This window comes from Streptopelia decaocto (genome assembly GCF_964273445.1).
Source record: "Streptopelia decaocto genome assembly, chromosome: 12".
In the NCBI taxonomy this organism is placed as follows: Eukaryota; Metazoa; Chordata; class Aves; order Columbiformes; family Columbidae; genus Streptopelia; species Streptopelia decaocto.
The window spans coordinates 17,907,522-18,027,180 of NC_138667.1; the positions used below are offsets into that span (position 1 = coordinate 17,907,522).

The 119,659-nt window shown below is 54.4% G+C and overlaps 4 protein-coding genes and 1 pseudogene across 11 annotated transcripts; all 5 read left to right on the forward strand.

The window, feature by feature from the left end:
- Positions 1 to 3,466: 3,466 nt before the first annotated feature.
- LOC309445322 (protocadherin gamma-B5-like) lies at positions 3,467 to 5,962 on the forward strand (the record flags this gene model as incomplete). The annotated part of the gene is made up of 1 exon (XM_082063961.1): positions 3,467 to 5,962. The coding sequence occupies one exon, from the start codon at positions 3,467 to 3,469 to the stop codon at positions 5,960 to 5,962; it is 2,496 nt and encodes an 831-aa protein (XP_081920087.1).
- Positions 5,963 to 7,632: 1,670 nt separating this feature from the next.
- Positions 7,633 to 10,141, forward strand: LOC309445323 (protocadherin gamma-A10-like; annotated as a pseudogene). Its single transcript has one exon. The product of its transcript is annotated as a protocadherin gamma-A10-like (transcript).
- A 4,995-nt stretch (positions 10,142 to 15,136) lies between these two features.
- LOC309445324 (protocadherin gamma-B5-like) lies at positions 15,137 to 17,819 on the forward strand (the record flags this gene model as incomplete). Its single annotated transcript, XM_082063962.1, has 1 exon — positions 15,137 to 17,819. The coding sequence occupies exon 1, from the start codon at positions 15,324 to 15,326 to the stop codon at positions 17,817 to 17,819; it is 2,496 nt and encodes an 831-aa protein (XP_081920088.1). The 5' UTR covers positions 15,137 to 15,323.
- A 1,817-nt stretch (positions 17,820 to 19,636) lies between these two features.
- Positions 19,637 to 22,144, forward strand: LOC309445325 (protocadherin gamma-A2-like; the record flags this gene model as incomplete). Its single annotated transcript, XM_082063963.1, has 1 exon — positions 19,637 to 22,144. The coding sequence occupies one exon, from the start codon at positions 19,637 to 19,639 to the stop codon at positions 22,142 to 22,144; it is 2,508 nt and encodes an 835-aa protein (XP_081920089.1).
- Positions 22,145 to 24,759: 2,615 nt separating this feature from the next.
- LOC309445054 (protocadherin gamma-B4-like) lies at positions 24,760 to 85,847 on the forward strand (the record flags this gene model as incomplete). 7 transcript variants are annotated; one of them, XM_082063501.1, is made up of 5 exons in its annotated part: positions 24,760 to 25,661; positions 39,645 to 42,819; positions 62,660 to 62,718; positions 77,743 to 77,831; positions 83,475 to 85,847. In XM_082063501.1, 4 exons carry the CDS (start codon positions 40,399 to 40,401, stop codon positions 83,699 to 83,701), a joined length of 2,796 nt encoding a protein of 931 aa, XP_081919627.1. In that variant the 3' UTR covers positions 83,702 to 85,847. The 7 variants fall into 7 exon arrangements, with proteins under 7 accessions (XP_081919627.1, XP_081919624.1, XP_081919629.1 ...); XM_082063498.1 differs by lacking the exons at positions 24,760 to 25,661; positions 39,645 to 42,819 and adding an exon at positions 25,768 to 28,528; XM_082063503.1 differs by lacking the exons at positions 24,760 to 25,661; positions 39,645 to 42,819 and adding an exon at positions 30,814 to 32,496.
- Positions 85,848 to 119,659: the final 33,812 nt, after the last annotated feature.

Below are 119,659 nucleotides of genomic sequence, written 5' to 3' on the forward strand. Positions count from 1 at the left end.
ATTTATCATTCAATTGCTTTGGAATCCTGTTTCTCCTCAGACTTCAGGGGAACCGGACAAAAGTACCTCCCTTCCTGATGTGATTGTAGTGCATTATCCTCTCATTATTATTATTTTTTTTTCTCCAGTTCTGAGAACGCCAGAAGCAACCATGCAAGTTGTGTAGGGTTGTAGAGAAGATGGGATATGGGGGGTAGGAGGTGGGGTGGTGGTGTTATAGAAGAACAGATGGTAGTTTCCTTGCTTGTCATGTTTAACACAAGCATGTGCCTAATGGAGTACCATGCAATTTGAGATGTTTCTGCACAATAGCTTTGGCCTAAGAAGTGTTATTCCATGTGATTCATTCAATTCTGTATGTTTCTTACTCTTGCCTTGCTTGTTGTCATGAGCTCGACTTCAGGGTGTCTGATCAAATGGGGAAGATCCCATGTGTTCTAGTTGTCTGAGTGCAGGTGCTTTTCCCATTCACACCTTCTCTCTGCTCATTCTCTGCTCTTGCCCCACCATACTCGGCATCCTGCGGAGGGAGGTTTAATTATAGGGAAGGCAAAGCTTCATTTTTCAGTGCGCTGTGTGCTGCGGCTTCATACTCTAGGGCGATGAATGTGGGATCGTTGCTCTGCATTACAGCTGGTGTGGGGGGCAGGAGAAATGGAGTTTTCATTAAACAGTTGTTATTTAGGATGAATGTAAGCCATTATTGGAAATGAAAGGTAGAGTCATCTGTGCCTGCTTTAGGGTGGGTCTTGTAGCTGTCTCATGTGTGAGAGTTCCTCACACAGCCTAATTCCTCAGCCAGCAGTGACAGCAGTATCAATTTTGTGTACCAGAATGCAGTGTATATTTTCCACGTTGGAGGTACTTCTTCCTCAACCAGGAGGCCAATTCCAGGTGTTTCTGCAAATTCCTTGTGGGAATTTCCTTGGTTGAGGTCAAGTAAGGCTCCAATTATCATATTGAGGAAGAGGGTGCAAGAGAAGTGAATGTCCTTTTGGTAGGAGCTAAATACTGAAATACCTGTGTGCACATAAGCACTGGTTGGTCACCTTAGTGGTGATCCACCACTGAGCTCTCCCAAAGACTGAGTGGAGTTGGAGAACTGGGTGTTTCCAGACCAGATCTTGTTCTTGTAGACTCTATAAACCTCTTCTTTGACCTTCACACTATGGGTGAAGTGTTCGAAAGAAGAGAGTACTGTAGTGGTTTCTGTTGGGGAGCATTACAAAGAGCATCACACTTCAACAAATGTAAAGATATTCTTGCTCTGAAGGGTTATTCATTTATGCTTTTTTTTTTTTTTAATGCCACCGTACAGTTTCTTTCATATTGCTATCTGTCATGTAGCAGCACTTGATCTTTTGATACTAAATGTTTAAAAGTGACGCAAAGAGTGTGTAAGGAAGAGAGTAGAAGCATTCTTAACAGTGTTACTGGTTAGAAAGGTGGTTTTCTCCTTCTGTGCTCCTTATCATCTGTTGATCATATTCAGAGTCTTACAGTATTTGGAATGATTTTGTGAGAATGAACTTGGTGACCACAAGAGGCCTATTCACACAGCAACCTTGTGGCCTCTTCAGTCCAAGGAGGGTTGATCTCCAATGGATCGTTGCTGTCCTGTGGGCACGTTTCATCTGCTTTACCATTCATCATCATGTCTTTTACAGAGAGGTGTAGTTAGAAGGAGTGCTGTAGCTGAGTGTAGCAAGTATGTCCTAATGCTGATATAATGTTCATATCTTGGTACCATTCCACACAGGATTGCACTATAAGATATACACCTGTGTACAGGTATTTTCATTGAGAATGGCTTATTAACTCCACTTTATTTCTAAAACCTTGTTGTTTGTGGTATATTTATTCCTACTGTCTTACAACACATTCTGAATTACTGTTATTTATTGGAAATGCATGTAAGCAGTACCTTAGTAATGCAATCACAAATGAGGAGGAAGGGCATGGTTCTATTTAAATACCTGCTCGGTATTGATAAGTGGCCTTCTTGTCTTTGTCTATCTATCTGACGAAAAATGCAACTACTTCTTTGTGAGAATGGCCTAGTTGCTGATGAAGAGCCTGTTTTCACAGAAATATGTCTGAATGGCCATTTGCTGATAACTGCCACTGGTGAAGAAGCTTGTGAAGGAGAAACTGAGCCCTGTAGGCCATGTCTCTGTATGTTTTGAGGGAGCAGGGAGAGTGGCATAATGAGGAACTGAGTTACCACCAGGAACCTCTGAATGAGCACAGTAGTCATCCATTGAATCATCTCTTGTTTGGATCAACCAGAGTTTAGGGAAGCCTACTGTACCTGTAGTTTCCAAATTCGTGGTCTCCCTAGAACTTGAAACAATGCAGCTGGTCTTAATGTGGCCTGTTCTCTCAATGCCCATGAACCAAGATTTGCTGGTTTTCAAGAGATTCTAGCATCCTGTGATTTCCTTTGGTTGTTGAGAAGAGGTGGTCTTATCGTACAAAGAGGTAATGAGGAGGATCAAGTACTTTTAATAGGTGTTGAAGGTTTTACCCTTTCCATTTTCTGACAACCCCACACCTGGAGTGTTCTTTGTATTATGGGTGCAAATCGTTGTGTTGGTATCATAAGCAAACTGCCTTCTCTAGTGCTGTCCTTCTGAGTGGTAATTGTAGTATGCTGGGCACGTGGGAACCTTTCTGCTGGAGGTCCATGTTACTAGATGTGCCTAATTACCTTGTTCCCCAAAAGAGGTAATTCTGAAGAAAAGCTTTAAGACGTAGGTCTGGATATTCCTTTCTACAAGAGCTCCTCCTTTGAAGTACGCTACAGCTACTGCTCCTCACAGCTCGTACAATTGAAACAAAAGAGTTGGGGAAAGATGAGTCGCAGCAAGAGAGTAAGCTGTTGATAGATGTCATATATTTGCCGCACAGCACACCTGCTTGTACTTACTGTGCTCTCCTGTACGAAGTCTGCTCACTCCTCCACCTCTCGGGAGCACGTTCCACCGCCAGACTCTTCACTTCCACGATGAACAGAGCTGCCTGGTTCGCCTTGCCAGGGATATGATCAAAGTCGCCAAACTGAAAGCCGAATCTGGCTTTTCCGTAGCCGATGGCACCGACTCGCGGCAGCTGCTGAGAGCGCGGCTCGGAGCGCAGGGAACGAAGCCCCGGCCGGCATCAGGCAGCTGCGGTGGCGTCGCGGCGCCTCCGGGTGCCGCTGTTGGCCGAGGCGGAGCGGCGCTGGAGCCGGAGCCGCAGCCGGAGCCACTGCAGCGTCCTGCCCCCGCAGGCTGCTGGCTCGCCCGGCGCCGGCCAGAGCGGCAGCGGCACGGGCAGCAGCGGAGAGAGGCGGCGCGGATTGGGGAGCAGCGGCGTCCGAGCCGGTGCCCACATTACTCCGGCGGCCTCTGCGCTGTTTGCAGAGAGGGTCTGGAAGGAGAGAGCGCAACAGCAGGAGGGAGGAGCGCGGCGAGCGCTGCCGAGAATGGCGGGCGGGCAGAGGCGGCGGCGAGCAGGCGGGCGAGTGCTGCTGCCCGCTTTGCTGCTGGGCTTGTGCTGGCGGGCGGCGGCCGAGCGGCTCCGTTATACCATCCCCGAGGAGCTGGGCAGAGGTTCGCTGGTGGGGCCGCTGGCGCGGGACCTGGGGCTGAGCCCGGCGGACCTGCCGGCACGGAAGCTGCGGCTGGCGTCTGCCTCGAATAGGCAGCTGCAATACTTCACGGTGAGCGGGGAGAACGGGAACCTGTACGTGAGCGAGAGGCTGGACCGGGAGGAGATGTGCGGTGAGGCGGCGTCCTGCTCCGTCAGTTTCGAGGCTCTGGTGCAGAACCCGCTCAACGTTTTCCACGTCGAGGTGGCCATCCAGGACGTCAACGACAACTCACCGCGCTTCTTGCAAGACAATTTCCAGTTGGAGATCAACGAGCTGACTTCTCCCGGGGCCCGCTTTGCTGTGGGCGTGGCCGAAGACGCAGACGTGGGCAGCAACTCGCTGCAGGGCTACGAGCTGGAGGCCAACGGGTACTTCGCGGTGGAGGTGAAGGAGAGTCCGGACGGCAGCAAGTTCGCGGAGCTGGTTCTGCGCCGCGCGCTGGACCGGGAGCGTGAGCCGAGCCTGCGTCTGGTGCTGATGGCGCTGGATGGCGGCGACCCGCCCCGGAGCGGCACCGCCCAGCTCTGCATCAACGTCACCGACGCCAACGATAACGCGCCCGTGTTCGCTCAGGACTGGTACCGGGCGAGCCTGCGGGAGGACGCGCCGCTGGGCTCGACGGTGCTGAATGTCTCCGCCTCTGATGCGGACGCCGGAACTTACGCCCGCATCACATACGGATTCGGGAAGATGCCGGCTAAGGTGCTTCAGAAATTCGCGGTCGATGCGGAGAGCGGGATGATCACGCTGCAGGAGGCGCTGGACTTCGAGGACACGCGAGGCTACACGCTGCTGATGGAGGTGAAGGATGGGGGCGGTCTGGTGGCACAGTGCAAAGTAGAGATAGAGGTGCTGGACGTGAACGACAACGCGCCCGAAATCGCGATACTGTCGGTATCTAGCCCGGTGCCCGAGGACGCGCCGACAGGCACGGTGGTGGCCCTGCTGAACCTGAAGGACTCGGACTCCCGGGAGAACGGAGAGGTGTCGTGCGAGCTGTCGGGCGAGGCGCCGCTGTCGCTCGTAGCGTCGTCGGGCGGCTCGTACAAGGTGGTGACGGCGAGCGCACTGGATCGGGAGCAGGCGGCCGAGCACCGGGTGACCGTGGTGGCCAGAGACCGTGGCCGGCCGGCGCTGTCGAGCAGCACGGCGCTGGTGCTGGAGGTGTCTGACGTGAACGACAACGCGCCGGTGTTCGAGGAGGCCGCCTACAGCGCCTACGTGGCGGAGAACAACGCGGCGGGCGCGCGGGTGCTGCGCGTGCTCGCGCGGGACGCGGACGCGGGCGCCAACGGTCGCGTGAGCTACTGGCTGGCGGGCGGCAGCGCGGACGCGGCGGCGTACGTGTCGGTGGAGGCGCGGAGCGGCGCGCTGTACGCGCAGCGCTCCTTCGACTACGAGCAGTGCCGCGAGTTCGCCGTGGTCGTGCGGGCGCAGGACGGCGGGGAGCCGGCGCGGAGCTCGACGGCGACGGTGCGCGTCTTCGTGCTGGACCGCAACGACAACGCGCCGCGGGTGCTCTGGCCGGCGGCGGAAGCGGGAGAGAGAGTGCCGGGGTCGGCGCCGGCATTGGAGCCGTTCGAGGTGGTGCCGCGTTCGGCCGAGGCCGGGTACCTGGTGGCCAAGGTGGTGGCGGTGGACGCGGACGCGGGGCGCAACGCGTGGCTGTCGTACGAGCTGGTGCAGGCGGCGGAGCCGGCGCTGTTCCGCGTGGGGCTGCACAGCGGCGAGGTGCGCACGGCGCGGGCCGTGTCGGAGAGGGACGCGGCCAAGCAGCGGCTGGTGGCCGTGGTGAAGGACCACGGGCAGCCGGCGCTGTCGGCCACGGCCACGCTGCACGTGGTGCTGGCCGAGAGCTTGCAGGAGGCGCTGCCGGAGCTGAGCGAGCGGGCGGCGGGCGCCGAGTCGGCGGCGGAGCTGCAGTTCTACCTGGTGCTGGCGCTGGCGCTGCTGTCCGCGCTGTTCCTGCTGAGCGTGGCGCTGGCCGTGCTGGCGCGGCTGCGCCGGGCCGGGCCGCCCGCCGTCCTGCGCTGCCTGGGCGCGCAGCGCTTGTCCGTGGCCGGCGCCGCCTTCCCGGCCGACTTCTGCGAGGGCACCTTGCCCTACTCCTACAACCTGTGCGTGGCGCCGGGCCGCGCCGTGGCCGAGGCCGCTTGGCTGCCGCCGCCGCCGCCGCTGCCCAGCCTGCCCGCGGAGGAGCTTCTGGGCGGGGAGCCCAGCGGGAAGAGGAATCCGAGCAGCAGCGCTGGCGCGGAGGAGCCGCCCGACGACCCCGACGCACCGCAGGTCTGTAAGCCCGCGCGGCTCTTGTATCTCAGCCTTCCCTAACATTGTGGTGGCACTAGAGGTGTGCTTGCTCTTGGTTTCTCTGTTTTGCTATTTATTGCCCATTAAATAATCCCTTACCGCCGCTTTTTTCGCAGCCAGGCCGCTAACCGACACGTTCTTTTTCGTCAGCTGTCCATCTTGTAAGATAGCTGGGGTTGGGAGGTTCTTGCCTGTGCCAGTTCTTTTTGGTTCGTGATAATTTTCCTCCTACTAGTTAGAATCTTTCGTTCTTATTTGCTCGCACAGTCTTCTGATTTGTATTTAGTATGATACATATGGTGTACTAGCGGCCGAAGGTTCAGGTTCAGCTGAAAGGTTTTGAGCACGAAGCTTGTGTTGTCTGTAAAGCAAATAACGGTGGAAATGGATACTGACTGTCTACAATGAGAGTGTCTAATTCTACAGTACAGCTCGGGAAAATGGGGCTGTTGCTTGGTGTTGGAGACTTTTGTCGCCGAAGCGATCTACTTGGAACTGTTTATGGCTAAACAAAACTCCTTTGGTTACTGCTGTTTCAGCGGTCGATTCCCAAAGGATAGTGCGTGTGACTCCATGAATGAGAAAGTTATAGACCGTTCCTGCGTCTCTGCCGTGTACCCACCCATCTTTGAGGGAAGGCCAGGGCAGTAATGGAAGTGCTAAGGACACAGGACTATTTTTTTTAAGGCATTATTTATCTGGATTATTTCTGCAGTTATTGCTCATTCTTCCTCCTTCCCCTCCTTTTTTAGTGTTCCTGATTTGTGTTTTTCTACAGTGGTTAAGTGTTGAGGTGAAGGAAAAAACGCCGAGTTTCGTACTTCATGGTCCATCTTATTGTGTCACATATGTGTTGTACTTGGTTTAACGTGAAGATATTTTGTCATGTGCATGTACATCACCACCCTTTCCTGAGTTACTTTAGAATGGAGTTCAAAGTCCTAAGTGTAAGTACGGGCTGTAGTGCAAGGTTCTGAAATGGTGTTGAATAGGAGGGATTAAATGAGGCTGATTCTGAGCAGCCGCCGATGTGCAGGTGAAAAGTAACGAAATTAAGAGCAAAGGCTGAGGAAGAGATAATGGAGACACAACTGCTGCAAAAGCTGTGCAAATTGGTGGTGAAGATTTTGCTTTTGGACTAATTAGATAAGACTCCTAATGCTCTGCAGGTCGTATTAAGAGAATGTTATATCTATATGGTAGCAATATGACAAAAATATATGTTCCTGTGCGGCGGGAATAACAAAACTACAGGACGCCTCTGGCGTCCCGCTTGTCGTGATCAACTCGAGCAAGAAAGAAGAGATCGGCTGGAGAAAAGCCGAAGCAGGAGATCACTCACCGCTGGAGAAAAGCGATGTCTCCGTGGCCACTGTCCGGTGGCACAGGCCGGGCGAGCAGCGCTCGGTGTCTGCAGTGCCGGGAGGAGGCTGCGGGCGTCGCTGTTGACCGAGGAGGAACGAGAGGAAGACCGGAGCGCTGCAGGCAGCCCCGCCCGCTGCGGCTCGTCTCGCTCGCTCGCTGGCTGGATCGGCGGCCGGGCGGTCTGCGAAAGTCCCAGCGGTGCGGAGCCGTGCTGCAGCGAGGCGGCGGGAGGCGGTGGCGACGGCCGGGAGCGGCGAGACAGGGCCGGAGCGGGCGGTGGCGAGGAGCTGACGTTGTAGGTGCGGTGCCGGCGGGACGCGGCGGAGATGTGGGCGGCGGGGAGGCGCTGGGATCGGCGGGAGCGAGCCCTGCTGTGGGGCGTGCTGGTGGCGGCGTGGGAGGCGGCGTGGGGGCAGCTCCACTACTCGATACCCGAGGAGATGCCGAAGGGCTCGTTCGTGGGTGATGTTGCCAAGGACCTGGGGCTGCAGCTGCCGGCGATCGGCGATAGTGGTATCCGCATCTTGGACAAAGGTAGCACGCAGTATTTCGCCCTGCATGGAAAGACGAGACATTTGGTGACAGCGAAGACGCTAGACAGAGAGCAGCTGTGCAAGACTGTTCAACAATGCGTGCAGCGTTGTGAGGTGTTCTTAGACGGAGAAATGCAGATTTACGAAATCGAAGTGGAGATCACGGACATTAACGACAACGCTCCCGCATTCCGAGAGGCAGAATCGGAACTGAGTATGAGCGAGACGACAGCCCCGGGCTCGCGGTTTCCCTTGGCCCAGGCTCATGACCCGGACTCGGGCCTGAATTCTGTGCAGAGCTACGATCTAAGCGGCGACGAGCACTTCTCGCTGGCCGTGCAGACGGGCCCCGGCGGGGATCAGCGTCCCGTGCTGGTGCTGGCGAAGGCCCTGGACAGGGAGGAGGCGGCGTTTCACGAGCTGGTGCTGAGGGCGAGCGACGGCGGGGAGCCTGCGCGGACGGGCACGGCGCGGATCCGCGTGACGGTGCTGGACGCCAACGACAACGCGCCCGTGTTCAGCCAGGCGGAGTACACGGTGCGTGTGCCGGAGGACGTGCCCGTGGGCTCCACCCTCGTAATGGTCACGGCCACCGACGACGACGAGGGGCTCAACGGATACGTGAAATACTCGTTGAACAAAATCACAGAGATAGTCTCGAACAATTTCCAGCTGGATGCTGACACGGGAGCGATCTCGCTGGTGCGGAGCCTGGACTTCGAGGAAGGTGACTCGTATGAACTACATTTGCAGGCACGTGACGGCGGGGGCCTTTTCGACACCACAAAAGTGCTGATCATCGTGACTGACATAAATGATAACCTACCAGAAATAACAGTGTCATCGGCGCTGAGCGAAATCTCGGAAGCCGCCCCGACGGGGACAGTGGTGGCTCTGCTGCACGTGCAAGACCGCGACTCGGGAAAGAACGGCGAGGTGCGATGCTCACTGGACGGGGACGTCCCGTTCCTGCTGCGCAGTTCGCGGGGCAGCTACTATAGCGTGGTGACGGCTCGGGAGCTGGACCGGGAGCAGGTGTCGGAGTACAACGTGACGGTGCGGGCGGCGGACGGCGGGTCACCGGCGCTGTGGAGCAGCGCGGTGCTGTGGCTGCGGGTGCTGGACGTGAACGACAACGCGCCGGTGTTCGCGGAGGCGCGCTACAGCGCCCGTGTGCCCGAGAACAACGCGGCGGGCGCGCTGGTGCTGAGGGTGCGGGCGTGGGACGCGGACTGGGGGCAGAACGCGCGCGTGCGGTACCGGCTGGGGGAGGGGCGTGTGCGGGGCGCGCCGCTGTCGTCGTACGTGTCGGTGGAGGCGGAGACGGGCGCGCTGTACGCGCTGCGCTCGTTCGACTACGAGGAGGTGCGCGAGGTGGGGCTGTGGGTGCGGGCGGAGGACGGCGGCGCGCCGGCGCTGAGCAGCAACGTGTCGGTGCGGCTGGTGATCGTGGACGAGAACGACAACGCGCCGCAGGTGCTGTACCCGCCGGCGGCGCCGCTTGCGGCGGGCGCGGGCTGGGCGGGCGTGGAGCTGGCGCCGCGCTCGGCGGAGCCCGGCGCGCTGGTGGCCAAGGTGGTGGCGGTGGACGCGGACGCGGGGCAGAACGCGTGGCTGTCGTACGAGCTGGCCAAGGCGACGGAGCCGGGGCTGTTCCGCGTGGGGCTGCACAGCGGCGAGGTGCGCACGGCGCGCTTCCCGCTGGCCCGCGACGCGGCGCGGCAGAGCCTGGTGGTGGTGGTGAAGGACCACGGGCGGCCGGCGCTGTCGGCCACGGCCACGCTGACGGTGGTGCTGGCCGAGAGCGTGGCCGAGCTGCTGGCCGAGCTGGGCAGCGCGGCATCGGCGGCGGCGCCGGGCGAGCCGGCCGGCAGCCTGACGCGCTGGCTGGTGCTGGCCGTGGCGGCCGTGTCCTGCCTCTTCCTCGCCTTCCTGCTGCTGCTGCTGGCGCTGCGCCTGCGGCGCTGGCGCCGCTCGCAGCTGCTGCCGGCGGGCAGCGGCGCCTTGCGCGGCGTGCCGGCCTCGCACTTCGTGGGCATCGACGGCGTCCGCGCCTTCCTGCACTCCTACTCGCACGAGGTGTCGCTCACGGCCGACTCGCGCAAGAGCCAGCTCCGCTTCTCGGGCGACAGCTGCTGCGACACCCTCCCGGCCCGCCCGCCGCCCGACGAGCCCGCGCCGCTGCTCGGGGAGGACCCCGCCGCTCCCCCGGTGAGTTCCAGTGACCGCCCTTTTTTCCGCGGCCCTTCCCTCTGCTGCTGTTCTGCCCTTTCACTGCTGCGTTCTGCTGCGTCCTGCCTAGGGATGTTTGGTTAAATGGAAAGACAAGCTGCGTTCTTCAATTCGTTGTGAGCAGGTGGCTTTTGGTTTGGGGAGCTGGACGTGGGATCGTTGCTCAGGGTTGCAGTTGGTGTTGGAGGCAGGAGAAGTGGTGCTGCTGCTGGTCTGGGTTTCGTTTAAGCAGGAGTTTGGTTTTTGATCACATGCTTGAGCGTTTTTAATTTTCCCCCTCAGATGTGTGATACTGTTTTCCCAGACATTGTTAGTTCTTCTGAATGGTTGTGTTGCATTAGTAACAAATCAAAGTTTGCGTTATTAGCACCATCAGGTGTCTTCCTGACATAAAGAGATGTATCCTATCAGCAATTACTAACCTGGGCAACTGATCTTTGATGACATGTGCTTGTAAATTCGGAGGGTCAAAGAACACCACGCAAATTGTGAAGGGCTGGATATTGTCTATGATTCAATTAAAGGCTTTGAGTGTACAGTAAGGAGGGTGTGAGGATGGATTCCAACCAGGAAAGTTGGTGGGTCAGTGTGGCTTTGTCTGAGCAATGGTTTGATTTCATGGCTGGTGCCAAGGCCCATGCTGTGTTTGCTGTGATTCTGGATTCCCTGTCCTGAAAGGCAATGATAGTTCTGTAATCCTAAACTGTTTGCATGTAGAATGGTGATCCATGTGTAGAATAGCTTATAATTCCTGTGTGAAATCTTTATCCATCTGTATCTCCCTGTAAGTTTGCAATGTAGACTTAGTTCATAGTTGTAATTAGACTTTCTTTCAGGGCTTCGTTTCCTGGAGGTTGTGGTTTGTTTTCCCCATTTCTGGATGGTGCTTTTGCATTTGAAAGTGTGAATGTTGTTTTGCAGCAAATACTTCCTTCAACCATCTCAGACAGTTTTAGTTGTGAGGAAAACGAAGTAGAAGCTAAAAGAGAATCTGTTCTTCTTTCTCAGAAGTCTTAGCTAAAGAGCAGTGATATGGTGTTTATACATATGGTGTCCTATGTGTGGGAGATGAGTAGGCCACATATTAGAAGAATTGCTGAGAGGTGATGACTCTTTCTTAAAATGAAACCCCCTATATTACAGTCCAGAGTGAGTCTTTAGGGTTACACTTCCAGCTTGAGGCCTCAGTGACTTTTAGGTGCTCTCAGGAATGGATTTCAATGCTTGTAGTGATGTCTTAAAAGTCCTCCCAGGAAGTTTCTCTGACAACACTTTCTCTTCTAATGCTTCCTTGCCTTGTTTGTCTGATGCATGGCTCTAGTTTTCTTTCCTGGGTCTCCTATGTATTTAGCTTTACTTGTAATTATCAACATAGCTTCATCTAGCAATGTGTCAAGTGTGCGTGCCTCTTGTTCATGCTGCAGTGAATGAAGGCAGATGTGAGAGTACCTTTCTTTTCTGTTATTGTGGGTGGGGAATAGATGTAAACATGACCTCAAGTAGGATTTGCATCGCTATGGAACCGTGTGTGTGATAGAAGAGGGGAGGAGATTCCCCCTAAGAGGGGGGTGTCGAACTCATGTTCACCAGGGGTGCATAAGCCTCATGACTGCCTTCAAAGGGCCAAATGTAATTGTAGGACTGCATAACTCTAATTTGAAGACTGTATAAATAGTTTGATATAATGATCTTGACACTCCCGCCCTAAGTCATTAGTTTGATGACTCGGTCTCTGTTGGATGACAGCTTCTTTTTTAATTTGGCCATTTATCATTCATTTGCTTTGGAATCCTGTTTCTCCTCAGACTGGGGGGGACCGGAAAAAAGTACCTCCCTTCCTGATGTGATTGTAGTGCATTATCCTCTCATTATTATTTTTTTTTTTCCCAGTTCTGAGAACGCCAGAAGCAACCATGCAAGTTGTGTAGGGTTGTAGAGAAGACGGGATATGGGGGGTAGGAGGTGGGGTGGGGTGGTGGTGTTATAGAAGAACAGATGGTGATTTCCTTTCTTGTCATGTTTAACACAAGCATGTGCCTGATGGAGTACCATGCAATTTGAGATGATTCTGCACAATAACTTTGGCCTAAGAAGTGTTGTTCCATATGATTCGTTCAATTCTGTATGTTTTTTACTCTTGCCTTGCTTGTTGTCATGAGCTACAGCTCGACTTCAGGGTGTCTGATCAAATGGGGAAGATCCCATGTGTTCTAGTTGTCTGAGTGCAGGTGCTTTTCCCATACACACCTTCTCTCTGCTTGTTCTCTGCCCTTGCCCCACCATACTCGGCATCCTGCGGAGGGAGGTTTAATTATAGGGAAGGCAAAGCTTCATTTTTCAGTGCGCTGTGTGCTGCGGCTTCATACTCTGGGGTGATGAATGTGGGATCGTTGCTCTGCATTACAGCTGGTGTGGGGGGCAGGAGAAATGGGGTTTTCATTAAACAGTTGTTATTTAGGATGAATGTAAGCCATTATTGGAAATGAAAGGTAGAGTCATCTGTGCCTGCTTTAGGGTGGGTCTTGTAGTTATCTCATGTGTGAGAGTTCCTCACACAGCCTAATTCCTCAGCCAGCAGTGACAGCAGTATCAGTTTTGTGTACCAGAATGCAGTGTATATTTTCCACATTGGAGGTACTTCTTCCTCAACCAGGAGGCCAATTCCAGGTGTTTCTGCAGATTCCTTGTGGGAATTTCCTTGGTTGAGGTCAAGTAAGGCTCCAATTATCATATTGAGGAAGAGCGTGCAAGAGAAGCGAATGTACTTTTGGTAGGAGCTAAATACTGAAATACCTGTGTGCACATAAGCACTGGTTGGTCACCTTAGTGGTGATCCACCACTGTGCTCTTCCAAAGACTGAGTGGAGTTGGAGAACTGGGTGTTTCCAGACCAGATCTTGTTCTTGCAGACTCTATAAACCTCTTCTTCGGCCTTCACACTATGGGTGAAGTGTTAGAAAGAAGAGAGTACTGTAGTTGTTTCTGTTGGGGAGCATTACAAAGAGCATCACACTTCAACAAATGTAAAGATATTCTTGCTCTGAAGGGTTATTCATTTATGCTTTTTTTTTATGCCATCTTAAAGTTTCTTTCATATTGCTATCTGTCGTGTAGCAGCACTTGATCTTTTGATACTAAATGTTTAAAAGTGACGCAAAGAGTGTGTAAGGAAGAGAGTAGAAGCATTCTTAACAGTGTTACTGGTTAGAAAGGTGGTTTTCTCCTTCTGTGCTCCTTATCATCTGTTGATCATATTCAGAGTCTTACAGTATTTGGAATGATTTTGTGAGAATGAACTTGGTGACCACAAGAGGTCTATTCACACAGCAACCTTGTGGCCTCTTCAGTCCAAGGAGGGTTGATCTCCAATGGATCGTTGCTGTCCTGTGGGCACGTTTCATCTGCTTTACCATTCATCATCATGTCTTTTACAGAGAGGTGTAGTTAGAAGGAGCGCTGTAGCTGCGTATAGCAAGTATGTCCTAATGCTGATATAATGTTCATATCTTGCTTGGTTCATTTCTTACTTGGTACCATTCCACACAGGATTGCACTATTAGATATATACCTGTGTACAGGTATTTTCATTGTGAATGGCCTATTAACCCCATTTTTTTCTAAAACTTTGTTGTTTGTGGTATATTTATTCCTACTGTCTTACAACACATTCTGATTTACTGTTAATTATTTGAAATGCATGTAAGAAGTACCTTAGTAATGCAATCACAAATGAGGAGGAAGGGCATGTTTCTATGTAAATACCTGCTCGGTATTGATAAGTGGCCTTCTTGTCTTTGTCTATCTATCTGACGAAAAATGCAACTACTTCTTTGTGAGAATGGCCTAGTTGCTGATGAAGAGCCTGTTTTCACAGAAATATGTCTGAATGGCCATTTGCTGATAACTGCCACAGGTGAAGAAGCTTGTGAAGGAGAAACTGAGCCCTGTAGGCCATGTCTCTGTATGTTTTGAGGGAGCAGGGAGAGTGGCATAATGAGGAACTGAGTTACCACCGGGTACCTCTGAATGAGCACAGTAGTCATCCATTGAATCATCTCTTGTTTGGATCAACCAGAGTTTAGGGAAGTCTACTGTACCTGTACTTTCCAAATTCGTGGTCTCTCTAGAACTTGAAACAATATAACTGGTCTTAATGTGGCCTGTTCTCTCAATGCCCAGAACTAAGATTTGCTGGTTTTCAAGAGATTCTTGCATCCTGTGATTTCCTTTGGTTGTTGAGAAGAGGTGGTCTTATCGTATAAAGAGCTACTGAGTTGGATCAAGTACTTTTAATAGGTGTTGAAGGTTTTACCCTTTCCATTTTCTGACAGCCCCACACCTGGAGTGTTCTTTGTATTATGGGTGCACATCATTGTCTTGGTGTCATAAGCAAACTGCCTTCTCTAGTGCTGTCCTTCTGAGTGGTAATTGTAGTATGCTGGGCACGTGTGAACCTTTCTGCTGGAGGTCCATGTTACTAGATGTGCATAATTACCTTGTTCCCTAAAAGAGGTAATTCTGAAGAAACGCTTTAAGACGTAGGTCTGGACATTCCTTTCTACAAGAGCTCCTCCTCTGAAGTACGCTACAGCTACTGCTCCTCACAGCTCGTACAGTTGAAACAAAAGAGTTGGGGAATGATGAGTCGCTGCAAGAGTGCAAGCTGTTGATAGATGTCATATATTTGCTGCACAGTGCACCTGCTTGTACTTACCTGTGCTCTGCCGTACGAAGTCTGCTCACTCCTCCACCTCTCGGGAGCACGTTCCACCGCCAGAGTCTTCACTTCCACGATGAACAGAGCTGCCTGGTTCGCCTTGCCAGGGATATGATCAAAGTCGCCAAACTGAAAGCCGAATCTGGCTTTTCCGTAGCCGATGGCACCGACTCGCGGCAGCTGCTGAGCGCGCGGCTCGGAGCGCAGGGACCGAATCCCCGGCCGGCATCAGGCGGCTGCGGTGGCGTCGCGGCGCCTCCGGGTGCCGCTGTTGGCCGAGGCGGAGCAGCGCTGGAGCCGGAGCTGCAGCCGGAGCCACTGCAGCGTCCTGCCCCCGCAGGCTGCTCGCTCGCCCGGCGCCGGCCAGAGCGGCAGCGGCTCAGGGAGCAGCGGCGAGAGGCGACGCGGATTGGCGAGCAGCGAAGTCCGAGCCGGCGCCCACATTGTTCCGGAGGCCCCTGCACTGTTTGCGAAGAGTGTCTGGAAGGAGAGAGGGCAGCGGCAGGAGGGAGGAGCGCGGCGAGCGCTTCCGAGAATGGCGGGCGAGCAGAGGCAGAGGCGGCGGCGAGCAGGCGGGCGAGTGCTGCTGCCCGTTTTGCTGCTGGGCTTGTGCTGGCGGGCGGCGGCGGAGCGGCTCCGTTATACCATCCCCGAGGAGCTGGGCAGAGGTTCGCTGGTGGGGCCGCTGGCGCGGGACCTGGGGCTGAGCCCGGCGGACCTACTGGCACGCAAGCTGCGGCTGGCATCTGCTGCGAAAAGGCAGCTGCAATACTTCATGGTGAGCGGGGAAAATGGGAACCTGTACATGAGCGAGAGGCTGGACCGGGAGGAGATGTGCGGCGAGGCGGCGTCCTGCTCCGTCAGCTTCGAAGCGCTGGTACAGAACCCACTCAACGTTTTCCATGTCGAGGTGGCCATTCAGGACGTCAACGACAACGCCCCACGCTTCCTGCAAGACAATTTCCAGCTGGAGATCAACGAATTGACGTCCCCTGGCGCACGCTTTTTTTTAGGCATGGCAGAAGACGCGGACGTGGGCAGCAACTCGCTGCAGGGCTACGAGCTGGAGACCAACGGGTACTTCGCGGTGGAGGTGAAGGAGAGTCCGGACGGCAGCAAGTTCGCGGAGCTGGTGCTGCGCCGCGCGCTGGACCGGGAGCGCGAGCCGAGCCTGCGTCTGGTGCTGACGGCGCTGGACGGCGGCGACCCGCCCCGGAGCGGCACCGCCCAGCTCTGCATCAACGTCACCGACGCCAACGACAACGCGCCTGTGTTCGCGCAGGACCGGTACCGCGCGAGCCTGCGGGAGGACGCGCCGCCGGGGTCGACGGTATTGAACGTCACCGCCTCAGATGCGGACGCCGGGAGCAACGCTCGCATCACGTACAGCTTCGGGAAAATGCCGGCCAAGGTGCTTAAGAAGTTCGTGGTGGACGCGGAGAGCGGGCTGATCATGCTTCAGGAGGCGCTGGACTTCGAGGATACGCGATCCTTCAGCCTGGCCGTGGAGGCGAGGGACAGAGGTGGTCTGGTGGCTCACTCCAAAGTGGAGATCGAGGTCCTGGATGTGAACGACAACGCGCCCGAGGTGACACTGACGTTAGTATCCAGCCCAGTGCCGGAGGACGCGCCGACCGGCACGGTGGTGGCTTTCCTGAACGTGAATGACCCGGACTCCGGGGAGAACGGGGAGGTGTCCTGTGAGTTGTTGGGCGAGGCGCCGCTGTCGCTTGTGGCGTCGTTGGGCGGCTCGTACAAGGTGGTGACGGCGAGCGCGCTGGACCGGGAGCAGGCGGCCGAGCACCGGGTGACGGTGGTGGCCAGGGACCGGGGCCGGCCGTCGCTGTCGAGCAGCACGGCGCTGGTGTTGGAGGTGTCTGACGTGAACGACAACGCGCCGGTGTTCGAGGAGGCCGCCTACAGCGCCTACGTGGCGGAGAACAACGCGGCGGGCGCGCCGGTGCTGCGCGTGCTCGCGCGGGACGCGGACGCGGGCGCCAACGGTCGCGTGAGCTACTGGCTGGCGGGCGGCAGCGCGGACGCGGCGGCGTACGTGTCGGTGGAGGCGCGGAGCGGCGCGCTGTACGCGCAGCGCTCCTTCGACTACGAGCAGTGCCGCGAGTTCGCCGTGGTCGTGCGGGCGCAGGACGGCGGGGAGCCGGCGCGGAGCTCGACGGCGACGGTGCGCGTCTTCGTGCTGGACCGCAACGACAACGCGCCGCGGGTGCTCTGGCCGGCGGCGGAAGCGGGAGAGAGAGTGCCGGGGTCGGCGCCGGCATTGGAGCCGTTCGAGGTGGTGCCGCGTTCGGCCGAGGCCGGGTACCTGGTGGCCAAGGTGGTGGCGGTGGACGCGGACGCGGGGCGCAACGCGTGGCTGTCGTACGAGCTGGTGCAGGCGGCGGAGCCGGCGCTGTTCCGCGTGGGGCTGCACAGCGGCGAGGTGCGCACGGCGCGGGCCGTGTCGGAGAAGGACGCGGCCAAGCAGCGGCTGGTGGCCGTGGTGAAGGACCACGGGCAGCCGGCGCTGTCGGCCACGGCCACGCTGCACGTGGTGCTGGCCGAGAGCTTGCAGGAGGCGCTGCCGGAGCTGAGCGAGCGGGCGGCGGGCGCCGAGTCGGCGGCGGAGCTGCAGTTCTACCTGGTGCTGGCGCTGGCGCTGCTGTCCGCGCTGTTCCTGCTGAGCGTGGCGCTGGCCGTGCTGGCGCGGCTGCGCCGGGCCGGGCCGCCCGCCGTTCTGCGCTGCCTGGGCGCGCAGCGCTTGTCCGTGGCCGGCGCCGCCTTCCCGGCCGACTTCTGCGAGGGCACCTTGCCCTACTCCTACAACCTGTGCGTGGCGCCGGGCCGCGCCGTGGCCGAGGCCGCTTGGCTGCCGCCGCCGCTGCCCAGCCTGCCCGCGGAGGAGCTTCTGGGCGGGGAGCCCAGCGGGAAGAGGAATCCGAGCAGCAGCGCCGGCGCGGAGGAGCCGCCCGCCGACCCCGACGCACCGCAGGTCTGTAAGCCCGCGCATTCCTTTTCCTTCAGCTTTCCCTAACCTCTTGCTGGCGGTAGTGGGTTGTTGGCTCTTCGTTTTTCTCTTTTGGCGGTTATTCCCGATCCATGGTTATATAAAGGAATGAACTAATGCTGTACCTCCGGTCTTTTGGTACCAGGCTGTGCGAGCTGGCACTTCCTGCCTCATCAGCTGGTCCTCTTCTAGGCTTCGTGACGACGTTCTTGCCTATGCTACTTCTGCTGTGATTCAGGGTTTTTTTTCCTAGTAATTAATATTTTTTTTTCTTAGTAGCTGTCGCAAAGTTTTGTTTTGCGTGTATTATGAGAAAAATGTGATCATACACTCATCTTTCCTGTTAGAGTTAATATTTTGTCTCTACTAGCTAGACTGTTTTTTGGAATTAGTTTGAAAAGAACGTCAGATTTTACCGATGTTTTGGTTGTTGCCAAGGAGACCAAAAAGCTTTCGGGACCTGGGCACTCTCCTTTCAGGGCCTGCCTGTTCGGCACAATCTAGGCAGGGAGAACGGGGAGATGAGCGAACGGCTATGTGGTGGTCCTAGTTGTAATTCGTTTAACATGAAGAGTTTGCTTTATCCTTTTATTTTTTTTTCTTTGTTATGTTCATTCGTATCGCTGCCTTCTGCCTAGTTAGTCTAGAATGGAGCACTAAGTCCTAACTGTAAGCATAGCTCATAAACAAAAATTCCGAAGTGTTCTTTAGTTGGAGGAGAAAATTAGGTTGATTCAGAGCAGCCTCCGATGTGCTGCTGAAAAGTGACAAGGTCAAGAGTGAAGGGTCGTCTCTGACGTGGGCGCCTTTTGAGGGAGAATCTTCGTTGCTGGCTTGTGATATTGTTGGTGCTTGGGAAATTCATGTGGCTGGTGGTGTTCCAGAATGTGTCGGTAGTTAAAGAAGAGTTCCTGCTGCTTGAGTTAATGAGCCTTTTTTCCCTGTTATGAATATCACGTTTTGAATTACACAGCCTCTTTTCTTTTGCTGTCCTTGTACCAGTCATTCAACAATACCGCTAAAAAAATTTCGGGTGGAGATTGTTGTTTTGTACAAATGCGAAAAGACTGCTAATATGCGGCACGTTAAAATAGGGACATATTTTATAATAAGTAGATGGCCATTAGCAAGTAATGTTTCTCGTGGGGTAAAAATAACTCTCATCGTTAAAGAAAAGTATCGCTTACCGAAAAGCCTGTTCTTCATTTCAGTGAGTATCTTCGTTGCTGTTTTTTTCTATAGGTCGGGATATGGGGCAATAATGGGGCAACTTTAACCTGCAGAGAGGTAGAGAGAAAAGTAATTGAAGCTCAATTGCTACAAAAGGGTGTGCAATATGTAATAGAGATTTTCCCTTTGAACGGATGGTGTAAGACTGTAATATTCTAAACTTCAGATTTTACTCTAGATATATCACCATTACAAAAACGTTTTTTCCCCGTCCGGTAGAAAGAAAGCAAACGACTCAGGAGATCACAGCTGGAGAGAAGTGAAATCTCCGTGGCCACTGTCCCATGACTGCGAGCTGTGGGTGGGATAGGCCGGGCGCTGGGCAGCGCTCGGTGCCTGCAGTGCCGGGAGGAGGCTGCGGGCGCCGCTGTTGACCGAGGAGGAGGCAGAGGAAGGCCGGAGCGCTGCCGGCAGCCCCGCCCGCTGCAGCCCGGCTCGCTCGCTCGCTGACTGACTACTCGGCGACTGAGCGGTCTGCGAGTGTCCCCGCGGTGCGGAGCCGTGCTGCAGCGAGGCGGAGGGGCCGGCGGCAGCGGCCGGGAGGGGCGAGCAGGGGCCGAAGGAGAAGGAGGGGCTGCCGTTGTAGGTGCGGTGCCGGCGGTGCCTCGGCGGAGATGTGGGCGGCGGGGAGGCGCCGGGATCGGCGGGGGCGAGCCCTGCTGTGGGGCGTGCTGGTGGCAGCGTGGGAGGCGGCGTGGGGGCAGCTGCGTTACTCGGTTCCTGAGGAGATGCCGAAGGGCTCGTTCGTGGGCGACGTGGCCAAGGACCTGGGGCTACAGCTACCGGCGCTGGGCGACCGCGGCGTCCGCGTTGTCTCCGAAGGTAGGACGCAGTATTTCGCCCTGCACGGGAAGACGGGACATTTAGTCACGACGGAGAGGATAGACAGAGAGCAGCTGTGCCGGCAGCTGGAGAAATGCGTGCTGCGTTGTGAGGTGGTATTACAGGGAGATATGCAAGTTTACGAAATCGAAGTGGAAATCACGGACATTAATGACAACGCTCCCACTTTCAAGGAAATGGACCTGGAAGAGAGAATGAGCGAGACGACAGCCCCAGGGTCGCGGTTTCCCCTGACCGAGGCCCACGACCCGGACTCGGGACCGAATTCTGTGCAGAGCTACGAGCTAAGCGGCGACGAGCACTTCTCGCTGGCCGTGCAGGCGGGTCCCGGCGGGGATCAGCGTCCCGAGCTGGTGCTGGCGAAGGCCCTGGACCGGGAGGAGGCGGCGTTTCACGAGCTGGTGCTGAGGGCGAGCGACGGCGGCGAGCCGGCGCGGACAGGCACGGCGCGGATCCGCGTGGCGGTGCTGGACGCCAACGACAACGCGCCCGTGTTCAGCCAGGCGGAGTACACGGTGCGTGTGCCGGAGGACGTGCCCGTGGGTTCCACCATCGTCATTGTTACGGCCACGGATGCCGACGAGGGGCTCAACGGGTACATAAAATATTCACTGAAGAAGGCGACGGACTTGGCATCGGAGATTTTCCATCTGGACGTCGAAAGAGGAGCAATCACGCTGGTGAGGAGCCTGGACTTCGAGGAAGTCGACTCGTACGAAATGGACGTTCAGGCACGGGACGGCGGGGGCCTTTCGGACACGGCAAAAGTCACGATCACCGTGACAGACGTCAACGACAACGCGCCGAAAATTTCTGTGCGGTCATCACTGAGCGAGATCTCTGAGGACACCCAGTCGGGGACCGTGGTGGCCCTATTGCACGTGCAAGACCGGGACTCAGGGCCGAATGGCGAGGTTCGGTGCTCTCTGGACGGGGACGTCCCGTTCTTGCTGCGCAGTTCGCGGGGCAGCTACTACAGCGTGGTGACGGCTCGCGAGCTGGACCGGGAGCAGGTGTCGGAGTACAACGTGACGGTGCGGGCGATGGACGGCGGGTCGCCGGCGCTGTGGAGCAGCGCGGTGCTGTGTCTGCGCGTGCTGGACGTGAACGACAACGCGCCGGTGTTCGCGGAGGCGCGCTACAGCGCCCGCGTGCCCGAGAACAACGCGGCGGGCGCGCTGGTGCTGAGGGTGCGGGCGTGGGACGCGGACTGGGGGCAGAACGCGCGCGTGCGGTACCGGCTGGGGGAGGGGCGTGTGCGGGGCGCGCCGCTGTCTTCGTACGTGTCGGTGGAGGCGGAGACGGGCGCGCTGTACGCGCTGCGCTCGTTCGACTACGAGGAGGTGCGCGAGGTGGGGCTGTGGGTGCGGGCGGAGGACGGCGGCGCGCCGGCGCTGAGCAGCAACGTGTCGGTACGGCTCGTGATCGTGGACGAGAACGACAACTCGCCTCAGGTGCTGTACCCGCCGGCGGCGCCGCTTGCGGCGGGCGCGGGCTGGGCGGGCGTGGAGCTGGCGCCGCGCTCGGCGGAGCCCGGCGCGCTGGTGGCCAAGGTGGTGGCGGTGGACGCGGACGCGGGGCAGAACGCGTGGCTGTCGTACGAGCTGGCCAAGGCGACGGAGCCGGGGTTGTTCCGCGTGGGGCTGCACAGCGGCGAGGTGCGCACGGCGCGCTTCCCGCTGGCCCGCGACGCGGCGCGGCAGAGCCTGGTGGTGGTGGTGAAGGACCACGGGCGGCCGGCGCTGTCGGCCACGGCCACGCTGACGGTGGTGCTGGCCGAGAGCGTGGCCGAGCTGCTGGCCGAGCTGGGCAGCGCGGCATCGGCGGCGGCGCCGGGCGAGCCGGCCGGCAGCCTGACGCGCTGGCTGGTGCTGGCCGTGGCGGCCGTGTCCTGCCTCTTCCTCGCCTTCCTGCTGCTGCTGCTGGCGCTGCGCCTGCGGCGCTGGCGCCGCTCGCAGCTGCTGGCGGCGGGCGGCGGCGCCTTGCGCGGCGTGCCGGCCTCGCACTTCGTGGGCATCGACGGCGTCCGCGCCTTCCTGCACTCCTACTCGCACGAGGTGTCGCTCACGGCCGACTCGCGCAAGAGCCAGCTCCGCTTCTCGGGCGCCAGCTGCTGCGACACCCTCCCGGCCCGCCTGCCGCCCGACGAGCCCGCGCCGCGGCTGGGGGAGGACCCCGCCGCTCCCCCGGTGAGTTCCAGTGACCGCCCTTTCTCCGCGGCCCTTCCCTCTGCTGCTGCTCTCCCCTTTCACTGCTGCGTTCTGCTGCGTCCTGCCTAGGAATGTTTGGTTAAATGGAAAGACAAGCTGCGTTCTTCAATTCGTTTTGAGCAGGTGGCTTTTGGTTTGGGGAGCTGGACGTGGGATCGTTGCTCAGGGTTACAGTTGGTGTTGGAGGCAGGAGAAGTGGTGCTGCTGCTGGCCTGGGTTTCGTTTAAGCAGGAGTTTGGTTTTTGATCACATGCTTGATCGTTTTTCATTTTCCCCGTGAGATGTGTGATACTGTTTTCCCAGACATTGTTGGTTCTTCTGAACAGTTGTGTTGCCTTAGTAACAAATTGAAATTTGCGTTATTAGCACTGTCAGGTGTCTTCCCGACATAAAGAGATGTATCCTATGAGCAATTACTAACCTAAGTACGTGCAAGCACTGGAGGACTCCCGGTTCAGTGCTCTCCTTTAACACAGATAATAACGATCTGAATGATTTCCTCTCCTTGGTGTTTGAACATCCTGGAACATGCATAATAAGTTGAGGGGTTTTAATATATAAATACGATCTTTGTTCATTACAAGCCCATTCTTATACTAAGAATCATGCCCACACCTGCGAAGACTTTGTGTTTATATTCGACTGCTTCATATCAGGTAAAGAACCCAGCTTTTGGGACAACAGTATGATAGTGGTGTATATCGAAGAGAAATGGTCTGGGCAACTGATCTTTGATGACATATGCTTGTAAATTCAGAGGGTCAAAGAACACCATGCAAATTGTGAAGGGCTGGATATTGTGTATGATTCAATTAAAGGCTGTGAGTGTAGAGTAAGGAGTGTGTGAGGATGGATTCCAGCCAGGAAAATTGGTGGGTCAGTGTGGTTTTGTCTGAGCAATGGTTTGGCTTCATGGCTGGTGCCAAGGCCTGTGCCATGTTTGCTGTGATTCTGGATTCCCTGTCCTGAAAGGCAATGGTCGTTCTGTAATCCTAAAGTGTTTGCACAATAACTGTGCATATAGAATGGTGATCCATGTGGAGAGAAGACAGGAGCCAGCAGGAAGGAGTGGGGGGTGAGGTGGTGATGCTATAGGAGAACAGATGGTCATTTCCTCACCTGTCATGTTTAAAACAAGCATGGTCTAATGGAGTACCATGCAATTTGAGTTGATTGTGTACAATAACTTTGGCCTAAGAAATGTTATTCCAACTGATCCATTCACTTCTGTATATTTCTAACTCTTCCCTTGCTTCTTGTCATAAGCTTCTTGTCGTGAGCTTGACCTCAGGGTGTCTGATCAAATTGGGAAGGTCACATCTGTTCTAGTTGTCTGAGTTCAGGTGCCTTCCCTGTACACACCTTTTCTCTGCTGCTTCTCTGCCCTTTCCCCACCATATTCTGCATCCTGCAGAGGGAGGTTTGGTTACAGGGAAGGCAAAGCTTTGTTTTGCAATGCACTGTGTGCTGCTGCATCATGCTCGGGGGCAATGAATGTGGGATTGTTGCTCAGCATTACAGTTGGTGAAGGAGGCAGGAGAAATGGGGCTTTCATTGAACAGTCGTTATTTAGGATGAATGTAAGCCAGTATTGGAAATGAAAGTAGAGACACCTGTGCTTGCTTTAGGGTGGGTCTTGTATTTGGCTCATGTGTTGCTCACACAGCCCGTTCCTCAGCCAGCAGTGACAGCAGTGTCATTTTGTGTACCAGAATGCAGTGTGTGTTTTCCACATCGGAGGTACTTCTTCCTCAACGGAGGCAGCATTCCCAGGTGTTGCTGCAAATTGCCTGTTGCTTGCGGGAATTTCCTTGGATGAGTCCAAATGAGCTCCAACTATCGTATTGTGGGAGAGGGTGGAAGAGAAGTGAATGTACTTTTGTTAAGAGTTGCATTCTAAAATATGTGTGTGCACATAAGCACTGGTTGGTCACCTTGGTTGTGATCCACCACTGTGCTCTTCCAAAGATGGAGCGGAGTTAAAGAACGGGATGTTTGCAGACTGAATGTGGTGCTTATACACTATAAGCCTCTTCTTTGACCTTCGAACTATGGGTAAAGTGTTAGAAAGAAGAGAATATTGTCACGGTTTCTGCTGGGATGCCTTAAAAAGAGCATGACACTTCACCAAATATATTCTTGCTCTGAAGGGTTATTCATTTATGCTTTTTATACCACCTTACAGCTTCATTCATATTTTTATCTGATGTATGGCAGCACTTGATATTTTGATACTAAGTGTTTAGAAGTGATGCAAACAGTGTATAAGGAAGAGAGTAGAAGCTTTCTTAACAGCGCTACTGGTTAGAAAGGTTGTTTTCTTCTGTGCTTCTTACCAGCTGGTGAGCACATTCTGAATCTTACAGTATTTGGAATGATTTTGTGAGAACGAACTTGCTGACCAGAAGAAGAATGTTCACACGGTAACCTTGTGGCCTCTTCAGTCAAAGGAGGGTTAACGTCCAATGGATCGTTGCTGTCCTGTGAGCACCTAACATCTGCTTTACCATTCATCATCATGTCTTTTACAGAGATGGTCGGGAAGCGCTGCAGCTGAGTGTAGCAAGTATGTCCGAATGCCGATATAATGTTCATATCTTGCTTGGTACCATTCCACAAAGGATTGCACTATTAGATATACACAGGTATTTTCATTGTGAATGGTTTATTAATTCCAGGTTTTCTAAAACCCTGTTGTTAATGGCTTTATTTGTCACTATTGTCTTACAACACATTGTGATTTACTAGTAATTATTTGAAATGTATGAAGCAGTACCTTAGAAATGCAATCACAAATGATGGCAAAGGGCAAAGTTGTGCATAAATACCTGTTCAGTACTTATAAGTGGCCTTCTTGTCTTTGTCTATCTATCTGAAGTAAAATGCGACTACTTCTTTGTGAGAATGGCCTAGTTGCTGAGGAAGAGTCTGTTTTCACAGAAATATGTCTGAATGGCCATTTGCTGGTAAATGCAACAGTTGAAGAAGCTTGTGAAGGAGAAACTGAGCCCTGTAGGCCATGTCTCTGTATGTTTTGAGGGAGCAGGGAGAGTGGCATAATGAGGAACTGAGTTACCACCAGGAACCTCTGAATGAGCACAGTAGTCATCCATGGAATCATCTCTTGTTTGCATCAACCAGAGTTTAGGGAAGTCTACTGTACCTGTAGTTTCCAAATCCGTGGTCAGTGTAGTGCTTCAAATGATGTAGCTGGTCGTAATGTGCCTTGCTCTCTCAATGGTCATGAAGCAAGATTTGTTGTTTGGCAGAGACTCTTGCATTCTGTAATTTTCTTTTATTATCGATGAGAGATCATATTACCGTACAATGAGGTACTGAGGAGGATCAAGTAATTTTCATAGGTGTTGAAAGGCTTTATCCTTGCCATCTTCTGACGGCCCCACACGTGGAGTGTTCCTTGTAATGTGGGTGCAAAAGACACATCATTGTCTTGGTGTCACAAGCAAACTGCCTTCTCTAGTGCTGCCCTACTGACTGGTAGTTGTAGTATTCTGGGCACGTGGGAACCTTTCTGCTGCACCTCCATGTTACTAGATGTGCATAATTACCATGTTCCCTAAAAGAGGTAATTTTGAAGAAATGCAGAATCTCGCATTTCCGTAGCCGATGGCACCGACTCGCGGCAGCTGCTGAGCGCGCGGCTCGGAGCGCAGGGACCGAAGCCCCGGCCGGCATCAGGCGGCTGCGGTGGCGTCGCGGCGCCTCCGGGTGCCGCTGTTGGCCGAGGCGGAGCGGCGCTGGAGCCGGTGCCGCAGCCCGAGCTGCCGCAGCGTCCTGCCCCCGCAGGCTGCTCGCTCGCCCGGCGCCGACCAGAGCGGCAGCGGCACGGACAGCAGCGGCGAGAGGCTGCGCGGATTGGGGAGCAGCGGAGTCCGAGCTGGCGCCCACATCACTCGCTGCCCTCCGGAGGCCTCTGCGCTGTTTGCGAAGAGTGTCTGGAAGGAGAGAGGGCAGCGGCAGGAGGGAGGAGCGCGGCGAGCGCTGCCGAGAATGGCGGGCGGGCGGAAGCGAGCAGGCGGGCGAGTGCTGCTGCCCGCTTTGCTGCTGGGCTTGTGCTGGCGGGCGGCGGCGGAGCGGCTCCGCTACACCATCCCCGAGGAGCTGGGCAGAGGTTCGCTGGTGGGGCCGCTGTCGCGGGACCTGGGGCTGAGCCCGGCGGACCTGCCGGCACGCAAGCTGCGGCTGGCGACTGCCGCTAAAAGGCAGCTGCAATACTTCACGGTGAGCGCGGAGAACGGGAACCTGTACGTGAGCGAGAGGCTGGACCGGGAGGAGATGTGCGGCGAGGCGGCGTCCTGCTCCGTCAGCTTCGAAGTGCTGGTGCAGAACCCGCTCAACGTTTTCCACGTCGAAGTAGCCATACAGGACGTCAATGACAATGCACCGCGTTTTCTTAAAGATAATATTAACTTCGAAATAATTGAATCTACAATTCCCGGTGCTCGTTTTTACCTTGGCATGGCAGAAGACACAGACGTGGGCAGCAATTCTCTGCAAGGCTACGAGCTGGAGGCCAACGGGTACTTCGCGGTGGAGGTGAAGGAGAGCCCGGACGGCAGCAAGTTCGCAGAGCTGGTTCTGCGCCGCGCGCTGGACCGGGAGCGCGAGCCGAACCTGCGTCTGGTGCTGACGGCGCTGGACGGCGGCGACCCGCCCCGGAGCGGCACCGCCCAGCTCTGCATCAACGTCACCGACGCCAACGACAACGCACCGGTGTTCGCTCAGGACCGGTACCGCGCGAGCCTGCGGGAGGACGCACCGCCGGGGTCGGCTGTACTAAACGTCTCCGCTTCCGACGCGGATGCCGGGACCAATGCCCTTATCACCTACGGCTTCGGGGAAACGCCTTCCAAGCTGCTTCAGAAGTTCATAATGGACGCGGAGAGCGGGACGATCATGCTTCAGGAGGCGCTGGACTTCGAAGACACACGGTCGTTCAGCCTGGCCGTGGAGGCGAGGGACGGGGGCGGTCTGGTGGCTCACTGCAAAGTAGAGATAGAGGTGCTGGACGTGAACGACAATGCGCCCGAGATATCGATGCTGTCGGTGTCGAGCCCGGTGGCAGAGGACGTGCCGCCAGGCACAGTAGTGGCCCTCCTTAACGTGAATGACCGGGACTCTGGGGAGAACGGGGAGGTGTCGTGCGAGCTGTCGGGCGAGGCGCCGCTGTCGCTCGTGAAGTCGTCAGGCAGCTCGTACAAGGTGGTGACGGCGAGCGCACTGGACCGGGAGCAGGCGGCCGAGCACCGGGTGACGGTGGTGGCCAGGGACCGGGGCCGGCCGTCGCTGTCGAGCAGCACGGCGCTGGTGCTGGAGGTGTCTGACGTGAACGACAACGCGCCGGTGTTCGAGGAGGCCGCCTACAGCGCCTACGTGGCGGAGAACAACGCGGCGGGCGCGCCGGTGCTGCGCGTGCTCGCGCGGGACGCGGACGCGGGCGCCAACGGTCGCGTGAGCTACTGGCTGGCGGGCGGCAGCGCGGACGCGGCGGCGTACGTGTCGGTGGAGGCGCGGAGCGGCGCGCTGTACGCGCAGCGCTCCTTCGACTACGAGCAGTGCCGCGAGTTCGCCGTGGTCGTGCGGGCGCAGGACGGCGGGGAGCCGGCGCGGAGCTCGACGGCGACGGTGCGCGTCTTCGTGCTGGACCGCAACGACAACGCGCCGCGGGTGCTCTGGCCGGCGGCGGAAGCGGGAGAGAGAGTGCCGGGGTCGGCGCCGGCGCTGGAGCCGTTCGAGGTGGTGCCGCGTTCGGCCGAGGCCGGGTACCTGGTGGCCAAGGTGGTGGCGGTGGACGCGGACGCGGGGCGCAACGCGTGGCTGTCGTACGAGCTGGTGCAGGCGGCGGAGCCGGCGCTGTTCCGCGTGGGGCTGCACAGCGGCGAGGTGCGCACGGCGCGGGCCGTGTCGGAGAGGGACGCGGCCAAGCAGCGGCTGGTGGCCGTGGTGAAGGACCACGGGCAGCCGGCGCTGTCGGCCACGGCCACGCTGCACGTGGTGCTGGCCGAGAGCTTGCAGGAGGCGCTGCCGGAGCTGAGCGAGCGGGCGGCGGGCGGCGAGTCGGCGGCGGAGCTGCAGTTCTACCTGGTGCTGGCGCTGGCGCTGCTGTCCGCGCTGTTCCTGCTGAGCGTGGCGCTGGCCGTGCTGGCGCGGCTGCGCCGGGCCGGGCCGCCCGCCGTCCTGCGCTGCCTGGGCGCGCAGCGCTTGTCCGTGGCCGGCGCCGCCTTCCCGGCCGACTTCTGCGAGGGCACCTTGCCCTACTCCTACAACCTGTGCGTGGCGCCGGGCCGCGCCGTGGCCGAGGCCGCTTGGCCGCCGCCGCCGCTGCCCAGCCTGCCCGCGGAGGAGCTTCTGGGCGGCGAGCCCAGCGGGAAGAGGAGCCCGATCAGCAGCGCCGGCGCGGGAGAGCCGCCCGTCGACCCCGACGCACCACAGGTCTGTGAGCCTGCACGGTCCTTGAGTCTGAGCCTTCCCTAACCTCGTGCTGGGATTAGTGGTCTGTTGAATCTTGGTTTGTCTGCTCTGGCGGTTCGTGCTCATTTCTGTTTCCGTGGAGGAATTAACTAATATTGTGCCGCTGCTCTTTTGGGAACAGGTTGTGCGCACCCGCACTTACTGCCTCATCAACTGTTCCTCTTTTAGGCTTCATGGGGAGGTTCTTGCCACTGTTTGTTCTATTGTGATCCATGTAGTTTTCTTCCTAGAAGTTATAATATTTTCTTCTTGCTAGTCTGCATGGTCTTCTGTTTTGGATTTAGCATGAGAATATATTTATCTCACAGTCATCCGCCCTCGGACAGAAGTAATATTTTCTTGCCACTAGCTAGACCGTGTTTTGGAGCTGGTATGTAAAGAATGTTAGAATTCACTGATGTTTTGGTTTTTGTCATGGAGACCATGGACTTTTTCAGCTGGGAGGGAACCAGGACAGGACAGCAACTAGGTTGACATCCAGGCTGGTCAAACCCCAACATTACCGTCGTGCTCGGCATATAGCTGAAGCCAGCCTTACTGGCTTGTTAGTTCACTACTGCATTTTTTCCTTCATTTACGGATTTTGTTGTTGCTGCTATTTGTTATTTTGTTCGTTTGTTTTTTGTTTGTTTTGTTGTGTTGTTGGTTTGGGGGTTTGGGTGGCTTTTTTGTTTGGTTGTTTTTTCCTTTTGCATTTTTGGCCTTTTGTCTTTTTGGTCTCTCTGCAACCGGCTTTTTGGGACCAGGGCCTTTTCCGGGCCTGCCTTTGCGGCACAATCTTGGCAGGGAGAACGGGGGGTGGTGGTTCTTGTTGTACTTCGTTTAACGTGAAGAGTTTGCCTTATGCTTACTTTTTTCATTTTTTGAGTTTTTGTTTTGTTTATGCCCATCGCTGTCTGCTACTTAGTTACTCTAAAATGGAGCAGTAAGTCCTAACTGCAAGCATAGCTCGTAATCAAAAATTCCAAAGTGTTCTTGAATGGGGGGAGAAAATCACGTTGATTCAGAGCAGCCCCCGATGTGCAGCTGAAAAGTGACAAGGTCAAGAGTGAAGGGTCATCCATGAGGTGGCCGCCTTTTGAGGGACAATGTTCGTTGCTGGCTGGTGCTATTGCTGGTGTTTGGGAAATTCGTCTGTGTGGTGGCATTCTAGTATGGGTCGGTATTTAAAGAAGAGTTCCTGCTGCTTGGGTTAATGAGCCTGATATATCTGGTCCCTCAGTGATATGAATATCACGTTTTGAATTTCAGAGCCTGTTTTCTTTTGCTATCCTTGTACCTTGTATCTTTCAAGCAGGTATAAAAATTAATGGTGGGAATTGTGGTTTTGGACAAATGCGTAAAGACTCGTAATATTCGGCACTTTAAATTAAGAAAAAATATCTAACACATACGTAGGCATTAGCAAGTAATTATTCCCGTGCAGTAGAAGTAGCACGCATCGTTAAAGGAAAGTATGCCTTAGAGAGAAGCCAGTGCAGGAAATCACGTGTATCCATTTGTGGGAGTATCTTCCTTGCTGCTTTGTTCTGTAGGTCGGGATATGGTGAATTGATGGGGCTGTATGACGCAATTATGATGTGCAGAAATGGTGAGAGAAAAGAAATTCGAGCACGACTGCTAGAAAAAGCTGTGAAAATAGGTAATGCAGGTTTTGCTTTTGGATAGGTGGCGTCAGAGGGTAATATTCTACACTTCGTCTTTTACTTTACATATATCGCCATTAGGGACACATGTTGCCGTGCGGTAGAAATAATACTACCACGGGAGACTTCTTTCTTCCCCCTGGTCTTAATCGCCTCGATGATAAGAGACGATCTCGGCTGGAGAAAACCCGAAGCAGGAGATCACTCACCGCTGGAGGGAAGCGATGTCTCCGTGGCTACTGTCGCGTGGCCGCGAGCTGTGGGTGGGACAGGCCGGGCGGGCAGCGCTGGGCAGCGCTCGGTGTCTGCAGTGCCGGGAGGAGGCTGCGGGCGCCGCTGTTGACCGAGAAGGAGCGAGAGGAAGGTCGGAGCGCTGCAGGCAGCCCCGCCCGCTGCGGCCCGGCTCGCTCGCTCGCTGGCTGGCTCGGACGCCGGGCGGCCTGCGAGCATCTCCGCGGTGTGGAGCCGTGCTGCAGCGAGACGGAGGGACCGGCGGCAGTGGCCGAGAGCGGCAAGCAAGGGCCGGAGAAGGGGGCGTCTCGACAGCCGTCTGCGGGGAGCTGCCGTTGTTGGTGCGGTGCCGGCGGTGCCGCGGCGGAGATGTTGGCGGCGGGGAAGCGCTGGGGCCGCCGGGAGCGAGCCCTGCTGTGGGGCGTGCTGGTGGTGGCGTGGGAGGCGGCGTGGGGGCAGCTGCGCTACTCGGTTCCCGAGGAGCTGCCGAAGGGCTCGTTCGTGGGCGACGTGGCCAAGGACCTGGGGCTGCAGCTGTCGGCACTCGCCGAGCGCGGCGTCCGCGTTGTTACCGAAGGTAGGACGCAGTATTTCGCCCTGTACGGGAAGACTGGACACTTGGTGACGGCGGAGAGAATAGACAGAGAGCAGCTGTGCCGGCTGGTGGAGAAATGCGTGCTGCGCTGTGGGGTGATAGTGGAGGGAGAAATGAACATTTACGGAATCGAAGTGGAAATCACGGACATTAATGACAACGCACCCAGCTTCCGAGAGGCGGAAAAAGAACTGAGAATGAGCGAGACGACAGCCCCGGGCTCGCGGTTTCCCCTGGCCGAGGCTCACGACCCGGACTCGGGGCTGAATTCTGTGCAGAGCTACGAGCTAAGCGGCGACGAGCACTTCTCGCTGGCCGTGCAGGCGGGTGCCGGCGGGGATCAGCGTCCCGAGCTGGTGCTGGCGAAGGCGCTGGACCGGGAGGAGGCGGCGTTTCACGAGCTGGTGCTGAGGGCGAGCGACGGCGGCGAGCCGGCGCGGACGGGCACGGCGCGGATCCGCGTGACGGTGCTGGACGCCAACGACAACGCGCCCGTGTTCAGCCAGGCGGAGTACACGGTGCGTGTGCCGGAGGACGTGCCCGTGGGTTCCACCCTCGTTACCGTCACGGCCACCGATGCCGACGAGGGGCTCAACGGGCACGTGGAGTACAGTTTCCATAAAATTTCAGACCGAGCATCCGAAATTTTCCAACTGAACTCGGAGACAGGAGAAATATCACTTAAGGAGTATTTGGACTTCGAAGAATTCTCTTACCTTGATCTAGAGATACAGGTACGAGACGGAGGAGACCTTTCTAACACGGCGAAAGTCACGATAACCGTAACAGACGTCAACGACAACGCGCCACAGATTTCGGTACAATCGGTATTGAGTACGATCTCTGAGGATGCTCCATCGGAGACCGTGGTGGCCCTGCTGCACGTGCAGGACAGGGATTCGGGAGCGAACGGCGAGGTGCGGTGCAGCATCGCCGAGAGCCTCCCGTTCCGGCTGGAGAAGTCGTTTGATAATTATTACCGCGTAGTGACGGCTCGGGAGCTGGACCGGGAGCAGGTGTCGGAGTACAACGTGACGGTGCGGGTGATGGACGGCGGGTCGCCGGCGCTGTGGAGCAGCGCGGTGCTGTGTCTGCGGGTGCTGGACGTGAACGACAACGCGCCGGTGTTTGCGGAGGCGCGCTACAGCGCCCGTGTGCCCGAAAACAACGCGGCGGGCGCGCTGGTGCTGAGGGTGCGGGCGTGGGACGCGGACTGGGGACAGAACGCGCGCGTGCGGTACCGGCTGGGGGAGGGGCGTGTGCGGGGCGCGCCGCTGTCGTCGTACGTGTCGGTGGAGGCGGAGACGGGCGCGCTGTACGCGCTGCGCTCGTTCGACTACGAGGAGGTGCGCGAGGTGGGGCTGTGGGTGCGGGCGGAGGACGGCGGCGCGCCGGCGCTGAGCAGCAACGTGTCGGTGCGGCTGGTGATCGTGGACGAGAACGACAACGCGCCGCAGGTGCTGTACCCGCCGGCGGCGCCGCTTGCGGCGGGCGCGGGCTGGGCGGGCGTGGAGCTGGCGCCGCGCTCGGCGGAGCCCGGCGCGCTGGTGGCCAAGGTGGTGGCGGTGGACGCTGACGCGGGGCAGAACGCGTGGCTGTCGTACGAGCTGGCCAAGGCGACGGAGCCGGGGCTGTTCCGCGTGGGGCTGCACAGCGGCGAGGTGCGCACGGCGCGCTTCCCGCTGGCCCGCGACGCGGCGCGGCAGAGCCTGGTGGTGGTGGTGAAGGACCACGGGCGGCCGGCGCTGTCGGCCACGGCCACGCTGACGGTGGTGCTGGCCGAGAGCGTGGCCGAGCTGCTGGCCGAGCTGGGCAGCGCGGCATCGGCGGCGGCGCCGGGCGAGCCGGCCGGCAGCCTGACGCGCTGGCTGGTGCTGGCCGTGGCGGCCGTGTCCTGCCTCTTCCTCGCCTTCCTGCTGCTGCTGCTGGCGCTGCGCCTGCGGCGCTGGCGCCGCTCGCAGCTGCTGGCGGCGGACAGCGGCGCCTTGCGCGGCGTGCCGGCCTCGCACTTCGTGGGCATCGACGGCGTCCGCGCCTTCCTGCACTCCTACTCGCACGAGGTGTCGCTCACGGCCGACTCGCGCAAGAGCCAGCTCCGCTTCTCGGGCGCCAGCTGCTGCGACACCCTCCCGGCCCGCCCGCCGCCCGACGAGCCCGCGCCGCTGCTCGGGGAGGACCCCGCCGCTCCCCCGGTGAGTTCCATGACCGCCCTTTCTCCGTGACGCTTCCCTCTGCTGCTTCTCTGCTCTTTCCCCGCCGCGTTCTGCTGCGTTCCGCCTAGGGATGTTTGGTTAAATTGAAGGGAAAGCTTCGTTCGTCAATGCGCTATGAGGTGGTGGCTCTTGTTCTGGGGAGATGAGCGTGGGATCGTCACTCAACATTACTGCTTGTGTGGAAGGCAGGAGAAGTGGGGCTGCTGTTAGCTTGAATTTCTTGAGCGCAGGACTCTGTGTTTTTATTAGGTCGTTACTTTATTATATGTTGCCGACTGACCCAATCTTCTCCTGGAGGACAGCTGGGGCAAGGCGTTGTTTCTTTTTCACGCTACTGGGATGTGAACGTTGGATCTTTGTTCAGCATTACAGCTACTGTTTGAGGTGGGAGAATTGGGACAGCTGTTATCTTGAATTTCGTTAAAGCGGGATTTTGTGCTAGTATTAGGCATCAGGTCATTTGTCATTTTGCCCCCTTAGATGTGTAATACTGTTTTTCCTGTTAGTATTAGCTTTTCCTAACTGTTGTATTGCGTTATTAGAAAGTGGAATTTTGCATTATTAGCAGGGTCAGATGTCGTCCCGACAGCACATGTGCTTGAGTAGGATCAGAGTGTCTTAATAGGTAACATTAAGGCTTCCGTATAGAACTGAGCTGCTCATCGTTTCTACTCTTCTCAGCCTTTTTGTTACTACTTGATAACGTGGATGAGAAACCAAATGTCTCTGTACTGGACCATACCGCCATGTTTTTCAGCGGGTGCAGGAGCAGGCTGGTGAAAAGTGGTTCCTCGTCGATGTCTGCCTGCCTGTTATGAAGAAGAGAATCTTACAAGTTGTGATTATTTGAGAAAGTCTCTGGGTGGCTGCGTGTGAAGGGGTATCGGAGGAAATGGGAGATGGTTTTGCATATTCCCCGTCTTTCAAAGTTGGCTTATTTCAAACGGAGCTGGATGTGCCTGCGCTTGAAAATACATTGTAGTCGTTACCAGTTAAAGAGATGTCTCCGGTCAGCAGTTACTAGCTTAAGAATATGCAACCCGTGGACCAGTACGGGGTCAATCTGATTCTTAAGCTAAGATGAGAGTGATCTGAGGGCGTTCATCCCCTTGTAGTTTGAACATTCTCAAACACGCATAATAAGTTGAGTTTCTTTAACATATCTTAGGCCTGTCAGATAGTGTGTCCTATAGATGAAATTTGCTCACTATAAGCTCATTCTAGTACTAAAGATCACACCCATAGGTGCAAAGACCCCTTCCCAAGAGGAGATCCTAACCCATGAACAGCGTAGTACAAGAAAATGCTTGTGTAACCATCTTTGAATTTCTAACCAATGCTGGAAAGAAAGTGGAAACGTGGGGAAGTACTAACCACAATCGGAAGTATAAATCGTGTAAGTACTGAGAAGAATGTGTGCTAGTTTGGTCGTTTTATCAGATTCCAGCTGGCCAAGTTGTGGGTTCATTTGCTGTGAATGGCAGTTATTGCACTGTATGTAAAAATCTGAGCATCGTGAACTTTCCAGTTACTCATGTGGTGAATAGGGATGATGGTGTATTTGAGCTGATACTTGGACTTTATTGGGTCTTTATTGGAGCTGCATGTCACTTATGCATGTGAGATCATTTAATGTTTATTTGAATTAGTGTGATGAGCAGAGTAATTACTTTGAGGAACTGTGGCTATGGTCTGTGCTGTGAGATCCTGTGTGAGACTCCTGTGGGCTTTCTACCAACAAGATGCCTTTCTACTACCCCTACTACAGTTGACATAATCTGGAATGTTAAGCTATGATTCCTTCACTTCTGCAAGTTTCCCATTCTTGCCTTGTTTGTTGTCCAGGTCTAGAGCTGGGCCTATTGTGGCTGGTCGCCCCCAAAAAATGACAAGATCTCTTTAACTGTTGAGCTGGGGGAGCAGTTTCTATCCATACCTTGAAGGAGTTCAGTTGCCAAGACAAAGACTTTTATATACTTATGTTTTCCTAAACCGTCACTGAATGACATGGGTTTTAGCCTGTGGCTGACACATGGACAAAATACTGGATATTGTCCATGGTGCAACTAAAGGCCATAAATGCAGATCAAGGAGGGTGGGTCAGTGTGACTTGACTGAGCAATGCTTTGATTTCATGGCTGGTGCCAAGGCCTGTGCCATGTTTGCTGTGATACTGGATTCCTTGTCCTGAAAGGTAATGGTAGTTCTCTAATAATAAAAAATTTGCACAATAACTGTACATGCAGAATGACAGTGCATGTGTAGAAATGTTTATCATTTCTGTGTGAGGTCTCCTTTATGCATTTCTGTCTCCCTGGAACATTGTGATGTAGAGTTAGTTCATAGTTGTAATTAGACTTCCTTTTAGGCATTTATTTCCTGGAAGTTGTCATTCATTTTCCCCATTTCTGGACAGTTTTTTTTTTTTTTAATTCGAATGTGTGAGTGTTATTTTGCAGCAAATTCTTCTTTCAACCACCTGAGACAGAGCTTTAGTTGTGAGGAAAATAAAGTAGAAGTTAAAGGAAAATTTCTTATACTTTCTCAGAAGACTTGGCTTGGGAACAACATCTGTAAGATGTTTACACATACGGTGTCCTATCTGTGGGAGATGAGCAGACCACATATTAGAAGAACTGATAAGAACTGATGACTATTTCTTAAAATGAAAGCCCCTACAATGTAGTCCAGAGCAAGACTTCAGTGCTACATTTGCAGCTCAAGGCCTCAATGATGTCCAAGTGCTCTCAGGAATCAATTGCAATGGCCATAGTGAAGTCTTAGGTGTCCTCCCAGTGAGTTTCTCTGACAACACTTTCTCTTCTAATGCTTCGTTGCCTTGCTTGTCTGATTTATGATTTTGTTTTTCTTTACATGGTCTGTGTATGGAGGTTTACATGTAATTACCAACATAGCTTCATCTAGCAATGTGTCATGTGTTTGTGCCTCTTGCTCATGCTGTGGTGAATGTGAAAGGCAGGAGACTTGAGGGTACATTTCTTTTCTGTTATTGTGTGTGGGCAATACAGGTAAACGTGACTTAGCAGAAGTCACATCTCTGTGGAACTGCACATGTATGACAAAAGAGGGGAGGAGGTTCCCCCTAAAGCATTAGTTCGATGACCTAGTCTCTGTTGGATGACCACTCCTCTTTTACTTTGGCCATTTATCATCCTTGTGCTTTAGAATCCTTCTGTTTTTCATTAGAATGGTGGTGAGCAGACAAATGCGCCTCCCTTCTTGGTGTGATTGTAGTGTGTTATCCTCTCATGATATGTTTTTGCCAGTTCTGAGAAGGTCAGAAGCAAACCTGCAAGTTGTGTGGGGTTGGAGAGAAGATGGGAGCTCAAGGTGGTGGCTATAGAAGAACAGATGGACATTTCCTTGCTTATCATGGATAACACAAGCATGTGCTTATTGGAGTACCATGCACTTTGAGTTACTACATCTGATCCATTCATTTATATATATTTCTCTTCCCTTGTTTCTTGTAATGAGCTACAGCTTGCTCTCAGGGTGTTTGATCAGATGGGGAAGGTGACATCTGTTCTAGTTGTCTGAGTGCAGGTGCAGTTCCCGTACACACCTCTCTGCTGCTTCTCTCCCCTTTATACACCATGTTCTGCATTGTCTGTAGGGAGTTTTGGTTACAGGGAATGCAAACCTTCATTCAGCAATGTGCTGTGTGCTGGTGGCTCTTCCTTCATGAAGGTGAACAGGGGCTCATTGCTCAATGTCAGTCAGTGTGGGAGGCAGGAGAAGAGAGGCTGCTGCTGGCTTGAGTTTCACAGCAGCAGGGCTTTATTTCTTTATCACACACCAGCTTGTTTCTCATTTTGTCCTCAGACGTGTAATACTGTTTCTCCTGTCAGTGTTAGCTCTTCTGAACATGTGTTGCACTACTAGCAAATGGAAGGCTGCACTTTTAGCAGGGTCAGATGTCTTCCTGACAGTATGAGTGCTTGAGTAGGGTGAGATTTTCCTGAAATTGAATAATTATATCCCCATGTGCAACTTGCAGTGATGGGTTTATATTTTGTACTTTTTATCAGGTCTTATTGCTTGTTTGATTTCATTACCTGCTCGCACGTCTAGTAGCACTTGATCTTATATTGTTTATTATCTATTATCTTTGAAAGTACTGTGTGAGAAACAGAGTACTAAGAATTCTTAATAGGGATACACTTTAGAAAGTTTTTATTGGGTTTTTTTGTGTTTCTTACCAGCCAGTGAGCAGTACTATTTATAGAATGAGACTTTTACAAGTACATTGTTGTTGTTGTTGTTGTTGTTGTTGAATGGCTTGTTGGTTGAAATGTTTTTCTCAAGTCTGTCTTTGGTTCACTTATTTATTGCTCTTCCCTTGTAAAACAGTTTTTTTTCATTAAACACTTATTATTTAGGGTGAATTTAAGCCAGTATTGGAAATGAAGGTAGAGTCACCTGTGCCTGCTTTGGGTCAGGTCTTGTACTTGTCTAATGTGTCAGAGTTGCTCACACAGCCTTTTCCTCAGCCAGCAGTGACAGCAGTGACAATGTTGTGTACCAGAATGCAGTGTGTGTTTTCCACATTGGAGGTACTTCTTTCTCAACTGGGAGGCCATTCCCAGATGTTGCTGCAAATTCCCTGTTGCTTGTGGGAATTTCCTTGGTTGAATCCAAGTGAGCTCCAGGCATTGTATTGAGGAAGAGGGTGGAAGAGGAGTGAAATTACTTGTTCATAATAGTTACATTCTGAAATACAGGTATGCCCATGAGCCCTGGTTGGTCACCTTGGCTGTGATCCACCACTGTGCTCTTCTAAATACGGTGGGGAGTTAAAGAACTGGATGTGCCCAGACTGAATCTTGTGCTTACAGATTCTATAAACCTCTGCTTTCACCATCAAACCATGGGTGAAGTGTTACAAAGAAGGGACTACTGTCACAGTTTCTGCTGGGGTGCCTTACAAGGAGCATGGCACTTCAAGAAATGTCAAGATATTCTTGCTGTGAAGGGTTATTCATTTGTGCTTTTTATGTCAGCTTACAGCTTGTTTTGTATTGTTATCTGTCATGTAGCAGCGCTTGGTATTTTTATGCTAAGTGTTTAAAATTGTTGTAAACGGCGAGTCAAGAAGGGAGTAGCAAGCATTCTTAACAGTGTTACTGGTTAGAAAGGTTGGGTTTTTTTTCCTTCTGTGCTCCTTACCAGCCGGTGAACACATTCAGAGTCTTACAGAACTTGGGATGATTTTGTGGAAAACACACAGCAACCTTGTGGCCTCTTCTGTGAAAGGAGGCTTAATGTCCAAGGGATTGTTATTGTCCTGTGGGCACTTTTCATCTGCTTTATCATTCGTCATCACGTCTTTGACAGAGAGGTGTACCTAGAGGGAGCGATGTAGCGGCGTGTGTAGCAACAGTATGTCCTAACTCCAATTTGATGTTCATTTCTTGCTTGGTAGTGTTTGGTAGTATTTTCATTGGGAATGGCTTATTAATTCAATGCTTTTCTAAAACTGTCATTTGTTGCTTTATTTATCACTATTGTCTTACAACACATGTTTTGTATTAATGTAAATTAATTGAAATGCATATAAGCAGTACCTTAGTAATGCAATCACAAATGAGGAGGAAGGGCAAGGTCCTGCATAAATACCTGCTCAGTATTGATAAGTGGCCTTCTTGTCTTTGTCTCTCCATCTGAAGTAAAGTGTGACTACTTCTTTGTGATAATGGCCTTGGTGAGACAGAGCCGGTGTTCACAGAAATGTGGCTGAGTAACCCTTTGATAATAACTGCTACAGTGGAAGAAGCTTGTGAAGGAGTCACAGAGTCCTGTAGCCCGTGCCTCTGTATCTTTTGAGGGAGCAGCAAGAGTGGCATAACCAGGAACTGAGTTATCACCAGTGAACTATGACTAAGCACAGAAGTCATCCATGGAGTCATCTCTTGTTTGGAACAACCAGAGTTTAGGGAAGCCTGCTGTACCTGTAGTTTCCAAATCCGTGGTCTGTGTAGCACTTGAAATGATGCAGCTGGTCATAATGTGCCCTGCTGTCTCCATGGCCATGAACCAAGATTTGCTCGTTTGCAGAAAGTCTTGCATTCTGTGGTTTCCTTTGATTGTTGCTGAGAGGTGATGTCGTACTAACAGGCACTGAGAAGGATCAAGTATTTTCATAGGTATTGCGCTCAGGGGTTTTACCCTTGACATTTTCAGTCGATCACATGCCGGGAATATTTGTATTGTGGGTGCAAAATACACATCATTGTCTTGGTGTCGTAGGCAAACTGCCTTCTCTAGTGCTGCCCTCCTGACTGGTAACTGAAGCGTGTTGAGCACGTGAGAACCTTTCAGCTCGATGTCCATGTTCTTACATGTGCATACTTATGCATTAACTAAAAGAGGCATTTTTGAAGAAATGCTTTAAGAGATGAGTCAGGTGCTTCCTTTCTACAAGAGCTTCTCCTCTGAAGTACGCCGCACCTGCTGCTCCACAGAGCTCATAAAATGAGATAAAAGAGCTGGGGAAAGACGACCCGAAGCAAGAATAGGCGTTGGAACATGTCAGACATTTGCTGTACAGTGCACGGGCTTGTACTTACCTGTACTCCCCTGTTCTCTGCTGTACGAAGTCTATTCGCTCCTCCACCGCTCGGGAGCACGTTCCCCAGCCACACGCTCCACTTCCACGATGAACAGAACTGCCTGGTTCGCCTTGCAGAGGATGTGATCAAAGCGGCCAAACTGAAAGCCGAATCTCGCTTTTCCGTAGCCGATGGCGCCGACTCCCGGCAGTTGCTGAGAGCGCGGCTCGGAGCGCAGGGACCGAAGCCCCGGCCGGCATCAGGCGGCTGCGGTGGCGTCGCGGCGCCTCCTGGTGCCGCTGTTGGCCGAGGCGCAGCGGTGCTGGAGCCGGAGCCGCAGCCCGAGCTGCCGCAGCGTCCTGCCCCCGCAGGCTGCTCGCTCGCCCGGCGCCGGCCAGAGCGGCAACGGCACGGGCAGTAGCGGCGAGAGGCGGCGCGGATTGGGGAGCAGCGGAGTAGAGCCGGTGCCCACATCGCTCGCTGACCTCCTGCAGCTCCTGCACTGTTTGCGGAGAGGGGCTGGAAGGAGGCAGAGCAGCAGCAGGAGGGAGGAGCGCGGCGAGCGCTTCCGAGAATGGCGGGCAAGCAGAGCCAGCGGCGAGCAGGCGGGCGAGTGCTGCTGCCCGCTTTGCTGCTGGGCTTGTGCTGGCGGGCGGCGGCGGAGCGGCTCCGCTACACCATCCCCGAGGAGCTGGGCAGAGGTTCGCTGGTGGGGCCGCTGGCGCGGGACCTGGGGCTGAGCCCGGCGGACCTGCCGGCACGCAAGCTGCGGCTCAGCGCAGAGAAGCAATACTTCACGGTGAGCGGGGAGAACGGGAACCTGTACGTGAGCGAGAGGCTGGACCGGGAGGAGATGTGCGGCGAGGCGGCGTCCTGCTCCGTCAGCTTCGAGGCGCTGGTGCAGAATCCGCTCAATGTTTTCCACGTCGAGGTGGCCATCCAGGACATCAACGACAACGCGCCGCGTTTTCTTAATAAGAACATGCAATTCGAAATAATTGAATCTACCATTCCCGGCGCTCGTTTTTACCTGGGCATGGCGGAAGACGCAGACGTGGGCAGCAATTCTCTGCAAGGCTACGAGCTGGAGGCCAACGAGTACTTCGCGGTGGAGGTGAAGGAGAGTCCGGACGGCAGCAAGTTCGCGGAGCTGGTTCTGCGCCGCGCGCTGGACCGGGAGCGCGAGCCGAGCCTGCGTCTGGTGCTGACGGCGCTGGACGGCGGCGACCCGCCCCGGGGCGGCACCGCCCAGCTCTGCATCAACGTCACCGACGCCAACGACAACGCGCCTGTGTTCGCGCAGGACCGGTACCGCGCGAGCCTGCGGGAGGACGCGCCCCCGGGGTCGACGGTATTGAACGTCTCCGCCTCTGATGCGGATGCCGGGACCAACGCCCGCATCACATACGGCTTCGGTGAAACGCCGGCCAAGGTGCTTAAGAAGTTCGCGGTGGACCCTGAGAGCGGGACGATCTCGCTGCAGGAGGCGCTGGATTTCGAAGACACACGGTCGTTCAGCCTGGCCGTGGAGGCGAGGGACGGAGGCGGTCTGGTTGCTCACTGCAAAGTGGAGGTGGAGGTACTGGACGTGAACGACAATGCGCCCGAGGTGACACTGACGTCGGTGTCGAGCCCGGTGCCCGAGGACGCGCCGACCGGCACGGTTGTGGCCCTGCTGAAAATGAGAGACCGAGACTCCGGGGAGAACGGGGAGGTGTCGTGCGAGCTGTTGGGCGAGGCGCCGCTGTCGCTCGTGGCGTCGTCGGGCGGCTTGTACAAGTTGGTGACGGCGAGCGCGCTGGACCGGGAGCAGGCGGCCGAGCACCGGGTGACGGTGGTGGCCAGGGACCGGGGCCGGCCGTCACTGTCGAGCAGCACGGCGCTGGTGCTGGAGGTGTCGGACGTGAACGACAACGCGCCGGTGTTCGAGGAGGCCGCCTACAGCGCCTACGTGGCGGAGAACAACGCGGCGGGCGCGCCGGTGCTGCGCGTGCTCGCGCGGGACGTCGACGCGGGCGCCAACGGGCGCGTGAGCTACTGGCTGGCGGGCGGCAGCGCGGACGCGGCGGCGTACGTGTCGGTGGAGGCGCGGAGCGGCGCGCTGTACGCGCAGCGCTCCTTCGACTACGAGCAGTGCCGCGAGTTCGCCGTGGTCGTGCGGGCACAGGACGGCGGGGAGCCGGCGCGGAGCTCGACGGCGACGGTGCGCGTCTTCGTGCTGGACCGCAACGACAACGCGCCGCGCGTGCTCTGGCCGGCGGCGGAAGCGGGAGAGAGAGTGCTGGGAGCAGCCCCGGCGTTGGAGCCGTTCGAGGTGGTGCCGCGTTCGGCCGAGGCCGGGTACCTGGTGGCCAAGGTGGTGGCGGTGGACGCGGACGCGGGGCGCAACGCGTGGCTGTCGTACGAGCTGGTGCAGGCGGCGGAGCCGGCGCTGTTCCGCGTGGGGCTGCACAGCGGCGAGGTGCGCACGGCGCGGGCCGTGTCGGAGAGGGACGCGGCCAAGCAGCGGCTGGTGGCCGTGGTGAAGGACCACGGGCAGCCGGCGCTGTCGGCCACGGCCACGCTGCACGTGGTGCTGGCCGAGAGCTTGCAGGAGGCGCTGCCGGAGCTGAGTGACAACTACACTGTGTCTGAGCTGACGTCTGATTTGAACCTCATTCTTGTAGTGGCCCTTGCTGTTGTGTCGTTGGTATTTGTTTTGACAGTCATTTTGATATTCTTTAAATGCCGACGGTCAAGGAGCCCTCCCATTTTTATAGCTTCTGATAAGGAATTGTATTCCAGCTTGGGCTCAAAAGTACCGTACAATTACTGCAGCAGCACGCTGCCCTTGCCCTATTCCTACGAGGTGTGTTTAGCCTCTGACTCGGGGCAGAAGGGCTTCACATTTTTGAGACCAGGGACGACAGCGCTGTCTGACTGTCTCCTGGACGGGGAACACAGCTCAGGTACTCACTCCAGGAAGGACCCTCCCATCCCAGAGAGCTTGGCACAGGTGAGCTTCTGTCTTGACGTCCCTCTCTGCGAACTTAAGTGAATCTTTTTCTTCTGTTCTGCTCTTTGGGACCGGTGAGCAACTGGCAGAGCCCAGTGTTGCTTCCCGGCCCACTGCTCAATAGCTCAGATGTGGAGCTGCGGGGAGGAGTGGGTGTGGGTGTGTGATCTTAATTCTTCCTTTTTACCTGCCCAGTCTTATCTGTGAATTCTTGGTTGTGCCCCAATGAGCGACGCTATGTGGTCAGTGCTGCTGTCTGTCCTACTCCGGGTGCGAGTTTCGCCGAGCCAAAGTGGTGGGGTGGAGCGGGGCCAAAAATGTTGTGGGTTCCCAAGCTGTGACAAACTTTCGTCTTGGTCTAGTGACTGCTTCATTTATTGTCTCTGCTAGATTTGACCGCTTTCCTATGGTAACGATGTGTGATCCATACCGGCCTGTTCTCTCAGTCAGGACAGCGGCTCTGTTATTCCTCTTTTTTTTTTTCCCTTCCAGCTCGGTTCTTTTCCTACTCTGAACCGCTCAGAAGGCAGGTGTTGTGTAAACCCGTGACTAAACCTTTTCCCTCCGTCTGGGGAGCCAGGGCTGGTGTTTCACTGTAGCTCTGAGCCCGGAGTCGAGTAGAAAATGCTTTGGGTCCGCTGCTGCCACCGGCTCCTCTGGAGCGCCTGCGGATCCCGGAATAACGCCGGAGTGAGCAGCTCTGGCTGGGCTTTGATTTTAACTTGTCCCCAACGGAGTTCCTGGTGCAGGGGAAAGGCATCTTTTGCTGTAGCTGTTTTCACTCCTTTTCCTCCAAATGGTGCGTTCAGGAGGTCCGAAGTGTCACCATCAATATGCGGGTTTCCCATCAAAGTGAGGGAGATGTAAGTCTCCAGATCAGTCGAAATACGTAAGGTATAAATATTCAGCCTTCCATGCCTCTCTTTGCTGTACTCACCTCTCCACTGTACTCACCTTTCTACTGCTGGGATTAAATGGACAAGGTACTGTGAATATGGGTCATGTTTGCATTTATATGAAGAGAAACTCCTTAAGAACTGCGATATGCACATTAGAGAAATTGCTCAGTAAAAAGAGCTTAGGAAAGACAGGAAATTGGCGGTGTTTAGAAAAAGGATTCAGAGCTTATTTCAGATTTTTAAAAGTGGCTGAAGACTGCTTCAAGATTTATCTCCAAGAGAGCTGTGGATTTTCTTCTTTTTGGATTATATGTAAGAAAGAAAGGTAATTGGGATTTGGTTGCATAAGGGCCTACGAGAAATCTGCTCGCAGCACTGGGAGCTTGCAGATACGGACAGAGAGGCATAACTGTACTTACCTGCATGATGCAGCTGCTGTGGGTAAAGCATATCGTTTTTCTTCAGTCTTTAATTTGCTCCAGAATTTAATTATGTGAAAATACAAACAGATGACTAGCGTTGGATTTTACCGGTGTGAAGCCTATACTTTTATCACATTCTGTGGACTGGTGATAAGAATGGTAAGTAGCAATGACACGGTTGATGTTTCGGCAACGATTATTCGGTAGGAAAGGAAATAACTGAGCGTGTAGAGAAGAAAGACAATGCCGACTGTTTGATATTGTTGGTTCTTCGTATAAGCACGGAAATACTGCATGTCTGGGTGCATCCCGTTTGCTCACGGCAGCTGGCAGGACTGTGCGGGACGAGGACACGGAGCCAAAGTCGAGGTCCCCGTGTTTGGTCTCCCATGTTGGTGCAGGTGATTTGCAGCCCTTCCCCAACGCGCTCAGCCACGACAAGCAGCGGAGTAACACATAACCAGCCGCGAACATTTCCGAGCCTGTTCTGCAGGGCATGGAGAGCCTTGTCGTTTCTCTCTGTAAGCGAAGAAAGGTCGGGGCGCTGATTTCCAGTCAGGTTTCTTTTCCAAACACTGCCGTCCCTTCCTTACCAGGCTCGGCTGTGGAATGACCCGGACGCTGTTTCTTGGCCACAGCCGGGTTTTGACAGAGCTCCTGGCGCTCCCTTATCAATCTTCCTTGGCCCCTTCCCATTTCACCTAGAGATATGAACAGGCGACAGACAACGAACGTCAAAGTTGCGGCAGTTTTATCCGTGTGGGCGCTCGAAACGTCAGAAATCCCGACGTATCACGAGTTGTTAACAGCAACAACCCCAAACACAGGCAGGCAGCTCGCAATTGGCTGGTTTGCACCCAGGTGCTCCGGTGCCATGGTCCTGTCGGGCTGTTGCTGCGGGGGAATAGGAACCACTCCCGCCTCCGGTGAACCAGCACGTCGCAGACTGCGATTTCCCTGCGTCTGACTGGCGGAAACAGGTATTAGGGAACAAGCTGGGAGGTGGCAGGAACAGGGGGAGGTTCAAAACGAGATTTGTCAGGGAAGATGCCTGCTGGGACAGGGGGCGATGCTCCTGGGAGCTCTACGACAGGAGCTGCCCTGCAGGGTGCCTGTGAAGCGGCCGGAGGAACTCCTCGTAACTCGGCAGCACGAAATCCTTGTTGTTTTGCCGACAAGGTTTTGGTGGCACAGCGAGGCGCGACTTTGCGGCGCCGTGGGATGTCAGGAAGGGACTGACCAAGCACTTGGGTGGGAGGAGCGGCATCCCGAAGGTCCTGATGGACACTCGGAGCTTGCCCGTCCTGCCGAGACTGCCCCCCCACCCACGGCAGTCTGCTTGCCCCTGACGACCCTCTCCACCCCTCATCCCGCCCGCTTCACCTCCCCTTCTTGCTCCCACTGTCTTTTTCTAACGAGGTTTTCCCGGGGAACAGACCCCGTGTTTCCATGTTCCCTTTTGGAGTCATCGTCTCCGCCAACTCTTACACCTTCCTGCCCGCACACGCAGTCTCCGTGCCCGATCTGCGCTGCCTCTGCCCGCGCTCTCCCAGCCCGGCTATCCTTATTAACTGGGTTTCGCGCAGGGTTTTGCTCTCCCTTCGGGGTCAGCCGTCTTGAGCCCGCTCGGGTCGGGACCACCGCGCTCCCTCCCGGCGGTGCTCGGCGGGCGGCTGCCCCGCCGCGGGACTCCGCCAGCCCTGCGCTCCGTGCAGTTATTGGCCGGGACTCTGTGTGCCGCTGTCGGCCAATGATGGAGCGGGGGGGATCTGGCGGCCCGGCCCCGCTCGGGAGCCGGGATGAGGCGCAGACGGTCTCAGAGAGTGCCTGGGATTGAGTCACGGCGGAGCCCGCAGAGCGATGCCCGTCTCCCCGCCGGACGCCGCTTCCCGGGGCGGCATGACGGGGCGAGCTGAGGATTTCTAGCCGGGGCGGGGAGGGGCGAAGCGGGGAGCGCGGCCGTCCTGTGCGATGAACGGCGTTGCTGTAAGGAGCCGCGGGGTGACGACGGGGCAGGTACTGAGCCTCTTGCTTTTGTTCGGCGTTTCCGACTGGGTTTCCGCCGCTATTCGCTATGCGATTCCCGAGGAGGCGCGGAGAGGCTCCGCGGTGGGGAACGTTGTAGCCGACCTGGCTCTGGACCTCGGGAGGCTGCCGGGACGCCGGTTGCGGGTGGTGTCCGGCGGCAACAAAAAGTACTTCGGGGTGGATCTGACGAGCGGCGCGCTGCTGGTGAGCGAGCGGATAGACCGGGAGGAGCTCTGCGGTGCGCTCTCTCCCTGCTCTCTAAGCTTTGAGATCGTGGTGGAAAACCCGCTAGAGCTGTTCAGCGGCGCCGTGGAGATCCAGGACATCAATGACAACGACCCGGTTTTTCCCAGCAGCCAGGCGAGGCTGGAAATCAGTGAGTCGGTGGCGGCCGGAGCGCGCTTCCCGCTAGAGAGCGCCCAAGATCCCGATGTGGGGATTAACTCTTTGCAGACCTACCAGCTGAGCGCCAACCCGCACTTTGCACTCGACGTGCAGACGAGGGTGGATGGCAGCAAGTATGCGGAGTTGGTGCTAGAGAAGGAGCTGGACAGGGAGGAGCAACGGGAGTTGCACTTGGTCTTGACCGCGCTGGATGGAGGCAGCCCACCACGGTCGGCCCACGTGCAGATCCACATTGAAGTTGTGGATGCCAATGATAATGCCCCGGTCTTCAACCAGTCCACCTACAAAGCGAGCGTGAGGGAGAACACACCCAGTGGTACCCTAGTTGCCAGGATCAGTGCATACGATCTGGATGATGGGCCCAATGGAGACATCGTCTATTCCTTCAGCAGCCACACTCCCGCCAAGGTACGAGAGCTCTTTGCTCTGGACTCAGCCACGGGGGAGTTGAGGGTCAAGGGGCAGCTGGACTATGAAGAAACAAAACTGTACGAGATTTACTTACAGGCTAAAGACAAGGGTGCTGTTCCTGGTGTGGCTCATTGCAAAGTGCTGGTGGAAGTTGTGGATGTGAATGACAACAGTCCAGAGGTGACAGTGACTTCTGTGTACAGCCCTGTGCCTGAAGATGCAGCCCCAGGGACAGTCGTAGCTCTGCTGAGTGTAACGGACTTGGACTCCCATGATAACGGTGTGGTGAACTGCTTCATTTCTCCTGGGATCCCATTCATGCTCAGCTCCTCCCTCAAAAATTACTACACATTGAAAACAAAAGCAGCCTTAGACCGGGAAAAGGCATCAGAGTATAACATCACTATCACAGCCAGGGACTCAGGCTCACCACCGTTGTCTGCGGTAAAACAGATCCTGGTGCAGGTGTCAGATGTCAATGACAATGCGCCCAAGACTTCCCAGGACTCCTATGATGTCTATGTGCTGGAGAACAACGTGCCTGGGATCCCCATTCTTAACATCAGTGCCACAGACCCGGACCTTGGGCGCAATGCCCATCTTTCCTATAGCCTCTTGCAGGCTGGCCACATCTTCTCCATTAACCGGGAGAATGGCACCCTCTACCTGCTCACCTCCCTGGACCATGAGGACCAGGTGGAGTTCAGCATGATGGTGCAGGTCCAGGATGGCGGCTCTCCGCCTTTGGCCACTAATGTCTCAGTCAGTGTGTTTGTCACTGACCTCAATGACAATGCCCCAGCTGTGCTGTACCCTCAACCCAACACCACTGCCACCTACACCGATGTGGTGGCACCAGGCACTCCTGCCGGGCACATGGTCACCAAGGTGGTGGCGGTGGATGCGGATGCAGGGTACAATGCCTGGATCTCCTATACCCTGTTGCAGGCCACTGACCCCAGCCTCTTCTCAGTTGGGCTGCACAGTGGGGAGATCTTCACAGCCCGCCAGCTCCAGGAGGATGATGTTCCCCAGCACATTCTAGTCATCCTGCTGAAAGACCATGGGGAGCCTGTGCTGTCCACCAGTGCCACTGTCTCCATCTCTGTGGCTGAGCTGGCCAAGGAGGTGCTCACTGACCTCACTGACATGGCACCCACCAACGATCCAAGGAAGCATGTGACCTTCTATCTCATCCTGGCTGTGATTTTGGTGTCTGCAGCTTTCTTCATCACCATGTTGTCAGTTGGCATCTTCAAGTGCTACAAGTGGAGGCAGTCGAAGGAGCTGTTCAACAGCTCCAGGAGCACCTTGTACAGGACACCAGGGCCCTTCCACCACATTGATGCCGTGCGGGGTGGCTTCACGCCACCCAACTTCTACCACCAGGTCTATCTCACTACGGATTCTCGCCAGAGTGATCTGTGTAAAAAGCCCTTCACTTCCAGCCCCTTGGGGAGCCGCCAGAGCACCATGAGGAATGGTGAGCCAGGGCTGTACCACCAGATCGTGGGCACCACCACCCGGCTTCCCACACCTGCCGAGGTAATGTAGCTCCTTCCTTGGCATGTCCCAGTGCCAGGCAGAGCCACGGTTCATTTGTGCCATAAGCAGATGGTAGCGGATTTGGGTTGGGGGGAATATCCAGTCCCGCCGTGCTTCTAAAGAGTGGTTAGCTAATAGCTGAACAGGTCTTTTTCGGAGTCAATTGTGCCGTCCTGAGTGTTGATGGTATTTCCACTGTGATGAGCAGGATCAAGTGAGCCAGTTTACTCAGGTTAACGAATATACGTCTTTTGGATGCAGTTTTGGGTATGCCTTGTGTGAGTAACCAGCAGAGGCTGAGGTCACCTTGCAGCCACTTGCAAATCCTTGGCAGAAAGTTTGCTACATATTGTATTTCCTTACCTTCGCAAAATGAGTGTTGAGAGGAGCGCACATGGGGTCAAGTGCTGTGAGGGGATCACAGTCCCTCTGCATCATGCCCCAGTGTGGGCTGAGGAGGTGGTGGTGCACACGGGGCTGGGAGCCACCAGCTGCCAATGAGGGACGGGGGTGTCGCTTCCCATGGTGTAATACGCAAAGCTGCAGGATGATGCTGGTTCCTCCGTTTGACACAGAGCAGTCCCTCCTGTCCATGTCTTATTTCATATTTGATTCCTGATGGTTCCTGGTTTGTTTCTGTGGAAGTTTTGCAATGATGTTCACTTCAGGGTGTGGGGGGGTAAGGTTGCAGGCTACCCCAGCTGCTTGCAGCATCCACCGAGCTGGTCTGTGGCTCTGAGCAGGATGGTAAGTCCTCCACCCAGGTGTTGTTTTAACAACCCTATTACAAGCCCTGCACGATCTGTAATATGCCATCTCTGGGTGATGTCTAATGTCCTGACTGAGCAAACTGCAGTGAGGAAAGCGTTTGCGCATGGCAGGCAGCTCCTCTGCGTCTTCCCCGGTGAGAATCGTGCAGCTTAATTTTAGAGCTTTCAATTATAGGAACGCGTCGATCCTCAGAGGTGACACTGGGTAGCAGATCCAGCAGAGGAGGTGGGGGGGAGGATCTGATCGGTTTCCAAGGCAGTTGGTGCTGGTAGTGTGTCCCTTCCCGGGCGGGCATGGATAGGAGTGACCGGTTTCTCCGAGCAGGAGGAAGTGAGGTGCAGCGGAAGCTGTGGATGGGTGTGGGGCTGCGTGTGCCGCCTGCTTGCTCTGACCAAATCACAAGCGGAGGCAGAAACCGCCCAGAATTATTTTATGCCTTTTTTTTTTTTTTCTCTTCTCCCTCTTGCGTCGTTGCTCAGACTCAGCACTTATGATCTGTGGCAGGTGGGAACGGCTGCAGCAGCTGCAGGAGCAAGTGTTCCTCTGCATTATGCTGGTTGTGCTACACTGGGGACAATGATGTCCCCCCCACCAAATGATCTTGGCAAGATGCCTCTGGGGGTGGGGGCTGTGAATGGTTTGAGTGTGAGGATGGAAGGAGATGCTAATGGGCAGGTGGTAAGCCCCAGCCCTAGCCATGGCTCTCTGCTGCTCCCCAGCACTATGCTGGAAAGGTATTGGCAATGAAAAAACAGGCACTGAGCCCTGGATTTTCAGTCTTTGTGATGAAAGAAGATCCAGCCCAGTGCCACAGACCATGTCAAACCTGCAAAGGATTGACACTTCTTTGCTCTGCAGGGCAACAGCCAGACCCCTAAACCAGTGCAGTGGGGGTGGTGCTGGCCCAATATGTGGCAGGTGGTGTGTCCTGCCATGAGAACAGGATCTCCAGTGATCCCTCAGCTCCCTGGGTTGTTTGAGTTGGAGCTTGTCCCCAGAGTGTGCTCTGGCCCTCTGGAACAGGGACATCTCCTCCATTCTAGACACCCCATACCCTTCCTGCCTTGCCACTGTCTCCATCCCAGGCTTTGGCAGATCCAGGCAACAGCAGGATCCCCCGTGTGAAGCCTGTCCCTTGCTCCAGCCCCTTGGTGACTGAGCTACCTTGGGATACTGAGCAGGTTCTCTGAGGTCAGGTGGGCTTCACAGGAGGCTTCTGCTGAGGCACTGCAGCAGCACCAAACCTGTTCCCAGGGGTGCAGCACCCCATGTTGCCAGTGGCAATGTCTGTCACCCAGCTGTGCTGTCCGGGGCCCTGCCTGGGATGAGGACAGGGCACATCCCAGAGTCAGGGTTACTGTGACAGCTTCCTGCTGGTGGCACCGTCGGATACCCTCAGGGAATGAGTATGTACAAACAGGTGTCTGTGTCTGGATGCTGGGGAATCCACTTGTTCATCATTTTTCTGGGTTGGCCCTTTAAGAATGTGTTCTCCCCTCCTCTGGAGCAGGGAGTAGGTGGGACCCAGGGGGTGTTCTGCACCAATCGTGAGGTTCCTTGCTCTGTCTCGCCCTGACTGGCAACACGATGGACCCGACCGATGGCTCTTGGAATGGGTGGGGGGGGCTGCAGAGGGGAGGGTGGCATCTTGATTGCAGCAACTGCACCGATTCTGTTCTCGCCCAGAAGGACTGTGTCCCTGTCGCTGTCCACCCTGCCAGCCATGGGTGTCCCCAGCCTTTCCCGCCTATTCCCTCAGATCCCCTTGGTGTCTGAGTGGTGGGGACAGGCAGGGTCCCCAATAGGAGCTGGCTCCCCTGCCTTCCACACCACATTAGCCCCACAGTGTCTGTGTGTACCCAAGGGAGGTCAAGGTGGCCTTGAGTGTGCTTAGGACAGGACTCCAGGACATGATTGTGTGAAGCTTGTGCAGGGATGTGAACTGAGCTAACACCTTACAGCTTGCCTGCACCCTCTGGGGCAGGGAGAGGGGTAAATTATGGTTCTGCTTTTCCCTGGGGAGACTGAGACCACTGCTTTTGTCCTCCAGGAGATCGCTCCGCTGCAAAGCTGTGTCTGATATAGAAATTCAGTATGTGTGTCTGCCAGGTGGAAGGCTTGGACCTCCTTCTTAGTCTGATGTCCTGACCTGATGTTGCATTCTGGTGGTGGTGTAGTGCGCTTGTTCTTTGGCTCCGTGCATCTGCAGTGATTTGTGTACCATGAAGGTTGTCCTGGGGTCGAAAAGGGGTGTGCGTGGACAGCAATTGCATTCCAGCTTTGAATGGCTCACCCATCTCTGCCTTCCCACCTTGTGGTTTAACAGCCGTGGGGGGCCGGCAGGGGTGGGCATCCCTGTCTTAGTGCGAGCTCTCTTGGCTGATGGCAGCACTGGTGGTAGTGATGCCTCGCTTAGAGAGGCACTTAGAGAGTGTATGTAGTGGCCAAAGCATTAGCTGGGGAGGAGAAAGGGGTGGGAGAAGAGCCCCTGGCACCTCAGGGCTCTAACAAGCACCTTTTCATCAGGCATGAAAAGTCCTTTGGCCTGCATTCATGACAGCTGCCCTTTGTCTATGGGCACGATGTGAAGCCACCATTGTGGAAGGGGGAGCGCACAGGGAGGGTTTGTACCTAACTTCCAGGCTGCCAGGACGTGCAGTTTCCCTGCGAACGGGAAGCGAGCTGTCAGAGCAAGTGATTCAGGCTGGCGGAGGGGAGGCCGGGGGTGGCAGCCCCGCGGATGCCGGCTCAGGCCCCGCTTCCCCCACCGCCTGGGAGCCACTGCTGGCCGAGAGGGGCTGGAGCTCTCGGCCAATTGCATGCTGATCTGAAGCACGGGGGGGGGAAATCTGCTTCTCCCCTCCACTTCCACCTCCGCGCTGGGGCTGTGATTCAGTTCCCCTCCCCCAGCCCACCCCCTCTGCTCAGAGGCTGACAGCCGGAGCCGCAGCCTGCCGGAGCCCCAGAGCTGTTTTCCAAGCCGTGCAAGAGAGACCCAGGGATTTTTTCGCGGCTTCCCAGCTCCTGCCGTGTCCCAGGCCAGACGCGCGTGGACATGGAGAGTGTCAGCCTCCAGCGACCTGCCTGGAAATGGCAAGTACTGAGTTTGTTTTCGCTCTGTGGCTGGGGCTGGGTCACCGGGCAGATCCGCTACTCAGTGGTTGAGGAGTCGGAGGTGGGAACTGTGGTGGGGAACGTGGCCCGGGACCTGGGCTTGAAGGTGGAGGAGCTGCCGGGTCGCAGGCTGCGCCTGGGCTCGGAGGAGAGCCTGCGCTACTTTGCTGTGCACCTGGACAGCGGCACACTGGTGGTGAGCCAGCAGCTGGACCGGGAGCGTCTGTGCGGAGCGGCTGCCAGCTGCGTGCTGTCGGTGCAGGTGGTGACAGAGAACCCCCTGCAGCTCTTTCGCCTGGAAGTTGAGATCCTGGACCTGAACGACAACCCCCCGAGCTTCCCCAGTGCTCACCGCACCCTGCGCATCGCTGAGTCTGCCACAGTGGCTGCGCGCTTCCCCCTGGAGAGTGCCCAGGACCCTGATGTGGGCACCAATGCTGTGGGCTCCTACCGACTAAGCCCCAACTCCCATTTCTCCCTGGATGTCAAGCAGCAGCAGGATGGCAAACTCTTCCCGGAGCTGGTGCTACAGCGTGCCCTGGACCGGGAAGAGCAGCCAGAAATGCAGCTGGTGCTGACAGCCATGGATGGGGGAAGCCCAGCCCGCTCGGGTACAGCACAGATAACAGTCCTGGTCCTGGATGTCAATGACAATGCGCCCACCTTTGGCCGTGCCACGTACAAGGTGCAGATCCCAGAAAACACACCTGTGGGGGCCCTGCTTCTCCGGCTTAACGCGTCTGACCCTGATGAGGGCCCCAATGGGGAGACGCAGTACTCCTTCGGGGTTCACACTTCTGACTCGGTCCGAAAGCTCTTTACCCTGGATCCCCACAATGGTGAGGTCCGGGTGAGTGGGGCCCTGGACTTTGAGGAGTCTCCTTTCTATGAGATCTATGTGCGAGCCCATGATGGTGGGGTCCCAGAGATGGAGGGCCACTGCGTGCTACAAGTGGAAGTACAGGATGCCAATGACAACCCCCCGGAGGTGCTTCTCACCTCCCTGCTGAACCCAGTGCCAGAAGACACCCCACCAGAGACTGTCGTGGGGCTCTTGAACGTACGGGACCGAGACTCAGGGGTCAATGGGGATGTGAGCTTGAAAATCTCCCCTGATGTGCCTTTCACTGTCAGGTCCCTTCAGAACCACTTCTCCCTGGTCACCCAGAAGAGCCTGGACCGAGAGACCACCTCACAGTATGTAGTGGAGCTGATTGCCCAGGATGGTGGGTCTCCCACCCTCACCACGACACTCACACTGCTCCTCAATGTATCTGATGTGAACGACAACCCCCCGTGCTTCTTGCAGCCCTCCTATGATGCCTTCCTCCCAGAGAACAGCCCACCTGGCACCCTGCTGTGCACTGTCTCTGCCTTAGACCCAGATGATGGGGATAATTCCCGACTTGTTTACTCCATAGAAAGTGTCCAAGTGCAGGGTGCCCCCACCTCTTCCTTTGTCCACATCAACCCTGAAAATGGCAACCTTTATGCTCAGCGCACCTTTGACTTTGAGCTGCTGCAGGTTCTACCAGTCTCTGTAGTTGTGCGGGACTCAGGGTCCCCCCCACTCCATGCCAATGTTACTGTCTACATCTTCGTGCTGGACCAGAATGACCACCCCCCCACTATCCTGCACCCTGCTAGTGACAGTGACATCCTGGCACCCCAGAGGGTCCCACTGTCTGCCCCACCAGGCTACCTGGTTACCAAGGTGACAGCAGTGGATGAGGATGCTGGGTACAACGCCTGGCTCTCGTACCGACTGCTGCCGCAGTCCACTGACCCCTCCTTGTTCCACATGTCACTGTACACTGGGGAGGTGCGGACGGCCCGTGCCCTCCAGGACACTGACATGGGAACGCAGCAGCTCCTTGTCCAGGTGACGGACAATGGCGACCCACCGCTCTCCACCACTGTCACCATCACTGTGGCCCTGGAAGAGGCAGCCCTGGAGGAGAGCTACAAGCCTCGGGATTTCTTGGCTGGTGCCAAGGAGAAGCCAGACCTGACCCTCTACCTGATCATCGCGCTGGCAGCTGTCAGCACCGTGGCACTTGCCACCGTCACCCTCCTAGCCGCCCGGTGCCTCCGGCGCAGAGGCCGTGCTGCCACCTCACCCTGCTGCTGTTGCTGGCTCAGTGAGTCGCCCTCCCGGGACTTCTTCAAGCACTCCAGCCCCAAGCTCCAGCTCAGCTCCGACGGCACCCTTAAGTACATGGAGGTCACTTTGCGACCCACCGACTCCCAGTCCCAGTGCTACAGCACTTGTTTCTCCCCCGGTTCCGACCCGAGCGACTTCACCTTCCTCCGGCCCTGCCCGCGCCCCGCCACCCTCCCGAGGGAAACTGGGGGTTTCCTCCCTGCTACCGGTACGCTGCGGGACCCCGGCCAGGTGAGCGCCTAAGGGCAGGGAAGGCGGTGCCGTTGCGGGGGCTCGCTGGGCGGCCGGACCGCGCCTTCCCCCCGAGGCCGCTCCTGCTCTCCCGCCGCGGCGCGGGGGGCGCGGGGGGCGCGGGGGGCGCGGAGCCGCCGCCGTCGCTCGGGGAAGCGCCGCAGGTTCGCGCCGCGCGGCAACCGCCGGCGGGTTGCGATTGGCGCCGGTGTTGCTGTCCTGGGAAACGAGCGCGGCGATTGGAGGAACGGCGCGGGGCTCGGAGCCAATAGCGAGGCGACTGCGCGGAGCCCCGGCGTCCCCCGCCCCCGTCGAACCGCGTCCGCCCCAAACAATGAATGGGAGCGGCGAGCGCTGAGCGCGGCCCCGGAGCGCGGAGGGCATCGCTCCCCGGCCGCCCACCCGGCAAGGATGCCGAGGGCAGGGACGGCGGGCCGGTCCCTGGGACTGCCGCGTGTCTTCTCTTTCTGTTTGTTCTTGCACAGCTCCTCTGCTCAGATCCGGTACAGCATCCCAGAGGAGCTCACCCGGGGCGCCTTCGTGGGCAATATCGCGAAGGACCTGGGCACTGATGTGACGAAACTGGCGGCAGCTAATCTACAGGTACTATCTGATTCGGATTCCCAGTACTTCTCAGTCAATGTGAACACCGGCATTATAATGGTCAGTGAGCGGATAGACAGGGAGCAGCTCTGCGGGCAGAACCCCCGCTGCTTCCTCCACCTGAAGCTTGCAATTGAGAACCCAGTAGAGTTTTACCGCATCGAGGTGGAGATCCTGGATATCAATGACAACCCTCCGGAGTTCCCCAGTGATGAGGTATCCTTGCGCATCTACGAGCTGGCATCACTGGGTGCCCGCTTCCCCATCCAGCCTGCCCAGGACCCTGACGTGGGCACCAACACCCTGCAGACCTATCACCTGAGCGCCAATGACAACTTCAACCTCAACGTGAAGGCACGTACAGATGGAGGGAAGTTCCCTGAACTGGTGCTGGAGAGGGCCCTGGACCGGGAACTCAGAGCTTTCCACCACCTGGTCCTGACTGCTGAAGATGGTGGCTCTCCTCCCCAGTCCAGCAAGACACATATCACTATTCAGGTCCTGGATGCCAATGACAACCACCCGGTCTTTGACAGACCATCGTATGGAGCCCGCTTGGTGGAGAACTCGCCGCTGGGCACCCTCGTGGTGAAGTTAAATGCCACCGATGTGGATGAAGGGCCCAACGGAGACATCCGCTACTCCCTCAGCAGCCACAACTCAGCTGCCTTACGCCAGATCTTTGCCATCGATGAGCAAAGTGGAGAGATCCGTGTCAAGGGCAACCTTGACTTCGAGGAGGCAACAGTGTACGAGATCGAAGTGGAGGCCAAGGACATGGGGTCACCCACAATGGAGGAACACTGCAGTGTGGTGGTGGAAATCACTGATGTGAACGACAATGCCCCTGAGGTCATTCTCACCTCCTTCTCCAGCTCCCTGAGTGAGGATGCACCCCCGGGCACAGTGGTGGCTGTGGTACACGTCAGAGACAGGGACTCCGGTGAGCAGGGCAAGGTCCAGTGTCACGTGTCTCCAGATCTTCCCTTCCAGCTGCGTAAGGACTATGAACACCAGTACTCACTGCTAACCAGCACCCATTTGGACCGGGAGCATGTTGCCTACTACAACGTCACCATCTCTGCTTCGGACCTGGGCAGTCCTCCGCTCTCCCGCCACACCATCTTGCCAATCACCGTGGCAGATGTCAATGACAACGCGCCCCAATTTGAGCAGGCGTCCTATGAAGTGCTGGTGGCAGAAAACAACCCGGTGGGCAGCGTGCTGGTTACAGTCTCTGCTGCTGACCCTGACTCGGAGCAGAACTCCCGCCTCTCTTATTCTATCCTGCGAGCTGGTGGGACAGATCCCGGCCTGGATCCAACGCGCTACCTCTCCATACATCCCACAAGTGGGCAGGTCTCTGCCAAACTCCCCTTTGACTATGAGCAAACCACCTATCTCCAGTTCCACGTGGAGGTCTCTGATGGTGGCTCCCCGGCCCTGAGGAACAGGACACTGGTTCATATTTTTATAGTGGACCAGAATGACAATGCCCCACGGGTGCATTTCCCCAGGGCCGGGGAGGACTCTGCTGCCCAGTTCCGAATCTCTCCCTCTACCACCCCTCTTGCTCTCATCACTAAGGTGGTGGCGATAGATGCGGACTCGGGGCGTAATGCTTGGCTTTCCTACCACCTTGTGGAAGCCACAGATCCGGGGCTTTTCAGCGTGGCCCTGCGCTCTGGGGAGATCCGGATCATGCGAGCCCTGCAGGAGTCGGATGCTTCTGCGCATGAACTGCTCGTGGTGGTCCGGGATGCTGGGGAGCCCCCGCTCTCCACAGCCATCACGCTGGTGGTGCTGGTGGAGGAGAAGGGCCCGGAGGCCTTACTGGGTTCTGAGACTCGGGCCACCGATGGTGGGGGCTTGCCCACAATTACGCTTTGTCTGATTGTGTCCCTAGTGCTCATCTCCACCGTCTCGCTGGTGGGACTGGCAGCACTGGGTGTGAGGTGCCTCCGGCGGGGCTCTGCGCCTGCCAACCAGGGCTGCTGCGTGGAAAGCGTGAACACGCTTCAGCCCCCTCCCAGTCACATTTTTGGGCACTTGCACTACGAACCTAAGCAAGGGGACATGGTGATGGGCGTCCAGGTGACAGCCACGGCACCCCCTGCCCCACGTTACCGCTCCTGCTTTTCGCCGGTCTCGGACATCAGCGAGTTCATGTTTGTGAAACCCTCGGTGGGTCCAGCTGGTGCCAACCCGCCGGATGCCACCCTGCGCAGCGAGGTGAGCTCGGGAGCGTGTCCCCTCGCCTGACCGCAGCCCCGGCACCCAACCGGCTCGGGCTGTGGCCCCCCAAGCCGGCTTTGTGGGGGGGGGGTGCTCGCCGGTCCCCGCTCCCAGCAGCCGGGCGGGGCGGGGGTTCCCGCTGCTGGGAGTCCCCGGCGCCCTCCCGGCGCTGAGGGGGCGGAGTGGCGGCGGCGGGGCGGGGGGGCTACGCCGTGCGTATTTTGGGGAAGGCGGCGGAGGAGGGAGAGGAGGAGGAGGGAGAGAGAGAAAAAGGAGGAGGAGGAGGAGGAGGGGGCTGTGGAGAGACGTAGAACTGTCACTCGGTCCATCCCCTCTGCTCGCCGACTTTGTGTGCCTTTGCGTGCCGAGGAGCGGCTCAGCCGGCCGGTTTGCGATCGCCCTCCCCCGCCCCCTCCATCCCTCTCTGTCCGGCTCCGGCGGCGGTTTCCTCTCTGCGCAACCCTCTCGGACCTGCCCCCCCACCCCCCGGGGCGCGGGGGTTCCGGCGCGGCGGCGGCTCCCGGGACCGGCAGCGGGGCAGGGGAGGCAGGGGAGGCGGGGGAGGCTGCGCGGAGCTGCCGCCGCTCCGCTCCGCGCTGCTCCGCTCGCACACCCGGCACGGGATGCTCGGGGGCCGGAGTTGGCCATGGCACCTCCCGCTGCTGCTCGCAGCCCTCTCCTGCCTGCCGGCTCTCAGCAGCGCCCAGCTCCGCTACTCCGTGCCCGAGGACCGAGAGCCGGGCTCCCCGGTGGGCGACCTGGCCAAGGACTTGGGGGTGGAGGTGCGGAGCTTGGTCACCCGTAACCTGCGCCTGGTGAGCGAGGGTGGGCAGCGGCACTTCCAGGTGAACCTAGCAGCAGGTGTGCTGCTCCTCGACAGCAGGCTGGACCGTGAGGCGCTGTGCGGGCAGAACCCCACGTGCGCCCTGCACCTCCAACTCGTCATGGAGAATCCCCTCCAGCTCCACCGCGTCGAGGTGGATGTCCTGGATGTCAACGACAACGCGCCTCAGTTTCCCAAGCCGGAGGTGGTCTTGGAGATCACTGAGGTAGCCAACCCTGGGACTCGGCTACCTCTGGAGGTAGCAGAAGACCCGGATATGGGCTCCAACTCCATCTCCACCTATGACCTCAGCCCCAGCGAGCATTTTGCCCTGAGTATCAACGTGAGAGGAGATGGTGTTAAAATGCCTGAGATCGTACTTGAAAAAGCACTGGATAGAGAGAAAGTGGCTGTTCATCACCTAACACTGACAGCCCTGGATGGGGGGAATCCGGTGAAATCTGGCACTGCCAAGGTTACCATCCATGTCCTGGATGCAAATGACAACCCTCCTGTCTGCGATCCACCCATATCCAAGGTACATCTGGAGGAGAACGTGCCAGTGGGCACTCTGGTCACCAAGTTGAATGTCACTGACCTGGATGAAGGTCCCAATGGGGATGTGGAATATTCTTTCAAAATTAGCAATAACTCACCTGGTAAATTCACCAAGCTGTTCTCCTTAGATCCCCGGACAGGGGAGATCAGAACCAAAGCTCCACTGGATTATGAGGAATCCAGTGCTTATGAGATTGCAGTTCGAGCCAGGGACAAGGGATCCCCAGCCATGGAAGGACACTGTCACCTGCGGGTGGAATTAATCGATATCAATGATAACAGCCCGGAGATCGTGCTGACCTCTCTCTCCAGCCCGGTGCAGGAGGACGCAACCCCAGGAACAGTGATTGCCCTCATTGGTGTGAAGGACAGCGATTCGGGTGACAATGGGCAGGTCCGTCTGCAGATAGCAAAAGAGCTCCCATTTAAGCTGGTGTCGTCTTTTAAAGAGCATTTCTCGCTGGTTACAAATGGTCCCCTTGATCGGGAGAAGGCCAGTGGATACAACATCACGGTGAGGGCTGTGGATTCGGGGTCCCCACAGAGGGCCACGCAAAAAACCTTTTACCTCCGAATTGCTGATGTGAATGACAATGCGCCAAATTTCTCCAGCCCTTTCGATACAGCTCACATTCAGGAAAATGCCCTTCCTGGAACTTCTGTCTTTTCAGTGTCAGCATCTGATCCTGATGAGGGTAGCAACGCCAAGCTGTCTTACTCCATCCTGGACAATGGGATGCAGGATGTACCCATCTCAACCTACTTCCGGATAGACCAGGACAATGGCACCATCTACACTGTGCGGGCTTTGGATTATGAGCAGGATAAGGTGTTCCAGGTGCCTGTGGAGGTGAAGGATGCTGGGTCTCCTGCACTGAGTAGCACTGCTGTGGTCCATGTGTTCATCCTGGATGAGAATGACAATGCCCCCACCATTGTCTACCCGTCTGTCCCCAAGGGCTCTGCCTTCCACCAAACCATCCCAGCCTTGGTAGAACCTGGCTATCTGGTCACCAAAATTGTAGCCGTTGATGCTGATAGTGGCCATAATGCCTGGCTGTCCTACCAGCTGCAGGAGACCGCTGAGGCTTTGCCTTTCCAAGTGGAACGCCGCTCTGGAGAGATAAGGGTTGCACAGGCTCTCAAGGAGTCAGAAGATCCCCACAGGCTGGTGGTCGAAGTGAGGGACAACGGCACACCGTCCCTCTCGGCCTCGGTTGTAATAGTCATTTCTCCAGAGGAAAACAGTGTGCAGGACTTTGCCAAGTCCTTGGACCTCCCCAAATCTTCTCCCAAGGATACTAACCTAACGCTTTACCTTATCATCTCCTTGGTGTCCATTTCCCTCGTGTCCTGTGTGATGTTTGCTCTGGCGGCTGCCCGGTGTCTCAAAGCTGGCACTGCCAGCTGGACCTTCACCGATTGCTGCCGAGGGACTGGCCGCAAGCCGGCCTCCCATTTCCGCGGGCAGATGAAGCCAGATGGCTTCATCAAGTACCTGGACGTGGGAGGAGCGGGCTTGACCTCCCAGGCACAGAATTACACCTCGTGTTTCTCGCCCATGTCCGACCAAAGCGATTTCCTCTTTGTAAAACCTTTCAGCCATTCGAGCACTGCGGAGACCATGGCTGCCTATGAGCAGGTGACCAGCACCTTAGCGAGTCCCTGTGATGGGGTAAGAGATGGGTCTTTCTTACTGTCCTGTCCCTTAAGCGCAATGGTCCGTAATATCCAGGCCGACTGGCTGTTCTTTGGCTGTCCTTCTGCCTAAGAAGGTGGCTTCAGGGAATGTGTGTCACTGTCACCTCCTGGGAGGTGGCAGGTGAAAGTTTTGGCTCGGCTTGATGGAGGTGGGGGAAGGCGGCAATATGAAATCGAAGTGTTCATAGAAGTGGAAAGTTTTCCCTTGGCCCCGTTCGTACTCTTTTATTTTTAAAGTAATTCTTAGCATGGTCAGGAACATGGGTCTTGGGTGTTTAACTTCTTGATTCTGTTTAACCCCTTTATTCTGCATGGCATACAAACCAGGAGGCAGTAGGAGGTTATCTGAAAGCCAAGTTTTCGGTGTTTCTTTTGCTCTGTTTTAGAGGTGTGTGGTAGAAATTCCTCATTTCTCAACTCTCTAAGTGTTAAAAGGGATAATTTTCCAGCTTAGTCCTTTCGAGCAAGGGACCGAACGCACCGTTCAGCACTGAACATTGTGACATTTTTCAGAAAGATCTGGTGACCTTACGTGCCCTTGGGCTTGCAGAGACGTAGGCAGCGGCGTGCTTTGAAAACTTTAGCCACTTGTATTCAGACATCTAAATATGGATGTAGGTGACTGTATTTAGCTGTAGCTTTTGTAACTGGGATATAAGAAGTCAAGTAATTTTGTGTCATAAATGCCTGCCCTAAATTTGAAAGTGGTAATTACAACAGGAATTCAAAAAATAGATTGGGAAGGGCTTATCTAGTGCCGGATTGTGTGTCAGCGTGTGCAAAAATGTGTATCTGAAATCTGGAGGGCAAGTATTTAAACAGCTTAATTTGTGTGCAGCATGGGTACCAGTGGGGCCTCTATTTTAGGGGATTAATTTATTCTAATATATTCTTTCATGAGAATCATCAAAGCTGTGGATAAATTAGTGAAATCACATCTACTAAATAAAAATCTAGGTCAGCTTTACCCGTCTTCACTTTTCCTTAGTAATTGCATGTACAAGCAGAATAATCCTATAAAATTGCTGTTCCACTGTATGGACTGTGAACTGCTCATTCCTAAGGCAGCAGAGAGAAATGTTGTCCTTTCCAGGTAGCATGTTATTATTCTGGAGTTAATTAAGAAGATTAAGATTTTCGGAAGTATGTGTCTTCCAGGCAGCAAACAGTTCTGCTATTTAGTGCTCTTCACAAAAGCGTGATTCAAACAGGAATATACAAGCCTGCTTCATGTCCTTCCTTATTTACAAAATGTCCATTGTCTGATGGTAAAATAACACGGGCAGAAAGCGATACGGGGGCTTACTAATGAAGTTACAAAGTGTGCTGCTGTGTCTGAAGTTTATTGTGTATCCTAAACAAATAATGGTTTTTTCTTTTGCTGTCGGAAGTTTGTTCTTTCCTCTGTGGACAGAAAAATATTGTAATGCTCTGAGGCCCCAGCATCTAGGAAAAGTCATTCAAATACGATGTGTGATCTCAGGCAGGGCTTTTTCAGGACAGAAGAAGGACAGATTAGGAAGATCTGTTATCGTTTTACCTTCTGGCATTAAAAGCATCTTTCTCAGTATCAATTAAATCTGCCACCCCCACCCTCTCCCTCCTCCAAACTCTTTCCTTTGCTACCAGTGCTCCTGCTGAATTGATGCCCTTATCAGTTTATTTCATGCTTCATTTCTTTCACAGCCTGGTTTCCTGAGCTGCTTTGGAAGATTATTCACTGAATGGTTTTTGTCATGCTTTTTAGTATTCATGCTGGTTCAGAAATACGCAGGAAAGGGGCGGGGGGGGAGCTTTTTTTTGTTCTAATTGATTTTCTTTACTTGGAAAGAACACGCTGATATTCCAGACTGAAATAATCCAGGATCAGTTCGCTTTCATTTTCAAAGGCAAGAATGGAGGTATTAAAACTCTTTTGTTTTCTCTGCAGCAAGCTCAGCCTAACACAGACTGGCGCTTCTCTCAGACCCAGAGACCTGGAACGAGTGGGTAAGTGCCTCTTTCTCCATATATGTGTGTGGTGAAGGTGTCTCTCCTTTGTGTGCCACTTTCAGAGCTGGAAAGTCCTTGTCTGGCAGCTCTGAGGATGGGTGTTCCCTGTCATTGGTAGAATTGTCCAGCCAAAGAGTCAGAAATAGGGCTGCTGCTGTGTCAGCTCTGTTTGATGCTGGTGTGACAGCTGTTGTTTGCAATAGTGTGTCTGCCTTTGGTGTCTACAGCTCCAGGGGGACAGCCAGAAATTGGGGGGAGCTCCAAGTGAAGTTGTGAGATTGTTAAAGGACTGTAAAATATGCTTCATAGAGAAAGGCTTCTTCTTTAAAGCATATTTTGAGCATTTAGACTAGATTCTGAGTCCAAGAACTTGATTCCTCCCCTTGTGTGGTGGCCACTGGGAATCACTGTGTGAGCCCCTTCACCAGTCGTGGAGCCTCGAGCTCTGCGCTGTTGAAGTGTTTTTCTTGCCCTGGCAGGAGCACCTAGTGCCAAACCACTACATAAGCCCCCATGGCAGCCAGAAGCTGGGTAGATGAGCCTCAGGTCCCCAAAGGCCTGTTTGAAGAAACATGTCCCAGCCACATCTAACTCAACAGGAGCAGGTCACCCATGGGACAAGGTCCCTTTAGGACACGAGGAAATGGCTTCAAGTTGCACCAGGGAAGGTTCAGATTGGATATTAGGAAAAATTTCTTCATGGAAAGAGTTGTGAAGCATTGGAACAGTGTGACCAGGGAAGTGGTTGAGTCACCATCCCTGGAGGTGTTTAAAAGACATGGAGATGGGGTTTTTAGGAACATGGTTTAGTGCTAGAGTTAGGTTATGGTTGGACTTGATGATCTTGAGGGTGTTTTCCAACCTAAATGATTCTATGATTCTATGAAATTGCACTCTATGTGCTCTCCCCTATGGGCTAATCTGGCTGAACCAGGGTTAGGAACCCTGGATCTAACTCCATTTGTTGGGGAGTTTGGAACCTTTCTTGCATTCCTTGGGAAGTGCCATCTCCAGCACAGGGTGATTCATTAGATCGTCCAGGTGAGGAGTGCTCCGCGTGCTTCCACTTGAGGCTACAGAAGAAGAAATTAAACCTAATGAGTGAGGAGACTCACAGGAAGGAGGTCTCCTAAGGTCTGCTCTTGCTCTCAAAACCATGGCTGAATTTTTTCCAGTTTTCATGTGATGCCAAAAAGATGAGAAGCCCTGGCAGCAGAGCAGAGACCTGCCGCCCAAGGGAGACTCTGCACTTTCTTGCCTCTGGCCCAATGAAGTTTGGTTTTCTTGGTACACAGTGAGGAAGCATTGACAAGAAAATGTTGAGCAGGCACCCTTCACCTGGTTCATACAGGCGCAAGGATCCTCTTCAGGGGGTGAACTCCCTTGAGTACCATCAGGTTAAGAAAGGACTTAAACTGGGAGTCCACCTTCCTCTTTAGATACTTCAACCAGAGATTATTGTATATGAGGAGACTGGCTCCAGGATAATTTATACGTGTATTTTTGGGGGTATATGCAAGGATTGTGTTCTTGAAGCAATTGGGAGTAAATTTGGATGCTGTGCTTCCTTGGCTGGTGGGGTCAGGTGCTACGTCTCCGTGTAAAAGAGAGGAGCTTACTCCTCTGTGCTTTGTCATTGCTGGTGGCCACTCAGGAGGCTTCGGTGGAGGTTTAAATGGTGCCACAGGGATCATCGGGTCCTGGATTTTGGTGTTGGAGGTTGCAGTTAAATGTCTGCACCGTCTGGTTGTGTCTCAGTCTTTCCTTAGGACTGACTCAATAGCTTAACAGAAAATTAAGCGGCTCCTATAGTTAATTTGTTGCAGCAATTTAACTTTGTTACTAGGCTCTTCTGGCTGACAAAGGCAAAATGGAGTGAGGGTTAGATGTAAAGCATATAAAGTGTTCCCATTAGACACCAGCCATGGACTTTAACAACAAGACCATTGCTGGAAGTTTTCTCAGAGCTCTGTTGAATTCCCTATCACTGACAATGTTTTAATCAAGAAAAATCTTTCTAACCATTTATGCTCTAGTTCAAATGACAATTAACAAAGCCCTGTTAATACAGAAGTGCACCAAAGCTGCTGTAACAGTTTTATTACGAGAAGTGAGTAAATGGAGCAAGCGCTATTGCTCCCTCTTCTCGCATCGTGCCAGAGCTCTTCAAGGCACAGAGCTGATGCACCGCAGAGCAACTTAACTCAGTGACAGGGACCTTTCCTCATGTCATGGGACAGTGACCCCCACTCCAGCTCCTGTCTGATGCTTTTTACAAGCTCCAGCCCCTTCCCAGTGCCTGAGTGGGAGCAGCAGTGTGTGGGGTGGGAAGAGGGCAAGGGAAAAGGCAAGGTCAGACTGTCCATGGGGAGCTGAACTGGCGTGACATGTTGGTTCTGGTACATGAGGTACATGTGTGACCTTGGTGCCCATGGTTGTCCCTGAAACAGCCACCAGCAGTTCATGTCAGTGGCTCTTGTGGCAGGGGTTCCCACAGGATGGGCTGGCCCCCTGGTTTGGAGAGGGGTTTTGCCCAAGCACAGGCTGGTACTGAACTAACTCAATGGATTTTAGTTCGTGCTGGTTTTCCCCACCTACCTGTGTGCAAATTCCACATTTGCAATGAAACAGCTCTTCTTTATTTTCATTTTTTTGGTTTCTTTTATCCTGTTTTAGGTTAAATCACAATGTCTTTATTCTAAACATGTGTTGTGATGCCAAAGGGTAGAAATAGAAAGTACTATCATATGTTCAGTGCCCAGCCCTGCCATGTCCCTGCTGATCAAACAGGCAAATCCTGGAAAGCAAGCTGCTCTCTGTTGTGCTCTTCCCCGCGTCTCGGTGTCTGATGTGTGAATTCCCTGGGCACTGGTTGGTGATACCGGAGGGTGCAAGGGCAGAAACTCTCCAGCACCATGATCTCCCTGAACTGCAGGGCTCTGCTTGGGGAGCACAGGCTGCCTCTTAGCTGAGAAGAAAAAGAAGGGATGTGCTCTTAACTGCATTTGCCTGACGCAAATTAAATAGCAATAAAGACAAGGCAGCTTTGACTGGTGGTTTGAATTGATCCCGGAGGGAGTTCGGCATGGATCCTGAGCCAGGAAGCATGCTTAAACCACATTGTGATTCCTCCTTCGCTGCCTTCATGGGAGCTGAAGAAGGGAACAATCTTGTCTTTTCTTAGTGTAGCCCTGCCCACTGAAACAAATCCCACACGTTTCTGAGCACCTGGAACCAGGCAAACCCAGGGTGAGCTCAATAACCTGGGACTGCCTCTCAGTCTTGCACGTCGCTGCATTCACAGCACGGTTACAGGACAACAAAGAGAATTTTCTTTGTTCTGAAACACAGAAGAGCTCTGGTGCACATGCTCAGGAAATAAGAGCTCAGACAATATCCTCTGAAAATGTGGTGGGGAGTCAGACCTGAGTAGAACGATTCTCAATCTTGTTTGGTAGAAACAGGAGGATAGATTAATGAATTAAATGACGTTTGTGTTTTCTAAAAAGATAAAGCATCCTCGCTGTCTCTGGGCAAATGTAAATGACTACAGAATGATACGGAGCAGCAGATGCCATTCCCAGACTAATCAGATCAGTGGCTGTTGTGGAGATTACAGTGATGAATTATCCCAGACACAAAGTCCAGCAGCGCTGCAGGACATCCCTGTGGGATCAGCGTGGGGTTTCCCTGGGGGGTGTGTATGGAGGACAACACAGGGACCGGGGCTGGTACGAGGGACCCATCTTGTTTCTGTTTAACTAATTGCCAAAGGAACAGAGCCTGGGCCTGTGCCCTGCACGTTCCTGGTACTTGCCTGACTCTGGTAGCTCTTTGTTCTGATCTCTGTGGGATGGTTTATTCAAGTCAGGATTTCCTTCCTGGAGGGGTGGGGAGGGCTCTGTGTTGCTCACAGGTGGGCACGGAAGGGTGAGACAACCTGGGATGGGAAGAGCTGGTATGTCCTGGGCAGCTCGTGGGAGGAGGGGGGACAATCTCAGCCATGGGGATAGGCTGGAAGAGGATCCCAGGCAGAAGTCAGCCAAGAGATGGTGTCGGGGACTCACAATGAAGTGGGAAGCAATGTGGAAATCCCCAGTCGGGAGTGGAGGGAGGAGCAAAACATGCGAAGAAGATATAGAATGCCATTTCGCATCCCCCCTCCATTTATTTTCTCCAATCCTGTATCTCCCTGTGTTAATACTTTCCAGCGCTGTTGCCAGCCAGACTCCCTCTCCCAGGGCGAACACAGCCAGTAATGATGTTCGCTTCACTCGCCCATTAAACAGCATCCCAGCTGCCCCGTCTGACTCTACCACCCCGGCTGTGCAGAGGGAGGAAGGGGAGTGCAGGAGAAAGGGTTTGCAGCAGTGCCCATAGGAGACCTATGAAGGAAAGGAGTGGTTTTTTTTTCATTCTTTGTTTCATTTTCACACCTGAGCTCTAAGAATTAGACACACAGGGCTAGTGGCAGCCTGCCTGGGTGTGGTGTGGGATGGGGAGGGGAAAAAAGGTGTCCCAAGAATAGTTCTTAAATGCTCTCAGGTGTGTTCTTGGGGTTCAGAGTGTGCAGACACACTGCCGAAGGGCGGCTGCAGCTCAAGGGGCTTCTGTTGTGTGTTTCAGGTGGTTGTAGAATCAGAAAATCGTTTAGGTTGGAAGAGACCCTTGAGATCATCGAGTCCAACTGTTAACCCAGCACTGGCACTAACCCATGTCCCTGAGGACTTCATCTCTGTGTCTGTTCAACCCTCCAGGGATGGTGACTCCACCATTGCCCTGAGCAGCCTGTTCCAATGCCCGACAGCCCTTTCTGGGAAGAAATGTTTCCTAATGTCCAATCTGACCCTCCTCTGGCCAGCCTGACAGCAGCACCTTGGCGTACCAGGACATGTCTTTGCCAAGGGGACACCATATGTGTGTATCTGGGCGGCCATCCCAGAGCACGCAGCAGCTGGAACCAGGGGACAAAGGCAGAGGGAGACGCAGACATTCATGGGCTTACACAGCACGGGGGTGTATACACGGCAAGAAGACAACTGGCCACAGACACAGGCTTGAGCATGTCCTTCCTAAAAAAAAAAATACTTGCTAGCCCAGCAGACACAGGGGTGTCTGCGGGTGTTGTAACCCCGTAGGAATTTATGTTGCAGGTTTGTGTAATGTTATAGTGGACATAGTAGCAAGTGCCATAAAGCACAAGCACAGATGCACCAGTGGGGATGTAAAGGTAAACACTGGCAGATTTAGCTTCTGTTCACTCTTTCATTGAAAACATGTGAAAAGGGGCACACAGAGATGCTGATCAAGCTGCAGCAGTCCTGTCCCTGCCCTCCAAGGCTGGGTTGCAGAGCCAGGTCCCTGGGGCTGTGATACTTCCATCCCTCTCAAGCCCCACCGTGGCTCTTCTGGCCTCTTTTCATAGCATCACAGATTCACAGAACTGTTTGGGTTGGCAAGGACCTTCAAAGCTCATCCAGTCTAACCCCCTACCATGGGCAGGGACTTATTCACCCAGATCAGGTTGCTCAGAGCCCCGTCCGGCCTGGCCTTGGACGTTTCCGGTGATGGGGGTTCCATAGCTAATCTGGGCAGCCTGTCCCAGTGCTTCACCATCCTCATTGTAAAACATTTCTTCCTTATGTCCAACGTTACCCTCTTGTCTTTCAGTTTAAGACTATTGCCCCTTGTCCTGTCATGACAGGCCCTGGTAGAAAGTCTTTCTCTTTCTTATAAGCCTCTTTATTTACTAAAAGGTGCAATAAGGTCTCCCCAGAGCTTCTCTTCTCCAGCTGAACACCCCAGCTCTCTCAGCCTGTCCTCCCAGCAGAGCTGTTCCAGCCTCATATCATTTCTGTGGCTCCTTTGGCCCCTCTCCAGCAGGTCCACGTCTGTTCTGTGCTGAGGACCCAGAGCTGGATGCTGTGCCCTGGGCTGTGTCATGAGAGCTGAGTAGAGGGACAGAATCACCTCCCTCAACCTGCTGGCCATGCTGCTGGTCATGCAGCCCAGGACACTATTGACTTTCTGGGCTGCAGAGCATGTCGAAAGAAGAGCAGCAAAGCTGGTGAGGGGCTGGAGCACAAGTGTGATGGGAGCGGCTGAGGGACCTGGGGGGTTCAGCTGGAGAACAGGAGCTGAGGGGAGACCTTCTGAGCTCTGAACTGCCTGAAAGGAGCTTGGAGCCAGGGGGGGTCGGGCTCTGCTCCCCAGGAACAAGCGCCAGGAGCAGAGGAAACGGCCTCAAGTTGCGCCAGGGGAGGTTGAGGTTGGATGTGGGGAACAATTTCTTCCCCAAAGGGCTGTGGGGCATTGGAACAGGCTGCCCAGGGCAGTGCTGGAGTCACCATCCCTGGAGGGGTTTAAAAGATGTGCAGATGAGGTTCTTAAGGACATGATTTAGAGACAGTCTTGGCAGCGTTGGGTTTACAGCTGGACTCGATCTTATGGTCTTTTTCAAGCTAAATGATTCTATGATTGTGTTTTCCTATTAAATGCTGCAGAGAAAATGCTTCTTTAAAGCATTATGAGGCTGCTCAGAGCCTGGCTTTGCTCTGAGCATGCGCTGTGGCCCCGTGGTGCAATTTTGAAGAGGATTTGGGGTGCCAGGACAGGCAGGAGCTGTTTTGACACTGGGAGCAGGAGCTGTCTCTGGATAACTGCTCTCCTTTCCCCCCATCCTGTGGAGCTGATAGTGGGGCTGGAAGCTGAAGGTTTTGTCACGGTACATCCTGGTCCCACCCCACCTGCCCTTTCACAGCCAGGAGACCACAAAGTTGGTCACCTGTGCTGTGCACGGTGCCTGCGAGCACTCCTGCTTGCAGAGTTCCCCCTTTTGTCTATTGACAGCCCACATTTCAGCAAACCCAGTATTTTAGCATCTTTTTAGATCACGTGGCCTTCTTCAACTGAATGTTTTCTTCCCTTATTGACCATCTTGGGCCAATAATCCTTTTATCTGCATTTGTCACGGCCCTTGAAGTCTGAGCCATCCGGATCCTGCCAGGTGGGACGAAAGCTGGAGAGTCTTTTATGGAGAAAGGGAAATATCCCTGTGATGCAACGTGTTTCTCGTTCTGGAAAGCCCCCAGAATACCAGGAGCTTCGTCATCACAGCATTATGTATAGAAATGCTATTTTAGGTAATTTAGCAGGTGCTACGTGTATTAGTTTACGTTTCTCTCTCCACCTGCTTCCTGCGCAGCTGAGCACATGCCATGGCCGGCTGCGGGGCTGCAGGGTCTGACAAATACACAACAACTTTCCTAAGAATTTCTCAAAATACCCTTCCGGGCGTGTTTGGGGCACGGGTGGCGGCAGGATGGGCTGGGTGAAATAATCACTAGTCTCAGATCTGACTCATTCAGGACGACTAGAAAAGTCCTCGAGGAGGGGGACACTACCACTGGTCCCATTTTTAGAGACACGGTGGCCTTTTGTTCTGCCTCTGCCTGGCCGAGCAGCATCCCAGCGACTCCGCTGGCTGGGAGTAATGACTCGCTGGTGCTTTGGGAGGCTGCAAATCTTCCCCCCCGCTTGCCTGCTAACATTTTTCAATCCCATCTTTGCAAAGTCATGATCTGAAAGCTGGGCCTCGTCCAGCCCCTCTCCAGCCCCTGTAATTGCATTACAGAAGCGGCAGAGAATGTGAGGAGCATGGGGGAAGGGCCGGCAGCATCCTCTGTGAAGGAAGGGAGAAAGAAAGCAGGAAATTGTGGCAGTTTTGGAGCTGGTTCTTTTTTTTTGGAGCCTGGAGGAGGTGGGAGGGTGATGGGCTGTGGCTGTGGGAGGCTGGCGCGGGTGGCAGGACAGAGAGATGCTGGCCCTGGAGCTGTCCCCCCAGGGCGTGGGGCTGTGTCCCCAGCCCACCCCAAGCGTGGAGGAGGCTCAGCATCAGCAGGGATGGATCCATCCCCTATTGCCTGTCCCTTTGCCAGCCTGCAAGGGCGCAGGCTGAGATTTTATGTCTGCTGCCGCCTCTGGCTGGGGCTGTGTGTAGGAGGTGGCAGGGAGCTTGGAGGAAGCTGGCAGAAGAAACAACAGTTCAGTGGGGGTCAGGCTTTGGGAGCAACCTGGGGGGACTGGGGGATGCCCAGGAATGGGGCTGGAGGAATGGGCTGTAAGATGCATCCCAGCCCTGGGAGCTGGGTGGGAAGGGGAGGGCAGGGTGAGGAGCTGCCAGGGGAGGTGATGGGAGAGTGGGAGCAGCAGCCAGAGCTGGGGAGACAATGGGAGAGAAGGGAGAAGAGGCTGGGAGGAGAAACAAACCCCAGCCACGTCCTCAAAGCCTGAGAGCAGCCAGGACTGTGGGGTGGCAGCGGTGCTGGCTGGAAGGCTGCTGTTGTAGGAGCCAGAAAGCCTCAAATGAGAGCGGAGGGAGGATGATGAGGGAACATCCTCAGGCCAAGTGCTGCCCGCAGCCCTTCCAGGCACCCACGAGGTGCCTGGGTCTCGCCCGTGGGGTGCTGGGCTGTCTCCTTTAGCCCCTGGGGCTCTGCCAGCACCACTCTGGCACCAATACATTTCTTCAATTTGTTGTGGTGCTGCTATGGCTCATGTTTCCAGCTGCAGAGCAAGGAAAACAATTTTTCAGGAATCCACCGGGCAGTTGTGCAAATAAATGTTTGCAAGGTCTTGGGCTGCCATAGTGACGAGCTCCATAGCAACCCCGCAAGGAAATGAATAATTCTGTGCTCGAAATGGAGGTTAAAAGGGATGTGGTGGCTGGGGATGTCATAAAATAGTCAGTCAGCAGAACACCTGGGTCCACCCTGCGCTGCTCAGGAAGCCCTTACAGCCCCTGCACTGTTCTCCCCACCGTGTCCTGAGCCCCCTAAGCTGCTGTATCCCCAGGTTTATCTCAAGTGTGGGTTTGCTTCCTTCCCTCTGTTCCTAGCTGGAAGCGTTCCCGAAAATGCAAGCCAGCTCTTTGCTGAGCTTTGAAGTGTGGAGCAGATTTGAACAGGGGAAAAAAAAATCCATTCTGTGGGGGATGGGTTTTTAGGGGAAAAAAAAAAAAAGCAAATTATTCAGTCAACGGCATTTGTATTAAAAACAGTGAGTCCTTGCAGTCATTTCCATAGGAACCAGCCCTCCTATTCCGGGCAGTGGTTAAGGCTGTGCTGAATGGGGAGCAGGGCTGCAAGGGGGGGTCCAGGTCTGCCCGCCCCGGGCAGGGGGAGCAGGGCAGGACAGGCTGCTCGCTATTGAACCGGTGATTCACAGCTCTGATTCACAACTCTGTTCTATAGCTGTGGAAGACAGCCAGATCTGGTCATCAGCTGTGTGCTTTTTTCCAATGCAATAAGTTATTTTTGGGTGTTTTTAGATTACAGCACTTTTTTTTTTTTTCCTGTGCCTTTGAATTCTGGATGATTGCACTGCAAGTAATTGAGGCACTTGAATTTCCTGCTTAGAGAAGTGAGCTCAATACCATTTTTTGCAATGCTAAGGCATTTCTAAAATAGCTTTTCTGCATGGCATCATGGGGAGCAGGCACATGGCTTTGGGGCTGTTTGTGTAAAATTCAGGAACGCTGGGGGCTGTAGATTTGCAGAAAAGGACCTGGGTGCCAGCAGGTTGAACATGAGTCACCAGTGCACCCCTGCTGTGATGGAAACTCACTGTATACTGGGTTTTACTGGTAAGATTGTAGCCAGCAGGTCAGGAGAAGAGATGGTTGCCCTCAATTTGGCATTTATTGGACCATATCTGGAGCACTGTGCCCAGTTTTTGGGCTCCCCACTGCAACAAAGACATGGCCAAATGGGAGCCACCAAAATGATCAGAGGTCTGGAGCCTGTGGCAGGGGACAAGGGGCTGAGAGCTCCTTCTGCTTGGAGGTGTGAGAGTTAGAAGGGTCTCATTGCTGTCTTCAGAGCTGCACAGTGAAAGGTTGAGGGTCAACGGGCATGTGTTGCAACAAGAAAAATTCAAAGTAGATATTAGGAAACATTTTTCACGCGATAGTTGTGAAACACTGGGACAGGAGGCCAGAGAGATGGAGAAGTCTCCTACTCAAACTGTGGCTGCTCAGAGCCCTGAGGATCTAATACAAAGTTGGAGCCAGCTGGAAGCTTGGCCCTGTTTGAGAGGCGTGTTGGACCTTCCCACCTTTGTCAGGGTGGGTACTTTGTGTCCCTCTCCATCTGAAACACTCTGTGATTTTGTGATCCCACAGGGCATTAAGGGGATGTAGGGCTTTGGTTGTCCCCCTGTCACTGAGGTGTAGCTGTAACACAGGGGCCAGTGAAGTCCACCACGTGAGTTCATGTCTGTTCACTCCCTCTCTAGCACCAGAAGAAAGGAAGAGGCTCTGAAACTATCTCCCCATCCTCTGGGGATGATCGTCAGGGTGAGCTGTTCCTTACATGTGTTCCTGCCATCTGAGGCACGGAGACACGGCTCGGACAGGAGGAGCTGCTGTCCAGTGCAGCCCATTGCTTGGAGTGGTAGGAGGGGAGGAAAGAGTCTTTTGGGAGGTGGAAAATGTGACGCTGACATTGCCATGTCAAACAGGGAGTTGAACCTGGGCCTCCAATTTCAAAACAGAGTTCAAACCACCAGAATATTACAATTAAAAAAAAAAAAAAAGGATTTGTCACTTCCTTGTGCTTTCTCTTTCCCCATCCCCAGATCCCACCAGTGTGGTGGGGCAGTGTCCAGAGCCAGGAGCAGCGGCTGGGAGGCATTGGGGTGTTTCTGGGCACTTTTCCTGCAGCCTGGAGAACCTGGGAACCTCAGGATGGGCAGTCGATGGGGCAGGAGCTGCTGGGGTTAACCAGTGCTGGATGGGTTGTGGTTTGCAATGGGGTTTAGATTCCTAAGTCCTTTATTGGATATAGCCTGGGGCTCTATTCCCAGCCCTGCTTGTGACATTAACAGGTCTCTACAGCCCCGGGCTGTCCCCGCCTTGTCCCCACTGCCTGGACAGTGGTACCCACGTCTGAGGAGTCTCAGCACAACCATCATACAAGCACTGAAATCAATTTGCAAGAAGAGCAAATCTTGCTTCTGGCTTTCTTGAAATTGTGCCACCGCACATGTTGCGGAGGACGGATATAAATAGATTTTGGGACGCCCTGGGTTGCAGCAGACGGCAGGTATTTTGGAAGCGGTGCTGTTGGCAGGGTCGCGCCAGGGCAGCCTCTGCCACTTTAGGGATTGTTTGCATCCTCTGCAGATACACGGTTGTGAGAGCAGTGCCCTGTGCCTGCTGCGGATGGATCAGGCAGGCGGCACAGGAGGGGAAGGGACAGGGGGTCGTGTGGTCCTGGCACAGGTCCTGTGTGCCTTTGGGAAAGTTGCTTAAGACCAGATTTTCCATAGAGTCCCTGTGACTGTCCATACGCACACCCTTACACTCAGAATCTCAAGGTTCAAAACCATTTGCTTCTTAAATTTCAGGCTTTAGAAGTTTTATTAATAGCTCCTGTGTTTGGTACTTCCACCCTGATGTATAGCAACACAAGTATGTAAATAATAGGACAAATAATACAAATACAATTAAGAAATGCTTTCTTAGAAGCTGGATGGGGCTCTGACCAACCTGATCTGGCTGAAGATGTCCCTGGTTGGACCAGATGAGTTTGAAGGTCCCTTCCAACACAAACTATTCTATGATTCTAAGTTCTCTAGCATTTATATAACAGAGGCTACATCTTTATGGATTATCACAAACACCGCCTGTCTGTAGCCAATTCAAAAAGCATGTACAAACAGCAACACCACCAGTACCAAAATGCAAAAAATGATGAAGGCATGGAAAAAAATGTAAAAAGAAGGTTCCTTTCAAACTGTGGAAAATAAAAAATTCTCCTTTGCTAGTAGTGCAAAACAGAAACAAGGATTAAGAAGCACTTAAGTAAAAGCACTAATAGCTTTTATTTTAGGTGATTATGGGCACAAATGATCCTGCAAATTTTGGGAAATCTAGTTTAGCAGAAGTACTTTACACATTCAATGTCATGTCTTTGTCCCTAAAGAAAGGCTTAACAGGAGTGGCTTTATAACAGCTTCAAAGCAGCACAGAGACGTAACTTCAAGAGGAGTAGTATTAAGTTTGTTACATTTACATGTGTGCAGACATTTGACAAACTGATGTCTCCCGAGGGCTCGCGCTTGTGTTTCAGTAACAGCCATGGTAGCCTAAAGATATAAGCAAGGTGCTGTCAGAGTAAGCTTCTAACAGGAGGTCATGACTTTTCTTAGGTCAACTGGCACAATCACAAAAACATTTCACAAGAGGCTTGAACTGATGCAATGGTGCAATAGTGCTACCTCTCAAGCATGTGCACTTGCCATTTCCCTTGAAACAACTTCGGTGCCAAACCAACCAAGAGCTAACTTAGCCAGGGTTAGAGTTGAGTCAGCTCATCGAGAAGACACTGAATACCAATGCATAAAAAGAAGCATACAGCACTGTATGGCTCTGAGCCAAGGGAATGGGGCCACCTTCTCAGCGCTGCTAACCTCTAAATGAAGCTCAGACGACTGATAATAGCTTATGGGGAAAAGGGAAACAAGCTGTTGAACAGCGAACCTCATCTGCGGATCTGAAAGAGAAGTCAGGCTCCAAGACTATCTGAAAACATGCTACATGTAACTTTGTTCAGCTAATTAATTGTACAATTTGAAAGGAATAAGTGATTCTCAGCTCTCAGTTGTGTTCCACAGGTACAAAAGGGAGAGGTGACGAGGGAGTTTGCCCATATGTACCCCTCACCGGGTTGATACCAAGTGGTGTGAGCAAGTAGGGCCATGTGGGGCCCAATCAGAGCTCATGGGCACTCTTATCCACCCTGTGCATCTGCAGTTCTTCTTGTGTGAGAACATTTGCACCAGTAGGATGGGGAAAGCTCTTGTGTGCTCAGGGCTTCTTCCTTGCAGAGCTCTGATGCAGCTGGGACAGTAGCTGCCCATGCTAGAAGTACACCATGGCAGATAAAACTTTCAAGGACGTGCCTGTGGTCTGTTCCATTTCTGAAATGGCCATATAGAGCCTGTCCTCTGCGCGGGGGCTGCAGTGGGTGCAGCCGGCGGGGGCACTCGGGCAGCAGGATGCTCAGCACGGTGCTGAAGAGCCCATCTGCTGCCCAGCACGCAGTGCTGTGTTGGTGCCGGCAGTGCCTGCGCTGGCATTTGCAACGTGTGGGGTGCTGAGCGCTCAAGCATGGAGCTACTAGTGGGGGACCCCAGAACTGGGGGAGATCTCGGCTGCTTGAGCTTGTCTGCGCGGGGCTTCAGGTTCTGAGCAGGGCTTTGCAGTCTGAGAGCGGGTTCAGGCTCTGATTGGGGCTTTGGGGTCTAAGCAGGGCTTTGGGATATGAGCAACAGAAAACTGGTTACAGAACACTGGACCAGGCTGCCCAGGGAGGTTGTGGAGTCTCCTTCTGTGCAGACATTCCAACCCGCCTGGACACCTTCCTGTGTAACCTCATCTGGGTGTTCCTGCTCCATGGGGGGATTGCACTGGGTGAGCTTTCCAGGTCCCTTCCAACCCCTGATATTCTGGGATTTTGTGATTGGGATCTGAGCGGGGCTTTGGGATCTGAGTAGGACTTTGATGTCCAAGCAGGGCTTTGGGGTCTGAGTGGGGCTCTGGGATCTGCGCAGGGCTCTGGGATCTGCGCAGGGCTCTGGGATCTGAGCAGGGCTTTGGGGTCTGAGTGGGGCTTTGGGATCAGAGTGAGGCTTTGGGCTCTGAGTGGGGCTTTGGGGTCTGAGTGGGGCTTCAGGGTCTGAGCAAGGCTTTGGAGTCTGGCAGCTCCTGGGTGTAAGGGCTGAGACTGCAGTGGTGAAGGAAGAGGAGGAGGCCACCTCCGTGCCTTGCAGTCTGGTGGTTTGAACACTTGCCTGGGAAATGGGCTCAGCTCTCTCCTAGGGCTTTCAAACTCCCCCATCTCACTTTTGTAGAGCTCCCTGCTGCAAGAGTGGGGCAGACCTCGTTCCAGGCGAGCCAGTGCACAGCCCAGGGGAGAAGCTGGTGCCCAGCGGGCGGCAAGAGCTGCAGGAGCTCAGAGTACCCATCTGGGAGAGGGGAGACAGATGCTCTGGGTGCTTTGGTCACTTAGGGTCAGAGTAGGGGAGGACCCAGGAAGCTGGCAAGATGTTCAGGTCTCTGCTGGAAGCAGGGAGACTCCGGAGGGGCGCTGAGAGCAGAGCCCTGACATCTCCGGCAGGGGAAGTGTCACCACTAGTGAGCGGTGGCCGAGCACAGCTGGCACCTGGCAAACATGAAAGCGGGGCTTGTTAGAGTGCACACAGACTGCCGATTGTACCCTCGGGTCACAAAACCTCCTTAGTCCAGGTCTGGTAGCATCCTCAGAGGTTTCCCAGGCAGATCTGTGGTGCTCAGCCCCCCCAGTCCCAGGAGACATGCCAGATGCCCACCTCCTTTCTTTCCCCTCCTGTTGCTTCAGCCTCCCCAGCACTGTTTGCTGCCAGCTCTGTGGAGCTGCCGGCTGCTCTTGGACTCACTTCAGCGCAAGTTTTAGGGTGCCGGGCAGATGGCTCCATGCTGATCCCAAAGCCCACCATGCCACAGGGTTTTCTCACCTTCCGTCTTATAAATGCACAATGGAACTGTAGCCTGAAATAGCTTGAAAGGTGCATCCACTCACATGGCCTTCAAAAGGAACAGAGGATCTGATTGTACAAGGGTGCACTCACCTCTGAGGCTTTAGGACCAGAATTTTTTGTGGTATTGCACTATGTGTGGTGGGATTTTGAGGCGATGAGGTGCTGGTTGTCTCTGAAGTCAGGAGGAGCTAGACAGGTGTTGCTGGAAACACCACTGAGCCTCCAAGTGCTTTTGGTATTTGTGGTCATTTTTTGAAAGCCTGGTGAGGGATGGAGACCACTGAAAGTGTCTTGACTCTTGAGTGTTATTTAATGAAAGGATTTAAAGCCTGCAAACACCTCTCCTCCAGGAGGTGAGCCCGCAGCTTTGCCTTTTCTCTGACAAGCCTGCTCCTCCGGACTGTGCTCTAGTAACTTGCTGTTTCTTTTCTTTTCCCATAGCTCCCAGAATGGAGAGGAAGGTGGAGCCTGGCCGAACAACCAGTTTGACACGGAGATGCTCCAAGCCATGATCCTGGCCTCAGCAAACGGTTGGTCTCCATTGCATGTTGGAAAACCATGGCGCTTGCTCTCGTGCGGACATCTCAGATGCGTACCCGTAGATAAGATGCTAGTGAGATGTATCTGGGTTAGCTGGGGTGGTTTCAAAAGTCCTTCTTCACTCGTGGGAAAGCATTGCTTTCTGTGTTACCCTGCAGAGAAGAGGGGTCAGGCAGGATTCAGGCAATCATCAGCATCAGGCATGCTGTAGACAGGGTACCTCTTCTGCCCAAACTAAATGATCTATTTACTGTACCGAATGTTATCTGGCTCATGATGCAGTTGTGTTACGTGAAAGAGCCAGTCTTGAGCTGAGATTTTATAAACTGCTTGGTTCCAGAAGGTCTCAGTAGGTGAAACCTGTACTGTGTTACAACTTGCTGTGCGGCGAGGAGGTCGGAAGCCTGGAATATTTGCTTGTGCCTAAAGGCTGGGCCAGGAATCCAGTAACCACCTGACTCAGTATCCCCTGCAAACCTCGTGTCCAGACACGCCGGCGTGTGCTCCCTGCTCGCACCGAGTCTGTTGTCAAGCTGTGGCCTCACCAAGGTTTCCCCCACTGGCTGCTGCCACTTTTTTGCAGTTGTAGTCACAGGGGTTTGGTTTTGCGTTGGTTTGTTCTGGTTTATGGCTGTGCCATGTGGAAGCGCTGGGCAGGGAGGGGTCTTCCCATGAACCCGCCATCTCCATGGCTTCATATAAAAGACATGCAATTATCACTCCGTGTAGCACTATGGATAAAGAGGGCTGCTTTTCCTACAGCCTTTATTTATAAATACCTCCAAGTCTTTTCCCCCTTGATTTAAAAATAGAAGCAACAGCACAGCCATTAAAACCCCATGCAAAATGCTTCGGATGTTTCCTTTGAGCTGTTGGGAGAGAAGGAATCTGGGGGAGGAGGGATGGCTTTGGTGTTGCTTTCTTGGAAAGCTGCTGTGGCTGAACTTTGCCGTTGTGCAGACACCAGGCAGCCTGGAGACACAGCTGCTGTGGCCGGGGAGCAGGACGAAGGTCTTGGGCAAAGGACTTGTTTACACTCAAGGGAAAGAAACAATGCGAAAATGTGTCTCCACTCTGAAAAAAGACTATGGAAAAATAGCCTCTGGAGCTTCATGTGGTTATTGTCACCCAGTGGCTCCGGATCCGGTTTCCTTGCTCACAAATAAAGATGTTTTTCTGACTGCGGCTCCAGCGGTCCCTGGGATCTGAGAGCTGAGCAGGTTTAACCCTTCCAGGTTAAACACCCCCTTCCAGGGAGCCCCAGGCCCTCTTGCAGCAAATCTCCCCCAATTCACAAGTCTCAAACGGTCCTAACCTCTCCCACGGCTCAGGGACTTAATTTAAATCAGATTCATCCACTAGATAAGGGCTTTCCCTGCTGGGGCCCCAGGGAGAGGATGCTCCGGGTGCCCCATCCTTCTCTCACCCATGCGGGTCCCTTGCTGTGCTGGATGGATGGATGAAGACACAGCACAAGCTTTTTCCATTAGCACTGTGTTTTCTTGTCTCCCCTGCTCTTTGTCCCCAGCTTTTCTCCTCTCACTCATTAAGCTAGCAGTGTGGATTGGAGCAGGCTTTGATTAGAGGCAGTGCTAATTGTCTGTTAAGCTTTGTGCTGCCGATTAGGGCAAGAGGAAATGGCCTCAGGTTATGACAGGGGAGGTTTGGATTGGATGTTAGGAAACATTTCTTCCTGGAAAGGGCTGTTGGGCATTGGAACAGGCTGCCCAGGGGAGTGGTGGAGTCACCATCCCTGGAGGGGTTGAATAGATGTATAGGGACATGTCTTAGTGCTATGTTTAGGTTATGGTTGGACTTGATGATCTTGAGGGTCTCTTCCAGCCAAAGGATTATATGATTCTATCACTGGATAATGGTTCCTGGCTGTTGAAATGATCCTTATCTCTTCCTGTCACCTGCTGAGCTCTGGTTGAGCTGTGGGCTGGCAGGTGGGACACAGTGACACAGGTGATGGCACCATGTGCCCTTCACTCTGAGTGCGAGCTGGTCCTGCACAGAGTGGACGATGCTGACTTGCACCACACTTGAGTCTGTGCCAAGCAGGGACTGCCCAGGGAGGCAGAAGCTCCTTTGGTGCTGCTCTGCTCCACAAGCATCTGGAAGGGGCTGGTGATGCTCTGCCTGCATCCCTACCCCATGCTGGGGTTATCCCTCCTCACAGCAAGAGGCAGAGCTGCTCCCACCAAGCCTGTGCAATCTGAGGATTAAATCCCTTGCCCAAAGCCTAAACCACCCTCCCAAGACAGAGTGTCCAGGGAGCTGGTTTCTTCCCCAGGGCTGTGACCCTGCTGTAGGGCTTCTGTCTCCCTTCCTGGGCTCCCTTCCTCTGGATCTTCCTCCCTTGGAGCTGGGAATAACATGACAAGTCAGTGTTTTGAGCCATCTGATGGGGCAGAGGCAGCTGCTAAGCCAGACCAAGCAGCACAGATGCTCCAGGACACCAGACTAGAAAGGGCAGACATCCCATCCTTAAAATACTCTGGCTTCCAGTGAGGATTTATAGGGGTGCCGTGAGATGATGGGGGAGCAGACGGAAAGGCAGCCCGAGGTCCTTGTCCCCAGCCCCGCGGCCCTGATGTGCTATATTGGGTTCTCCTGAAAGCCCCACCAGCAGCTGCAGCAGCATCTGCTCCGGGGCCACCTCCATCCAGCCTCTCCTCCCCTCTGTTTACGAGGGCTGTGGAGCCACTAGCTGGTTATTTTTGCCAAAGCCCAGATTCTTGTTTTCCTCCCCAGGCCCGTTTGGGATAATGGCTGGCTGCTGGTAAAGGCTGAGTGTAACCTTCCCAGCAACAAGAGCTCAAGTGCCCTGCTTGGCATGAGCGGCTCAGTGCCCATTTATAAGCCTTTATTGTCCCCGTTCTCAATTCTTTCAGCCTTAATGTCAATGTTACCTAGAAACAGCCCTTTGCTCTTACCCAGGACCAACTGGCAGGCTGGGAACCTCACAGGAGGCTTTTTCTCCCTCGTGAAAGCTGTGCTGTGCCTGCAAACTAGTTCATGGGGACCAGTTGTCCTGGATGCTGCTGGCATCCCCCCGCCTCCTCGCTGCCCTGGTGCAGTGGGGATGGCCCAGGAGAAGGTGCCCAAGCCCACCAAGCCCCCAACCAGGCTGTATCCAGCTGGAAAAGCCCAGAGAATAAAAAATCTCCCCCCTGCCAGAGACCAGAGTCCACCAGCGAGCTGGTGCCTGGCTACATCCTGGCCTGACAGCACATTTCCAGCAATCCCATCCCCATTTGGAACACCCTGATGAGTGTGGAGTTGAGATGGTTGTTAATGAGACAAGCTGCTGATGAGGTGAGTGCAGATTAGTGATTAATATCACTAACTGTATATGCATATCTCCTCCAGCCCTCTTCCAGACCAAGGTCCTCAAAGCCCCACCAGATCTGGGACCCACTTAATGGGCACTGGAGGAAAATACTCCTGCCGGTGAATGCTTCCACAGCAGAAAGCAAAATAGCATTTCCCACACTAGTTCGCTGTGTTCGTACCCTCTCCTCGGTGCACAATATCACCCCTGTTTTCAGACTCGCTGTGTGTTTTCCTCCTGCTCCAGCAGAGCAGCTGTAACTTTTCAAACTGCGGTTGCTTCATAGTCCTGACCTCTCCGGGGGATGTTTTGGGGGCTGGTAGGATGTGGCCCAGCTCTTTTTCCAGCTTTCTGGCTGGCTTAGCCACCTCCATCTGCTCAGGGGAAAGCAGAAGCAACACAGAGGCGTTCACAGATCTGCTCTGGAGTGAGGAAAAACATGAGGGGACCAGCCCACGTTCTCTGCTCGTTTTTTTTTCTTTATTCCCACAGTCTCTCTGCCTGTGAAATGAAGGAGCAGCTTCCCCAGACTCAGCCTTGAGCCCTTCAGCTGCCCTCGCTGGGTCTCTCCAGTCTCCCAGGAGGGCTCATCCGCAGCCACGGCCACGGAGCAGTTCAAAGCTGAGCTGGGATCCACAGTACCCAGCGCAGAGACAGGGTTTTAGCAAACCATTTCTGAGCAGGGATCCCACCCCGAGCCACGCACCGGCACTTGCACCGGAGCAGTTCACACCGCAGCCCATGGCAACAGCATCACTTGTGCTTTGCCGTCCCCTGTGCTTGTTTCTCCTCCTTTCTCTCAGCATCCCCCATCTCCATCTGGTCTCTACCTCCCAGCATCCCGGGGGGTCCCGGAGCCCTTCCCCCTCTCTGCGCTTGCTCTCTCTGTGCTGGGGCTTTGCAGAGTGACAGGAATGAGTTTGCCTTCCCCTCCCCCTGCTCCCAGATCTGGACCATTGGATGGCTTCAGCACCGATTTGCTTTGTGCTCGGCTTCCTAGAGCCATTTTGTGGTACTGCAGGGGAGGGATTTTCTTTCTTATCTCATGTGCTCTGCTCTCTGAATAAACCTGGCTGGAGAAATGCTGGGGGCAGGGTTTTAACTGCAGCGGAAAAAAAAATATTGGACTTCCCTTAATGCAATACTAATAGTTGTGGCTGTACAAGACGTTTGTAACGGGTTGCTTTGGGGGCGGATGGGGGGGCGATTTTCTGCAGAGGCAGCAACTGGGGAGGGGCAGAGCAGGCAGCGTCAGGCAGGGAGGGACAGGCAGCCCCATCGCTGCGAGGGCAGGTTGTCCTACCCTGGTCAGCTGCAGCCCCGAACCCCAAACCTTTAGCAACAGTGTGAGATGAAAACAAGGGGTTTTGGTGCTGGCTGTGCCACACTCCCCAGTATGTGTGTTGCAGCCATCCCATGGAGTGATGTATATGATGGTCAAGTGCTGGGTCCTTCACTTGGGTCACAACAGCCCCATGAATGCTACAGGCTTGAGGAAGAGGACCTGGGGGGTTGACAGGGTCTGAACGTGAGCCAGCGTGTGCCCAGGTGGCCAAAAAAGCCACCAGCGTCCTGGCTTGTACCAGCACTGGTGTGGCCAGCAGGCCCAGGGCAGTGACCGTCCCTGTGCTGGGCACTGGGGAGGCCAAACCTCAAATCCTGGGGTCAGTTTTGGGCCCCTCACACCAAGAAAGGCCTTGAGGTGCTGGAGCGAGTTGAGAGAAGGGAACGGAGCTGGTGAGGGGCTGGAGCACAAGTGTGATGGGAGCGGCTGAGGGACCTGGGGGGTTCAGCTGGAGAACAGGAGCTGAGGGGAGACCTTCTGAGCTCTGAACTGCCTGAAAGGAGCTTGGAGCCGGGGGGGTCGGGCTCTGCTCCCCAGGAACAAGCGCCAGGAGCAGAGGAAACGGCCTCAAGTTGTGCCAGGGGAGGTTGAGGTTGGATGTGGGGAACAATTTGTTCCCCAAAGGGCTGTGGGGCATTGGAACAGGCTGCCCAGGGCAGTGCTGGAGTCACCATCCCTGGAGGGTTGGACAGACAGAGATGAGGTTCTCAGGACATGGGTCAGTGCCAGGGTTGGGTTAACAGTTGAACCTGATCTTGCGGATCTCTTCCAACCAAAATGATTCTATGAGTCTATGATAGTGCTGAAGAGCAATGATGGGTGGGGGGTGAATATTGCTGGCACCGAGGTCTTCATTTGACACCCCTGAGAGCTTTTCAGGGCTGCTGGGTCTTGGTGGGGGGCTCTGGCTGGCATTAACAACCTGCCCTTCTCTTTCCCGCCACCCCACAGAAGCTGCTGATGCCAACTCTACCCTGGGTGGTGGGACAGGCACCATGGGGCTGAGCGCCCGCTACGGCCCCCAGTTCACCCTGCAGCACGTCCCCGATTACCGGCAGAATGTCTACATCCCCGGCAGCACCGCCACCCTCACCAACGCCGCCGGCAAGCGTGACGCCAAGAGCGCCGCCTCCTCGGGAGGCAACAAGAAGAAATCTGGGAAGAAGGAGAAAAAGTAGAGAAGAAGAAGGAGACCTCAGAGCAACAGGGCAGCCAGCTCCAGCACTCCCGCAAACCACAGCCCAGGCCAGAGGACGAATGTGAATTTTTGTGATGCAAAAAGTAGGAAACGCTGCGAATGTATCTCATCATCATCAGAGCTAAGCAGCAGGGGCTCGCTGCTGTTAGATCTCATGATGAAAACCAATCCGGAAGCTACACCGAATGCAAACAAGTGCCCTGTGAATACTTGCTAATGTTTTATACAATCCCTTGGGTATTCGAATATGTAAAGGCGGAAGGTTTTCTGACATGTCTTTGGATCCAATTTGCTCCCAGATAGCCCGAGAAAGGCACAAGGTTTGTGCTTGGCTTTGCCCAGTGTAAATAATTTTAATGTGGATCTTTTAATTTATAGACCTTCAATCATTGTTTGGAACGGAAAGGAAGTTCCTAGCTTAGAGCCCATGCTCCAGATCTTTGCTTTTAAACTTTCCATTGTAAAATTCACCCCCAGTTAATGATAGTGATGGATTTGTTGCTGAGAAGTTGGTAGGGAGTGCTTCAGTTCCTGCTTACCTGTTACCCGGGAAAAAATAAGTAAGTGTTTCTATTGCATGAGTCAAAGGGAATATGGCAAAGCTGCATCCTAAACATTGATTTTTTTTTTCTTAAAAAGTGCAACCAACGATGGCCTGAAACATGAGACGAAAAAACCCTTCCTTGATGTCTGAGAGGCAGGGAATTCCATGAGGAGCGTGCCGAGGTGTGCGGCAGCTGCCCCGGTGGTTCTAGGGGTCTCCGAAGAGCAGACACATCTCATCCCTTCTTTGCAGTAAATATTTATATGTACAGTCAATGTTCTTCTGGAATTAAAGCTAAGAGAGTCTCACTCCCCTGAGGCCAGGTGGCCACCTGGCTGAGTCCCCACCAAGGGGACCAGGGGACGATGCTTCATGTTCCTGCACACCGTGTCTGCATGCACATCCTTCACCTCCTGCCTGCACCCGCGCAGGCAGCTCCACGGTCCCCAAACGTCCCCGCATGCCCGCACAGCGCGGTGCGAACACACCGGCAGCCGCCCGAGCTGGGGCTGCCTTGGGAGGGAGGGTGGGATCGGTCAAGTGGGTTGGGGAGACTCATGGCTTCTTATTTGTGGTGTGGACCTCAAAAAAGGGGGTTGTTCTGGGTCTCAGCTGAAGGGGTGGGATCTGTGGAGCTGCCAGCGTGTGGCTTCAGTGCAGAGTTGGTGACCGAGTAAGTGACAGTTGGTTTGGTGGCACTTGGGGACCAGACCCGGTGGAGGGACCCGAGAGCTGGGGATGATTGTAGGGTGATGCTGCAAAGCCAGCGAGGGGGGTGGCAAGGGTGGGGTTGCATAGGACCACATCGCACCAGCCCAGAGGAGGTGACACTCCCACCAGCTTTGGGTTTTCCACCCCAAGGAGGGAATCGAAGGATGAGGAATAGAGTTTCTCCATGTGCCCATCACCCTTGCACCAGGCCAGCTGCCCATATCAAAGCAGCTCTGACCCCACCAGGGAACCCAAGAGGAAATCTGTGCAGCTGGAGGGAGCAGAGGGGCTGCGGGGTGGCCAGGAAGGGGCTGCACTGAGTGTCCCAAGGGGTGTGTGGTGTTTTTTTTTTCCCCCTTTTTAATCACTAACACATGACTCACCCAAGCACATCCAACCCTCTTTTCCAGCGGTCACCCCCCCCGCCGCCCCCTCCCCAAACCCAAGGCAGCAGGAGCATCCGCTGCGTTTCATCCAGCTCCGGTTCCCACCCCCTCCCCTGCCCTCCCTAGAGATGCTGTAGCTGAATCGTAGTCTTTATATTTCTTTTTAATCTGCATTTTGCGGTAGCGTAGTGAGTGTCGTGTATTTAGTGGCGTGTTATTTTTAATCTTGGTAACTAACTTGTGGACACCAGTATTTTCAATTTTCTCTGTATCTTCTTTCCATGTGGTCTGTGCTCCGAGTGTACGTGAAATGAAACACGTTTGCCCTTTCAATGTGTCTAATATTGAATTATACTTATATATTATATATATGCTTATATCCTTCTTATACCCATATAGACCAACGTCGATGTGTTACACGCAAGTTTTATACTCTAATATTTATATTGCTTTTTTTCTTTGGGAAAAAAAAAATAATAAAATGGTTTCTTCTGAATAAATGGTATTTATTCCAATGGGAAGAGGGGGCACAGATGGGGCCTGTGCAGAGGCTGCTGGTGGGGGGGATGGTTCAGTCCCAGCCTGGCCCTCATAGCAGGGATGCTCTTGGGGTGCCCCCAGCCTTGGGTCCCCCAGGCCTTTGGGTGGAGGGTGACACAGCTGTGGGGGACACTGGTGTGTTCCTGGCTGGTGTTTTGGGGGAAGGGCAAGGAAGGGAGGAGGGAGGAGATTGTGGTGTATGCTGCTACAGCCCCTTCCCCAGCCCCAGAGGGATCCGGTCACCCTTCCCCATCACTGCAGGGATCCACTCTCCCTTATCCAACCCCAGAGGGATCTGGTCACCCTTCCCCATCACTGCAGGGATCCACTCTCCCTTATCCAACCCCAGAGGGATCTGGTCACCCTTCCCCATCACTGCAGGGATCCACTCACCCTTCCCCAGCCCCAGAGGGATCTGGTCACCCTTCCCCATCACTGCGGGGATCCACTCTCCCTTATCCAACCCCAGGGCAATTAGCTTTTCATGGTGCCCACACTCCCCTCTTTGCATTTGGAGGGTGAATGGGAGGGGGGTCAGGGCCTGTACCCGGGTCCCCCCTGGCCAGGACCAGCTCCCCCCCGTTCTTTCCCTGTGGGGGGGTCTGACACAGGACGTGACTTGAGGTGTTGCAACCATGGAGAAAAAAATAAGCTGCTGTTGCACAGATGTGGGGGGGAGAGTGGAGAGGGTGGGGGCAGGACAGCCCTGGGAGACAGACAGACAGCTCAGGGGGAGGGGGTTGTGGCTGGTCCCCCCCATTAGCAGCACACAGGAGGCTCCAGGAGCACAGGGCACAGCCCCCTCTCCCCCATTTCCATCCCATCCCCCCAGTGCCTCTGTCAGGCCCCTTGCACACAGGGACGACCCCCAAAGCCCCCTTGCAGACCAGCAGACACTCCCCAGACCTTCCTGCACCCCACAGAGACCCCTGGAAATCTCCATGCACCCCTCATAGGGACACCCCTCCACCCCAGATTCCCATGCACTCCACAGAGCCACCCTGCCCTTTGCACATGGGGTCAGCCCTGCTCATCTGTGCACCCACATGCACCCACACGGGGACAGGAGTCCCAACCAGAGCACCCTCCTGGGGGGCTGGTGGACCCATACCACATGGGAAGGCACAGGGGGGTGACATGGCAGGGACCCTCTGCCCCCAGCCCTGGTGCCATCATCCCTTGCATATTGGAGCACCTGGGGGGACAGCTCCGGTGGGATGATGATGGGGATCAACTCACTGCCAATGGGGACCAGGGCTGAGCACATCCAGGTGCCATCGTCAGGCTGTCCCCAGCACCCGTCCCAGCCAGGGTGACATCGTCCCAGGGTGCTGGGGACTGCTGGTGCCACCAGTGGTGGAGGCAGAGGGGCTGGTCAGACCAGTGGGTCTGTGGTGGGGTGACAGCCACCGCTGGTGGGGAGCAAAGAGGCTTTGCAGAGCTGTGGGTGTGGGTCTGGCTTCAGGAGCCCACAGCCACCCCGCTGTGTCCCCAGCTGCTGGTGTCAGTGTCAGGATGTGTGCTGTGTGAGGATGCACACTTAGTTTCATTTTACTTCTCCTCTCAGTAGCGCTAAAATCACCCAAGGGCACCACAAAAAAACAGGAAGGGAGATGCACAGAGACACAAACCTGGCCAATTAGCGCTGATGAAGGGAACTCGGTCAGCTGTGCTAATTACCAGGGACACATGGGATTGCAAACATGTTCATGGCAGCAAGGCTGGCTGATGGAGGGTTTCCTGAGCCCGGGTGATGAGAAAAGGGAGATCAATAGAAACTGAGCCCGAGTCACAAAAGGGACACAAAGAGGGTGACAAGACTGAGCCCCCCGCAGCTGCTTGGGTTGAGTGGCCATTGAGGAATTTGGGGGATCGCACTTGGGAAGGGCAACTTGACCTTGAAGTGGAGGGGACGATCCTGGATGGGAGCAGATGTTGGGGGCACCTTTACCTTCAGCTGTGGGGGGGCAGAGGGACTCTGTGGGACCACGGGTTACAGCCCGTGTCCATGTGCTGGCTGCTGGGGGTGAGCACCCCCCAAACCAGTTGCGCGTGGGATATGCACTTCTGCCCCCTCTCTTGCTGTCCCCTTGTCACCTTCTCCAGTACATCCATGGGCTGGGATGGGGGAAACCCCAGCTGGAAGCCCTTGATGGTGCAGGAACAGGTCACATAGTGCTGGAGGTCCCATTGTCCTTCCCCTGGGGATTGTCCCAGACTCACTGCCAGCTCCCGGTGGGGCTGGAGCCTGTAGATGCTGCGGGCAGTGACAGTCCCATGTCACCAGCTTGCAGAGACTTTGTTCACAGCAGTCCCTTTTTTCTTTGGCCAGTTACCTTGGAAAACCAAAGCAAAAAATCAACAGGGACAAAAAAAATGAATTGTACAAACACAGTTTTCCTCTGGATCTGTGAGCTGAGCTGGGTCTGGTCATTTGGCCCTGGGGAGGGCTGGGTGGGACCCGGTGTCCTGCCCGCTGACGTGCTCCTTGGCATCGGGCTGCGGTCACGGGCTGAGTCCTCCAGGCAGCTCCTCAGCCATGACCTCACCCAGCAAAGAGTGGGGGGGGTAAAAATCATCAAAAACCAGGGACTTTTGACAAAGCTCCCTCTTGCCTGCTGTTCTGGAGTCCCCAGATACAGCTGGGAGGTCGCCCCAGGTCTGACGCAGACACTGGGAGCTGCAGGGTTAAGTGGGGCTTTGTGCATCCCAGTGCCAAGAACCTGCAGCTGGATTTTGAGCCCGATCTGAGCAGAAGGAACCTCGGGGAGGGCGCAGCAGCGGGGGGCTTCCCCTCCCAAAAATGTGTCAGTGGGGAGAGTAGCTGATCAAAAAACACTTAAAATTCTTGGTGCTTGGGATAGAAAAGCTCTAAAAGGGACTTGCTGGGGCAGCGGGTGCGAACGGCCGGGTGAGGACAGCGGGTGTTGGAGCAGGGTGAGGTGGAGCAGCCCTTCCCGCAGCCCACCCCACCCACCCCCCCAGCCCCTTGCCATAACACCCCCCCGGGTATTTTATTTCCCCGACGCAGCGGCTCCTCTCGCAGCATCACGTTCCCAGTGGGAACGAGAGATGTTTCATCATCCATCGCATCCTGTCCTGCTCCATAAATCCGCTTCCTGACGCTTTGATTTCTTCTTTTTTTTTTTTTTTTAAATGGCTTAAGCCCAGCATGCGGAGATGGAGTAAAACCTGCGTTTGCTGGGCTGGAACCCTGGGACTGCAGTGAAGGAGAAGGGGGAGGCTGGACATTGCCTGCCCTTTGCCAGCCCCACCAGGGCTGGGTGGCTGCCAGGAGCTCGTTGTCCCGCAGGACCAGCCCCCAGCTGCTCCCCGGCTTCAGGAGACCAGGGAAAATCCTATAGGATGTGGTGGAATTTGCCCTTTTGCAGCTGGCGTGGCCTCTGCCACAGACCATAAAATCGTTTTGATTGGAAAAGACCTTTAACATAATTGAGTCCAACCGTTAACAAGCTCGATATCCAGCTGCTGGAAGGATGGTGACCGATCTCAACAGAAAAAAGTGTCTTTTGTCTGGAAAGCTTTGAATAACACTCCACACAAACTTAAGTTCCCTACTTGCATGTCCACTGGTATGAAATATTGTTATGCAGAATATTTAAATTGCTTTTAACTTCATGATGCTGAGAATATTTAGAAGCAAGCATATTCATTAATATGAACTTCGGCAGAGGTGAAACTACTGCATTTCGCCACATTCAGGTTGGAATTAAAGAAATTAGTAAAAGAAAGGACAGTAATAGGGACTTCATACTAACAGTACAATACTGATCCAGGGATTAAGCTGGGGGTTTTATAATATTTTTCTATAATGTTCTTCTGTTATTATGAATACAGTGTATTGAAAAACAATCTATGAAAGGAGCCTGGTCTGTCTGTCTGTCTGTCCAACCTCCCCCCGGGTGCTGGAGGAGGCAACGGCAGCTGCGGCCCAGACTTGTGGTCAGGGATCCGGGGAGAGGAGGCTGGGGGGGGACACACACAGGGGACAGACAGGGGTGCCAGGTGGGATGAAGGCAAATTGGGCAGAGTGGGGAGACGCTGCGGGCACTGCTGCCAGGGGCTCAGCTCCAAGGGGACACGGCTGTGCCCCCCAAGGAGCCTGCACGCTCTGCCGGACCTTGCTGAGGCCACTGCAGGTGGGACATGCCAGGGTCACTGTCACCAAACTGCTGGGGGATGAGCCAGCCCATGGTGCCCCTGCAGTCAGGAAACCCCCCAACTCCCCTGGAATCCTGTGGTGCCCCCCCAAACCCCATACTGGGGAGCTCCTGGGGTCCCACAGCCAGGCAGGGCCAATTCCCTCATGGGTGCCCCCACCGGCTCCCAGGGACTTTGGGCAGCGCTTTGGGAAACCCCCAGACAAGAAATGGAAACGTCAAGAAAAGCCGCTCACAAGCAAAATCTGCCCCGCCAGCTGCACAAGTGACGGTTTGTGCCCAACCCTCCCCTATTGGGCACACGGTGACAGTGGCCATGCCCGGCATGGGGAGGGGGTTTTGGCACCAATGCTGAGCCAAAGCACCCCAGGCTTTGCCAGGGTGGCTGGGAGCAGGAAGGGGGTTGGAAATGGCTGTGTTGGGCATGTCCCTCTTTCAGGGGCCAAGGACAGGGGTTGCATGGTGCTTGGGACATCCCGCTGGCCGAGGTTTGGAGGCCACTGCTGATTTTGGACCAGGGAGCACCCCACAGGGGCCTCCCCTCCTCTCCCACAAGGCTCATGATGCGGGATTTGGGGGGGGTCCCCTCCCAGGTGAACCCCAAGTGACACAGCCCTTCCCTGGGGAAGGGAAAGCAGCCGGTGGAGCCGTGCGGTGCCGAAGGGAAAGGGCCCCCCAGTGCCATCCCAGCTCATCCCAGTGGCAGCTGCATGGCAGGTCCCCAGGGGGTGCCAAGGCTGGCGGGGTGGGGACCCTGTCCCAGTCCCCATCACCAGGGCACAGCCCAGGGGTCCCCGCAAGCTGCAGTGGCACAACAGGGGGGCTTGTCCCCCCCTTTCCAGGGATAAAAAGAGAAGGAGGGTCCTTGTGCTGCAGAGGGAGACGGGACGGGCGCCAGGGAGTGAGAGCGGCCAGACGGGAGGGGAGGAAGAGGAAGAGGCAGACAAAGCTGCTTTGTGCGGGGCAGCGTCTGGGGGGGTGAAAGGGCAGGATGAGGCCCGTGGGTGCCAGATGGGGGCTGGGCTGGCTCCCTTGGAACCCACAGTCGCCACAGTGAGGGGCACGAGATAGTCCAGTACTGTTCAAAAATTTAAAAAAACCCTTTAAAAATATTCCTTCTATTCATCTCTGCCCCATCCTTTTTAAAAAATGTCTGTTTTAATTCGTGCTTTACAATGTACAAGTTAGCCCAGCAGTACGTGTAGGTGATTTATATATATTGGGGGAATGCAATAAAGAAAACCATGGAGCCTGCTGCTCTACGCGATGCTGGTGGGAGGAAGCAGAAATCCCCCCCGCTGCTGCAGCCCAGGGGATGTGGCACTGCTCCCCCTGAAGCTCATGAGGTCTCTGCTGTCCCCTGCAGAGCTTTGGGGTGTCCCCACCCCCTAAATGAGCACCAGCCCTGTGGCCTCTCCCCCTGGCTTTCCCCAACCCCCTGGCCAGGCATAGCGCCAGGTTTAGACAATTATTTTATTGCGGCTCTTTTTTTCCCCTATTCTTGTAGACCAACGCGGGCGTGTTGAGCTGTGGGGCACCGTGGGAGACCCCACTCCGCACCCCACTCCCCCAGTTTGGGGCCTCCCGCTCCCCAATTAGCAACTCGTCATTGACGAGCTCATCAAAAGGCTGCTAAAATAAAAGAAGTGAGAGTTGCCACAAACTAGGGCAGTAATCAGGTCTCTGCCCTCATTTTTTAAATTATCCCAGCAGTCCCCCATGTGTCCGTGCCTGCGGGGGCTAGTTCCCAAAAACCCTGTGGAGCCACTGAAGTAATGGGGACATCTCGAAAAGGACAGGGGGCTGGGGAAGAGGCAGGGACAGTTTTGGACACAGGCCTGGCTGGTGGCCACGTCCCTCCAATCCTGTGCCTGTGGGGGCACGGGAAGGCAGGGAGGAGGACTGAGGATGAGGAGGAGATGCTGGTGGCAGCTCATTGCAGCAGGAGGGGCTGGAGCAGCTCCAGGGTGCACCAAGGACCCTCTCAGTGATGTGCCAGTGTCACCTTGGTGCAGCGGGGGCTGCTCCCCAGGCCAGGCAGCAGGGGACAGGCTGATGCAGGGGGGATGCAGACACCCCATGGGGCACCAACCACAAGGTGCCCCAGGACTTGAGTAGCAAAACAGTTGCTGCAACATAGGCTTGGCCCTGGGATGAGTAACACAGCCTGGGCTCAGGTGTGCACGCATGAAGATGCAGCCTTTCTCCTCGGCTCCAGCCCCAAATACAGAACCAGTCGCAAGGACGAACTCCTCCTGTGTCACCAAGCCAGGGCCACCAGCACATAGCAAAGCATTTGTCCCTCCGAAGTGGCCATCTGGGAGAAACCATCCTGTGTTCCAGCAGCACAGCCAGGAGTTCTGGCCCAGTTCTACCTCTCAGGCATTGGAACAGGCTGCCCAGGGCGGTGCTGGGGTCACCATCCCTGGAAGGTTGGACAGACAGACATGAGGTTCTCAGGACATGGGGCAGTGACAGGGGTGGGTTATGGTTGGACTTGGTGAGCTTGAGGGGCTTTTCCAACCAGAGTGATTCTGTGATTCTAAACCCAGCCAGTGGCCAAGCTCATGCCTCGCACACAAGAGCAAGGGCAGGAGGACTCTCCGTGGGGTCACCAGGAGGGACACTGCTGGCACAGAGCTGCCACAAGGGTACGTACACCTTTGGGGACACAAAAGGCTTGAGCAGTGTGACCAGGGCTACACTTACTGTTTTATCCCTGGAGAATATCCATCACAGCAAGTATTTTGGACAGTGAAGGTGGCTCCTGCCCTCACCAGCTTCCCACCCTGGTGACATTTGGGCAGGGGGGACACCTCCATCCCCCAGCGCCCACTCCACGCCTGGGCTCTCAGGGACCAGAGCAGGTTTGCCAAGGCCGATTTCCTGGGGGGAAAACAGGACTTGCAGCCTCCTCCCAGGACAAGGTGGCAGTTCCCAGCCCAGCACAGGCAGCTGTGATGCTGCTCCAGCTCCCCAGAGACCACCTCGGCCTGGACAAGGTCCCTGCTCAGTGCCACAAGTCTCCAGGTTCATCTCTGCACCAGCAAAGTTACAATACGGAGGCAAAGAAAGTCAAGATCACATAGTTTGTACCAACTATAACGTTTATTTCTCCATCTTTTGCATATAGAAACTGTCACGACAGCGCGGTGCTACCAGAGCATCACTCGCTCACAGCTGCAAAGCCATGAAAAAAAGGCTTTATATTGTATTAAGGGAACCGTTACCAGAAAATAAAAGCTCTTGGGCAAAGCTCCAGGCTGGCCCGGGTGCAGCTCACGTATCCCGATTTCTCTTGCATTTTGCAGCTTTCTGGGGCTGCTAAATGCAGCCACGGGCGTTCGGCTGCGCAAAGGCGACTCCTGCCCGTGCAGGCAGCTGTCAGCCCGGCAGAGCCCAGCACCACCACGCCAGAGGAACTCAGCCCTCAGCCCTGCGATGCCCCAGGCATCGAGAAGGCAGAGGGGCCGATGCCTGAATTGCCCTTTTTTATTCCCTCATCTATACCTGGGGACAAAGGGTTGTTGGATGCCAGGGGAAGGGGTCAAGCTTTGCTTCTAGTGGCCTCCTGGTTAATCCAGATTTGAGTGCGGGGGGGCCCCAGACGCATCCTGACCAAGGCTGAACCAGAGCAGCTCCTCTCCCCTCCACAATCAGCGCTTTTCTCTTTCAAGTACAAACCTCTTGCGCGCAGGCACGTACCTGCCTCTTCCCAAGGGCCCCTCTGCAGCCGCTCGCTCGCTGTTGTTCTCTCCGGTTCATGCACCGCTGGGTTTGTACGATGCAGCCGAGCACCTGGGATGGGAGATAATAGACATGAAGTGCATTTGAAACAGGGAGCACATTGTGCCCCACAGAGTGCTGCTGAGAGCAGACGCTGCCGCGAGCGGAACGGTGACTGTGCCACGTGCTGTGCGGGGCTGACCTGGCACAGGGGCACATAGTGTCCTTGCTCTCCCAGCTTTTTATTAGTGCTTCCAGTCCATGATGTGATAACAGGCCCCGGGAACATCTGAAATAACAGAATTCTATTTTTCATAATGTTATTGACTATAAAAGTGCTGCTGTGCAGGAGGAGGTTCTGCTGGTACCTGCAGGACAAGCCCTACAGCCCAGTGCCCAGGAGCTTGTGCTCAGGGCAAAACCCACCACGTATTCTGGAAGGAGAAGGCTGCCAACTTGCAGCACTGCTGCCATGACACACGGAAGAAATTGTTGCCCTGAGGGTGGTGGGAGCCTGGCCCAGGTTGGCCAGAGAGGTGGTGGATGAACCATCCCTGGAGACATCCCAGGCCAGGCTGGACGGGGCTCTGAGCAACCTGAGCTGGTGCAGATGTCCCTGCTCATGGCATTGGTTGGACTTCCAATCCAAACTATTCTGTGATTCTTGAAAAGTGCGTTAAAACTGAAAGCTGCAGCTTTTCTGGGGGGCTGGAGGCGCTGCCTGAGCTCAGGACACTGCAGGACCGAGAAGCTCCCACTGCAGCGGCCAGGGCTGCCAAGTGCCCTGTGTCAAGGGCTCAGACCTTTGCCTGTCCTCACCCCAACTCCAGAGAGCAGGAGCAGCCCCGACAGGCACCACTGGGACCCAAACAGGACCTGACCTCCTTGGAGAGCCCCCACACACCTCATGGGAGGGGACAGCAGGAGGGTCACGGGGGAAAACTGCCCAACCAGAGGATTCCAGCTCCCCAAACCACCCCATGCTCTGCGCTTTGGCCTTATCCAGTTAAGCCCAGCTTTGCCTTCCCGCACTGGTGTCCCAACAACCAGGCTCAGACCATGCCCAGACTTAAGAAGCCTTTATAGCTTAATGCCTGAGCTCATCCAGCTCCTGACACCACGCTCGAGCCACAGCCCCAAATTGGAGCAGCCGCTGAGCACTGACTGATGCGGGGGCACTTGGTGGAAGAGGGCACAGGGCAAGTGTGGCCACTGAGTATCACCACTGGCACTGCCATGGCACCAGCACTGCCACCGGCACAGCCATGGGACCAGCATCGCCTGCACAAGCTCCTGCCTCCAGCGCCTCTGGAGATTCATCTTTACAACTGGGAGGGGATGGCAGGAGGGAGGGAATCAGCTCAGGAATATAAAGCAGCAGCTGAGTTGCTGCCTAGATGCTGCAGGAGTGAGACGTTAACTCTTTCAGGACTGAAAACCTTCCACGCTGTTACCCTGGCTTCTGAAGTACCAAGGGCTGGCACACAAAACTGTGCAGAGGAGGCAAGCTAGAGGTTCCCATGCAGGATTTAAAAGCCTTTTGTAGACTTTGCTTAACAACAATCATGAAGCCAGCTCCCTTCTCTCACCCTCCCCGTTCCCTGGAACTATTCCTCACCTCTCCCTGCCCTGCTCCCTGACACAGTGTCCACTTCACCAGCGGCACAGCAGGCAGGAGATGTCACTTATGGGTCTGTTTCTCACCCCCAAAACAGAAACGCAAGAGAAAAACAGGCTGTGCCCCAGAGACAACCAAGACAGCACTTCTGCCTTGTGTGCAGCAGGTCTGACGCATGCAGACCCCATTCTGTCTGGGAAGGGACTGACAGACATCCATGTCCAACCCCAGACATGGACCATCTCCCATCCCCTTCCAGCTCTGCTGGCAACACGGCCCCTTGTGCAGGGGGCGCATTTTCCAGTGCAGCCCCACTGGGTGGGCTCAGGTTCCTGTGGCGGGGTTGTGAGAGCTGCCTGAGAGCTGCTCTCCAAGCTCGGTCCCATGGTGAGCGGGGATGAAGCATTTGGTTTGTGCAGACAACACAGGGAGCATTCAGAGCTGCCAGGCTTTGTGCATGGATCCCCTCGGGGTACAGCAGAAAGGAGCGGGGGGAGTGAGAGATGTCCCCCCTCACCAGCTGCCAGCTGGGGCGTAGCAGAGCTAGATAGAGATGAAGGGAAGCGGGAGCTCAATGGACTTCTTGTCTTCACGGCCATGAGCTGGCAATGTGCGCTTGCAGCCCAAAGGCAATTCCTATCTTGAGCTGCATCCCCAGCAGCGTGGGCAGCAGGTCAAGGAGCTGATCCTGCCCCTCTGCTCTGCTCTGATGAGACCCCCCTGCAGTGCTGGTCCAGCTCTGGGTCCTCAGCACAGGACACACATGGACCTGCTGGAGAGGGGCCAGAGGAGCCACAGGAATGATCCGAGGCTGGAACAGCTCTGCTGGGGTCAGGCTGAGAGAGCTGGGGGGTTCAGATGGAGAAGAGAAGCTCCGGGGAGACCTTATTGCGGCCTTTCAGTACTTAAAAGGGGCTGATACGAAAGATGGGGACAGACTTTTTAGCAGGGTCTGTTGTCATAGGACAAAGGGTGATGGTTTTAAACTAAAGAAGGGAGATTCAGGCTGGACATGAGGAAGAAATTGTTGCCCTGAGGGTGGTGAGAGCCTGGCCCAGGTTGGCCAGAGAGGTGGTGGATGAACCATCCCTGGAGACATCCCAGGCCAGGCTGGACGGGGCTCTGAGCAACCTGAGCTGGTGAAGATGTCCCTGCTCATGGCAGGGGGGGCACTGGGGAGCTTTGGAGGTCCCTTCCAACCCAAATCATTCTGTGTTTCTGTGATTCTTCATCCCTTAGTAAAGCCTCCTCTCCCCAACAGCCCCTTTTCCCCCAGGCGCTTCTTTCTCCTTGGGCAGAACCAACCTCCCCCAGCAGCCCAGCTCTGCCCCCCACCAAACCCCTTTCCAACACAGCATGAACCCCGCAGGCTGCTCCCTCCCTCCCTCCACCTCCACTCCTTGCAGGTCCCAAATATCCCCTCACACCCGCACTGACACTCTCTCATCTTTCTCAGCCAGGGAATTTTCTCACATCCTCCCACCTTTTTCTTCCATAAATGCATTCGGTTGCTTTTTTTAACCCGTCTAAACCATAAGCATCTGCAACATCCTGTGAATAGGAGGGCTGTGAAACCACGGCGTGGCATTTAAACCCGGCCCTCCCAGCTTCATTCAAGCTCTCCCAGAAGAGACACAAACATCTCCAGTTTATAATTTCACACGCCTCTTTCATGCCCTTGTTCTGGACTGAGCAGCCCCAGGTCTGCAGCCTCCCCTGCACCTCATCCAGCTGACACTGTCCCCGCTCAGGGGAACCAGAACTGCGGGTGGTACAACATCTTTCAAACCAAACCAGCCACTGCTGAGGATGCTTTTCCCTCCTCTCCTTCCTTTCCCAGGAACTCCTTGATCTCAGATGGGGATTTGGGGTTTTAACCACGGCAGAGCACTGGGCTGACATTGCCACGGCCACCCCGTAAACCCCATGTGTCGCTCTGGAGGGCAATGATCCCTCTGCAGCCCTTCACAGTTAGGCTTTGGGTCTTTCCTCCTGAAATATCGTCAGAAATATTCCTACTATTCAGTTTCCCTGATGTGTTTTGTTTCCTGCCTTTTTGCCTGTTAAATAAGGGGTTAGCAGCCATGTCAGAACCTGCCCTCTCATCCCATGGCAGCTGAGCTTTAGGAGGCTGCAAAGACCCCTTTGGGAATCCCGATGGGCTTCAGCAACTGGCTTCTCATGCTATTGCCATAATCAGCAGAACAACAGGAAAACACTGGAGCTACTCAACATTAATAATGTTTTGGGCCACAAGTACTTATGGCTTGGCCAAGGGATCCGCTGGGCTAAAAACCCCTGCCCAGAGATGCTATTTTCAATCAACCCCAGCAGATCCAACTTGAAATTGCAGCAGCTCTGCAGAGGACTGACAAAACATTTTGGAAAGACTCAGAAATTGCTTCCTCCTCCCACAGCACCCCCAATTTTTGCCATGGCAGGATTGCACCCTCTGGCAAAGGGTGCAGCCTGCCCTGCTCTCCACCTCTGTTTGAGGTTTGCATCACCCACGTTAAGGACGAGCATCTTCCTCCCTCCCACAAACCAGGCAACAGCCCAAGCAATAGGGCAAGGGGTGACGTGTCTGCTCCACACTCGACAGCTTCATCCCCTCTGAAGAAGAAGAGCCCCTGGATGGATTCACAACTGGAGTCCCCGGGATGGATTCACGATTCATTTTCTGCCTTTGCTGCATGGTGGGGAGCAGATGGCACACGCATGACGTCGAGGTGACAGAAAAGGACACTGCTTGAGTCACGTCAACCACAAGCCAATTCTGAATCATCTGGCTGAAGCTCTGGGGGTAGGACAAGCACCAAGCCGAACCAGAGAAGGACACTGAACTATTGTCCGTGTGTCCTGCCTTCTGCCCATGGCACTCCCCTCTCGCTGACCTTGCTCTGTCACAACAGGTCCTTTAAGCTATTAAGCAAAAGCCCAGCGGCTTTTCCCATTTCTTTACAGTTTAGGGATGGAGCTGCCTGGGCAGGACGGGAGTCGGGGATCAGAGCTGACCAGGTTCATGCTGAGCTCCCACCTTTCTCAGCAGCCGTGATGGGGGATGGAGAAATGTCTGGACAACGGGTGATGGAGAAAGAAAATACGTCCCACTGGGAGAGCTCCTGGGGACCGCAAAGCATCAGGTTCGTGGGGAGGAGGACACTGAGAAGCACCGTCTGCAGCAGAATCCTCTGCAAACCAACATGCAGGATCCTCTGCAAACACACACTCTCAGGGTACCACGTGGCAATGCCAAAACCATCCCAGGCTTGGGATCCAGCGTGGGTTAATCCCCATGGGCAGTTCAGCCCCACAGCCACTTGCTCAACCCACCCCCAGTGGGTTGGGGGCAGAATTGGAAGGGCAAGAGTTGAGATGAAGGTGGTTTAATAGGTAAAGCAACAGCTGAGAGCACAAGCAAAGCAAAAGAGGGGCTTTACTCCCCACCTTCCATCATAGGTGGGTGTTCAGCATTCAGCAGCTGGTGGTGGTGAGCTGCCCACCAGGGTGACACCACACTAGGACCTCATGGATACTGCCCTGTGCTGAAACCACCTTCTGAAAGGAGCAAAAACGGGGAAAATCCAGAAGGCGGGAGAAGGAAATACCCTGGTGACAGGCAAAGTTCAGGCTCATGTGCCTGGTACCCCCCAGCTCCCACCCCCAGCACCCTGTGGCAGTGACTTGGGGCCCCTTGTTTGTGCAGGTGTGGGAAGGGAAATCCTTCCCTCCAGGGGAAGTGGGGTCTGACCCCTGCGAAGGTGGCGAGTGTCCCCCGGGGTTCTGGTTACAGCAGGAGACGTTCCTGTGACAGGAGCACACGGTGGCTCCAGGGAAGGGCCAGGGACACACACCATGCTGAGGAAATGTCAGTGACACAGGACATGCTGTCACCAACAGCCGAGGTGGCATACGGGAGCACACGTGGTGCCACGGTCAGACCTACCTGCACATTTTGTGCTGCTGCCACTCACTCCCACGGTCCCGTCACCATCCCCCAGCATCATGATGCCGCTGCCACGCAGGTACCGAGGGATCGGGGTCTGATGGGGCAGCGAGGCTGTGCTGACCCCGTTACTGCAAATCCCTGCCCCTTTCTGAGGGTAAAAAATGAGCAAACACCCCCCTGCAGTCTGCTGGAAGCAAGCTGGAGATTTCTTTCCATGTTTTCCTGACCCTCCTCCTTGTATATTTGAGACATGAACGTTGTAGCTTCATCTCTTCTGCATCTCTACTCTGATGCACTTTTTCCAAATGCTTGGCTGAGCGACCTTCCTCCCCCGCTCTTCTGCTCGGGTCACTGGCTTGTGGCCACTTCTATGGCACAGATCCAGCACCATATGTGTCCTCACTCCCACTGCAGGTCAGGGTTTTTTCTGCTTTCTTTTCCACCCTGAGCACATCACATCCCCTCTACCCAGTCTCCCATCCAGGGAACCCTTTCAGCAGCACGCAGGCTGCTCTAACATCTCCCTCACACCGTTCTTCTCAAACTGTCATTTCTGAACTGGCTTACAAGCTGTCTCATTTTCCAAACCCTCTCGATCTCTCCTCCTTCTTTCACTAATGTGGCACAAGCCCCTTCTCTCTGGCTTTTCCTGTAGCTTCTGGCACCTGGGGGTAACTCCATATATTTCACTACCACCTCGACTCGTTCCATCTCTGTGAGTCCTTCTGGCAGAAGTGTAACAATCCTGCCTTAACCACACTTGTGCACGTAAAACATGCGATTCTGCTTCCTGAGCCTGGAAGAAAACTGAGAGAGTTGGGGTGTTCAGCCTGGAGAAGAGAAGGCTCCAGGGAGACCTTATTGTGGCCTTTCTGTACTTAAAAGTGGCCTGTAAAAAAGATGGGGACAGACTTTTTAGCAGGGCCTGTTGCCATAGGATAAGGAGTGATGGTTTAAACTAAAGGAGGGGAGATACAGGCTGGACATGAGGAAGAAATTGTTGCCCTGAGGGTGGTGAGAGCCTGGCCCAGGTTGGCCAGAGAGGTGGTGGATGAACCATCCCTGGAGACATCCCAGGCCAGGCTGGACGGGGCTCTGAGCAACCTGAGCTGGTGAAGATGTCCCTGCTCATGGCAGGGGGGGCACTGGGGGAGCTGGGAAGGTCCCTTCAACACAAACTATTCTGTGATTCTACGATTCTAAGAAAAAGCTGTTGTCCTGCTCCAAATAATTGGCAGGAGAGCAGCTGATGGCAGCGCACAGGGAAAGGTGCTGTGTGAGCCAGCTATTTTGGATACGGTTTATAAGGACATAACACGTCGGCAACGGCAGCAATGCCAGCTGGGTATGTGAACCATGCCAGGGTTTCCTTGACAGCTGAGAGGAAGGAACAAGCACCAAATACTAACAAGAGATACCATTTTTTCCTTCTCTTCCCAGCCCTGGAGCTCCCTGTGGGTAAAATGCAGAAGCAACACAAACCGGTGAACAGCACCAACCCGGCCGCACTCCCTGCTCCGGTGGGACAGGGTGCAGGACTGCAAGGCTTCCTGTAAAACATCCATCACTCTGGTCCCACCAGCCACCTGCACAGAAAACCCAGGACCCCGTGACACTCACGTGGCAGGAACAGGGACTGGAGCCCAGTGTCTGGACTCCTTCACCAAAGCTTTGTAAGCAACAGCCACACTCTGCTACAGAAAAGAGCGTATTTTGCCTCCACCTCTCTCAGACAAAGGGAATATCCAGTGTTTTTCCCTTCCCTCTGTTTATGCTTCCAGGGAATGTTTTTATGCCCCATGACAGGGGGTGGGAAGGCACCCACCCCCCGCCTATAGATGGGAGGGAAGGGATGAGGACCCAGCCTGCCTGGCAACACCCTCCTCCTGGGAGGACAGCGTGGGGACAGCTCCGCCAGGATTTTGGGGCATATTCTCTAAAGCCTTTCACTTCTCCGAGATCCCAGCTGTTGGGTTATTTGTTGCCGACGGAGGCGTCTCCAGCTCCTGCACTGATCTCCCCCAGGGTCTTCTCCCCCTCCACGGGGCTCAGTCGCTCCCTTATTCCTCTCCAATGAGCGTCCCCGGTTGCTAATGCCACCCTGTCCCCTAATCTCCCTTTCACTCTCGTGATGGTGCTCAGGCCACTAAGGAGATTAGCCTGGCCTCAGCTGCTCTCCCTCCCCAGCAACAGGGATGTCACCATGTGCAGGGGTGACACATGCGCTGCCACCACCCTGGTGGCAGTGCGGCTCCGCTGCCCTCTCCTGTCCAGCCACAGACCCAGAGGTGCCTGAGCCGCAGCGCAGGATTAAATGTGATGGGACAAAGCATCTGCAGGACATTTCCGCCCACCAAGCTGGGAACCTGGGACACCTGCATCCGTCCTCACTGTCCCTTTTTTTTGTGTGGGAGGCTTGAAAAAGAGCGAGCCAGGACACAAACAGAGGACAGAGCCACCCTGCACCCCCTGGGACACTGCCTGGTGCTCCATCAGCCCAGGAACAGATTTTAAGAAGCCACTAAAACCCCAGCCCTAGACAAAGCACAGCGGAGGTTGTGAGCTCCGGCACAAATCACTCACCATGCGTGGGGCCGCTCGCTGCCCTGCACATCCTCCCTCAGCGCCGAAGCGGTTAATGCTGATCACACAGGCTCTCTGCAGATCTCTGTTTCCGTGACAACAGCTCCTGATGAATCCCAGAGCTATAAAATCCCATTAAACATTAGTGAGAGCGTGCCTGCGCTGCCTGCACAGGCTGCCACCTGCCGGCAAACCCCCCCGTGCCAGGCTGAGCCTCCATCGCACCCCACACCCCAAAAACACAGCTCAGGGGAGCAGAGACAGCACCAACATGCTGGGGGAAGCCTGGGGCATGAAACCTGGCTACCAAACCCAGCTTTTGGGCTAGTGAAGGGAGGCTGTAAGGATGGAGGTTGCAGGTAATACCTCCCACAAGTCACCGGAGCCTTGGGGGGGGCTTCTAGGAGAGACGCAGCACTCGTCACTGTCACTTTGGCTGGCAGAGATGCTCCTCTGGGAGCCAACAGTCCAAATTCACCCATGGGAGCTCTCAAACTTCTGAGGGCAGGTTTGAATGACAGTGGTAAGTCACTGGCATCTATCAGGGCTTTCTAGTTTTTATACACTTGCCATTCCACTTGTGCCAAGCCCAAGTGAAGGGTCTGGGCTGCTGTGAAGGGTCTCTTAAGATGTGACAGCACAGTGGTCCAGTGGGGGCTTCAGACTGAGCTAAGCCAGACAACAGGATGGGAAGGATGCTGTGACACCAATAGCTGGGGTCCCTGCCTCACCCTCTGTGCGTCATTTATTCCCCTCCAGCTTTAGTGTACTCAAGGTCTTTTAAACACCCTGTAGCTGATTAGAGGAGTTTGGGCTTTTCCCCCTCCATGCTTCCACAGGGAGTAGGAAGGTAGGGAGGTGCTACACATTTAAGGTGATGCTCAGCAGACGTGCTCCTGCTGTGGGTGAGAAAAGCAGCGCTGAGTTTAGTCTGGTATCACACAAAGGGCTCTCTGGGTATCGGGCAAACAGGGTTGTGGTGCTCCAGAGATCCCAAGGAGTTACTGCTCCTCGTGGGGAAAGCGGTCCAGGAGAAAACAGGCATCATCCCTCGAGGGGAAGCTCAAACAACCTGTTCCCATGTGCCTGTTGTTGGGGCTCAGTGACCCCAGATGAGAGAACCCAGACACACAGTGTCCAGGCTTATGATAATATGCTTTATACGATATATAATAATATATAAGCCATATCTATATATAACAATACATAAGCCTTATTATACAATAAAGCTCTTGCATCTGAAGCTGACGGCAGGACTGCTCAGACATAGATATTGATTTGTTGGAGCTGCAGGCTGAGTCGCTGTGCTCAGGGATTCACAGGCACAGAAGTTGCAGCTTTTCCTTCCATTTGCAAGTGCTGATACATCGCTCGGATGCTGGGAAAAAGCCGGGAGCAGAAAAAAAACAGGGAGCAAACGGTGCCTTCTTCATTCCTCCTCATCCTCTAACTCCATTGTCACGTATGGAAGGGAACAGAGTCACAGGAGCCCCCTGGAAACTCTGGCATCTGCGGGAGTCGGGGGAATCCAAAGGGGCCACGGCTGAAAGCCGACACAGAAAGAAAATACCCTTTTTGAGCTACAATTGCTGGCACAGCTGCTGGCCAGACCCCCCTTCCGAAAACTGAAACACGCCAGCGAGGGGATGGTAATCATTAACTTGTTCGTTTGCGTGATTTAACCGTTTCCATCTCCCCTTGCCCCTTGAATGAGCTCAGATTTCTTACAATTTCCAGCCCCCTGATGCTGCTGCCCCCCCAGAGCAGCTGGCAGGGGTTAAAAGAACCACTAAAAGTGAAGACAGGGCTCCCTCTGCCCTTCTACTCAAACGCTTTTAATGGGCACATGGCTTTTCTGCAGGAGATGTCCAGGAAAGAAGCCAAACGGCCCCCAGGAGAAACCCAGAGTGGGTTGATGCTCCTTTCAAAGCGCAGAGGCTCTGAAAGCCCACGGCCTCTGAAGGGAATAGGAAAAAACCCTGAAGTCTTGCACACAAAGCAGTTGGCCAAAAACTACGGGGTGCTCTAGGAAGGATGCTGAGGCAGGGTGGGACACAATAGGAGCTGGGATACAGCTCTGCCAGGCACTGAACGTGCATTTAGCGGGGTGACTGGTTTTGCTGCGGGACGCTGAGCCCTCGAGGTTCCTGGGCTCAGCAACAGCGCTGGGTCTGCGTGTTCTGGATCAGGACACTTCATTAGAGGCAACAAAGCAGCAGGAGGGAGGAATGCGAGAGCTTGCAAAGCATCTCACTGCAGGAGTTCAGGCTGCCAGGGGGAGGGGACGCGCTTCAGGAAACGCAAAGAGGCAGGAAATCAAGGGAGAGGGACAGTAATTGAGTCCATATGTTGGAAGTGCAGAATGCATCTGGTAGCAGGGAGCAGACTCGGGGAGAAAACCCACGCTGTGGGGACAGCACGGGGTGTCGCAGAGTCACGGTCACCTCCTGGACCAAGCACAAAATTGAATTCAGACCAACCAAAACCGCTGGGATGGGTCACTTGGGGAGGGTTCCAGGGCTGTGCCTGGAGTAGCTACAGCTTCAGGAGGCTTCAAACCTAAAACTCACTAATATCCGAATGTAACAGGTAATGTTGCAGAAAGGAGAAGGAAATGGCTGTTTTAGTACAGAATGACAGGGTTACATCTACATTTGCTGAGCATGTAAGGAGCTTGGAAACAAAGTGAACAGGAACAGCAGAACAGGATTTTGCCATTCATCTGGCAAAGGGAGAGGTGAAGCCAAACCTCGAATGCTGGGGTCAGTTTTGGGCTCCTCACACCAAGAAAGGCCTTGAGGTGCTGGAGCGAGTGGAGAGAAGGGAACGGAGCTGGTGAGGGGCTGGAGCACAAGTGTGATGGGAGCGGCTGAGGGACCTGGGGGTTCAGCTGGAGAACAGGAGCTGAGGGGAGACCTTCTGATCTCTGAACTACCTGAAAGGAGCTTGGAGCCAGGGGGCGTCAGGCTCTGCTCCCCAGGAACAAGCGCCAGGAGCAGAGGAAATGGCTTCAAGTTGCTCCAGGGGAGGTTGAGGTTGGATGTGGGGAACAATTTGTTCCCCAAAGGGCTGTGGGGCATTGGAACAGGCTGCCCAGGGCAGTGCTGGAGTCACCATCCCTGGAGGGTTGGACAGATGCAGAGATGAGGTTTTCAGGGAAATGGGGCAGGTGTGGGTTAATGGTTGGACTCTATGATCCTGAGGGTCTCTTCCACCAAAATGATTCTATGATTCTATGTCAGGTCCCCCCGCTCTCAAAAAGCATCACAGCTTTGGTACAGGAAGAGCTGTGATGACAGGATTCACTCAGAGGTGAGGGCACAGACAGGTGATGAATGAGGAACCCAAGCGTGCACAATCACAGAATCATAGAATCCTTGAGGTTGGAACAGACCCTTAAGATCATCAAGTCCAACTCTGGCACTAAACCTTGTCCCTAAAAATCACCACAGGGCTGTCCCACAGAGACTGTCCCACCAGTTGAGGTGCTCCCAGGTTCAGGTTACAGCACTGGGAAAGCTCCCAAGACTGTTTGTGGCCTCTCCCCCTCCCCCTTTTAAAACACATGTGCAAAGAAATTGGAAACTTATGTGGCTGGAAGAGAGGAGTCAAATGCCAGACTCAAGCACAGGATCACGGTTTGGGAAGGGGGAGAAGAGCTCTGAGCTAAAACCCACCAGGCCTCCCAAGAAAACAAGGGACGAGACAGAGCGCAGGACCACAGCGCTGAACAGCCGTGCAGGCTTTTGGTGTGTCATGCAAATCGCTGCATTTTATACAGGCAAAAAAAGCCTGTTGTGAAGGTTTGGCAAGGTTCTCTGTACCTTAGCAGGCTCTGCACATCGCTGAAGATGGGTTTTCTGTGACTTGCCCAATGCCTGAGCTCACAGCTCTGCAGGCAAACCTGCAAATTGCTGCTCTCAAGACTAATCCCAATGGAGAGCGATACCACTCGTGCTGCCCCATGTCTCCATCCCTAGGGATGCTCCAGAGCATTTCTCTCTTCACCTGCAGCTCTCTGCACGTGTTATTAACACAGCTTTGCATCCAGTTCAAAACTTCTGCTGTCCCAGACACCCAATTCCATCTCATACGCGCAGTCGTGTCTACCAGCTCTTCTCTGCTGCTGTCACTCCTGGCGTTTCTCCTCCTCCTCCACCAGCTTTGCATGGCACATCAGCTGTTTCATGTCGTTTCTGATTCTCCATGACAGCTTGCTGCTGAACAGGAGAAACAGCTGCTCAGGGGCTGCAGGAGGCCTGGGTGGGGGAAAAAATGCACAAGAGCAGTTAACGTCCCTCTTTGGAGGAGGGGGAGTAAGAAGCATGGCAGATCTGGGCAATGAAGGAAACACTTGAGAATTAAGAGGAGGAAAGGGTGTCTTGCTCACGAGAAACCTATGCCTGAAGTTATTCAGCTCTATGAAGATGCTGTCAACAGCTGTTTTCTGGTGGTCAAACAAAAAGTACTGGCCCAGCACCATACAGAAGTCCTTTGTGTTGGGGGGATGAGGGACAACGGGCACAGACTGAAACACAGGAGGGTCCATTTGAATATGAGGAGAAACGTCTTTGCTGGGAGGTGCCAGAGCCTGGCCCAGGCTGCCCAGAGTGGGTGTGGAGTCTCCTTCTCTGAGACATTCAAACCGCCTGGACCCACCTGTGTGATCTGCTCTGTGACCCTGCGTGAGCAGGTGGGGCTGGGGGTCTACAGAGGTCCCTTCAACCCCAATCAGGCTGGGATTCTGGGATTCTGTGTTAGAGTACATCATTTGCAACTTCTCATACTGTGTCTTGGCATCCTTAACAAAGCTGTGAAATCCAGAAGCCACAGCCCATAAAGCAAACATCAGGAGGAAAACAGCAGAGCGAGCAATCCACCACAGAGCAGTACAGCATTCAGCTTCATTGGTGGTTCCTCTCCCTTCAGAGGTTTCAGCAGTAGCACAGATGCCACCAGCACCAGGCCACAATGCTGAGATAAACCCAGCCTAACCTGTTCAGCGCTTGTGCAATGCTTACACCTCCTGTGTTAGAGGCAAAGAGATGGAATATGCAGCCGGCAAACAAGCAGCATCTTGCTTATGCTCCACCTCACAGATGGGATGGCAGCCCATGGCACACAACTGCAAAAGCAAGATCATGGAACCATAGAATAATTTTGGTTGGAAGAGACCCTCAGGATCATTGAGTCCAACCATAACCCACCCCTGGCATGGCCCCATGTCCTGAGAACCTCATGTCCGTCTGTCCAACCCTCCAGGGATGGTGACTCCAGCACTGCCCTGGGCAGCCTGTTCCAATGCCCCACAGCCCTTTGGGGAAGAAATTGTTCCCCACATCCAACCTCAACCTCCCCTGGTGCAACTTGAGGCCGTTTCCTCTGCTCCTGGCGCTTGTTCCTGGGGAGCAGAGCCCGACCCCCCTGGCTCCAAGCTCCTTTCAGGCAGTTCAGAGATCAGAAGGTCTCCCCTCAGCCTCCATTATCCAGGGTACAGCCCCAACTGCACTGTGACACCCAGCACCCCAAAGTGTCCCCTGGCCAGCACACAGCACCCCCAGCAACCCCCCCACCTCCAGAAACTCCAGGAATGTTGTCGGGTAATTCTCTTTTTAGACAACAACTGAACAGAGCAGCAATCACAGAATCACATGGAATGTTCTGAGTTGGAAGGGACCCACAAGGATGATCAAATCAAATCCCTGTCCCTGCACAGGACAACCCCAAAATTCACAGCATGTGTTTGAGGGCATTGTCCAAACAGCGATACCTTCATCTACCTCTGCAATTCTGGATGGGTCTTGCCACTACTGAGAGTGGGTTTCCAGACAGTGCAGAACTCAGCTTCAGTCTAAGAACTGAGAAGTCCTGGAGGTGAGAAATTATAAGAAGTTGAGGAAAAAGAAGAAGATTAAAAACTATAACACAGGGATGAACAACAACCACAAATTCCTTTTGCCCAAAGCCGTCGAGGAGGCTCAGAATGACAGCGCTGCCAGGTCCCGCCAAAGCTGTGGATGAACAACCCATGGTCCACACTGCAACAGAAATGACTTTTTCTACACAAGGGACCCTCCTGCTCCCTCCCTCTCCAAAGCCCTGAATCCCTTCCACCATAGCTCACATCCGCTTTGAAACGTTTTTCTTCCCAGAAACAAAAGGATATTGTCATTTTTTTCCCCACAAATTTGTCACTCTCATCTGTGTCAGCTGCAAAGTACAGAATATTACACTGCAGAATCTGTCCTTTTGTCCTGTTCAAGCTCTTCTTCAAGTTCTCAGCAGACACTAAAAAGAAATAAAAAGGCAACATAAAAATAGAGAAGAACATTCCTAAAATACTTGCTTTAAGCAGGAGCATAGTTTCTACCCTGCAACTGTCATCATGCCTCCAGATGTACCCCCTAAAAATCCCTTTGAGCTCCCTGCCAGAAGTATCGCTCACCCCTCATTTAGATGCAGGCAAATCACCCCCTGATAACTAACTGCTTCATGCAATACCCCCGTGCTCCCCCAGCAGCAGATCCCAGGGAATATGGTCCTTTCTGCTCCTGGACGGCGTGTGTGCTCAGACCAAGGGCAAAGCTCGCTCACGCAGGCACTCACGTTTCACAGACAGTGTAAATACAGCCCCAGGCCTCTCCCCGCTCTTTTTTTGCAGTATTTTGGTGCGAGGGACGCACACACCAGGAAAGGTCTGCAGGATTTCACCCTCTCCAGCTTCTAAAATAAGATAAAAAAGCTGTTTTCTTTAGATCTATTGTTTAAAGCTGTTTAAAGCCTGACAGCCCTGGAGAAGAGCACAAAGATGCTGCGAAGCCACCTGCCCCATTGCTGAGATGGGCTGGACTTATACTGGAGATGGTACCACATGTTAGAAGGAGGCTGAAGGTAAATGTTAGACCAGGACCAGGTAAGCCAAGCAGCAGAGCACCGGGGGTACGTGCGGGGCAGCAGTCGGGTGTCCGTCCTGCATCCGAGGGACGGATACATCTGCCGTCCGCATCCTGCTGTGCCTCCGTCTTTCCTTCCTCCCTGGATGCTGAGTCAGCACCACCAGCTTTTCATCACAGGATGAAACAATAGGTGTCCTTGCTTCCAGCCATCACGACCGCTTGATTCAGTGATGTTTCTTTCCTTCATCACCCTGCGCAGCGCAGCCGCGGCTCTAATAGGAAAAAAGCTTCTGCTAAAACTACATAAGTAAGGCATTTTTGGGATGCAGCCTCAGGCTTTACGGATACAGCAATGAGCCCAAACTGTCCTGGGTCAGAGCAGCCGAGATCCAAATTGTGCCTTCCCCGAGATCACTTCTGAGCCCAGGGCTGTGTGTCCTGGAGCTGGTCACAAGAAAAATTAGTCAGGAGAACAGGAGCATAGAGCAGGCGCTGAAAGCCCGGCCAGCAGGTATTTGAAATCCTCAGCCACCCACACGCAGGTGGCCAGGAAATAAACTTAGAGGGTCCCAACCAGCTCCCCGAGCTGCCCCCAGAAAAGCCCTCGCCTTGCAGAGAGCTGAACCCTCCGGTTCTGCCCAAACCTGCTCCAGAGTCCCCTCGCTGTCCCAGAGCTGTCACCTCTCAGACACCCACACGTTACACCCTCCTTTTAGCCAAAGAGATTGAGCCCACATACCAGATCATGCTCAGACCCATTTTACCAAGAAAAACAAATAAAATCAATGTTAGCGCCAGAGGCAGCGGGTATGTGAGCACGGGCAGGGTGTGTGCAGGCACTAGGATGGGCTGGCTGTAATATTTTCTTTGCCATCGCCAGCTCTCACCTGTAGGATCAGATGCAGAAGAATCGCAGTGATGCCTGCAGCCCCGCAGACTCCAGACCCATCAAACACTTGTTTCTCGCTGAGCTGAGCCGGAGTCCAACACAGCGACACACAGAGAAATCAGCAGGAGGACACAGCAGAAAGATGTGTTTAAACAGAGATAAAAAGATGATTCCTGAGACAAACGCTGACCAACCGAGTCCCAAGGGACCGTCTCTGAGCACACCGTGTCACAGGGTCCTGCAGCAGCACAGGCACGTCTCTGGTGCAGGTCGCTATGTGAAACCTTCTGCTTTTTGGACTCCCAGTGACTGAATACAGACAGACAGAGAAAAACAACTGCTCCTTACTTGTGCTGCTTCCCACTTGCTACAGCAACCAGAACTATTTTCTGAACAGGTGGGTTCTGTCTCCAGAGCAGTTTTGCATTCAGATCCCATCCTTGGCCAAGCTATTGGGAAGGGAGAATCACAGAATCATAGAATAGTTTGGGTTGGAAAGGACCTTAAATCTCATCCGGTGCCCCCCCTGCCATGAGCAGGGACATCTTCACCAGCTCAGGTTGCTCAGAGCCCCATCCAGCCTGGCCCAGGATGTCTCCAGGGATGGTTCATCCACCACCTCTCCAGGCAGAAAAATTCCCCTCACGGGCAAGAATTTCATCCTAATATCTAACCTAAATCTACCCTCTTCATAAGACCTCAGGCTGGGTGTACATTATCACGGCCAGGAATGGGCTTCTAAGGTTCTCCAGGCATCGAGGAGGAGGAAGGAAACACTGCCAGCATTGGCAAGGGCTGAGCGATGGCAGAATCATAATCCCTTCTGTGCCCTGCGAGCATCTTAACTGTAAAAATGGTATTTCTGACCAATAAAAGTAAAAAAACCCCAGAAACAGGCATTTCTGAGCTATTTCATCCTTCCTGTACTTCTTAAGCTTTGTAAAGATTCCAGCGCTGGGAACAAAATCAGAGTTATTTTCCACTCTCCTGCTCTGACAAGCAGCAGCGCTCCCATTCGAGGTCACATCTGGACTCTCGAGAGCCCGTCCCCCTTGGTGGGGATTCGCCCCTTCCCCACCGCGCTCTCTTCTTGCCCGTTATCCCACAGCAAGGCTGAACAGCACTGCGAAAACGGCTAAAAGAGGCTTTTTAGACCTGACAATCTGAAAACTTCTTGCAATGAAGAAAGGGGACAAAAAAAGAACTCGTGATAGGAGTTTCCTACCAGCATCGCACAGCCAAATTTTGATGGGTTTTTTGGAATTAAACGTGGCAGGAGAAAATGATGTGTTCTGTTGGAGTTTTACCAGATGCTTTTGCTTTTCAAACATCAGATTTCTCCTATTTGGAAAAGCCAGAGTCCCGTGTCTTAAAAAAATAGGACATTGAGATCCTCTCAAGATGTTTTGGGAAGACAAACAGGGAGATTTTAACTGGGTTTTTCTGTTGTTTGTTTGTTGTCTTTTTGTTTGTCTTGTTTGGTTGGGTTGTTCTGCCTCTAAAAGAAATGGGGTAGGGGTGTGAAGCCAAGAAAGCACACAATTTATGAAAGCTTGTACACAGGGAACATAGATTTTCCAGAACACATGTACTTGGTTCTTAAAAATTCACCAAGTCCAAAATTTACTCATCTAGACTCTCCCCACATCAAAGTGAGATGATAAAGCTGCCTTCACTGCAGGAAGAGAGTCAGTGTATTTGGAAGCTCAGGTAATAAAGCTGGTACTGATTAAGCTGCCCTGCTGTCCGAGCAGGTTAAAGACACCAGTAGCTTCTTTTCTTTTTTGACAAATTAAGCACGGAATTTAAATTCATCACTGGTTGGTCCCAAGGATGCTCAAAACCATGATCGGGAAGGAGGATGAGGAAGAAAAGGTGACAAGAACAATAAAGTCCCTGCTGTAGGACAGGGGGTGGAGCAGACAGACCAGGCAGAAGAGACTTTTCCTTGAGAGCCATGTAAGGCTTTACAAAACCAGACCTAAGACTAACCCTGAGCCCACACAGTGCTGTAACCTGGATAACCTTGGTGCTTCTCCCTTATCTCTAAATCAGCCCTGCAGCCCAGGTCTGTTGTGCTGAGTGGAAGCAATTAGGATAGAAGAGTTAATTACCACTGATGGGGGAGCTGATCTGCCTTTTCCTGCCCTGCTGTGAGCTGTCACCTCCTCCCAGGGGACAACAAAAGGAGACGAGGGTCATTAAAACAACCGAGAAACATCACCCAAGGATGGGCCGCCCTAAGCTTAATGGGTAATTAGCGCTGCAATATCTGCCTCTAATCAAAGCCTGCTCCAATCAACCCTCGCAGCCTGAGGATTGACAATGGGGACACAGAGCAAGACAAGAAGAGTCCAAAGGGTCACTGTAGGAAAAGTATTTGGCTGCTCTGGAGAAAGTGCTTATTCCAGGAGACTCCTGCTGCTTCTCATCCCAGGTGGCCCCTGGGGAGAGTTTTCCCTTTCCCTTTTCTCCCATTTATTCCCTCTCCCCACACCTCACAAAGGAACTTTTACTGCTGTAGCTGATGTTCACCACTAGCACCAGATCCTGAGAATAAATCTGCGCGCACAGCAGCCGGGCTTATGCGGCCAGTGACCGTCCCCTGTGCTGGGACCTGGGGAGGCCAAACCTCGAATGCTGGGGTCAGTTTTGGGCTCCTCACACCAAGAAAGGCCTTGAGGTGCTGGAGCGAGTGGAGAGAAGGGAACGGAGCTGGTGAGGGGCTGGAGCACAAGTGTGATGGGAGCGGCTGAGGGACCTGGGGGGTTCAGCTGGAGAACAGGAGCTGAGGGGAGACCTTCTGAGCTCTGAACTGCCTGAAAGGAGCTTGGAGCCAGGGGGGGTCGGGCTCTGCTCCCCAGGAACAAGCGCCAGGAGCAGAGGAAACAGCCCAAGTTGCACAAGGAGAGGTTGAGGTTGGATGTGGGGAACAATTTCTTCCCCAAAGGGCTGTGGGGCATTGGAACAGGCTGCCCAGGGCAGTGCTGGAGTCACCATCCCTGGAGGGTTGGACAGACGGACATGAGGTTCTCAGGACATGGGGCAGTGCCAGGGGTGGGTTATGGTTGGACTCAATGATCCTGAGGGTCTCTTCCAACCAAAATGATTCTATGACTCTATGACTTCAGGCCAAGTTGACAATATCCACCTGCACATCAAAGCATGAGACGCTGAACACCAAAAGATTTGGGGAGCAGCATTTCAGGAGATGTGTTTGCAGGTTTGGTGCTGGATGAGCAACCAAAAGATGCCCAACGTCATTGCAGTCCCTATAGACTTCTTTTTTCCCCCCTCTGTTAACACCTACAACATTAGGTTATATGGCCTGCCTGTTACTGAAAGTTCTAGAAGAAGGACTTAGGTGAGAACACAGCGCTTGATCACAATGCAGGCACCATTTGGGAGCAGAAGGCAATGACAGATGTGAGAAAGGGAAAAGATCAGAACAAGTCCTCTACCAAACTCACGTCAGGGCAACAGGGAAACATCACCATTGTCTGTACCTGTACTTCAGTCTGTCTGTTTGGGGGTTTTGTTCTCTTCTTCTCAAGTTAGAAATATTTAAATGAAGACATATTAGATGCCAGTCTGTCCTGATACAGAGCTTTTGGTGGGTACGGTCAGTGACTAAAATGGAGCATTAGCCCTAAGGATCAGGTCTCGTTCTCCTCCAGCAGCTCCCTCTCTCATCTCTCCAAGAGCAGACGTAAAACAACATGTTTGTCATTTCTACCTACTAAAAATATAAGACTCTGGTTCATTCAGCAACTGCAAGAACTGACTCCATAGGAACCACGAAACAAAAATATCATTTCAGCTGCTAAGTGAAGGGCTGCCCAGAACTCACACTATTGTAATCTATTGTAAGTGATTTTGTTTTAAGGTCAGGGAGGTTGTTTAGATTTCTGACGAACAAGACAGAAAATGAGTCTGTGCTGCACCAGGGTCAGGCTGTCACCACCACCTCCATCTCCGGGGACACAAGTGGTCCCACCAGCACCCAGAGGAGTGCAGAGAGGGTTTGCACCCTGTTCTGCTGGCTCCACAGCATGAGAGGGGAAACTGAGGCAGCCCACTGCTTCACCACAGGGGGCTGTACCCATCCTGGGGTGACCACAAAAACAGAGACATCCCCTCCTGCTGTACCCCAGCCATGGGGAGGGGGAGAAGCAGCACGGAATCACGCAGAATCACAGAATGTTAGAACCCTGACCTGACCCTTCCATGCCTTGGGCGGGGGGGCTGCAGGAGCCTGTGGGACCCCAGGACTGTCCCCCACTCTGCTCATCAGTCCCCGAAGCCGCGTTCTGCCCAGTAACAGGGCAGGGGAGGACGAGCATCCCTCCCCTGTGCCGCTGCCACCACCCTCCTCCCGCGGCCGCCCCGGGCCAGCCGGCAGCACAGAATCACTGACCTATTTTCGCGTATGTGGGCACGCACAGGATGAAAAACAAAGGGTACTTTAGCTTAGGATATTTAAAGGCAAAGATACTCATCTAGCTATCCCCAGAAACCACAGCAGCTCTTATGATGTTTATTATCTCCCTGAGCAGCATCCTTGTGCATGGCTGTGGGAAGGGAAAATAAAGAAAAGCACAGAGCGGCTGGGTGAAAGCAGAACAAAAAGCTCCATTAAGCTGCAAAATCACATTTCTAGGAAAGCAACAAAAAGGGATGTAAGAACTTGAGAATAAACTGGACCTGGGACTTGAAAAGCACAAAAGCAACTAGGACTGACTCTGTGGAGGGAACGTCTCTAAAAAGGGGTGACGGAGCAGTCCTGTGGGATGTCCCCCCATCCCTGTCACTGAGGGATGAGCTGCTTGTGCAGACCCGTCTAAACTGACTTTCAACAAGTCAGCTTTCCCAGGGATTTTTGTTCAAGATTGCTGATGGACTTGGACAAAACAGTGAAGTATTTAATCTCAGGCAGGTTTTGGAGCTGACACCTTCAGCTGATTTGAAGTCAGCTGAACGCATTTACACCAGCTATTACCTCTGTGCACACACCTGTAAGGGTGAGGACCCCGAAATGTGGTTCTCAGGTGCTGGAACAATAGATGCCACAAGAGAAAACTGCACTTCTTAGCCTGAAAAAAATTCCAGACAAACCCAGAAGCCCTACAGAGGTTCACAAAACTATCTCCTGCAACCATCTCTCATGAAGGGAGAGATGTGCCTGCAAAGAGGCAGCGACCAGGAGCAGATCAGAGACACACGAGTCCATCTCTGAGCCCACAGCATCCTTGTTTGGTTGGTTCAGTGAAGTTCACTGTTGGAGAAACCTCCAGCAGTTTAGTTTGCTGTCTTGCTTCATATCCTGGATTGGGAAATGCCTGCTGGCCCTAAGCGCTGCCCTGCATAACAAGAAGGATGCAGTGACGAATAACACAAAAATGGTTACTACAAATAGAGACGCTGACAATAGTGACTCAGTATCAGATACCGGCGGCTCTCCTGGGGCTCCACACAGCTGGGAAAGGTGCTGCTGCCAGGATTTGCTTGGTAACAAACCTGGGGCAACAACCCACCCCCTCCAATGTGCACAGGCAGGAAGGAAAAAAGGAGCAAGAATAGATCAGTGTGTCCCGAACAATGAAAAACAGGAAAAGTGCCTCTTGTCTGGGGCGCCCGGCTGAGAGCAGCTCTGCGGTGAAACCTCAGCCAGGCAGTGTGGGGGGTCTGCTCAGCCTCCTGGGTGGGTTAAAACCAGCACTATTGCAGCTCAAGCATCCTGTGACAGCGAGGGATGGAGGGAGGGTGGGCACCCCCCATCCGCAGGGGCTGGCAGGGGCTGGGGGGGTGGATTCCAAGCAATATTTCATCAGAAAGAGCAGCTCTCTCTGCAGAGCACCCCCTCCCCAATCCTGGCATCCATCCCCCAGAGAGCCCCTTGCTCTACATCTCCCTGGGTACCAGTCTGGGCTCACAGCATCCCCCCACCCCAGCCCCACCAAGCTTTGCCTCTGCACATCCCGCTCCCCAACATCCTCCCCCCTTTCCTTGCCAACTGTTTTATTTTCTGCGTCAGAAACATAAAATGGAGACTGCAGGGAGGGAAAACACTTTGCCTAAGATGGCTGAGGGAGAAGGAGGATTTGCACGGTGATGCACGAGCACCCTCTGCTGCTGGATGAGCTGTTTGGGGTGTGTGGGGGGGCAGCTCCAGCTCTGCTCCAGCCCCACAGGCTCCAGGCAGAAAAAGAGACCCCAACCAGCCCTTATTGGAGCATTTAAATTGGTATAGCCAAAATATTTGCTTAAAAAACTTCAGCAGCCTTGCTGCCTCCTGAGCTCTCCTGGTTGCCTCTCCCCACCACCACTTTGATATTCTGCTTTTCCTCTGTGTGTTACATTCACAATCCTTAGGAAAAGGATTAAAACCAGTATGTTTTGCACATACAACTCCCAACAACTAGTGCCACTGCCTTCCACATTTATATATTTTTCCATGTTTGAATAAAACCACCCAGATTTCATTTGTATTAAGTCCCACACCAGAGCGAGCGCTCAAACCCTGGTGTTACCTCTCATGGGAACATTTCTGGGCCCAGGGATGCGATAAAGGGCTGAAAAGAGGGAGAACCAGGACCCATCTGAATTGGGGTGACCAGATGCTGTCCCTAGGAAGGGTTCAGGAACCAAAGGGCACATGCGAAACTCACACAGGGATACCTTGCAAGCCGCTCCCTGAGCATCCAGCTTTTAAGCCAGGATTATGTCAGTGCAGGGCCAAATCCAGCTGAATCTGAGGCTTAAATTCTCTTGTGAATGTCACAGAAAGCTTTCCCAGGATCAGCTCAAAAAGGGCCAAAAGGCATCACTCGGTTATGAGTGAAAAACAAATAGATCCAGGATCCCAAGTCCTTTGCGGCAACTAAAACATATGCAGAGGAAGAAAAACAAGGAATTAAAAAAAAAAAAAAAAGAGAGAAAGCAATGATATAGGTGACTGCAGGTAAAATCCTAACACTGAAGGATTAAATTCAGACAGGAGCAGGGTGCCCAGCACACACTTTGGCACTGGAACTGCACATATCCAGCCTGGTAAGTGATGGTTCAGGCGTACCAGCACCTAAACACCACAAAGCTGCACCCAGAAATCCCGCTGGCTGCATAAGTACCTACAAAAATATCTGTAAGGGCCTTTTCTGGGAGAGAACAGTCATTTTGATGGGATCAGGGTGAGGCTGACCCAGAGCTGGGGCTCTGTGGTGATTCTCCTGCTGCAGCAGCCCCTGGGTGCGGGGTGTGGGGCACCTGGGACAGGACAGACAGGGAGGTTTGATGTTATTACTGTCATTTCTGCAGCTGCAAAAACTCCAGGCGTGTCCCCCTGTGTGGCAGGGGACAAGTGAGGCCGGCATGGGGACAGGAGGGAGCTCGGCAGGTCAAACCTGGCTGCCAGGGCAGGGGGATCAGCATCACGGGTGTGCTGACAGGCATTTTGCATCATTGCCACATTGGAAGTGGTATCAAAAGATAGAATCATGGAATAGTTTGGGTTGAAGGGCCCTTCCCAGCTCCCCCAGTGCCCCCCTGCCATGAGCAGGGACATCTTCACCAGCTCAGGGTGCTCAGAGCCCCGTCCAGCCTGGCCTGGGATGTCTCCAGGGATGGTTCATCCACCACCTCTCTGGCCAACCTGGGCCAGGCTCTCACCACCCTCAGAGCAACAGTTTCTTCCTCATGTCCAGCCTGAATCTCCCTGCTTTAGTTTAAAACCATCACTCCTTATCCTATGGCAACAGGCCCTGTTAAAAAGTCTGTCCCCATCTTTTTTACAGGCCACTTTTAAGTACAAAAAGGCCACAATAAGGTCTCCGTGGAGCCTTCTCTTCTCCAGGCCAAACAACCACAATTAAGTTGCCAGAACACGCATCCTGTGAACAAAGTGGAACTGAAAAAAACTACAAAACATAGGTCTGGGGCTACTAAACACGGGTGCTTCCTCAGCACAGCCTGGGTGACTCAGCTGGGGAGTGCTGGGATTGCTCAGGGTGGGCCCACCCTGCTCAGACAGGGCTGCGGGGCAGGAGTGATGGAGACAGGCAGAGCTGGGGGACCCAGGACTGGGGTGCGCGGGCACCGCTGGGTAGACACCCAAACTTGTAATGTCAGCAGAGACGGGGGGGTTGGGGGTGCAGAAATGGAGGTTTGGGGGGTGCAGGAGCAGCAGAGCACTGCAGCAGCATAACAGCCCCCCAGCTCAGAGCACAGGGCAGGAGTGGGGGGCACTGGAGAGACGTGGGGACCCCCATGACAGAAGGGTTTGCACAACATTCTGAGATCCCTGTTCCATTTAAACGGCACAAAATGCTGCTAAGCCCCGCTCCTGCTTTCAAACTGCCTAATCACCAAGCATCCAAAAGGCTGGTGATGCCGGCTGGGGGGTAAGCACTGCCTTTTTGTGCTGGGGCAGGTGATCTTTCCCTGTGACCCCCCCATTCCCCCCAGCAGCAGATGGAGACCCCCTTCCTAATTATGGTCTTGTCACCGGCACAAAAAAAGAAAGACAAATCTCTTAAAGCAAGCTGTCCGAGAGGACAAAGGCTCCTTGAAATGGGAGCTGAGCTGCTCTTGCCAGGTTCAGAACGGGGACATGGGGAGGGGGGCACAGCGCGGGGGGGCCGGGGCTGCCCTTGGCGCAGAGCGGGGTGCGCGCGCAGCCGGCACATCCCTTCTTTGTCTGGAAAAGCAGGTCACGGGGGGGTGCGGGGGGATGCAGGGGGGGTGCAGGGGAGGATGCTGAGCTGCGTCAGCCCCACGTCAGGGAAGCAGCTGATCCCTTCTCCCAATCCCCGTCCTCTGAGCTCATCCCCCGGCACGGAGCCAACGCGGCTCAACTGCGCACATCTGGCGGATGAAACCGGCACTGCAAGGGACCTGGAAATACTAACACACAGTAAGGGGATCCCAGAGAAAACCCCCAGTTTGCAAAGCCAGAAAAGCCCCCAGATACACAAGAGGCAAAAAAAACACTAGGGCACGCCTGGTCCTAAGATGGGGGTCCCCCCAGGGGCCTCTCAAAGCTCAAATTGTGAACAAAATCACTGCCCAGCGCTGATGCCCCAGTGAAAAAGTCAGGGATGAGTGTTGTGGGCACTACGGGCACAGTCAGACTCCCAGTATCTCCCAGTAAGCACCACACACTTGCAGAGAGCCCACCAGTGACATCCCAAGGGGTTCTCGCAGTGGCAGCAGCCTGGCAGAAGCCCAGGACAGGCAGGAGCTGCACCCCAGAGCTGGGCGCACCCGTCACCCACAGCACCCCCAAAAGCAAGTGCCAGGAGCCAGTGGTTGCACCAGCAGCGCCAGCACTGGTGGGGACAGCAGCTCCTCGCTCCGGGTCACAGCCTCATCTCACTTCCACAGACTTTACTACACGTCCTCTGTTAGAAATGCCACCTCCACCTGCCAAAACATCCGCACCGGGACGTCTGCTGCGGCTGAACCAGCGGCTGGCCACCAGCCGGGTGCTGCCAGGGCAGGAAAAGCACAGCTCGCCCTAAAGCGTAGGGAAAGGTCAGGCCAAGCCATACATGACCTGTTGTGAGATGAAAACAGCAACAGCTGAACTACACAGCTGTACTACAGAAAGTTTCTGAGCTGGTTGCAGTTCTTCTCTCTGGACTCTGATACATGTAGGTGGGAAACAGTAGGAATGTATGATCACCTCCCAAAACAGCCAGCATAGTAGCTGTGCTTGCAGATTGTATCAGTGAAGACGAGGAGTGACTTTGGTTTCTAGGAACTCCAGCGTAGAGGCTCAAAACCCTCTCCCAGGGCATGATACACGCAGCAAGCACCCCACGTATTCTGGAAAGATTAAACACTTTAAAGATCTAGGGCAAAAGTTCTCCAAAGAGGTTCTGTCTCCTTTGGAAATCAAATGAAGGTTCAGTCTCCACC